Genomic DNA, 130860 nt, shown 5'->3' with positions numbered 1-130860 from the left:
GCTTTTATTATAAAGCTTCTAGAGATTAAAAACCATATTATTACTAGAGAATTATATAAATAGGCCAAGAAACCTAATATCTTACTTTCAGATATTAATATTATTATAAAAAGCCACCGGGAAAATATTTAAAAAGCTATTTTATATAAGAATACTTATAATTATAATAAAGCTATTTTCGAGAATACTAAGCTTTATAATACTAAGCTCGAGAATAATATTAAATACTATATAGCTATAATAGATTAGCTTATAATAGCTCTAATTACTTCTACTCTAGTTATTCTAAACTTTTCTTAAAAGAATTTCAAACTATTTCCTGCTTATTTCTATCTAGAATTCCCTATATCTTATATTTTCTTTAGAAATACTAGAGTTATTAAGCTCCCAGATTTAACTCTCTTTACTAGAGATTATATTATTTTTAATAACTAGCTAGTTTAGATTAAAAATAAGCTATAAGAAAATACTAATTTATATTTCTTAAAAAATCTCAAGATTATTTATATTTCTAGTAAACTTACTAGTAATATTCTTATTCTAACTAATTCTTATATAAATAAAGATAGTTCGAATTAGTACTATTAGCTTTTAAAGTTCTATTCTTATCTAAAGAAGCTATAATTTAACTTTAATAAGATATAGAATATTTATTATAACTTTAGTAAGCTTTAAATATATTCTAGTTAAGTATTTTAGGAGTTTTATATTCTTTTCTTATAATTATTTATAGAAGGCAGTATTAGTCTTTAAGATATTAAAGTATAAACTAAATAAGAAGCTCTTACTAAAGCTCTAGAAATTAGTATATATATATTATAATAATTTTTCTATTAATACTATTTGCTTTACTTAATACTATATTACTAATAATTAGTAAATTAAGGCTATATATAAGAAAACTAAAAAGTATAAGAAAGTAAGAGCTATTTTAGTCAAGTTTATTTCTAGTACTATATTTCTAAAAAGAAACCTAAAGAGCCTATATTAACTATTTTTATTAAGTATATATCCTTTTATAAATATAAGTAATATTTTATAAAAACTAAAGATCTCTTAATTATTAAGTACTATAACTATAATAAGTTTAGCTATTATATTAAATACTATCCGGTTCTATATAGTAAGGAAATTAAAATAGCTCTTTCTAGAATTAAGTTAGGCTTAGTTCCTATTTTACTAGAATATATTATTCTAATAAAGTATTTAGAGAATTCGAATTCTAATTTTAGTATAGAATCAGGAAACAAGTACTTCTAAAGAAAGTTTCTATTTTAGGAGCTTATAATATAGATTTAGTAAAAATTAATTTAACTTATCTAATAAGAGAAAATACTTTTATAATATCTTATATTATTAATATAAATAAATTAGGAATTAAGTCTTTTTCTCTTATTAATACTAGAACTAATAGTTATACTTTTATTAATATAAAGCTTATTTAGCTTATAAAGTAATTCTTAGAAATAGAACTATAATTCCTTCTCTTATCTTATATTATATATGGTTTTAATAGAAAGCTAGCTAAGTTTACTAAGAAATATATAGAAGTATTATTTCTAATTAATAAATAAAGTATTAATATACCTATAATTATCCTAAATTTTAGAGATTATAATATTATTTTTAGTAGAAAATAAGTAATATATATTAATATTCTAGTTAATTATAAAAGATATAAGCTTATATAACTAAAAAAAAAATAAGTCTAAATTTATATAATTCAATTATATTATTAGTATTTTATAGTAATAACTAGAGAAGTAATCTAATAAGAAATATTAAAAAAATACTAATTAATAAGATTTTATTATAAGCTATTTCTAGAAATCTTTTATTTTAAAATAGTCTTTCTTTTTTTAGACTAATTAAAGGAAATTATATAAGACTATAGAAAAGAAGCTTTTATAGCCTAATTAAAATATAATATCTAAGTAAAAGTTAAAGAAATAAAAAGAGATTCTTAATAAAAAGCAAATATTAGATCTAGCTATTCTTATTTCTATAGTATTTAATTATATAGCTAAGAGAAAAAATAATATTATTAGTTAAATCTCTATTTATAAGATTAATAAGAAGCTTAAAGCTTGGAAAAAAAAGCTATCTCTAGCCCAGAGAATTAATAACTAGAAGAAATAGAACTTTAGTAGCTATAAAGAATATTATTTCCGGAATTTAAGAAATATATCTTTATTTTCTCTAAAAAAGAAATCTAATATTCTTTCTTTCTATAAATTATATAATTATAAGATTTAGATTAAAGGCTTAAAGAGAACCGAGAATATTAGATATTAATTCTTTTAATAATAATCTATTTAAGAGCTTTTAGAAATTAAGTATTTTTTAAAAAATAATCTAGCTAAGGGTTTTATTAAAGCTAGTTAGGCTTCTTTTACTTTACTAGTTCTTTTTATAAAGAAAGTAAATAAAGGTTTATACTTTTATATTAATTTCTATTATTTAAATAATATTATTTAAAAGAATTAATATTTTCTTTTTCTTATTAATAAGACTTTAAATTAATTATCTAAGGCTAAGATCTATACTAAATTAGATATTTACTAAGCTTTCTATTATATAGCTATAAATCCGGACTTTTAGGAACTAATAATATTTCGTATTTACTATAGAATATATAAATATAATATTTTCTAGAAAAGCCTTATAAATAGCCCGGTTATATATTAATATTATATAAATAATATATTCTTTAAATATCTAGATAACTTTTATATAATATATCTTAATAATATTCTTATTTACTTAAAGAACCTAGTAAAATATAAATAGTATATATAAAAAGTACTAGACTATTTATATTTTACTAGCTTCTAAATAAATATTAAGAAATTAGAATTTAAAGTTATATATATAAAGTATTTAGGCTTTATTATTTCTATATCTAGTATTAAAATAAATTCTAATAAAGTTAAAGTAATATATAACTAGTAATTTCCAAAAATAGTTAAAAGTATATAATTCTTTTTTAGCTTCTATAACTTTTATAAATATTTTATTAAAGAATATAAATAAATTACTAGATTTTTTACTTTATTTATAAAAAAGGGTATTTCCTTTAAGTAGTTCGAATAATACTAAAAGGCTTTTATTTACCTAAAGAAAGCTATAATTTTTATCCTAGTTTTATAATACTATAATTTAGATCTACTTATAATAATAGAAATAAATATATTCAAAAAAGTAATTACTAGCCTATTCTTTTAATAAGACCTAGAAACAGGCCTTTAGTATTCTATAGCTTATTTTTCTAAAACTATATTTCTAGTAAAGCTTAATTATAATATATATAATAAAGAGATATTTACTATAGTTCAAATACTAGAAAAATAAAGAACTAAGCTAAAGGGCTTTTAAAATACTTCTTTTAAGATCTATTCTAATTACTATATCTTAAAGTATTTTATAACTACTAAAAAGCTCTCTTTTTAATAAGCTAGATAAACTAAGCTCTTATTTTACTATTACTTTAAGCTTATATATTATTCTGGAAAATTAAATAAATAAGTAGATATTTTATTATAAAGATAAGATAAAGTAAATATTTAAAGCCAGATTAAAAAGAAGTTATAAACTCAAGTACTTTTCCCTAAAAATAAGATTAATCCGGAGATTATCTATAACTTATAACTTATAATAATACTTTATAAGGTCGGCTTATTTAATCCGGAATTCGGCCCTAAAAACCAAATATATACTAAAGACTTTCCGGAAAAGAATATCCCTATTAGAGATATAATTTCCCTAGAAAAAGGTATTTTCTTAGAAGCTTTACTAATAAACTCTATTATAATAGCTCCTATAAAAGTATTATTAGAGGCTTCTATCAAGTATAGTAGTTTATAACTTATAAATAAGATCTTATAAGATAATTATATATTACTAGATTTAGAAAAGCTATATATAATAGCCTAAACTAAAAGTAATATCTGAATATTATAAGACGGCCTTCTTTTATATTATAGAAAACTCTATATTATAGAGAATAAAATAATCTCTAGACTACTTTTATAAATTACCCTAATTTATAAAATATATAATAAACTTCTTTCTGGATATCCTAAATATATAAAGCTTTATTAGCTATTAAAAAAGTAATATTATTAGCTATTTATAGGTAAGAATATTAATTAATACTATAGTAATTACTATACTTATAGGAGATTATATATATCCAGAAATAAGAAGCCTGGTTTGCTTTATTTCTTTCTAGTTCCTAATTACTCCTAGTAATATATTATTATAAACTTTAAGAACTATTTAGAAAGCAAATCGGGCTATAATATAATTACTATATTTATGAATTACTTATTTAAGTATCTAATTATAATTCCCGTATAAGATATAATTATAGCCAAGTAACTAGTACTTCTGTTTTTATTTTATATAATATATTAAGTAGGTATTCCAGAAATAATTATATTAGATTAGGAACTCTAATTTATATCCGATTTTTAGAGCAAATTCTATATAAGAATTAGTATAAAGCTTAAGCTTTTTATAGCTAATTACTCTTAAATAGATAAATAAACAGAGATTATTAATTAGTACTTTAATTAGAGATTATATTTATATATTAACTATTATTAGAATAACTGGGACAAATAGGTTACTATAATTAATTATTAATAAGCCTTTCTTTAGTATAAAACTATTAGCTAGTTCCTATTTATAACTAAAAAGGGCTATAAGTCTCGTATTTCTCTAAACTAGAACTTTCCTATTAAAGCTAATTTACTTAAAAAGAAATTAAATAGAAATAAAACTAAAGTATTAGTAAATTAATTATATAAATTATAATAACTTACTCAAGATTATATAAAGCAAGTATAGAAATAATATATAATATAAGCTAATAAATACTACTGCCTAATTAATTTCAAAGTAGGAAATAAAATATAGGTTATTATAAAATACTAGAAATCTGATTATCCGAGCCAGAAGCTAGGGAACTAAATAGAGGGCCTATTTGAGATTCTAGAATAATATAGCTACTTGTTTCTCCTAAAACTACCAGAAACTATAAAGATATATCTAGTTTTCTATATAGAGAAGCTATAAAAAGATCCCTAGAATTCTTTACTAAATTAAATAAATCCGGAACCGCTTCTATTAATACTAGAGGATAGTAAATAAAAGTATAGCATTAAATAGGTTATTATAGTTAAGCTAATAAGAAATAGGCTAAAGTATAGAATCTAGTAAGTTAGTTAGGATAAAAATCTAGTATAGTATCTAGCTTTAGTACTAAGTAATAGTTCCCTGGTTTTATAGAGTTTCTATAATAATATTATTAATATACTAGAACCTCTATAAAACCTATAATATTAGTTAGATTATATAAAAAATAATACTTATTTAGAACTATATAGAAATAATAATAAACCTTCTTAGGTTATATAGTAAAGGTACCGGCCTTTTATATATAATATCTATATCCGAGATACTAGTTTTATTTTGGGAAGAAGTATAATACGAAATTAGATAAATTAATGGCTTTTATAAAGCTGGGGAATAAGCTTATTATAAAGGGAAAGGTAATATTATAATTCCCAGATACCCGGTATCTGAGATGCCTTACTAGATATTAGATGCCTTCTAGGTATATATAATATGGCTGCCTTATTAGGGAAATATACTTAGAATATACTAGAGATATTTAGAAGGCTAAGCTCCTTTGGGACTAGTATACTATAGGATATATATACTCCCTTGCAGCCTCCTGTATTCTAGTTTTCTTTTTCTTAGCTTTAAATCGTCTTTATAAGAGACCTTCTATTTTGCTTTTCAAGCCCTAAATACTATATTTATAATAATAATACTTTTTTCTTAAATAGGAAAATTATTATAATTTATCTTAATATATTATTTCACTTTACATTTTTATTTAATTTTTAATAGAATTAGTTTCCTTAATTAATTATCCTATATTAGCTAGTAAAAATAGATCTTTATTATAATAATAATATAAAACTAGAGAATATATAAGAATATAGATTTCTTCTAAAGTATTATTATTATTATTTTCCTATATTTTTAATATTTAGCTCTTTAATTATTTTTTTAAATCTTTTTATCTAGTATATATCTTATTTATTATATATATTAAATAATTTATTATTTATCTAAAAATACCTTACTATTATTTTATAGAATAAAATAATAATAGAATATATTAAGAATATTTCCTTATTAATTTAATTATTCTCGAAAGCTTAAGCCTTAATTCTAGACTTCTTATTACTAGGCTTTACTTATATATTTACTACTATCTAATAGTATCTTAGTATTAACTTATATATTTATATTTCTCGGCTTTATTTCTTTGGGTTATTTGTATTTATTTACGAATATATTTATATATACTTATAGAAGCTACTAGAAACTTATTATAGTAAGAATTTCTTTTTATTTAAATAATAGAAGAACTATTTTTTAATAATTAGTAGCTTTAATTATTTATTTATAATATTATAATAATATATATAATATACTTATATTATAGATATTTATTTAGAGCTTTACTTAGAATACTTTCTCTTTTCTTATTATTACTAACTTAGATATATTATTAAATTACTCGAGAAATTATTATTTAAATAATAAAGATATAAATAAAAAGACTTTATATTATATATCCTAAAATAAGTACTTTTTTATATAATATAAGAGCTATTAGCTAGTATTCCGGTATTAATATTAAGCTAGAGAATTTAGAAATTAAGAAAAAGTCTTTATTTCCTATTTTAGTAACTTTTTATAAATTCTTAAAAAACTACTTAATAAGTATTATATCGAGTATATTAAGCTACTTTAGAATAAAACCTGTATTTATAAGCCATATCCTAAAAATATCTAGATAAGGTCTATAATATCTAAATTAAGATATATTTTAACTATTATTCTTAATAAGAATAGGAAAAAAGAGTAATTAGATAATATTAAGAACTTCCTGAATCCGGTATTCTAATAGTAGTATTCTAATTATAATATTTCCTATTAATGGAATTATTTGTTATATAGATTTCCTAGAACTAGAAAATCGAATTTGAACTTGGCTATTACTAGTTATTTTAACTTAAATATCTATATTCTTAATCTGTTTATTATTAGTAAAGCTATTCTAAAGCGCCTATTTAATAGCTTTCTAAGTTACTATATTATTTTTTTAGAAGATATTAATATTATTAGCTCGAATTAAGATATTAAAACCAAAGGCTCTTACTAAATTATAACTAACTCTTTTTTTTTAAATAAATAAACCTATTAATAAAAAGCTATTTTTGTTTTTTATCTTAAATATTATTAATAGTATTAAGTTATAAGAAGGCCGAATCCTAATTATAACTACTAATTATATTATATATTTTAATAAAGTATTTATATAATCTAATTATATAAATAAAAAGATTAAACTTGGGTTTACTAATAATATAATAATAGCTAATCTTTTCTGTCTTGTTTTTAAGCTAGTATAAAAGAATATTACTTTTCCTAAAGATACTTAATTAGGAAATAATATAAAGGTTTATAAAGCTATAATAAGTTAGAAGAAAGAAGCTAAGAGAGTTAAGTAGTTAGTAAAAGAGTTTATTAATAATATACCGGAACTGAAATTTAGTCTAATAGAAATTTTCTTATTTCTTATAAAATATAGGAAATTATTAGAAGAAGCTATTAATAATATAAAGAAACTTATCTCGAAGCCTATTAAAGTAAAGTTAAAGCCGCTAAGAATATTTAAAAATACTAAGCCTAAAGATACTTAGCCTAAAATAGTTCGAGATTTCAAATTAGTATATTTTTAATAAATTATAAATCAAATTCTACTAATAATTTATTTAGGTAAGATAAGAAATCTTTAATAACGGAAGTTCTAACCGAGATAGTTTAAAGTTATTTAGTATTAGTATAATTATCTATATTAATAATAGCTTTAATAGAAATAGTTTATTATAAGTCTCTATTATTTCTATTATTATTTCTACTAGATAGCCTATTTCTATTACCTATTATTATATAAAGTAATAATTAGGTTATAGAAATAATAAATATAATAGCTATAATAAAGATAGTACTTATTTTATTCTTTTATTTCTCTTTTTCTAAAACCTTATTTGGGAATTTATTACCTATACTATTTCCCTATTCTAATTATATAATAAAGTTATTTTTATAAGTTATTATAAAGCTTATTTAGTAGTTTATAAAAGTATTTAAGTTAGTTAATATTAAATAAGAGCCTTCCCCTTCTATAAAGCCGTTTAGTACTAGCTATAAAAACAAATCCAAGGAACTAAAAGCCCGAGCTTTAATACTAGAATTCAAGAAAATTAATAAAGTATATATATATACTAGAGTATAGCCCGATCTTACTAGTACTAATACTATATAGCTAGAATATAAAGGCATTTAAGTATAAGATTATAGAATTAATTATATTATCTAATAAAGAAAATAAGCTAAATTAGTTTATTTTTATAGTTTATATACGGATTAGTAAATATCCTAAACTTGGTTCTAATCTCTATTCTAATAATAAAGCAGATAAAATAACCGAGAAACAGATATACTATATTAATATTAAATCTAAAGGCTTGCGAAATATTCTTAGGTTAGTTCTAAAAAATATTAAAGGTATTTGCCTATAGGAAAAGAAGCCTTTAGTATAATTACTTCTGACTTTCTAGTAAGAAATCGGAATTAGTTTAATTACTAACTATATCTAGATTAAATAGAGTCTGCTTTTCTATTATTTCTCTAATCTCGAGGTATATTAAAGTAATAATACTATCTTTAATAATTTAATATTTTAGTATCTTAATTTATTACTTGATTTTATTAAGAAAACCTATAAATTTATTACTAAATACCTTATTATATTTCTTAAAAAATATATAATTATATATAATCTTTTCTGGGCCTTTTTTAAGCCAAATATAGTTATATATATAACTTGTATTAATATAGGAAAGCCAAGATATATTAAGTATAATTTTAGTAAAAAGAGAAAATAGATAAATAAAGTAAATTACTTTTATATAAGGTATTATTATCTCGACTCAAATAGAAAAGTATTTGGCGAGGTCTTAATTATACTTTAAATTAAGAAATTCAATAAAATAAGGAAAATTAATTTTATTAAAGTTTTTCTTTTTTTATATTATTAGAAAGCAAATAAGATAAGAGCTTATCTAAATAAGTATAATCGAAAATTTCTTTTTCTTCTAAGTATTTACTATTACTAATACTAAGAAATAGCCTTTTATATAAAGAAGAACTATCTTATTAAGCTATTTATTAATAGCCGGATTATAATTAATATAGCTTATTTCCAAAAGACTAATTCGAACAATATTAGAGTAAGTATTAAAGAGTCTAATAAAGAAAGTTTATTAATTTCTAGCTAGGCTATTTTTAGCTCAGATAATAATTCTAAAAAGTTATTTAATATAGTTAAAAGTAATAGAATAGAATTATTAAATATAAAAAGAAATAAGGTTTTTATCTAAAGTCTAATTATACTAGAATTTAGCCTTAGAAATAAACTATAAAATAAAAGCCTTATCTTTTCTAGAAAGAAGTCCGAAGTCCTGCCTAGCTAAAGTATTTAATATAGCCAAGTTTATAATTAAGAATATTAGAGATATTAAATAGCTACTCGAGATTCTTTCTTATTTTTAGATTTCCTAAAAGAAAAAGGAAGCTATTTATACTCTTTTTAAAGCTTATATAAAGCGGATATTAAGTAAGTTCTTTTCCTTTAATAACTTTATTATAGGAAAAGGGCTAGAGTTTAATATACTTTTATAATATAATAACTAATCTTTATTAAAGTTTAATATTACTAATTATATATATTAGTAGGCCGCTAGGTATAGGCAAAACCTTAATTACTAAGGTCTTATTCGAGTATTTTTAAATATTACTTTATATAATATATCTTTTATATATTAATAATCTCGTCTTTTTATAACTTTATAGGTTTCTACTAGTAAGCTAGACAGAACTACTAAAGAACTCAAAGAATAACTCTCTTTTATATTTAAGTATACTTTAAAATAGAATATATTCTTTCTTTTTAATAAGATAAATATTTTCCTTAAATAATACTTAATTAGTAATATTAACTAGAATATTCTTATTTATATATTCTTATAAACCTTAGAATATTATTAAGAAATTATATTCTTTATAACTAATTAAGTAAAGTAGATTAATAATACTATTATAAGTAAAATATATTTTAAGATTAAGTATAATAGTTTAGGCCTAAAATAGAGAAAAGAGATATAATACTATTTTCTAGGAAAGGCTATAATATTTTAAGGCCTATTAGTATATAGCTATAGCTATTTTAAATCTCTAGTAAAGAAGTTATTAAATAGTTATAAGATAAGGTTATTTTTTTATTTATATCTAGAAATAGAATACTTATTTTTATATAACTCTAGATTAAAAATCTTATTTTTATAGCTCATGTTTTAATTTTCTAGAAAGAAGCTCAAGTAATTATATTTTATCTAGAATTTGTAATTAAATCTAGTAAGAATTTTAAATATAATATTAATAGTATAGGAGTAATAAAAGCTATATATAGTTATTTCTAGCCGGGACTAGGGTATTTGAGAATTAGAGAAGCAGAAGTAGGCTATATACTAATATTATTTATTACTTTTATTTTCCTGTATTTAGGTTTTAATTACTTTTGAGCTATAGGATATATTAAGGAATTATAGTATCTAGTTAATATAGTAACTAATTTTATATTTATAACTTATAAATATTATAGGAATATGATTTGCCTAGTCTAGTCCTATATAGTATTTCTTAGGAGAAGTATTTAGTAAAAGGGCTATTTATAGAGGCTATATCTTTCGAACTATTATAAATATAAGTCTTTTTTCTGGTATTACTAGCTATTTTAGCTATTTCTTTCTTATTAGTTTAATGTTTTATTCGGGTCTTACTCTTACTTAAAATCTTTCTACTATATTATACTTATTTCATAACTATACTTATATAACTAATACTAAATCGACTTTATTAAATATAACTTTAAGTATAACTCTCGAATATACCGAGCCCGTAATTAATAAACCTATATTCGGGAAGCTATTAGTAATAAGGTCTAAGAAAGGCTTTAGTGAATTATTTAAAGAAGTTACCTATAAGATTTCCTTTTTATATATAGGAAATATTAAACTAATTTAGTATTTAATTTAGTAAATATAATCTCTAATAAAGAACCTGATTTATAGAGCCGGAAATAGTATAGGCTTATATAGTTCAAGTACCTTAGTAATAAAGGCCTATGGGTATTAATAGAAAAGAGCCTTAATATTTTCTTCTGGGCCTAAAAGAACTACTAATATATAATAATAATTATTATTGGGAAAATAGAAGCCCAGAATAGCAGGTTAATTACTAAGTTATTAGAATTCCTAGATTTCAAAATATACTAATTACTAGAAGAGAGTTTTAAAGATATAGAGAACTAAATATATATATTAGTTACTAATTTGGTTAAGGGAATATAAATATAATAATACTATATAATTAGAATAAAATAATGTATTTAGTAATATAAACTAAAAAAGAAGGGTTTTATATACTAATACTTTAGCTCTAATAAAGGACCAGAATATATAAAGAAAGGAAATAGTAAAGAACTAGTTCTAAGACTTAATAAGAGAGTTTTCTCCTAAACTAGAGCAGAATTATATAATCTTTATATATATAAAAATCCGGCTCTTTAATATTAAGAGCCCTAATTATATGGTCTGAACCTTTAGCCAAATTATATGCTATATGTCTATTATTATTCTCTGTTATTACTATTAACTCTCTATTAATTAAGAGTTTAGTTACTACTCCCTATCCCAAGCGGGCAGAACGGTATAATAGTATCTGGCCTAGCTTATCTACTAACCCTACTTTAGTTCTATGGTTAATTAGCAGGTTAATTATCTCTTAATAGCCTTAATTAGCCGCTATATATAATGCCGTACTTCTTTTAAAGTCCCGAGCAGAGGTTATAGCTCCTTTATCCAAAAGTATTACTACTATCTCCGTAGACCTGCTTAGTACTGCCAAGTATAGGAATGTTTTCCGCTTCTTATTAATAGGAGATATATCCGCCCCGTATAAGAGAAGCTCGTCTGCTGCCTCTATATGCCCACCTGCTAATATAAAATGTAATGCCGTTCGTTATAATCCGTCCTGTTCCGATATAGAAGCACTACGATCCAGTAGCAGACGTATGTTCTTCCGCTGGCCATTCCCCGCAGCTTGTAATAGGGGCGTCGAATCGAGAAAGCCTCGCAGAGAATACTGGATCCCGTTCTCTAACAGCCGTCTGACCTTCTCATTCTTCGCCTCCTTCCTTTCCCCCCCGATCCCCGTCATTCAGTTCGCTTCGACATTGAATTTATAGGGATAGAAGGCATCGTCTTTGACGCCAGCGCATTACGCAGAGACTATCGCGATAGCATTACCCAATTATCTAACACCGCCGTCCACCGCAAGAATATCGACGACAATATGCTCGTCGAATCATGCTACATCTGCCTGCGAGATTGGGAGGTTAGGGAGGAGATAATGACACTCCGCTGTAAATGTCTCTCTTGGGCACACGAGGACTATTTGGCCAAGTCTGTTTTCGAGACGGGTGGCTGTCCTACGTACAGGAAGTCAATCTTCTTGATCGATAATAAGATTGTCCTTGGCAAGGCAGCGGGAGATGGAAGTTTTGAGGTTCCTGGATATTTAATACTATATGCGAATACGTAATCGTGCTTTATTAACGCGAGCGCAAGAGAACTTTTGCTATATAGTATCACGTCGAGGATTAAAGTCGTGCTAAGGCTCTTGTGCCGAAGCGGGGGAATCATGATTGGAGGTATCAGATATGCAGGCTATAGCGGGTTACTGTTATTACGGCATTCTATCTATGCGTGAGTATACGTCATAACCTTAAGAAATTACGGCCACTTCTGGCTGTCCGCAGCCATTTCTTGCTCAAGCCGGTTCTGGCTATGCCCTTTCAAAGGGAGCTGAGGGGGCCGAGGCACTTTCCGGCACCCAGTTATTAAGCTCATTATGGAAGTCAATTAAGAAGCCATTTCTGGGCGCCCAGCAAAGACTTTATAGGGCTTTGGGTCAGTACGTGCTCCTGGGAGTAGTGGTCCCAGGTAACTCCAAACCTGCAAATGTCTGTGGGATTAATAATTCCAAATCCCTCAAGTTCAAGAAACCTCTAGAGTAAATACTACCTCTTTCAGATGCGAGCTGATCGTCCTCCACATAGTGATCTCCCTTGGCGGGTAGCTTAGCCCTGCGTGAATCCATGATAGCCAATACAGTGGGCTTGGGTCGTGCGGTACCTGGAAAGCCTATATCGCATAACTATCGCCATTGACTTAACGATGGTTAATTCTAGCTCAACGCCACCTATATATGTCGCGGTGAGAGATAGTCGGTTTGATCCCATTCAAAATAAAATATTGCCTTATAATATAATTGTTAAAGAGCTCTAGATATATACTGACTCTTTGTACCTCGCTTAGCCTAGAATGGAGATGGCTATCTCCGGCTCACCTCTCAAAAACGATGCGGTAGCGCTGCTAGGCATCTACTGTACTGTACTCAACGCAGCATTCACGGTTACGCAACTCTTCACAGCAGCGCAAACGTTGTGGCTCATGAGGTTGCAGCCCCTGAGTTCAGCCTGTGAGATTGGCCTTGGCGTTGGTGAGGTTGTGCAACCAAGTTAGGCTTTGCGAAGGATTCCACAAGTTTTGTGTTGAACTAGCTAAAGCAATATAGCTAGGGTCACGTGCTTGCAATGTAAACCAAGTAAAACGTACTGAATTGACTGCTGTTCTACAGTGGTAAGTAGACCGTATATATAGCCCTGAACCCCCTAAGTCACATGCACTAAACCCCTAAACCAGAGAGCCTTATACTGAACCATTCAACCTCAGCTGAACCGATTTAGCCTCACAGGGCTTACTAAGCCTATTAGGGGCCTCAGGCCCCTAATTTCAACATTTTGAAGTGATTACCCGAGGTCACATGCTATCGACCGCGTCGGTGATCGGTGACGTCCAACGGGCCCACTAAATGAAGGGTAAGGGGTCATCCTGATGGAGACCATCCAAAAAGCGAGGCGAGATGACCTTACACGTTGGTTTCTACACACCACTTGGTTTCTACACACCAATTGGTTTTTGCACACTAGTTGGTGTTTACACACCTCTTGGTTTTCACACACTACTTGTTGTTCACACACTACTTGGTTTCTGCACACTACTTGGTGTTTACACACACACCTCTTGGTTTTCACACACTACTTGTTGTTCACACACTACTTGGTTTCTGCACACTACTTGGTGTTTACACATCACTTGAGAATCGAGCGGCACCTAGCACGCCTTTGCTATACGTCACCCGCCTATGGCTCCCTCCCCGTCTCCTCAACAACGCTTTAGTCGGGGAAAGCGAGTTGTCCCGGGAAAGCGAGATGTCCCGTACCAAATAAAATCCTTAATAACTTGAAACCTTAACCTTTTTAAATAATTCTAGATAATAGAATTAAAAATACAAGCCTTATAAACTAGATATGATTCTCTAAATCTTAAAAAAAGATGTGGGTAAAGAGTTATTAAGGTTTTAATAATAAAATCGCAAGGAATACAAAAATCGTAAGAATTATTTGTTCGCGACCGTTTCGCGAGTATTAGACCTACGACTTTTGCTTAATTATAATTTTTTATTCTTTTACTTAAAACTTTAGCCTTTAAGTATGCGATAGGTAACTATGAGATCGCAAATAAAACGTATTAATTAGATTTTCTATTGCTAGTTCCTAATATTGTTTTTTAGAAGGCAAAAAAGGCCGAAACGGGACAACTCGCTTTCCCCGACTAAAGGGAAGGGCCCCTTTAGCGCGACGTCAAGTCCGACTATTAGAAGCCAGGGGCTTCACCAACCCAAACCCCTTCCCTTGACTCGCCATTCTCTTGACTTCATTTCGGTCCTGAAATCTTTCAACGCTAGGCGGTAGAGAATCAAGACAGTCTGTGAAGCAGTTTCTTGAGGTCTGATCTTGGAGCTCAATCATTTCTTCTGGGATAAAAAGCTCAGGGCCACAGGCCCCCGACTGAGAGGCGCAGATCCCACTCACGTGCTCAGTACAGCTCCGCGGCTGAAAGAGAAACCGAATCAGAGAAGCGAGAATAAAATCGAACGCGTTTTGATGCCCAATAGGCTCTCGAGATAATGATCGCTGAAGCAGTAATATATGTTCTCGTTCACATGGGTTCAATTCGAGTGCGGCGAGTCCGACCGAACATAAGGCTTGAGAGCTCAATCTTCCTCAACTTGCCAGAAAAAAGATTGTCAGTACTGCAGGGTTCAATATCTCCAATGGCAGGAACAAATTCTTGTCTGGCAAGTGCTATAAAAGAAGTTCAAAAGCGTTCAAGCGTTTTCAAGGTGGGAAGCACTATTTGAAGTTTGCTCTTGGCTTCCTGGACTCAAACCCAAAGCCAAACAATTTACATTCTGTTTTGTACCCGTCACGTGGATTATTATACTATAGAGATGCTTGCTTCTGCTTCCCACGTCCGGATTAGACTTTCGACACCTAGAAGTCACGATTTGGTTCCGGTTACAAACATCGCGCCAGTGTGAACCTCCACATTTCCTTTCAAGGTCCTCTTTCAACCTCAGATCTCATACAAGTGACCAACTATGGGTTTCCATAGAATCCTTAAAGTTTCAATGGAAGAGAAAAATGCTTTGGGAAAATGGACAGGGTCGCTGCATGTTTTTTCCAAACATTTTCCACTGCCGGCCGTCTACAAAGATTCATTCATAGTTCCCCTTCCGCAAACTTGAGACAGCAATCAAGATTCTCGCTCCTTCTTTGCGGTGTCTTGTAAGTGTATAAAGAAGTAAGAGAGTTCATGCCAACAGTTCTGCACAACTAGCTTCAAAAAGCTTTTATGCTTCTTTCTCAATGGCTCTCAAGACTCATCGTCGTTCTTGGTCTACAGCCTACTTAAGATTCCAATCTCTCCACAAGCTTTTCAGCAAGAGATCGCATTCAGAACAAACCATGCAGGCCGAAAACGAATCAAGCCCCTCTCAGGGAGACGATTCCGATTCGATCTCAAGCCTTGGCTCTGAAATCAATCCAGAGATCTGCCAGAAGTGCATCTCATCCGTCGTCACCTCGGACCCATCGACCCTCGAAGGCCAGCAAGAAGGAGCTATCATGGCCATCAAATCCATTACCAACTGCAGTGCACAAGATGAGGATGACCTCCAACCCCAAGTCGGAGATCATGTCATGGTTCTGCGTTTCGATGCAGGGAAGCTGGTTATCGTCAAGAACCTCCGCGGTTTCCTTGCAAGTTGTATTCCATGGGCCAACTTCTTCCCTGTGCCGTACTTTGGGAAGTGCATTTGCTTCAAGGGCCATTGCCGTTGCATCTATGAGAGCGAGGAGGAGTTCTATGTTCGTCAAATTGCCCATTGAAACTGATTTGGAGCTGACGAGTGCGATTGGAACAGGACCGCTGCCCTCACAATCGGTACAATTGCGACAACGTTAACGAGGCGGACTTCAACGCTGAAAGCGCCAGTCCCGATACTCGCGAAGGCCAGTCTATCGGTGCAATTCTCACCGTCAAGCAGAAACCTTGGTACCAGTCAGACATGGGCTCGATCTTGTTGACTGAAGTGGGCGACAAAGTCAAGGTACTTCAGCACTTCCGGAAAGACTGCTCGACAACCAACCTGGTCAAAGTCAAGAATCTCAGGACGGGAGGTGAAGGAGTGGTTGGTTGGAATGCTTTCAGAGCTGTGGGAGCCAGGATGATGTGTGGCTGCAAGGAGGCGAAGTGTCATTGCATTTATGAGGACATTTATGCCAGCTTGGAGTACAGGGAGAGGAATATTTGATGCAAATCCATAGCAGGCTTAAGGGTCAAGGCATAGTGACACGCTCATACTTCTCAGCTCAATCAAATATTTTACGCCTCGAAAAGGCTGTACATTCTCTTCACTATTAAGTCAGATTGCTTCGTTAAATTCCTACCTTCTTTCTCGCCTCTTTCTCGGCTTAGCCTCGCTTGGGACAAGGCATAGACTAGGGCAATGTACTGTACCAATAATTACCAAGCATTGAGAATTAAAAGAGGCACACTCTTGACCATTTAGTCGAGCGGAAGGTTCATGGCCAAAACCCTCCTCTCCACCATCAAATCTCTTTGCTCGTTTAGTTTGTATCAACGAACAGCTCACTACCCAGTGCTGCCTATAGATCCGTCCTATTAGCTACCCCTCAAAACTATCAACCGCGTCACTCAACCTCGCCAGGTCTCTGGCCATGTTTGGCAGACCCCGCTTTATCACTAACCCCACCCTCACTTTCTCCTTTTGTGTTTTGTGTGTGTAGGACAGTCTTTCTGTGTAGCCAAGAGGTGGCTTCGTGTGGACTCGGTCTTCAGGTCCGCGGCAGCTAGTGCGGTAGTGACATCCAAGGGTTCGAAAGTCAACTAGCCTTGACCAATGGTTGATCCTGATCTGCATGGTTAGTGCATTGCATGCATCGAAGAGGAAGAAGCCGCCGGAAGTATCAAGCTGTCTCAAAGCACTTGAAAACGGGCAAATCACGTTGGTTGCACCTATGCAGCCACAAGCCGTATTTTTTTGCATTCATTCAATTCAGCTACTGGCTTCTCCAAAAGGCGTGACTATCAGCTCACTATTCCCGGTCCTTGTCTTATGCAAGAATAGGATAGGGGTAACACCCTGGAGAAAGTTGGAAAGACATTCGGTGTCACGTTAGCTGAGAATGAGTCCTTTAAAACGCCATAGACAGAAGATGAAAGGGCACCCCTACCATTTCTTTTTCTGCCTGCTAGATTGTGTAAAGCCTCGGGTATCTCGCAACAGTTTCTAAAACAGTATTTTTCATCCCCCCTTCGCAGCTCTTAGAGATATATCGGACTGGCAAAGACTAACTTTCGGCTTCGTAGCTAGTCTGACTACGTCGAGGGTGCTTTTTCGCGGTTGAAGGGCGATGCAAGTTTCAAAGACTGGTATCGATCGCAGAAGACACATTTTCTCTGTATCTCTGGTTCTTCAGGCACTGGAGAATCCTGCCCTTACTTACTGCTGCTATCAGCTGCTCCAAGAATTGACAAAACTGACGACCTTGGCAACAGATGGAACCAAGATGGGGCAGAACATTTCCGTGGCCTGTTTCTTTTTCGATCGTGGATCTGAGACTCGCTCTTTGAAAAGCTTAGTTGGAAAACCCGTCGTCCCAATCGCTTCCCCGGACGCAAAATACTGTGCGTTTTTATCCAAAGATGGTAACGAGGAGAAGACGGACGCCAGAGAGGATGCTCGCAAATTGTGGAATACTCTTCTCTCAGCATAGTTTGGCAAAACATCCGATTCACCGAGAATGGCGTACATACTCCACGGTGGTGTTGACTTATTAAGCGAGGAGGACCTGGACGATTTATTGCTCCTATTCCACGATCTCGGTTGTGGCAAGACTGCACTTTAGATAATGATGACGACGAGTAACCCGCAAAGCTCAAGGAGAAGAATCTATAACTCAGTGAGGTCGGGCTCCCTGAGAGAAGCAAGGGAAATGATGACAACCAAAAAATCATATCACATCGACCACTAGTGTGATGGGCACACGTGATGGCGCATGGACAGGTGTCAGATGTCGTGGATCTGGTTTCCTATTTTGGGTAAAGCTTGCGATCGGAATCGTACGGATCGCATGGGATCGTGTTTCCTAGTTAAGTAAAGTGCTTCGCAGGCTTGGCTAAGCACTAGGGAATATATAGGGAGACGCTCCTAGCTTTGGAAAGGGGCATCAATTAGTCTTTTGTTGGAATCAATTCTTGGAATCAGTTACACTTGCAAGCGTCGCTCTGCAGCTTACTTACCTTGACTATTTGTGCATCACCCTGCTATTACGTGCCTCACAACTAGTGGGCATCGGAATTCGTGACGCACTGACTAGGAACATCGCCAAAAGTCACTCTCTTTATAATATTATAATAATATCTTTTCAAATTAAGAGTCGAGCGGTTTTAAAAGCCTAGTAATAATTCAATTAAGATAGACTTTTAGTTTTGTTTAATTTAATACTTAAGCTTTAATATAAAATTCCTTATACTATAGCCTTAATAATTCCCCGGATAATTACAAATATTTTAAAATCTATTTAATAGAAATAAATTAATAAGTAAAGTTCTATAATAGTTTCAAGAGCTAAGTTTGAATCAAATTGCGTTACGATTTAATAATTTCTTAAAGTTGGTGAGTTTCGTTGATTTTTAGTGGGGCTTCCTCGCCTAAAAGCCTGTGCGTCACGAATTCAAAAAAGGGGGGATGATAACCTAAGCGAGTGCACCCTGCAAGTACTGTACAACCGTACCTCTCCCGTTGGAAATATGTATTACTTGTAACACCTCCAGAATGGGAGGCTAATGGCCCACGAAATTGTTTGTCCTCCTGTGGATGGTTGACCTGACACTCGGAAACTCGGTGCTCTTGTTATACCAGGCCTTAGAAAGGGGCAATAGGGGCAGTAAGCGAGTGAGCCCTGTTACTCTGTGCATTCTTATAGAAAAAAAGGTTTTTTTAATCCCGCGAAATCGTATGCTTGGCAACATGGATAATAGTATATGGCGTTCTTCGGCTCTGGCTTAATCTTTCTGGGATATTGGGCAGTAGCATTTCCTTGTTGTACTTCAGAGCAGCCTCGACCGTATTTGGCAACTGCTGCAGCCACCATGCATAACGGCCACAGCCAGCGACAATTGCAACCAACGTACATTCAATTTCCATCCCACCCGGCTCTTCTCACATCACCTTAACTATATCTTATGAGCCTTCGCATCAACCGGCCTCCTGTGAGACTGAGATAAGCGCGAACCTTGACATTTATACATCTCAATTTCGTGGTCGGTATGGCCTCACCGCATCCACCGAAAGGAATTTCCGACCTCGATCGGTAGCCAAATACGTACACCAGAGAAGAAAGAACCGAAATCGTGGATGTTTGCATCACAGCAGTTGGGGAAGACCCGACAGGACCAATATCCAGAGGCGTGAGCACAATTCGTGGGTCAGTCGTACACGGAATATTGTTTCATTCGCCTCTTCCAAAAGGTCTAAACGTTACATTGTTCTGCAATTGCCCTGAACCGCAAATATTCCATGAATTAATGTCATTGCTTACTTGGGACGAGCACTCACTTTTCTGAAAATCATGTTTTACCACGTCTTGAAGACAAAAACCTTGATCTTGGAGACAGCGGGCGATCAAACTTATGTTCAAGTTAGTTTCTTGCAGGTCAATATTTGGGACGGAACCTCAGGTTTTTGCCTCTTCGAACACGCCAACATCGAAACCTTGAAGATGGAGTAGAAGTTTCACTTTCAACTTCCACCTAGAGCCAGACACTAAGTCCCTACACTCTCCAATTCGCTTTGCGAGAGAAAGATCCATTACATTTGCGCGTTAGCCGCTAGCTCACCACATAAAGCAATCTAACAAGACTGCGAAAATCCTCGATACAGTCTTTCACTTCTACCTTCGTATGTCAACACTTACTCAACAATCAACTACTCTTGTACTGGACTTGCGGAGGATATACAAGACTTCTTACAGAGGCCTCTTCTCTAAACCTCCCATTCTGATGCCATGAAAGAATCTCAATATACCACAATATTCTCGAACTATGAAGCGACATGCAACGAAACTTGCCCCCTCCAGATTCACTCAAGTCGTTCCCTTCAATACCCTAGACCATCGACACGATGTACAGTACTGTACAATAAACTTCCCCCTCCACACTTCACGTCCCACAGGATGCAAATTTCCAACCTCGCCCGAAGAATTCCCTTCCCTACCACCCACTCACTTAAGGAAACACAGATGAGAATTCGCCTTTGCCTCTCATCTTTTCCATCTCGAACTTCGGGCCAATAACGTGATCTGCAACAACCCCTTCGCTCTGCCACTCACCCACTTTCCGCCTATCTCATCTGAAGCTTTCTCGAGTGACCGACTTTTCGTCTCGGATTTCGGACAAGAAGACGATGTGCAGTAATGGCTTTGGAGTTGAGGGGAGATTCACTGTGGCGAAATGCAAGGGAGGGAGTGTGGTCTTGCTGTTGGTTTGGGATGCTAGCTATTTGTGGGGTGGGCGAGATATAGGGGTTGATGTTAGGAGAGGACTTGATCAGTTGGATCGAACCTTACGCGCCCTTCCTCCATGGGATCAATTGGAAACGTGACCCGCTTGATGTGCAACATAGAAACAGGTTGAACGAGCAGAACAAGATTGCGAAATGTAGGGGAAGAATAAACTCCAGGGGAGAAGAGAAGGTATATCATTGTGAAGCAAGTATTATTCGATTAGAACCTATGTACGACCTCATGTCAATCGGTATAGCATGGATCTTAGCAACACCAAGCAAGTCTCAAACATCCACCGGAAGCTACTAGCAAGTGCTGCCTCCCAGGCCATATACAATAACAGAGAAGGTTCATAGGCCGTCTGAAGCGGGCGGACCTTTATAGACTGCAGCCTGTTAGTACATTGCAGGGAAAATGTGGGCGGGGACTCACCTCTCTTAGCATAAATGAAGTACCACCCTGCAGCCATAGCCATGAAGCCCACAAGCACCACACTAGCATAGTTCATCGTGATAGACGTAACCGGCAGCGCGGTTGGCATGCTGAACAGCACGACTTCAAATGCAATCCAGGTGATAGCTATAACATTGACGATGGGTCCAATGACAGGTCCACAGTTCCATTTCGCCTGGTTGACTTCCACGCGCCTGTTCCAAAGCAGCGAGATGGCGATTGGGATAGCGTAGGAGATGGCGAGGGCCATGACGCCTACTGAGACAAACGCTAAGAAGGCGCTGGAGCTGCCGAGGTTGATGAGGCCGAGTAGCATTTGCACGACGGTGGTGAGGACGATTGCCCAGACGGGGACTCCGAGCTTCTTGTTCACGATGGCGAAGAGTTTGGCGCCTGGGATGGCATTGTCACGAGCGAATGCCCAGGTGCAGCGTGAGGCGGCGACTGTGATGCTGATGGAGCAGAACATTGTGACGCCGAGGACGAGGAAGGTTAGGCCGAGGCCACCGCCTGGGGTACCCATGACGATGTGGAAGATGTAAGGAATAGCCTGGGCGCTGGGAGCGAGGATGATGTCTTCCAGAGGTGGCATAGTTGCACAGATTGGGATGATGAAGAAGAGGCCTGCGATGCCGCCGACTGGAACACACAGAGACATGGCTCTGGGAACTTTGATGGCGGGGTCCGCAACTTCTTCGGCCATGGAGGAGATCATGCCGATGGCGGAGAAGGTGTATGCGGCTGGAAGGAGACCAATGAAGAAGGTGAAGCCTCCCCATCCCGAGAGGCTTGTGTCGTAGTGTCCTAGGGTGTAGGCTGCACTATGTCGGCCAACATCTGCCTTCGCCGAGAGCGCAACCAGGATGATGAAGATGGTGAGAGCAGTCCATCCAGCACAAATGGTATCCACCATAGGAAGCAGGCTGTTCCCGAAAGTACAGATCACAAAAGTGATAAGACAGATGGCGAAGAAGATGAGAAGCAGTTGCCAACTATTGGCTACGAAGTCTGGATGGTAAATGGAGACCGTAGCTGAGATCAGGGAGGCGAATCCGAAGTTCACAGAGAGCGTGATGGTCCAGTTCCCAATGAGCCAGATCCATCCCGTGATGAAGGAGAGCACCGTCTTGTTCGATTTGGCGATCTGGAAAGACCAATAGTACGGGCCTGCTGATGTCGGATAACGTGATGCAAGCTCACTGAGGGACAGAGCAACGCATTCGTCCAGGATCAAAACGACAATCCAGCCTACAAAGATCGAGAGCTGTCCTCCTCCGTAGATAGCACTGATAAACGGTCCACCCTCGCCGAAAGGGATTGCTGCAATCGCTAGAGTCTGGAAGAGGAGCGTGAAGAGAGATCGGTTTCGTCGGAGCTCGGGAGTATATCCCAATGCCGTCAAGCTGTCCAGGTCGTGCACATCCCCTTCTCCTCCACTGGGTTGCACATCGGGAGAAGCCTTCTCCGCATCGTTCAAGCTGGATCCCATGTTGAGAGATTTCGTTAGATAGGAAGTCGTATACAGCCTCTGATCCTCACAGCGGCGGGTGTCGACAGATGCAGTGCAGTCTCATCAATCCGACGATGCAGCTCGCTGTATAAGCAGCCCGAGAAGTTCGGATGTTCAGGAAGCCACTGAAGCCACAATCAAATCAACCGAAACAAAACACGTGACTGGTAGTACCGCCCAAACAAACAGGAACTCTCGTCGAAAAGCAGCTTCGATTTCCAGACTCGTCGCACTACAAACGTCCAGTCCAATTGCTCGCAGACAACGCACAGACAGGAGGGAGAACTATCAACAGGTGCAGACATTGATATGAGCAGACTCGTGGCCCTTAATACCTTATCAGGATGTGCTTTCCCCCGGGCCCTCGGCCAGTCCATTCTCGGCTGAGCAGATGTTGTCCTATCTACAGTTCCAGACGATGCGGGATGGCGTCCTTTGCTCCAGTACCGAGACTATGGGTGGCCCGCATGCAAGAAGCCATTCCCATTCTTCAGACTCGCTCACGGGTAGGTATCACGCATGTTTATCTTTGCTTCTTGGTGGCCAATCATCGCATTGCTCTTCCTATCAATGAACGGAGATGAACCCAAAGCTATGGAAACGATTGCCGTTTGTGGATTGCAGTTACAGAGTGAAATAGGACGCAGGGGAGGAGAGCTATGGTTGGCGATGTCTTGCGGGCGGACGGCAGGGTCCACACTCTGAAGTCGGCCGCGCTTGTCCTAAACCAGGCAATATTATGGACCACATTTTAGTCACGTGGTTCTGACCCTTGAGTGTAAAAAGTCGTGGGGAGGAGGGATGAGGAGAAGTGGAAAATGGCTAATTGTGATTGCTCGAAGATTGCGGAGAAAGGGAGAGAGGTATGTCCCGCAGTCATGAAACATTGCGGGAAGCACGGCTGGGGGAGTTTCTTGTTTTCGAGAAGATGAGATGAAACAAAGGCTTGGGGAAGTGGGCGTTTAGTGATATCGGAGGCCAATTTGATTCTCCTATCAGCAACGTATGGAGGTACTTTAGCGAGCCGAAGCATATCTACAAGAACGCCATTTGAATGCGGTTTTATAACTTCCTTGCCCTCACTCCAGCAGAATGCTTCCGTTCTTGAACGGATGATAGTCTCCTTCATGGTATTCATGGAATGACTCCTCCATCTCAGCAACATCCATGCCCGAAACGATGTCGCTGAACACAAAATGTTAGTTATCAAGAAGACATGAGGTAGCTAGAAATCACTTACTCGTCCTTGGCCAGCACTTCGAGTCCAGGAACACAGTCGATCAGCGCGAAGATGATATACGATCCAACGAAGGACCACGTGAAACCAATCATGGCTTCCAGCAGTTGAATACCAACCTGCTTAACGTTACCGTCGAAGAAGACACCACCATCGATGACTGTTGCTCCATCATAAGCAGCAACTTCCTTGCGAGCAAAGAGCCCCGTCGAAATAGTTGCGAGAATCCCACCAACGCAATGAATTGCAAAAGTATCCCCATTGTCAACCCATCTCCATCGTGCAGCGAACTTGGTGAACTTGATGCGCAAGGCCTGGCGACAGACGACAGCACTGCCGATTCCAAGAAAGAAGGCGGTGGGCATATCGATGAATCCAGCAGAAGGGGTGATCATGACCAACCCAGAGATGGCACCCATAAAGGTGGAGTCCAGCGACCACTTTCCAGTCTCGAAGTAGGCCATACATGCCCAAGTCAACGCCGCAGCCGAAGCACAAAGATTGGTAACACACAGCGCCATAACAGACTTGAAGTTCAAGCTGAGAGTAGTTCCTGCATCAAAAGCCAACCAGGCATTCCAGATGATGACTAGAGCAATTAGCTGAGACATGGAGTTGCCTGGTCTGTGGAGAGCGAGATGTGACGGTGTACGCTTATCAGACTTGCGAGACCGGAAGACGGGATAGGAGAGATAGATCGACAGGGCAGAAGCTGTGGCACCGCTGCAAATGTGCACTGGTGTTCCGCCTGCAAAGTCCAAGACGCCGAGGTTGGCGAGGAAGCCGGTTTCTGACCAGACCATATGGGCTAGAGGGCAGTATATGAACGATGACCAAAGCTATGTAGATTGTCAGTAAACTGTTTTGGAGGGAAGACGTCTCGAGGAGGCGTACGAAGATGAAAGGAATCAGCGGTAGCGCTCTCCCTCTTTCACAGGCCCCTCCAACAGCAATAGCACAGACCGTGGCTTCGAAGACCAGTTGGAATTCACTGAACAAGATCGCCGGTATGGTTCCAACGGGGTCAGACAGAACCCCTCTATGGAAGGCATACTTGAAGTCTCCAACGACACCGGAGCCATCTCCGTAGGCCAAGGAGTAGCCGATGATAAACCATTGGATGGAGCAGACGGAGATGACTAAGAGAGAGGGCATGAAGGAGGCCATGCCATTGCGGCGATGGCTGTAGCCGGAGTATGCAAGGCCAACCGCTGGGATGATTGGCCAGCAGAAGACGGTGCAGACGAGGACGAAGACCTGGAGTGTGTCAGTCTGTCAGATGTGTGAATTGCAAACCCCCCGCAGAGCTTCGCCCCAGCCTGCCTGTTATCCAGGCGACGTGTGGGGAAGTTTCGAACTTACTGTATCAGTCAAATCACATGCCTCCCATGCTTTAAGGACCGCCGTGGTCGCCATATTGAGAGTCAGAAGCCGTGGAGGAGGTGGGAGGAGATATCTCGAGTAGGAAAGGAAATGGGATGCTACGAGGATAAACAGCACAAAGGAGGTGAAATAAAAGGCCCTCGAACCAAAGTGAATTAGAGCTTAGAGCTCGAGCTTGAGCCTGGGGTCTGGCCCGTCGGTGCTTGTTCTTATCGAGGTGCAGGGTGGGAGGGTACTCGCGTGTGATTGGACCGCCCGGGTCCAAGCTTCCCAAAGAGGCAGCAAACTGGGACTGATAAGGTCTCACTCCCGCTTGCGCGAATGCGACGATCACGCCTCTGGCGGACGCTGCGGAGGCCGCCATGCGCTTGCAGGCAGCCAATGGCAGAGAGGCTAAGATTCCTTGGAGCATAGATTCCCATGTATCGTGAGTTTTGATGACAACAACTTAGCAAGGTTAAGTCTTCATCCGGGCATTAAGATGGCGACACGCACATGCCGCCAGAAATTTGCTGCAAGCCACTGCTGTCATCCCCTAAGTATTCGGACATAAGAGAGCTTTATAAACCTAACAGAAATCCGCCAGTGAAGCATGTCCTGTCTTCCTACAAGTTTTCTGGGCACAATTCCCTCTCCCCCTCCCACCCATCATCGACAATGAGGCATTATTCTCCACGACCCCGGACGCGGCTCGGCGATTCGGGTGTGATGCTGTCAGCAGCACATCGAAGATTTGAGGACCATGGATTGCCCTTGAGCATGGATATCAAGAGCTGTACAGCCGCGTGAGTGAATGGTGTTGTCGGAATCCGTCTCAACCTTCGATTTTACGGGAAACCTTATCCTCTCAAGTTCGAAGCTGGTAAGCCAATGGCAGGCCCTGGTCGAGGTCGACATTCGCGATAAAGATGGCGCCATGTTCCTGCTCATAAGACCGGACATTCCCACCTCCTTCCATCCATTCTCAGAACAAGCATGTCACGTTTGCGATCTCGTCGAAGTACATCCACCAATTCGCCTGTCTGCATGCGACGGAAGTGTCCAACTCGTCCCAACGCTTTTCGAGGAAGGACTCGAGCGATCGAAGAGCCTCGAACGACAAGTAGCTTGCTGTCTTGGCTATGCTCTTCCGGATTGCAAATCGCTGCGCACTGTCCAAGCTGTGTGATCCGACAATCAAGACGGGGAAGAGAATGCAATGGTGGAGCTTGTCGGTGAGATCATGCCCACCAATCACTGTCATGCACTCCGACACAGCCTGCTGAACGAGAGGGTGGTCCACATCAAGCGCACTGAGGGCTCTGTAGAGATACACAGAGGCTGTGAGTCGGTAGGTCGCGCAGAACGCCGCCCAAGCCTTCTGGTCCTTGGTTTGCCCAACCTCTTCCTGTCGAGTTGCTTGCTGCTCGAGAGCATTCTGGATCGAGAGAAGGATCCCGATGGGCGCCGTGCCTCTGAAATGGCGCACTTCGTGACCAAGTGTAGACAGCTGGGACAGGATGGCCATCGTCTCGAGGAAGTCGTCGTCCGATTTCACAGTTCCCCACCAAGGCTTGCAGTCCCCAAATTCAGGCCACGAGGATGCATCAAAGTAGGGATCGTCTCCAATCAGCATAGCGTGAGTGAGATCCATCGTCGCAAAAATCGACAGCATCAAAATCGGAAGCTCGTATTTCGCCTGAAATACGTGCCGCACGCCCTTCCATTGTTTGAGGATCGCCTTGCCCCCCATGAGGTGGTGATGCGTGGCGGAACTTTCGGTGATGGGTTCGATGATTCCATCGAGGATGCAGAGCAGCACATTGGCGGTGAAGAGAGCGTTGTTAGATTCGTCCGTTTGTATGCCCATCAGCTGCTTCCTAAACATCCTTAGCGCGTTGTTCCGGTCCTGGATCTTCGACAGCGAGAGCGCCTTTTCGTTCGCGCTTCGGTAGGTTGCGTGGGCATTTGCGACGGCAACAACAGACTGCAGGAGGACCGGATCTGCTGAGAGCAACTTCAGATCCACGCGCGGGACCGTGTTGGATAGGTTGAACCGCGGAAGCAGCTCGTTCTCAAAGTAGAGGATATGGTGATCGGCATTCTTCTGCAGAATAGGCGCTTGATACAAGGGAATCTTCTTCCCAGCCAGGCGGCCCCTCGAGGCCACACAGTCCGTCCATCGCAGCCTGACTTTGCCGTAGTCGCAGGGTCTTCCGATCTTCGTACACTTGTCACAGGCGGGGGAAGTCAGGTCGCAGATGACTCTGCGCTCTTTGCACCCCCAGCACGATCCCTCGACGGTTCGGATCCGGGGCGGCATAGCTTTGCGGGAGACATGAGCTGTGGGTCTCGCGGTCGGAATGTGAGGATATTTAGCAACCTTTAGGGAAGAGAGTGAACGGGCACAAAAAGCAAAGCTGGGGGGGGGGGGGGAAGGCGACGCTACGGGAGTATACAACCCGTGCAACCGCGTAACCGCACAACCCGCACCACCCAGCACATGGCCGAGCAGGGGGAGCCGAGAGCCGGCGTGCGGTGTGCAGCTTATCATCCACGGACAAGCCCGACATCTGGAGCATCCCTCTAATCCCTGCAAGTGTAGAAAAGGGCCAGCAAGGGACCCCACGTTTCATGCCCGTGACGGCGCTAGAAGGCGTGGGGGCGGCTTCCAGGCCTTCCACGCTCCACCCTTCCTGGTGTTCCAAAGCCTTCCAACGTCCGTCCATGAATCTGAGGAAAAGCCCCGTCCGCCCCCCTTTCCCCATGGCCAACCACACTCGCATCCCCTCCATCCAAACGACGTCAGCGCACTTGCACGCCCTACTCTGCACTCTGCACTGCACTCTGCGCTGCACTCTGCACTACCAGTAATCCACAGCTGAAACATTGCCGCGCCTCAGTTTCATTCTTCATATTAATAATATTACCTGCGTTCAGCTCGCTTAATACAGCCAAAATGCAAAATGTTGCACGCCCCGCGAAAGAAACTGCATCCCCAGATTGGTGGTCGCACTGGCCGTCTGGGGAGAGGCCCCCAGCCTTGGGTCATCTTCCCCATCCTAAAATAGGTCTGGGGCTTGGCGGATGCCGAGGCTGTGACCTGATTCATCAAGAGTTGGTTTTCGTGGTGTAAAGTGCGCACGCCCTCGGAGTCGGAGTCGGCACCAAGAGATCTCCCCTTTTACTTTGCGTCCGGTGCCTTGCAGACCGCTCTTTCGCGTATATATACTCTAAGCCTGACATGATTTCCGATGTCATTCTGTATCCGGCCATGTAAAGCTTGCCATGGTTTGCTGGGTTTCAAAACTGATGAGGTGGTGTGAGGCTGTGGTGGGTTGCACAAGGCTTGCGCCTTCCCGTTTCGGCGTCTGCAGCATCTTGCAGCACCACGCAGTATTTGTGAATCGTTAAATGGGCTTCCATCCCACAGCTCCTGTTTGGAAATCCCTCAGAAGCCATCAAGCCAACCGAGACATTGCAGGAACTGTAAAAAGGGGATTGCGCCCAGGCTCTGTGATGGCTGGCTGTCCTGTAGTGAAGCGTGTCACGACACGTGGTAGATAAGACGCGTACCCCGATTACAAAAACATTGCGATCGTAAGCTGGCTGTGTAATGGAGATGCTTTGGACACTTGGCAAAAGGGGCTTGGGTTGTGTTCAGCCTTCTCTACTCAGAGCATTCTTTTCGTGGTGGCAGTGAGGCTCGATAGCTGCACTGTGTGTCATCGATGATGCTATTCATAGTAAATCTCGAACACCACTTGGAGATTGGGGATGAAGATTGGGGGCAGTACTATTCTTTGCTCTGCTCTGGGTCTTTGGATTTGAATGAACTATGTCGTTGACTCTTGCCATGTCGTGCAAGCAAGCTTTGCCAAGCCGCTTCCTCAAAGTCTTCACAACGCCTCAAAGTCCCTTCCGTATTCAGAAATAGCAATCTCTGACAGCAAATATTCTCTTTGTAGGCTTCAACTCTTTCTTTGACACGCCGCATCCGCACCAACGCCCGGCCACCAACGCTCTCTTGTTCTGCCATTCTGCGTATGGCAATTGCCCGTGGTCAAGCCAACACTATGTCACATCTGCGGTCAATCACCTTCATCGATCCGGAGCAGTATCGAAGCCGACATTGAGACTCTCTTTTGACACAGCAAATTTCAATATCGTTGTTCTACAGCTACCTCGAACAATGTCGACTTCAACCCGATGTCCTAAACCCTCCCCTATAGCAATTCCATGTCGATGTCCCACATCCACCTCGAACAATATGCCAGACTCAATTACATTGTTCTCTACGAAGCTCGAACATTCAACTCCTACAGTCACATCGAATTCCCCCTCTTGCGGCGGGTCCTGCCTCTCCCTCTGCCATCCTGCCTCGACGTCGCCTCTACAGGCCACCGTACCCTTTGCTTGCCTCGACGCTCTTCCCAACCCCAACCTGGCAAAGCTCCCTCGCTTCTCAACACTCTGACGATGTTTTGGCACAACTCAGAAGAGGACTAGCTAGAAATTTTAATCTGTGATCGCGAATTAGCGTGTTGATCCGCCGCGTCTACTTAAAGTCGCGTTCTCGCGTCGCTTCGCGTCTTCTTTCTCCCTTATCTTTTCGTCTCCTCTCTGATGTCTCGCCGCATCTCTCTCTCTCTTCGGTCTGGTGCCCCTGGGGCCAGATCTCATGCGCCGGCTGTTCTTAGGAACAGTCGAGGGTATCAAGTCCCTCACCCTATTACTGACAATTTCGGGAATCCCGTCCACCGTTCTACTAGACCGGACCTTCCTATTTGTTCTCCTCCTCCTCCCCTTCGACCTAGACCTTCTTCTCCATTCTATATGTGTACCGATCCTTCCTCTCCCGCTCAATTCGACCACTCCTTGTTTCTCGGGTGTGGTGATATGAAGGGGGCGTACAGGGATGGGGTGGAGATGTTGGTTCAGGCGAAGCCTTCCATTGTGTTCTCTCCCAAATTTAGTCGTACTTTGGTTCGCAATGGCATAGTTGTGCCCTCGCGTAACCTCTGGCCCTTCCACAAGGTGGAAAGGGAGGGGTCGCCTTCCGCAGGAGAGTCGGAGAGCAGTATACTCTCTTCATCTACCTGCTCCAGCGAGATCTCTCAGTGGACCGAGATCAAGGATCCGTTCGCGAGGGAGCGGGGCGATACTCATACGTCTGACATTGATTCTGCTGATTTTTCTAGGACTCCCTCATTGTTGACCCTTTACACTGATAGTACAGTGGAGTTCAATGGGTCTTCATTTGAGGGAAGCCACTCCTCTGACCTAGTTCCGATCCTTTCTCCTTGCGTCCGTTTGTCCTTTTCGCCGGCAAGGTCTGGTTTTTCCCCTTCCCCTTCCCCTTCGCCAGTTAAATCTGGCTATGTGGCTCCTCCCCCTTCACCATTTCCTTCTGTTCGCCGGCGTCCCTCTGTCTCTGCTCTGCTTGCTACTTCTGTTTCTAGGTTCCGCCCTCGCGGACGGTTTTACAATCCTCGGTTCGACCCCCAGCATCCTCTCTTCGAACCACACCTCCTTCTTCCTGGACCGGCAGCGGCTCGTTCCCTCCCTCCGGTCCTGGATCAGGACGACAATTCCCTTCTGAAGCCGGATCTGGACTCGACCCTGGATTCTAACCCTTACTCTAGCTACCCCGTTCCCGGCGAATGGCCAGATGTCGACTCCGGTCCGGAGCCAGCTTCTGGACCTGTTGGTTGGCTCAAAGCGATCACCTCTCCCACCATGTGAGTTTCCCTTCTCCAAACCCTGAACTGATACTGACTCCGCGTCAGTGCACTCCTCGGAGCTGCAGTGGTTACTGGACTGTGCGCTGCACAATTTCTTCCATGGTAAAGCAAGTATCCCCTCTCATGTCTGCTAACTGCCTGCAGGGCGCTCAACAATGCTCTACCTTCCCGTGGTGTTGGGCGTCAGTACCCAGCGAAAGCTTGGGGAAGCCAACAGAGCAAACGACAGCTTCAGCTTGCAGATGAAAGGTTTGTGAACAATCTTCACATTGGCTCTGCTGACTTTTGAACTCCGGAGTCTTTCTAGTCTTAGACGCGAATCGATTGGGGTGTCGCTAGGGATTAGCACATTGGAATGAGCGGTTGAGGTTTGAGGGCTTGGCTTGGCATACAGATAGATACCTTCTCTTTCAATCAAATTCACTCTTCATATCTCTTCTTGACCTCTGTCTCGCGTCTTGTGATTGTGATTATGATTCCTTTTGTCTTGACAGCCCATGATTTTGTAGCGGATCCTCTCATCCGCAAAATTTCAACACGGCAATCCTTGCCAACCCCTCCCAAATATCTCTTAAATTAACTCGCCGGGCTGGGACAAACGCTTGCGCATTAGCTGCTGTAAGATTATTGTTACACCCGCGGATATCGCATGGGCGATTGTTGTGCTCGCGATCTTGCGCATCTGAGAGGGGATGCGGAGGCGAGAGGAGCGACGTGACTGATGCTGGCGTTGCAGAGGGAAAGGCGGGGTTGGAGAGGAGATCAGGAGACGTGGGGATGTGTGGTGGGAGAGATGGGCTGCGAGCAGGTTTGTGGAGAAGGAGGAGCGTGAGGGGAGGGGTGGAGAGGGGAATTGGTTAATGGTTTGTTGGAACTTGGGGAAAGAGAATGGGATGGGGATGGTGATGGGGAGGGAGGGGTGGTTGTGAAACGGATGGTTATTGTTGGGGAAGGGGAGATGGTCAGATGGGAGGGATGGGTCGTGCTGAGGGGTTCAGTATTCATGGTAGTCGCGTGCAGACGTCACTGGTGGCTCTTCGATTGTTTGGACGGCACGATATGGGGTATGATGGCATGTTTAGATGCGAGGAGGTGGATGAAGCCGCGTTTTTACCCGGGTTTTATAATTCTGAAGAGAACTAAGGCTACAATTCATTAGGACATGTGGTAAGTTGTCGTCAAAACTTTCTGAGTCTTCACTCACTGGCGTAATTGCCAGGCCGAGTTGCTCAAGGCGCGCGAGTCGAGAGTCATCTTGGTTTCAGGCAACTGGGATGGCATTCGGGTAACGAAAGTTGCAAGAGTTCGAACCCCTTCGTATCCAGTAATTTGTGGGGTCAGGGGATCCGGTTTTTTTTTTCGTTTTGATTTTTTGGTGTTCTTGGCAAGGAAGAGCATTTTTTGGGTTGAAGAGGAGTTTTGGAAGGCGACGGCGGCGGTGGGGAGTCAATAAACAGATTTATTTTGGTTAAGTGAGCTCGATTCAGGAGAAACGAGGACGAGACAGATATTGATAATTACTCCTATTATGCCTGGCTAAAAGAAAGGGACTGCCGCTTCAGTTATCGAATTAGAGCAAAGGAACTTTTTAAATTTTATATATCCTCTTGAACACTTTGTGCGAGAGCAAACAGGGGGGATGGTAGGTGTTGTTGATTGCGAGGTAGATACATGCAATTGTTCCTATATAGTCTTGAATAGACCAGGAGATGAGATTCCTGGTGTGGGTCTCAGTAGGGAAGCGAGTAGGAATGAGTTTGTTTCGAGCCCCACAAATATTTGCCCCTTTTCATTTGTTGACACCCCTTTTCGCTAACCTCAATTAGTTGAGAATGCCCGGTTTCCTTTTCACAACCCTCTTTAGCCATTCCGAGTAACTTTGGAGTATAAATAAAAGTCCGGGAAGCCCGAACGAGGAATCAGTAGTCTCCTAAAGAACGACCCTTCGAGTTTCGCCCTAAATGATTCACATTTGTGACGTGGCACGTGACCAAGCATCACCTCGCTAGAATTTCGAATATTTCGCCTTTAAAATTCTTTCCTCCAACCTCCTTCACCTTTTCCACACCACTGAAGACGGGTCCCCCAAAACACAGCTGCGCCCTCTCAATATTTGAGGGTGACGCGTCTCAGCTTCCAATCCTCCGAAATTGAGCTTCTTTCAATCAAATTTTCGAATTAAAGGAGTAATTCGACATGGATTCAGACAACTGGCGCGTCAAGCGTGACTCTTCCGAGGCCGCAGCCAAGGAACAGAGTCAAAGAAGCCCGTTTCAACGCGGTAACTGGAGTGCGAGAGGTCGGGGAGGTGGTTTTGAGCAGAGATCGAGTCCGAGAAGCTTCCAGCAGAGGCACCAAACACCGTCACGTGATGGGTTCAGAAAGCCAATCAATGACACTCAGGTGAGTCTCCTAAGAGATCTGAAGGCAAGGTGCTGACATATCTACAGGCAGAACAGGCCATTGATGAAGGCCGCCGGTTGTATGTCGGGAACATGCCGTACCAGGCGACGACCAAGGATGTTGAGAAGCTGTTCGAGGATGTTCTTGCTGGTGTCCAAGCCATCAACATTGCGGTCGACCCTATGACTGGACGGAATCCTTCTTATTGCTTCGTTGACTTCAAGACTAAGGAGATGGCTGAGCAGGTCATGGAAGAGTATGATGGCCGTGATTTTCAGCGTCGCCCGTTGAAGGTCAAGCCGGGTATCAGATCGGGTACCCTCACTCGTCGTGGTAAGAAGAATCCCGATCATTCAATTCCTTCTACAATTTTTGAGAGATAAGAGTTCCCCGGTGGTGTGATCCAAATTCCTCTCAAAGGAGTACATTTCTTGGGTTTCTCACTTCACTACAAATTCCTCATCAGCAGCCTCTTACAACAAATGCTAACGACAAGATTCTTTAGATTTGCGTCCTGAGAATAGTTTGGGCGACAACCCTTTCATGAAAGATCGCTGGAACCGTCTCGATGCATCAGAAGACTATCACATAGCTGCAGATGAAGGTCGGAGGCTCTACATTGGCGGACTCCCAAGGTTCGAGAACGATGAGGACACCAATAAGCAGATTCGCTCCTTATTCGACGGTTTCGGCGTTGAGCTAGTTAGCAAACTAAAATCGCCACATGATGCCATGAAAGAGAAGCCTGGCAATCATAACTACTGCTTCGTCGATCTTGCTTCTGCTAGTGATGCTGAGCCAGCCATCAAGGGCTTAGACGGGAATGAAATGTGGGGTTGGCATATCAAAGTCAATCATTCGACCGGTGTGTCTGGCAAGATCGGAGAGAGACGACGACTATTCGTTGGTGGCCTGCCTGAGTTTGCTGACCAAGGAGCTACTGAGGCTGGTGTCAAGGAGTTATTTGAGGGGTTTGAGGTCTCGAAAGTCAGCAAACTGTTCTTGCCTCGTGAAACGAGTGAGGAGCGAGAAGGACATCACTGCTATTGTTTTATCGAACTGGCTGACGATAGCCAAATTGACAAGGCAATATTGGAGTTGGACTGGAAGGAGAAGTGGGAGGGAAAGGTTCGTGTCAAGCCAGCTACCTCAAACCCCAAAGGTTATCAAAGAACTGGACTTGGTGGATGGGGCATGAGGAAGGAATGAGAACGGGACGAGTTTGAGATTATTCCTTCATTAAGAAATAGACTAGCGACGACCTGGAGGTGACCTAGAATAGCGGGTAGATGAGAGATGTGCCGGATTCTGCTCCTGTGCTTCTCATGCCCATTAGAGCTTCTCAGGACCAAGCCGGGCCAGCATCTCTGCTTTAGAAATGATACCAGAATGTGACTCAAGTGAAGCCAATGTGCCATCAATTTCGGTGATATAATAAATTGTCTTTTTATATATTAGGTTTAATTAAGAGATTAGGTGATAGGAATTCATAATACGAATTGATGATATTATTATTTCCTGTCGTTTATTTGTAAAAAAAAATGGGTCTTTGATTACCTCTCTGCCTCGCCAGACGTCCTGAACAAGCACCAAGAACTGGTTCTTTTTTCTTGGTACTTTCATCCACATACATTTCTCAGATCCTTTGGATTCTTCAGAGAGTATCCCAAATGGATCAGGATCTTCTTCCCATCAGGGGCTCATAAAGTCACACTCTCGAAAAGGCGTTGACTGTCACGTGCCCCTTAGGCTAATTTCGCTTGGCAGGGCGGGCCAAAGGCTTTCCATCTCCTGAATTTCTTCATCTTCGTCCCCAAATTTATGCGTCAATCGTCCACATCCATCAACAAGACTGATATCGTCGCTCGCATCATCTGGGACATCCCCAAGCAGCCCACTACCGCCGCCGATGGTCTCCAAACCTGCTCATCATGCCAAATGCCGATGTCAACGAAAGCACAACGAGGCAATATTATGCTCCGCTTGTGGCTGCCGATGATGATCAGACTCCTGTCGGCCCCAAATGCGCACCAGTTCACCACCTTGAATTCTGCTACCGCACGGCAGCTCGATATCGCAGGCCAAGCTTCCCCAAGACCCGCATTCCTAGCCAATCACTGACACCAAAGCAACCAGCACATAGTCAACGTCGATGCTTCTTATCTGCTCCTATCATGGCCACGACAGTTCACAACTTGACCTCCCTTTGATGTAGATATAGCCCTGTTCCAACCCTGGTTCGGAGGCGGGTATATTTGTGGCGTTCGCCCTCATTGTGGCAATGACAGGTCAAACCGACTTGTTTTACCGCTCCAATCTCCAACCCCGCCGTCCAGCAAAAGGTGTCTTTGGATACAGCTGCCATCCAATGAAATCTAGTAAAGCAAGGATATGTGCAGACGTCCACTTAAATCTCTTCTACCATTGCAACACTCCTGCGGCCCAGGCCACCATCGACTTATCGGATGAATCCATCGAATCACGAGGTTCACATGCACTCGCCCTCGTGATTCGTTCGATGTCCGGAAAACTGCACTGCGACAGAGCTGTTGCCTTTGGATCAAGTATGCCGGCTGGTAATCGACAGTTTCGACTCCGACTATTCGGATATGTATTCGTTCTGTCATATCTTCTGTCACCATTTTCGCGGAGTGGTCACAGTTGTTTTAAAAGGGGCATGGACGAGCATTCCCTGGCCAATCATTTCCATGTGCTGTGCAAATGACTTCTGGAAGGCACTTGCCTTGCAGTGGTCCGCACATGGCCTGCTCCAAATGACCAATCAACCCTTTGGCAAGCTCCAATCCTTCAAGGAATACCACAGCCTGGTCCCTTAAAACTTTAAACAGACCTCACGTCTTCTACCGAATTGACACTTGACAGGTCACACCTTGTCGACGCACATATTGTGGTAGCAGCGCTTGATCGAGGCACGTCGACCCTCACTTGCAGAGGATTTGCTGCACAGCGTATGCATTTGCTAATATCTATTGGGTGCGCAAATGATTACAGGGTGCGAGTTGGGGAGATAGTATCTCGAAAAGGCAAGGCGGACGAGGCGACCAGGCTAGTAGATACTGTCTACACATGAACTGGGCGTCGAGCGACATTGCATGCACAGCGGCAGGTGACACCACCTGTCGACTGCAGGAAGGAGAAATATAAGATGGCGTTGCCCTCCTCGAGAAAGTTCTCCAGGGAAGGGAATAATCGATCAAACTCTGACATCAGGTAACCAATCGCTTTGTAAGTGGTTCGTAACACGAAATCGACATTGCTCTGCTCACGACCTCCGAACTTTCGAATGGCCGCTAATATGTCTGCAGGAAAATTGGGCCCCCCTGATTCGTCGGACGCTCCACCCACTCCACTGGAAGCAAGAAGCGTTCACACCACTAGGATTATCGAATCACATCTCACTTGGGTCGCAAAGCAAAACCGGCACCGGCAAAATTCGCGCTTTCTGATGGAGAGTCCGCCTCCAGATATAGGCGTGGGCGCTGCAGAGCCTCATCTCCCCGATTTTTTCTCTCGTCAAGGCTTTTTCTGTCCACGGGCAAGATCATTTCCTGCCCTGGAATCTCCGGCATTTGCTGTCTTTTCCGAGCACGTCTCGTCCCCAAACAAGAAGAACGCCACTCCCCAATTCCCGGCCCAGCATCCCGTGCGATCATTGCAGCGATGCTTTGCGCACCACTCGCGCAGCGTGGGGACGTGGCCCCTGTTCTCGGCCCGACACCGTTATGGTGGATATTCGAGCTATCCCAACCTTCCGCCTGGATGAGGGATTGAGATGAGAAGGCCGGTGTGGCAAAGTTGTCACCTGCGTCCACAGAGACGACGTGGTGGTGGTTTTGCCTGTGGGGGACCGATCAGCCATACATCTAGTGATGGGTTGGGTGTGCAGCTCCTGTAAGGTCGCCTCGTTTGCAGGCGGGTGGCCAGACCGGTCTCGTGGCTTGTGCCAGCATTGCATCCTTCCCTTTCACTCAATTGATCCAGCAACCAGGAGCGGAGCAATCGATCGATCCTTATCCGTCTGCCCGGGGTGCGGAACATAGGGATCAAATACGCATCGTATCGCTCGCCTGAAATGGCAAGGTGCCACCAAGATACACGGGCCGAGGACATGCTTCATTATTCAACCTACACTCCTCTATGTCGTCCTCACCAAGTCTCTCGGGGGTTTTGCGACGAGTCTGAGTTTGTTCATTGCAGATCATCACCTTTCGGGTGCCATTTTCTTGTCACTATTTACAAACCACGATGCCAACCCAACGTGCATGGAGAAAGCATGCTGCCGCATCCTCGGGCTGGGATCACCTCTCGGGCTATCCTCAAAACCCAATCATATGTTGTCACAAGACCCATTTCCACAACGTTCGCACTCCTGCGAGATGATCATGTCGCTTGCGGTCGCTTTGGAGCGGGAGATGTCCCATATCAGACCAGACCAGCTGTCAGATCTTCTCTTCTCGATGCGAGACTTGTTCTGGAACCACCCTTTGATCAAAACAACATTTTAGCATTGTGAGGCTTTACATTATCACTTTTCCTGTTCACTCCCTGCGACATGCCTAGGCACGGAAAACATAGAAAACATGCTCATGTAGGTTGATCTCGCTAGTACGTCCACTAGCACTCGTCTGAACGCCCAATAGAAATCCTCGGGAGGACATTCCTCGTCGAAGAGGGCCCCATCCACTACCACCACCTCCTCTTCCTCCGAACAAGAGTACTCGGAGCCAGAAGCTGAAAACACACCCATCCAGGTGACGCCAAGTTTTCTGTTCTCTGTCAATCGCCAGGAGCTTAACGAGGATCCCGAGGAAGGAGGCATCCCTCCCAATCAACAAATTGACCCGAACACTCTTCTCTGGTCCCCACCAGCGTATCGCGCTGGGTTTGGTCAACAGCGCCCAGGCACCATGTACCGCTGGCATGATGGTCAGGTCAGTCGAGCCACGGATGCACCGAACGGCGCCGGTCTCACCCTATTCAAAGCCGTAACTATGTTTTACTGCAATCCTTTCAACCAATTTGTTGTCACCGATGGCGATGTCAGATTTAGGGATTTACCAGGTTCTCCGGCTCCTCAGGATCGATGGTACCCCCTCTGCTTCCACCACTTGGATAAAGTCTCGTACTTGGACTTCGCAGGCGAATATACTTATCTTGCTGGCAATAAGGCCGGATTCATCCGTGGACTTGGGCTTGATTCTTATAAAAATCAAGAAGATAATGCGCCACGGGCAGGAGGTCTGGCTGGCAACCTGGCTATGCTCATTGGTTTGATAGCGTTCTCTTGCAGAACCGGAGATCTTGATAGAGTTCTCATCGACGACAAGGCTTGGCGCTACCATGAATGGAGGGGACATGATCGACGCCATGGTCGTAAGTCTAGCCGTGAAGATACCGCCAGTTGTCCCTGTGCTAATTAATGGCAGGGCGCGATGCAAGAGGCTTATTCGTCACGGTCTATCTAGACCCTCGAAACCCAGACGGCTCCACAGATCTGGTGCTACGCGAAATTGAATACCGTAAAGGCGCTCTCCTGTCTTGATCAGCACGCAAAGCCCCAAATGCTGTTTGAAGGTTGACCGGCTCCTCTACCTTCACTTCTAGACGAAGAGCAAGTCTTGCTTTCTACCATATACGTTATCGGGGATCTGCGAAACCAAAATGCCTAGCCCCAACGAATCTCCTTTCGATCATACATACGTTTCGAAGATAATGATTTTCGGTCTGGAGTCTGATGACGACCTGTTGGTTTGTTTTTCAATCCTGGGCTGTTGACGCTTAAGTGCTATCCGCCCATCAGATTAGCTGTCACTTCTTTGCTGCTGGTCATATATCTGTTATGTTGCTTTTGAGTTTTAACTTGTCGGCTTTGGTTCAAGCAGGCAGACTTGGGGCGTACGTGATGTCGTCCTATGTTGAGTAACATCACGATCACGATACTGCATGTTTTAGCATGCTTCCGCTTTCATTGTAGGATATAACATCTAACGAAGTTGTTTTTGCAAGAAGAAAACTTACACAGACTTTCTCGTTACTATTTATATGAAGTGAGAGATGTTTGATGCGTCTTGTATCAAAGAAAGCTGGTACATCTAGCTGAGAACTATTCGACTATCAGGGCGCTCAATTTCATTCGATTGCCCTTGAAAACATCTGCCGGCCAGCCTTGGTAGGTTTTCCCATCATCTGCAGTATCGCCACTCATAATAAGTGTGTGTTCGAGTAGGCAGGTATCCTCTCCCATCTCAGCACCAGACAGAAGTCTTGATCCCGACCTTAGAACCGAGCGACTTCCAACACTCAACCGGTTCAAAGAGAAATACCCACGTGAATTGATATGCGAGACTAAACTCGCATCGTCAATGGCTACCCGATCACCTAGCTCCAACAAGTCTGGCTCCGTAATGATCACGCTCAATTCCCCCCCTGCAAACAACGCACAATCTTTGCCAATCTTCGCTCCCAAAGCGCGAAAGTAGAGCACCGCATAATGAGTCCCAGTGAGCATACGCAGGACACCAATATCGCCTAGGGATTCTTTAATTATGGTCTCTATTGTGAGTAAGACCTGCCACCGTTGGCAGTAGCTGCTTCTGTCCCAGTCGTACGAGCCGGGCTGTCGACGGCCGAGGAGCGCCCATTTAGCTGCTATAGTGACAAACATGGAAACCAAACACTGGAGGGGGATGACCACAGAGCTGAATGCGATGGCATAGCCATAGATTATGAATGGGCGTTGTGGGCCAGGATTCAGTAAGCTCGAATGCTTGTTCATCATAGAGATGGCAATCGATAAAAGAGGACCAATGTCCCAGAATACCTTGACGAGGATTAGAAGACTGGTACAGTAGAGAAATATTGTCGTTTGGTTGAACACGAAATAGGGAGCTTTATGATAATAAAATGCTCGTCCGAAAGGGGTGGACGGCAGCTCGGTCTCCGGAGATGCATTGAGGAGGCGATCAGTTTCAAGCTCCTGAATCGGATCAAGAGTGCTCTCTGATGTGGAGTAGGAGAGAGAAGATCGAGACTCGATTCTGGGGGCTTCCTGATCCTCATAATGATCATTCAAAGTCCACCTCTTACTCTGGTTGGGGGTTTTCGTCAGGGAAACGGGTCCACCGTCCCTGTTCCCCAGCCAAACTGTGTCTGCAGCATAAGTTTGGTGGCGTTTCGCGAGTGCTCCACTTCCAAGCAGTGTATTCTTTCCAATTGTGGATCCAGGCGACAAGATGACACGGTCCCCAACCATGGCTCCATCTTGGATCTCAACAGGAGCTGACCCTAAACTATCACTTGTGACCACAAAAGACCTTGAACCGAAGACGACGTCATTCCCGACAGTTATAAGGTTGAAATCCTGAATCTCTGGGCCCTGTCCAGGCCAATAAATGTTCTTTCCTACTTTCCCCCCAAGTGCTCTGATAGCCATGGAGGTGAACTCATAATGAAGACCAAAGAGCCGGGTAATGCGTTTGAGATCACCTCTCGGTACTAATATTTCCATGAGATTTCTCCTGAATATGTCTGTTTGGGTTCTATCCTCTGCGGAGTGAGGAGAAGCACTCCCAATGACGCTGTCTATTAATATCCTGATACCAACCAAAGCAGCAAACCAAAAGAAAGGTCCGACAATGTTGTCAAGAGTTAGAGTAAGGTAGCGGAAAGCAATTCGTCGTGGACTGGCCCACCAGGTAATAATATTCTTGACACTGTCGCTCATCACTGAAGGTTGTTTTGTCGCCATGCCGTAGTAGCCAACCATCCAAGGGATAGATGAGAGGAATAACACGAGGATCTTTGCCAAATAGATCACCAGAACACTCAAGAGAGTAGGGAATTCCGGGACCAGTCCATTGATGGAACCGTGGGAGTCATCGAGAGGATTTATTTCATGTGATGCTGAATTCGGTCCAATGAAAGTGTCGTCAGGTAAGACTGAACCTGGAGAAACAAGTGACTTCAACCCGATACGAGCGTTCTTGCCGATTACTATTCTTCCCAGGAACATAGAAGAATTCCTCTCGCATGCGAATGGTCTGCAAATACATCCGTCCAAAAGCACATTGTCTCCAATGTCGAGCAGATCGTACTCTCCGAGAACAGCCCCAGGGCTGATGGTTACGTTTCCCCCAATCTTGGCTCCAAGCAACCGGTAGTACAGAACCCTTGTGTATTCGGAATAACCGAATACTCCCTGCCATTGGACTCCATTTTAGTCAAGCTTTCTCGGAGGGATTTTGGAAGGAAGAGACGTACCTCATTGCAAATCATTAAGACCTTCTGGACGAGCCACCATCTCATATGATAAGGTCCCCACATGGGATAAAGTCCCTCCTTGTAACGGCCAATTACTATCCACTTGAATAGGATACCGAAAATAGGCGACGCAATCTCCACCGACAAGCGAGAAATTGCTAATGCAGCCATGAGGCAAGCATACCGAGCGGCAACATGGGGACTGTTCCGAACGGCCCTAAGTGCAACCAGTACATGAATTAATATCGTCCATCGTAGAGCCATCTTGAGGGGGTAAAATAACGTGATAGGGAGGAGTTGAAGAAGCAGCACGATCGGGTTTGTGGAGCTGTACGTCTTCCCAGATCCGATCTCTGAATTCGCTTTGTCCCACTTCTCGTCTGGATCTCCATCTTGAACAACCAACAATCTTTCTGCAAGTTTCGTCAAATCTCGAACCTTGCTTGATCTAAACAGTTGCTCGACTGGAACACGAATTTGGAGATTCCGCCTTAGCAAGGAGAGTAATCTTCCTGCGCTCAAGCTGTCCCCACCAATGTCGAAGAAATCAGTCTCGGGAGAAATCTCGTCAATTGGGAATTGAAGAACTTCTGCAATCGCTTGTCGAATTTTCAGTTCTGTTCCTGAGCTCGACGTTCTAGGCCGTGGTTCATTGTTCGTGAGCATTCTCGTAAGCTCTTGCTCATCGATCGTGTCGGCATCCTCCATTGGGAAAGGTGTCTGGAGACAGGTGATCTTTGAAGGAATGAGATAACCGTCAAGATCTCGACGGAGAACAGAGTACAGAGCTTCTTCGAGGCTTTGGGGTAATCTTCCAATTGAGATTGTGCGTGGAGCTACAACTAACTCGAAAAGGCCAGTGTGCTGCTGCACACAAACAAATACTTCGAACTCGGCTCCCAAGTTTCCTAGAACTTTGCTTAACAAGACATCCGCGTCAAGCGGGCAATTTGATTTCTGGATCTCTGTCTCTAAAGAAGTGTTCGGTGGTGGACAAACAGCATCAAAATGCCGTTGTGCCAGAGTCGTGTCATCGTTGATGGGAGAAAGGCTTAGCCTTTCTCCAAGCTTTATACGTAAGAGCTTGCCGTTCTGAGTTGGAAGAGCATCCATGTAGACGAGAACAACCGGCCATTTGGACGAATGCAAAGAAGTCTTCAAAGCCTCCTGCAAGACACGAAGATCTGGCCTTGGTTTCCCGGAATTCGTGACGAGGACCACTCCAACGACTTCTTGCAGGACATCACGTGGAGCCGAGAATGCTAGAACCTTATTCACGAGTCCATACAGCGGCGAGCTCGAGTCCTGTGAGGCAAAGGAGATCGCTTCTTCGATTTCCAGAGGAGATATAAGCTCTCCTCCACGATTGATCACCTCCTTCTGTCTTCCGGTCAGAAAAAGGTAATTGTCTGCATCGAAATACCCTACATCCCCGGTGTCAAACCAGCCTCCTGGCAAGAGGGTCTTTCGGAGAACTCCGTTATCCTCAAGGTAACCTCCAAAGGTGGGACCGCCCCGGACACATATCCTCCCAATCTCATTTCTCCTCACGGGCTTGGCGTCATGATCCAAGATTTTGATTTCAGGTCCACAGGCAAACCCAACTGTTCCTGGGAGCTCGAGGTTATAATCCAGAGGCGGGGCTGAAATCGGCATGCACTCAGTCATACCATAACTTGGAAGAACGACGCAGCGGAAAATTTCCTTGAGATGTTGTGCAAGAGTTGGAAGAAGTGAGGCCGCAGCGTTACAAATAAGTCTAAGGCGACATCTCTTGATTGCCTCTGCTCGCAAAGAAGCTTCGGTCAGAATGCCAGAATGCATAGCGGGCGAACCATAGTACCAAGTTCCAATGCCTTTCTCCAATAAATCCCAAAAGGTATTGGGGTCGAAGGCGGAACAGAGCACCGTAGCTCCTCCGGAAAGAACTGGTGCGAACAAATTTCGAACGATGCCGCCACTAATTCAATTAACTAGGATCAAAAAAGGTCAAAAAAGTAGAAACCTACACATGGTTCAGTGGCATCATGTTAATGCAAGTGTCTTCACTTTTCAATCCCCAGGAGTCGATGACACAGGAAGTTCCAATCACCAGCGAGAGCACAGAAATTGGAACAACCTTCTTCATGCCACTTGTCCCACTTGTCAGAAGGATAAATGCAAAGTCGTCTCCAAAGTTTGGCTCAGGTTTTCCCACACTAGACCCTCTTATTGGTTCGCCGACTCGTCGCACAGAGAAGGTCGAGTTCAAATCCTCCTCCGCAACAAGGATGTCGATACCTGCTGCAGTCACCCACGGCTCTCTCAAACCTAGTGTCACCACGTCTGATTCAAGAACCATGATGGCGTTTACCTTTGTGATCATGACATCCCTCTGGAACTGTTCAGCGCCGCCAGACACATTGATTGGCATGGCAGTATAGTACGCCGAAACTGCTAAGGATGCCAGGCCGAGAAGATATCCATTTAGGAGAGCCAAGGCCACCACTGGTTTTCGATTCATTGAGTATACGGCGTCTAGTGGCAGACAGAAATTTTGAATGAATATATACAATCGATGGTACGTGATTGCTTTACCGCCATCGATGTCGGTAAGGGCCAGTGTTTGCTGAGTTGGCAACAAGGACAATAGCGAACCCACTGATTTTTGGACTTGCCTCCGTAAGGTATCCGCAAGGGCCATGCCGTTGGTGTCCGAGCTTAACTTTGCGGCTTCTGGCAAAGTACGCCATATCTCCAAATAGCAGCGGAGGATGTCAATTGGTCGTGGTCCGTCAAATTTGGACAGCAACAAGAAGAAGCACATCGAAGGAAGGTAAGTATTCTCCCCAGTGGTCGGTATGGAGTCAAAAGCCTCCAAGAATCTTTCTGGTGAGGATCCAGGGTAACGACGAAGAGATGATTCCAAATGGTCAGCCCAAAGGAAGAACGATATTCGCTCTTTTGGAGAGAGATGCCCATCATGGTCTTCGCTTGTGAACGCCGAGCAGCGGAAGTTGTTTTTGTTTTGAGACATTGCGAGGCTATTTGGAAGGAATAACGGCAAAAGAGGTTTGCTGCGAGCATTAGAGATGTGTAGAGAGGAGGCCCTCATGATTTTGGAGTCAGTCACAGACGCAACCAATTCACAGTTCCCATCATGGAACATCAGTTTGGCAGCAGCGACACGAGGAACTATTAGGCCCCGTCGTTTTCGCGAATTTTATGAACCTGGGTGGGCCCATTGACGAATTTCTAAAATTTGGCGAATTACTGTCCCCCCCAGTGGGTCAAAACGAGAGTCATTAATTAATCGGTCTAAAGCGAGGGGCCCGATTTGCTAATGAAAAATCTTATTTTTAAAATATTATATAACTTCCTAATAAAGAATAAGAGCAAAAGTTTAATTAAATAAAAAGAATAAATATATATAAGAGACTTAAATAATTTTTTCTTAGATTAAATTTTATTAAAGATATAAAAATTAATACAATTTTATATTTTAAAAAACTATTTTATAATTAAAATCATTTAAAGTTGTAATAAAGGATTTTTAGCTAAGATTACTTATTTAATATAAATAATTAAACCATCTCTAATAAATCCTATTAATAGGATTCTAATATTTTACAATTTTAAAAATATTTTGATACTTTAAAAGTTTGCTTGTACCTTGTTTCCCTTCGCATCTTCCCTTCGTCCAGTGAGACATTACTAGCGTAGGCAGGGGGCTCTCGCTTGGCTGGCGGGGCATAAAATTATATGGCTTCAGGAATTTTATTGGGTGCCACAGCTGTGGCTGATACGCTAGTAATGTCTTATTGGACGAAGGGATACACCGGAGTTCGCTTAAATAGGCTATCAAGCAATCAGGGCGTACAATTGCACCCCGATTGATTAGTCGCTCGCATTGACAAACCGGGGGGAACAGTACTTGTTCGTTTTCCTAGATTTGCCAAATCGATTTCGTGAGATATTACCCCATTCGATTTGGATTTAACAAAACGCTAATTTCGTGAAATAGGGCCGATTTTCTACATACGAAAAACGGCCGAGTGCTCTATTTCGCGTATTTGACGAAACACCTATTTCACCAAATCCGTGAAGTCACATTTCGCGAGATTTAATTTCGCCAAACTACAAAAACGAACCGGGCCTTAATAGCTTAAACAACCTACCAGACAGGATCAACGTATTTGATTACAAGTTAGGAAGGGATTTGTACCTTATTTGCTGCTTGTAACTCTACAAGCAGATCAGCCTTCAAGGGGTTCAAGGGGTTCAAGTGAGTCAGCCAGCATCACAGTCTCGCACGGAGTGACGATCGTAATAGGAGGAAATTGATTCGAATCAATCTTAAGCTGCCTAGCTATGGTGTCCTCTGTCTCATATCTATTCTGTGATCCATGTACAAATGATATTCAGATGGGAAAATTGGAGGTACAGGTTGAGCGACGCGACTTGCTCGTTCTTTCCGCCGAGAGAATTCCAATATGAAGATAATTAATTTGACTGCATCAGAGAGTTGATCAATCAGTTGAGGCGATCAACCAGTTGAGGCGATCAATCATTTGAGACGATCAATCACTCGAGACGATCAATCACTTGAGGCGATCAATCACTTGAGGCGATCAATCACTTGAGGCGATCAATCACTTGAGGCGATCAATCACTCGAGACGATAAAAACCATGTAAAGTGCAATAGATGATATAGGTTGAGAAGGCAAGAAAGCAACGCATCTGCTTCGTCTGCACTCGCAGTTCCACTCCATTCATTTCTCTATGCAGATGATCGTGGGACGGACAAGAAAACTGCAGCCTCAGCAATCTGGCTCTGGGCACGGATAGCGTCAAAGAATTCGCCGTCAAGATTGCAGCAAAAGTTGGACGATCGATGCTCATGTGTTTGTCCTTTCGCCTTCACTCTGTATGTTTTGACGGCCTAGCTATCTACAAGCCAATGCATCAGCTTGAGAATCTATTACCTGACGCCTGGAATGCATTCCCTCGCCTTTCCCCAACATTGAAATTCTCGAAACTTGTACTCCTCCGCTGTAATTTGCTAGAAATTGTTCATCTCGGTCCAGCTCCAGTATTAGTGCTAACGTCTGGTAATCTCACAGCAATGTCGCCTGATTGTGTAATGTAGCGGACCCATGGGAGTGACGGATATTGAAGCTGTAAGGGACAGTTAGCATCCAAATTTACGATCATGCGAAGGACTAGCGTGTCGATCATGTGACCACATCCATAATTAGGGGGGGGGGGAGATGAACTTGCCTTCGGCTCTATGATTTTCAGATACCGCACTTGAATACCACTCGTGGTGAAGTACGGGATCTCAAACTTCACACTGATCGGCCTCTTTGCTCCCTTCCCTCCGACACCTCCCATGCTTCCACCAAAACCACCAGTCATGCCGCCGCCATGTTCATCATCACCCTTCACACTAGGCAGACCTAATTCGGCTCGCATTAGGAACTCCTTATTACCACCAAATTGCTTGATCTTCCACACAATCGCGCTCTTTTCCGGGGCATAGTGAACACTGCCGATATTCGTCCTGAACCTTGGAGAGTCCGCATCTTCTGGAACGGGAACTGTTATTTCAACATTGTTGGCTGTACTCCGACGCTTAAATTGTGCCTTTGCCTTCAGCATGTATTCGATTCTGCTTCCCGAGTGCGACTCCACGATACACTCTACCCAGATTAAAGGCTTCACCGCTGTATTCAGCCGATAGGACATGAGTTCGAATTCACCATCAGGAGGTATGAACGAAATTGTGCGGTCGTTTTCAAAGCGTGCTAAGCGCACGCATTGATGGAATCTGACGTCTTCCATCTCAATAGCCTTCCCTCGAGTTGCCCGTCCCGTTGTCTCGAACATCACTTTGTCGTTCAGCCCCAACCGTAACTCTGGCATACCAGAAAGATAGCACTTCATTTTTATAGCCCCAAGAATTTCGGACCGCAGGACATTGCCGTTGGAGGAGACGAGGAGGTTGAGAGATTCGACAACGTCCAAGAACACTTCGTTCTTCCGATATCTGATACCTTCTGATCGCCACGAGACAGCGTTCGTGACAGCGATTGGTGGCCGTGCTTGGACTTCGAGCTTGTGCGATTCTTGTGTGATGTATTCTTGCAAGATCTTTGATTCGGTAGTTTGTGGGTAGCCAAAATCCATCATTTCATCAAGAAGTTCGTAGATAACGACGAAGTTGTCTCGTATCGATTCTTCCTCGAGCTCTTTGAAATATTCGGTGAAGACTTCAACAATCTTGTGGAGGAATAGGAGGATCTCGGCGGCATTTGTGTTCCGTTTTGTGAGGGCTAAGAGGTAAAGATTATTATGTCGGATATAAAGGTACTGGTCATAAGTCAGAAAAGACGCATGACAGTCTGGCGAGTATAGCATACATTGATTCCTTCGTCTGAGAAGCATGGTGGGACAGCGGAGCTTTCTTCTTCTGCATCACTCAGAAGTATTGGGAACTTCTCAACAGCTGACATAGGGATATCTCCTCTGTAGTTCCGAGCCAAGAGGGTCTGTTGCGAACGTTAGCAGTGGCCACGGGCAGAAGACTGCATGAGAGCTTACCTTTCCCTTAAGGTCGAGAAAGAAGACAGCAGAGGCCATGATGACAGTTGAGGAAGAGGGTTTGTGGCGGAAATAGGGAGCCAAGCTGGCCGGTATGAGCTATTCAGAGGAGCGGAAACATTCGCGAAGTATGAAGATTGTATGCGCTCGAGATATTGGGACTTGGCTTCAAGGGCTTGACCCCACGTCGCTGGAAATGTAGCTCGACATCGATGGTGGTCTTGTCTCGCTAGTTCCGCACTTGCCCTAATTGGGCTTAGCTTCTAAATTGCGGATATCGAAAACCTCGCCTGCGAATTTTCCTCTTTTCTTCTCCAACGCGCCCTCTAGACAGTGCAGCTCAACATATAAAGCACGACCGGCCTGGCATTCTGTCAGTTGCCTACTTTGCCTTCCAATTGATGCAGTTAGCGATTTCGTGGCGCGGAGACCGATACCAAAGGTACCATAAGAGCTGGCCGAGCAATGCTTGAATAGAGCAATAGGTTGCTTGGGCGGCGTCAGAGGGACCATACAAATTTACCATGGGAAGAACGGCTATGGCACCATCTACCAATTATAACCATGAAAGTCGTTCTATTTACGAGACTACGGGAAGAAGGTTGGCAGGTTGGCAGGCTCCATGTCCCGAGGCTTCGGTTTGCGCTTATCATTCCGTCAGAATTTTGGCCGCAAATATTCTCTGATTCTGAAAGAGATATATCTTAAGCATTATCAAACTGTATCAACATCTGTGTATATGACCTTCTTTTGCTCTTTTTCCCTCAGTGTTTCAAACTTCCCCTCGAAAAACTACCAAATCGACGGCTTTCACGTGAGAGGGTCCCCATTTAGCCTTCGGGCTTCCGCAGCTTCGGGCTGGCATGTGATCATTTGCCCGTGGAGCTTGCCATCATCGTGCTCCTCCTTCCCTCCCCCCTACGAACAACCATGTGAACTGCCACGGCCACCACAAAAGTTTAGGGAAGACATCGATTTCTAGAGAGACCTGCTTCGTTTCATTATAGAATTATTGTCACTTTTTCACTCTCCTTCGAAATCAAATCACGGCTCGGGCTGTCGCATAACCCAACCATATTATCACAAGGCGCTGTTGACCGCTGAAAGGGACTTCCCAAGGAAGTTCGCCCTGAACCCCGAACAAATCCCACAAATGGTGTGCGATCCGACCGTTATTTCAATCCGACCATCGACTATACGATAGCATATTTCCTCGCAAAATCTGTGCCCTTGGCAGTTCTCGTCGGCGTTTGCGGCCAACGATGGAGCAGGATCACATGCTCCGAGAGCAGCCACCCTCCTACTCACAGTCTCACGACCCTCAATCTCTGAGTTTTCCCTCAGTCCCCACCGCAGATCCACCTCCCACCCATCATGAGCGTACCTTGCCTCCCTTACCACCTGCTCCCACAGAGCCACGACTACGCGCAGAGGAGCACCAGTTCGTCTGGCCGTCTTCAAACCCATTGACCGCCTACTACCAGCCCGGTCCCTCACAACTCTCGCCGAAGACCAACTCCTCGTCGCATGACATCGAGTCACCTAGAACCATGGATATCGATACACCAGACAGCCGGAGGCGTGGTGGAAGTGTGCTGTCGATTGATGATCCTGATGTGCGCATCGCAGCTGAAGCGCTGGGAGACCTTCGAGCTGGTACGTTCGGACGAAACGCTGTTTCTTCTTTTACTAATACAATTTTTAGACTTTATACAATCTCCCCCACAACAAAATAGATCACTGCCACCATCTTCTCCTCCATCCTTTCAATCAAGAGGGGCAGGGCAACCCGAACCACTCCTCTCCCTCCTCACAACTTCACACCCTCTTATCGGTACCGCGATTGGCGGTTCATTGTCCGCCTATTCGGCATCCAAAAACTATAGTCCGCGATTCAAGTCGAGTGCAGAATATGTGGAAAGAAGATTTACTCCCGTCGTTAATACTGTTGGGTCTGTCGGACGATTAACTGGGGTGGAAGGAGGGGTACGCTGGTTTCTTGGGGAACGACGGCCGAGTCACCAGCAACCTTCTGATTTAGAAAACGGTGCAGAAGTTTCCAACAAGCGCCGGAAGATGGGAACGGAGGAGATGGACATCGATCGTGATGTTGCACATGACCCCTATCCAGTCCATCGTCAGGAGTTGCAACATCGCCAACGAAGACCAAGTCAGGGCTCAACAGTGGAAAGCCTTCCAGCATATGATGAGCACAGAAGTCCAGATTATGAAGCAGCGCAACAAGCGCTGATTCCCACCCAAAGTCAAGAAGAGCCCACCTCGCCTGGAAGTTCATGGCAATCCCGTCTCGTCCTATCCACTAGCGGCCTTAGTGTCGCCATGAGTGAGGAGTCTTTGCGGAGCCTGAAGTACTGCTTAGGGTGGTTGCGGTGGGCAAATGAACACATTGGTAAAGTTATTCTAGCATTGAAAACTGTGTTGGAACAGTATGATCAAGGCAGCGCAGAAGATTCTGGAAAAATCGAAGGATCTGGATCTGAAGGACAGTTGATCATAAGGAGCGACGCAGAAAGATCAGCGCTCAACGCAAAAATCGCGGAGCTGAAGAGAGACGTTTTGAAGACCTTGAAAGAGGTCGTGGATATCGTGTCAAAATATGCCGGAGGAGCATTGCCGGAAAACGCAAGAGACTTAGTTCGTCGGCACTTGACGAGTTTGCCACAGCGATTCAGACTTGCGAGTTCAAGAAATACTGAAAGTTCGAGAAACGGCGAGGGTGGTGATGTTGAGATCAGGGATGGTGCTAATCGGGTTTTGGTTTTGGCAAAAGAGGGATTGGATATGATGGCCCAGGTGTCAGGTGTGCTCGATGGAACGATCGTTAGTGCTGAAGAGTGGTGCGAAAGGTTGGGACGTTCAAAGCGTGAAGAAACGCAGGCCCAAGGACGGAATGGCGAGATGGAGAAGCCTCCGATGGAGTTGCCTCCCATGAATCCAGGGAATGGTCATATGAATGGATATATGAGTGGGCCTCCCGATTTTAAGATGGGATGAGGGGATACTGTGCGAAATCATTTCTTTTGTGTTTGATGGTAAAAGGCGCAGGATCGGGTTGGATCGAATGGTGCTGGCCGGGACTGGAGTCTCGGACGTAGGGATATATAAGTCTGTCTTTGTTTATACCAAAGGGATTTCGATTCTGGCTCAGGAAATGCATCCACTAATTTCCGGAAGAGATTCGTGTTAACCTGCCTTCTTATTGAATAGCTTTGGTGAGCACAATACCCCCAAGGCCATTCAGCACTTGTTTCGTGTTTTTCCCTTGGGCGGTTCAAGGGGTATTGATTTCCTGTCTCATCGAAATTTACGATAACTTTCTACGATATGGGCTACATACATGTGGATCCATATTGGGGCGTTGGTCCCTCAGTCAGCGCTCCCCATATACCTTTTGCCACTCCCGGTGTTTAGTGACACGACCTCTCATCTTGTAATTAGAATTCATGTATCAATGAACAAGCTTACTTTTAACCTTATGCGCTGACACGCAATGTCCCCACCTAAAGAGGGGCTTACCAAGTGGGTGGCTCTGCCGCGTGAAGACAACTGTAAACTAACCAGGTCTACTTGTGCGACCTGAATGACTTGGCGAATGGCAAAATGTTTACATTAGGACATAAAGGATTGTTTTTGCGAATGAGAAATGCTTGGACTACATGACTAGGCACTTGACAAGCTAATGGTGTCAAGAGGGTAATTGTCCTGCAGCCTGTTGATTGCTTTGCTGCTAAGTAGCACACAGCCATTGATGGAGGCAATAAAATTCGCAAATTTTTAATGCTTCCACATGCTATATATAACAAGACATTTCATACTTTTCCGTTGCTGTCCCCCTTTTTACTCGTCCCTGATATCCCTCTCTAGCGGAAAAATGAAGATCCATTTTGCAACGATCGATCATACTCGCTCAGTCACTCCCCGCCCTCGCTTTAGAAATGTATGGGCAATTTTACCCAACCTCTCCTCATGCCCTGGGTGCGGCGGTCTATCATCAAGATCATGACTTTGCAACAGCCTTTTCGACTGCCGAGCCTTCGGACCCTCGTGTATGACCCTCGCCTTCTACGCTGCTGCTCGGGTTAGCCACGACGCATCACCATGCTACCTCTTCAACATCCCTGTTCAGGCTGTGATAGCCACTGTAATCGACAAAAGTCAAGTCGCCCCTACACACTCCGCGGACGACCCGACTTGGAACATACCCGAGATCGCAGTTCGACTTGCTTACCAGCACCCGTACTAGCACGATTTCCACAGCTTCCACAACTATCAAACCAACCCGGGCCCGGGAAAATGTGGGGTCGATGGGAACTTCCACCTCGACGATCCCCATATGTTGGGCAGCACAGGCTTGAGCACAGGAAACCACTCTTCGGCCGCTTGTGCACCCAGTTGCATTGACAGCTTCAACAACCACTGCGTCAGCTTCGCCTCTCACAATACCGATGCTGGAATCATATGTAGATTTTTCGACGTCGGGTTTGGAGCGGTGCTATTCGTCATGACCGACGATGAGCCTCCCTACCCCTTGGACCCTTGGACAACTGGACGTTTTACGAAAGCTGGTATTTTCCGGGTCACTCTACGACAAAAAATATTGACAAGTGGAACGCCAGTCGTGACCATGTGGGCTGGGAATGACCTTGCGGGAGGGAATGGGACAGCGACTCAGAGGACAACGTCCTGTGCGACTCAGTTTGTTGGTGCTTCGAATCAGGGAGATGTTCGATTGATGGGTTTGGGGGGTTTTGTTGTCCTTTTGGCGTTGGTTTTAGGTCTTCTTTAAATGCCGTGTTTGAGATTGTCTTGGGCATTGAGCTTCAACCTGTAGTTTTACGGTGAAGACCGAGTAGTGTTTGCTTTGCCGTACCGATTTCAAAACACGTTCCTTCATTTACCATTTCTATGTGCACAATGTCGAAGATCCAGCACTATCGGCATGGACTAGGATGCTCCTTCGAGCCGCTCATCTTTGAGAAGTAGTCATGAGACAATTCCTCACAAGAAACATCTTCCACCTTCGATGAACCAGTTCAAACAAGAAAACTATGCTCTTATATGTACCAAGTCCCCTCCTTGCGATCGGCTCCGACAACGCAAAGAGCATCCTTGAACAAACATTCCTTTGGGAAACTCGAAAACATACTTGTTAGGCTTCGCTAGACGAAGTCAAGATGGAAGAACAGCCTGAGGGCCAGCAAGCCCCTCCCCGACGCCAAAGCCGCGAAGATCGCCGACAAAAAGACATATGTTACTGTCATAAAAATTAACGCTAGGATCTTACCCATCTCATTCTGCGTCCTAATTAATATCGCTGCTTCAAGTATCTTGTTTTACACATTCGGATCATATCAGGCATTGCCAAAGGCCGTGGAGGGAGTGGCATGTTCGTTTGGCGGTGTTGTTGTGTTGTTTCTCTTTGCTCGGTTGTTGCTGTGGTTGGAGAAGGAGTGAAGAAAGACTGGGACAGAAGGATAAGTCAGGCGTCGCAAATGGAGCGTGGCCTGCAATCGCCTTCTTGCAGTCACCGTTGTGATGGCAGGTGGGAGAGTGCGTGGGAATGGGTGAAAGAGTGTATGTACCAGGCGCAGATTTTTCCTTGTGTGCTGTGTTCCGTTTGTGGTAGAGCAAAGAAGAAGCGGTCCACCGTGGCGGTAGCTATCCGGAGCGAGACTCGACAAGCCAGGGTCATGTTTATCGAAGTAGTGGTCGAGAGGCAGAAGGGAGCTCTAGGGGGGAGACGGATAGGGACCTGGACGGACTTCTTGCGAGAGACAGCATTGGCCACGACGGAGACGGAAGTGCGAATGGAGGGACTGATAATGTGTGGGAAGGAGCTGCCTCCCCAGAGTTCTCCCACGATTTCACAGCGAGCGGTACAGCCTTCCATAAAGAGAGGTGGTACAGCGCAACGTCCAAGGCCACAACTCACTGGTCGACGTAACAGACCGCCTCAAACAATCTATCCGCATGATGGTTCTCTGCAGCAACCTGAGCTTATGGAGCATATTCTAGAATCACGAGACACCCAACAGGGCCTACATAGCTCCCATGGTGGCGATGTTGGTCCACAAGAATGGATTTAGGACCTGAGAGACTTGTATCCTCACATCATTCGATGTCTGAACTGCTGCCGTTGTTTGATGTCTATGTATCGGGTGAAGGCGCAGAAGAAGGGGTTTAACCCCGCCTGTATTTCAAAAGATGGGGTCGTCACGAAGTACAGTACACGGCAAAATCATCAGCTGAAAACGGCCGCGACTTGAAGAAGCAAGATCAGGAAATACTCAAGGAGCAGACACAAGAAATACAACAGGAGACTTCATCCTCGGAATACAATCTTAATTCAACCACATCCCTACCTCCCTTCTTTATCGACTTCAAGAAGGATGATACGCCTTATAAACCTGCATAGCACCTTCCACAGATTGGATCACCCCAAAGAAGAAGGTCATCCCAACAATCAATGCTACAGCCAGCCAAAAAATTATACCACTGCACAGGCTTCCTTCGGTCACGCCACCAACGCTTGAGTCCCCTCGGTTCTGTTTCGTCGAAGACTTGCTTGAGGATGATGAGACGGTCCCTCCAGAAGTGGAAGTTTTCAATCTGACGTCCTTCTGCGGCTAGTTGCCCGCACTTGATCACATTTGCGTCAAGACTCTCCTTCCTTGCTTTCTTCCTAAACCAATCGTTGGAAGCATCATCAAACTGTGGGAATAGGAGTTCGAGTGTCCTGATCGTTTCCTCGATGAACCCCGGGGGGAACACTGCGCTTGAACATGTCAATAGCTGCTCAGATTTCAATGGTTTTCGTCACCTACCTCTGTTTCTGCGAAGTCAAGAATGAAGCATAGTGAAATATGGATACTTCTTTGTCGTCATTCTGCACTCGAAGATGGTTGGCGAGGTTGCTTGTCCAGATGATTTGGAGACCACCTATTCTATCTAGACTGCGAGCGTTGAACATCTTTTCCAATTTCACATGCTCCTTTTCTAGCACTCCAGTTCTGCTGAATTCTGTTGCCAACACAGTGTCAAGCTGACCGTCATCCCAAGTCACGCACCGCTCTCCACCTCGAAAGACTTGTTCGGAACTGCCGATTAGGGTCATAAACCCCAAGCGCGCAGCCAAATCGATTGCATTGTAAATAACCTCGTCGCTGACCTGGGGCTGGGTTGTTACTATCCTAACTTTCTCTTTGTCTTTGATCGACTCCCGACTATTGCTGGGATCCCTGAGCAGTTCCACAATGCGAACAATGTCTTGATGGGTTTTCACTACCCAGTGAAGTCGGCCAACGCTCATCGCTGTTTCACATTCGCTGGTATAGTACTCAAAGTAGCCTCCCCATAAATTTGCATTCTTCATGAAGTCGGCAGCGGTTTTGCTGCCAAATATTGAAGTGAGGATCGCACATTTGAGGAGCGAAGAGTACGGGTGTTTGGTTTCGTCCTGCAGTTCCTGCAATAGGACTTCTTGCAATTCCATCTCAACACTCATTTTTCGCGTTTCTGCGAAGTTGAGCCTGGAAAATTTTGGTGGTCTCCATTTGAGCGGGATGCGCGGGTGGATGCTTTGGCGCTGGCGCAGCGAGGATGGCTTGCAGGATGCCTTGACCGGTGTCTCGATCGGGAGACTTCAAACGAACCATTCACGACGTTTCGGCCCCCATTTGCTTTTTTTTTTTTTCAAGCTTCGCCCCTGTCAATCGCGTAAAACGTGTCAGCCTCATTTTTCTGATTCTTCCTGTGAAAGCCTTATGAAAAGCTAGAGTCGAGATGATAAATTTCCGCAAGCTTTCGGTTCATCAGAACGTCCTTCGTTCTTTGCACGCAGTGTCTTGATCAAGAGCTTGAAATGCATGTTAGTCACCTATCTCTCTTGCCATTGACCAGATGGCTACCGCGCAGGCTGTGAGAGGAACCAGCATCACGGAATTGGAAGATGCACCGTCACCACCTACACAGATCTTCGATATCGACTCTATCAAAGTCAACATCACGTCGACAACCTTGGAACAACCAGTTTCCTCACCGCCACTCCAGCGCAACGGATCTGCCGCCATAAAGACACGCAAGAGTATAGTCAGCTCCATTGTTGAAAGGTCTGAAGGTCGTCAAGTGTGGCCAGAGCCAGAGAAGTCAATCGGGACTGCTTGTTGCCAAGTAGGAAAGTCGAAACTTCAGTGTTGGGAGGCAAAAGGACCAGCACTCGAGCTCACGCAGAATCTTGTCTCGGACGTCAGAAAACATTTAGACTGTAAGACAGACTATATATATGGAAGCAAATCCGTTCGACCTCCTCTAATTTTGGGTATTTACATGGTTGGAAAGTCAATTGGTGATGCGCGGCCATTCCTCGTCGTCAGCTGTTCCCAAGACGAGCCCCGTGAGAGGGCCATTAAACTGATCAAAAGAAGCAAGATACTCAATCAATTTGAAAAAAACGGAGGGGTTCGCCTCAGAGAGCAAAGAAGACCTCCAATTTCGTTGGGGCCGGTGACTCTGGCGTCTCGTATCTCAACCCAGGAAATGCCAACGCGAGACGCCAAACGAGTCTTTTACGACCCACAGCAAGGAGCGCTTGGTTCCGGCATTCAGCTCTACGTCCAGATTTCCAATAAAAATGGAATGCTATGCCAACACAAGGCTACGCTTGGATGTTTTCTGTGGTTTCGTGGTAGATACCTAGCATTCACAGCAGCTCACCCCTTTCTCGACCTCCTACTGTCACCTGATAGCGATGAAGAGAGCGAGCTGGATTTCCCATTCGAAGATGAATCTGAGATCAGCTCTTTTGAGTCGGACGAGGACGACGCCGAGAGAACGCGAGAAGGTATGAAACTTCTGCAGATGTAGCCCAGCACAATACTGACGGACGCTTCAAAGCTAGCTTTCCATCCACTCACTCTAAGAGAAAACATCACGAGGGGGCTGCTCACACTTCTGAGCCAGAAGTATTCGATGGATCGTGGGGTGAGTCCAAAAACATGATCCATACCATCTCTAATGCAGATACAGATGCCAGCAACCGGCTTGAGGAATTCGGTTTTCTATTTGAATCTTCTATTGAACGCGGAAATGAAGGCAGCTTGGATTGGGCTTTGATTGAGATCACCCAACCTCGACTCGATTCGGACACAATTGCGCTCATGAATGGCTCTCCCAATTTTGTAGTACTTCGCCACAAGCCTCTAGAAACTAAAGTGTTTGCTAAGACAGCCTCAAATGGCATTCGACACGGAGATCTCTCGCCGATGCCCACATTTATGCTGTTACCTGGAAGTCCGAATTTCCAAGAGATTTGGACAGTGCGGTTTGATGGCAATCTTGGTGAGTCTGCGTGATTCTGGAAAGCATACTAAAAATCTGACTTGTTTCAGAAAAGGGCGATTGTGGGACTTTGGTCGTTGATTCCGGAGGGAACATTTACGGCCATCTTGTCGCTGGAGACCTTGAGAACAGAATCGGCTACATAATACCAGCTACCCAAACATTTGAAAGCATGAAACAATAAATCGGGGATGACCTTTCAACATTTCGACCTCCATTGACCGTTTTGGATGCCCTCATACCCCCAAAGTCAAGTGAACCAAGTGAGACTCGGTTCTCGATGACCCAACCACAGCTGAACAATCTAGGGGGCTCATCAATCCTAGAAGCGAGGCGTCCATTAAGAACTTCCTCAGATACTCTCCGAAGTATTCGTCAACAGGACACTTCGAGTTTCCCCACATCCTCAGAAGCAAGGGCAGCATATCATGTGACTCCAAGCCAACTTGTCAGTTCTAATAAAGCTGCACCCACGATTCCTTCTGCACCACAATTTCGGGACAGTATAGAGCTTGCTGGTCCCTCGGATGCACACATTCCTCATCTCGAGGAACGAAAATATTCCGAAAAAACTCCGAGGCGCGAAACACAGTCATCATCAAGAAGGGGTCCATCGCGGCGCGAGCTTGCAGGAAGAAGGAGAAATCCTCTTCGAGAAGTAAATCTTTGGCGGTGGGATCCAATGGCAAGAGCTGGTCATGAACATGTAAGTTGTACCAGATAGCGGATGCGATGAAATATCTAACTAGCAATAGCCCCCTGGTCCATTTCTCAGTGCTCACATGCAACAAAATGTCCTCGAAATCATGGAAAGTGACCCATTTCAATGGAAAATGGTGATGACTACTGGTAGCGGGGTGTTTGCTGCATCGTACGCTTTTTTTGTCCCTAATATGATTCTTCCCGCCCTGAATTTTGTGTACTGGCCAAATGCGACATTATTGGACAAGAATTATAAGGTACACCTAGTTGCATTAGCTGGAGCTCTTCTAGGTTCTTTACTAGCGGGTATAATTGCAGACATATTCGGTAGGAAGCAGCTATATCGCTTGGGACCATTTTTACTACTAATTGGCGCGATTGGTCTTGCCGGAGCATCTGCTGGTTTCAACAACTCTACAATGTCGATCCTGGGGTGGATCCTTTTCTGGCAATTCTTCCTCGGGATTGGTGTCGGAATTGAGTGGACGTTGAGTGGGGTTATCTCAGCTGAGTATATCCTTTCTTGTCCGTGTAGACGTGAAGGTTGCTGATTATTTTCCAGGTTCGCTCCTGCAAAACACCGGAGCAGGATGATGGCTACAATTTTTCTGATGCAACCTGTAGCATACTTAGTAGTGTCAGCCCTGGTGCTACTTTTGCTCGGCTCTTTGGGACGAAGTTCCGGTCTCCGGGAAGAGATCGACCATCAAAGAGCCGCGATTGCGGTGGACAAGTTGTGGCGATATCTTGTTGGACTTGGAGGTATTCCAGCACTTATCACCCTCTTCTTCCGGGCGGGCATGTATGAGTCTCCCCGATATTCATTTGACCTCGCCGAGGAGGGACCAGTCGACGAAGTCCGCGGGCCTTTCACCATGGAGAGCGATATACGGTTGTGCTCTTATTTCACAGCTCGTGGATTTCTACGGGATCTTGGGAACTGACGCCACCTGGCTGGGATATCAATATGCGCGTTCATACTCAATGCCGCCAATGGAAGCCTTGGGGGCGATAATTATCGCGTTTTGGCTCAAGCTTGGGATTTCTCGGCTTCTCAAACAAATACTACATCCCTTTATGCCTGGAACGATGTCCAAAGCGGGTCTGCAAGTATCGGGGAAGCTATCTATATGGTTATCTTCGACATGTCCCTGCATTCGATCTATACGATGTCTATTGTTTCCGTCGTCGGGTCTTTGATTCTTATCATCCTCGTTGAGTATTGCCCCCGGAGAACACTGCTTATGTATCCCTCACTGGCGCTTGCCATTGTATTTGCAATTCTTGCAACTGTCGTGCAAATAGCCACGTCCAAAACAGCTGTGCTAGAAATAGCAACGACTATATTATGCTACGGGATCTTCAATATAGGTTCGTTGCCCCCAGCTAAACCCCAATTGATTGAAGCTGATTGACTCTAGGCCCCAATCTTATTCTTTTTGTGGTAAGCCTAGTTCACCCCAAACAAAAAGATTTCGCTCTCTTCTGTATGTTGAGAACTTCCTAACATGGTTTCAAGATGCCCACGGAATTATTCCCAACCAGCTACAGAGCAACATGTTTTGCTCTCGTATATTCGTCCGGAAAATTGGGCTCAATTCTAGTCCAGAGCATCCCCGCTGTCCTCTACTCAAGTGACCAGCATGGCCGTGGCTATTTTTTGTTTTCCATGATCGGATGTCTGTCGGCAATATCTTTATTCTCCCGGATTTGGCTACCGACTTATGGAACTTCGCCAATTTCTCGGTTTGCTAGGTACAGATTTTTGAACTTAGAAGACCAATTGGAGGAGATCACCAGACCTGAAAGGATGGCCCTGGGGCGTCTGGGGGGGTTTGGGTGGCTTGAGAATGCACCAACAGAGAATACACAGAGTAGGAATTATACAAGTTCGAGAGGAAAAGGGGGGCCCGGACAGAGCGAGGGGATGCCATCTCAGATTTAGTTATTCAAAATCACCCCTTGACAGAAGATTTTTCACACCCGTTAAGGAAACTCCGGGTGTAATGACAAAAGTCTCCTCATTCGTAATATCTAAAGCATGATTTATGGATGGAAAGTCCCATGCAGGGGCCAATATTAACCTTGAAATCGTCTACAAAGCTCCAGATTTTCGACACCATATTTCCCGACTCCTTTTTTGATATCAGAATCAATTCATTGATGATATTGGATCAAGTTGAACCATTCTCAAAAGCATGCTCACTCATTTCATCTGCAGTCCTGGTGGTTAGCATTGAGGCGCAGCCTTACTTACCCCTCCAAAGGCTGCAGGGGCTGAGCCAATTCGGGGGCAGATCCTCGCACTGCCCCACCAAGAGAAGCCTAAATAAGCTTTAATACTCCCTTGCTGATTCTCGCTCAAAACCGAACTTTATCTGAACATCATAACATGGCCTTTGGCTGGTCAGCCGGCGACATTCTCTCCGCAATCAACCTGATAATTGAGGTTGCAAATGCTCTTGATGAAGTGGATCAGCGAAGGAATTCCGAGAAGCCAATTCATTTTTGAGAGATTTGAATTCAGCGCTTAGCCCGCTAAAAATGTTCACCGCGCTGTATGCAAAACAAGGATTCAATAACAGGTAGAAGCAATAAGGAAGCCAATCAAGACGTTCATAAGTGGTAAAGATATGAAGGAATTACAAAAGAACTTGGCTGTCGTGATGAAAGCCGCCGGTTTAGGCATGTTCAGAATGTGAAGAGCAAGTTGAAGTGGTATTTCCAACTGTCAGATAAAGCGCTTGCTTTGCAGAAATATGTGGAATGGAACCTGAGAGTTATTGATGCCTTCACTTGACAGCGCACCAGTGACATGCTTCACTCCCTCCTGTCGAGTTTTCTGGAGGATGTGAGCAAAAGCCTGGAAGAGAAACTGAATGTACAACTTCCAGCGCTTCAAACGAGTCTTTTGGATGCTCTCTTGAAGCGGGATGTATTACTGCAGGTACAGCTCGAGAAGCTTCTTGAAAGCTACCTCGACTCGCAAAGGATCCAGTTCTCTCCCTCTCCTGCTACGATTATAGCTGCAGAATCAGTTTATACCCCTGCAATGTTGAAAGGTAATGTCTCCCACATCAAGTTGAAATTCCCTCTTGCAACGAAGCCGGACCCCCCACATATCTCAGGAGTATTCCAAGCCGCTGAAGAGATCGTACAAGCAATCCAATCTCGGTGGAGCTCGAAAAGCCCTGATATTCTTTGGTTTCAAAACTGTAGCCGACTCATGGACGAGCATTCCGTTTCTTGAGATCTTATTGATTTTGTCAAGGATGCACGTGAAGTCGCGGCCCTGGGTTACTTTTGCCAAAGAGTCGATCCCGAAGGAGTACCGTTCGACAAGGCGGAGAAATTCCGGGATTTATTTTATTCCTTGATCCGCCAATTATGTACATCGATCGCCGAAGACCTCATCCCGTCCCTGGACTTGAATGGCTCCCGCTTTTCGACTCTCGACGGCAGTTTGGAGTCGACAAGTCTAGCGTTGAAACTGTTCGGGGATCTCCCGTCACTTGCATCTGGACCTATCCTCATCGTGGTTGATGAATTGGAGATATCTGATTTCAGTGGTGGTGCAATCTTGGGAGGGAGTCTTGAGAGAATTTGAAATATCGAGGAATGAGAAGGGCAGTGCAATTACAAAGTCATTGTTTAGGACCACGGAGAATTCAGTCTTGATGATGGATGTTGTAGGATGGGAGAGGACAGTTGATGCGAGTTTGGGTGGTGGATCGATGGCTTCATGACATGGATGATTTCGTCTCTCTACAGATGTGAAGGGTTGCAGTGAATGGCACTGGGACGCGTAACCGAGGCTTAATAGCCCATATTTTAGGATTCCTAAGACCCGTCGTGACTTTCGCTGCAGAGGATATACATTTGTTCAATCAAGAGGTATCTTCGGCACTCATTCGGCAGTACCCCTTATTAGCCTCAGTCTCTGGACAAAAAGTTCTTTGATTTGAGCCATTACTGAGAGCCTCTTTGTTTCGTCAACACTTCAGAGAACCTTTTTGAATATGGCAATAAAACAACACTTGGCTGTCGCACACCAAGGTAACTTGGAAGAAGTTTTCTTACATGACACAGATCGGAAGGTATCTTCTCGAAAGGATCCTATACTAGAGGAGAGTCACCTTATCCGAGAGAGTACATGCCCTCCAGGCTCACATAGGCTTTACTCCTCCATTTTCAGCGCACTTGCGCACCGTCACTGACCAAGCCAGAACCCCATTATCGCAACGAAATCGTCCGATCAGAACCCTGGACATCCCCAGAGCGTCCGAACATCCCCCATGTTTTCAAACTTCAGAGGGGAAAAAAGCTTCGAACAACACAAACGACGTCAACCCAACACTCCTATTCCGAACCTCGGCTGATCTCAACACTCCTTCTCGTGTCGCAAAGCTAGAAATCACGCGCTCGACCCCCAGCATCTGAAAAATGACAGAGGAGACGAGATGCATTCAGAAAACGACCGCACCAGGACATGCGAATGCCGATCGCAAGCAACTCCAGCCCGATTTTAAGCTTAAGGTTGTTGACAGCCTCATCCGGCGATCTTCCACCGCATTGAAATTTCAGGAATCACGAGGTTTCTCAGGTGAGACACGTTTGCCAGCCATGGTCCCATCACAACCACGACTCACTCTTGGTAAGAATTCCTGCTGGACAATGCCATTCTTTCCCAAAGTTCGGTTTGGTTTTCTGAGACAGTTGCTCAGAATAGATTTTCAACAAAGGAAGGATGAGCGAGGAGCGGGATTTTTCGATAGCTCGCGGGTCAGCCGCGCTGAAGAATGTGGAATGGGAGGATTCGTGATGAGAAGCCATTCCCAAGAATGCGCGAGCACTTGCTTCTTATCCATTGAAGTATACGATCATGCGCTTACCAACCTCTTGTTTTCCCTTCTATTCCAGTCAATTCCAATCACCAGCCCTCAGTGAGTGGCTTCATTTCATATACTCGTCCGTTTCAATTTCTCGGTGATGTTTCGTTCCTATGAACTCGCACGCAACGCACAACTCGACTCGCGCTTGTCTTATTATCTTCATTGCTTCGCGTCTCCTAGAAACGAGAGCTTCGCCCTGGTGGTGTTATCCCGCGTTATATTTTGAGATCGTTCGGGTTCCGTCCTCCCCTTAAGTCACACTCCTGGCGTTACGGATTGAACAGGCAGAATTTTGTGTGAGACCGAAACAACAAGCACATTCGTAGACGGCCACATCATCATTATGCGGATCCCGATGATCTCTTTCTCTTTTCTTTTGGGAATCAAGAAAGCTTGCTCTGCTAGAAGAGTGGTGACAATGGGCCGCTACCCAGATCTGCAGCCCGCGCTGCCTGCTAGCTTTGTTAAGCCAACTCGAACTTCGCAGATACTCCAACCTGGAATTGTGCTTGCGACGGTCGTAATCTTGGGTTGCATGAGTCTGGTAGCAATCATTGTCGCAATTTCGGTCTTCGTGTCAGCGAATCCACAAACGGTTGGCGTGAATACAACTCAGGCATTCGCGTTATCAGCAGTGAGTATTGTGAATCTGCGTCGTTCAAAGACCCACAGCTAATCGATTGAAGGCCCTTCTTTCGAGTCTTTACCTCATCTTCCATGCAACCGCCGTGAAATATAACGAGCCTGTAGGAGTTGTGCGGCCCCCAGAGCTGAAGCTTCATGCCGCTTGCTTCATTTTGGCTCGCATACTGCTAGTATTCTGGTTTTCCACATTCGTAGCAGCCTCGGTGGTCCTTTCGAAGCCAAACGTGTGCAAGACAGGAACCCGCGACTGTCAATTGCAGATTGCAGATGTTGTATGCTCGATTGTCGCACTGTAGGTACTTGGCATCTGTCAACCCGATTCGAGCTAACGGATGGCAGTATTGCAACCGGCATAATCCTAACAGCTCTGGAAGCTTGCAAATATCCCTTTCAGATGCCGGACTTCTTCCACATCACGAAGAAAATAACTTGCCGCGTGAGCTCCTTCGGTGAGGATTTCTTGGACAGAAGTGTATCGCGAGCGTCATCGTTCGACAATGATAATCAATTTGAGACCGACAAGACCGACAAGACCGAAGTTGATGACAGACCTGGCACCAACAGAAAACCCCTCCCCGAAAGGCGATCGGACGATAGCCAAGCTTCTACCGAACGCCCATTGACACCTTTGCTACAAATACCAAAACGGTCTACATCGCGGGGTTGGGGTGAGGAATGGACACATCTAACGGGCGAGAGGAGCTCGGGCTCGGAAAAGAGCATAGAGAAACACTCGGAGAAGAAAGTTCTGTCACATTCGGATTCGGGAATTTCGCTTTCGTATGATTCTTCTTCGGGATATATTAGCTCTTCAGAAAGTGAACATGTCTCCGGTTCGCGGCGTTCAGGGTATAGGAGTTCGAGCAATCGAGGCTCACATGTTGCTGCTCCTCGCATATTGGCGACAAAGCGTGCTCCGCGTCCGAGGATTGTGACACCAAGCAGCAGTATATCCAACTACTCAAGAAGGTCGCCACTTTCGACAATGCGGTAAGTGGCCACGCCCTTTCCGAGTACCCCTACTGATTCCTTCTAGATACGCAGAGTATCCAGACGTCGTTGTTCGGCCTGATTTGAGATACTGTCCACCCTTTATTCCGCCACCACATGAATGGAATCTTTCAAGGACGGCCTCGATGTCTCAATTGATTCCGGTGGCAGATGTTCACGATCCGCAAAGAAGGTCGTCCGTGAGCTTTCCTGACCAACTGAGAATCCGAGAGCCCGGCAAATATCGTCCTCCACTTCCCAGGGCGTTCACTGCACCACTCACGAGACGAAAGACTTCTGATATCAGAGTTCCAGGAGCCTTTGTTGAGCACCGGTCAAGCTTCGACCAAGAAGCGAACCTGGATGAGCATTTGAGGAAAATTGAGGTCGCATACGTGACTCGGAGACAAAGTAACCAGAACATCCAAAGCGATCGTCCACTGTGGCATAGACCCTCGATACAAAGCCCTCGAGCTTTGCAGCGCAGAATGTCTATGCAGAGCCCCGGCGTTCCGCAGCGCATGTCTTCGATACAGAGTGATCGTAGCCTACATCACAAACCCTCTGTTCAGAGCAATCGTGCTCTGCAGCACAAGACCTCCATGCATAGCGACCGCAGTTCTAGTTCGCATCGAAGTCGGAGGAGCTCGATACAATTACCAGTCGTGGGCAAGACTGAAAAACGGTCTCCCTCAATTCGAGTTGACTCCAAGTCAAGATACCGACGACAGAAGTCTTTTGTTCATCGTGCACCCACAACAATTGGGATCAAAAGAGTCCGCCCTGCCACATCGCACGTCGTGGAATCTGTAAGACATGATTCAAGGAAGGGGTTTGCCTTTAGAAGGTTGAGTTTGGGTGACCTTGTTACGCCCGGATTTAGTAATCTTGAAAAGATGTTTGAGTAGTGAAGCTAATAGAAGGACTAGGAAATGGATGAATGGTATCCGCTGTGTAAATAGGAGGAGGGACTGGGACCAAAAACTTAATATAAAAAAAATCCTATCTAGACACCTTCTCTTGTGCTTGGTGAGGAGTCTGATCGGTGTTCAAGGCCTAACAGGTGGCTTAAGGTCACCAAACAAGACGATCCCCCACAATCCATTCAAATTTGATGCATAATGGGGTAGGACGACTCGGTCGCCGACATGAGGCCATCCAAACCTTATGAGATGGACCAATTGAGTATTCCCATAGACGGCGGGGGGCGACTGTGCTGTGACGTGCGTCTATGCAGCGCGACGTTTTTGGGATGCTGGCAAAACTTGAACCTGGGCGCAGGAGGGAGCGTGGTTCCACACTAAACGATGGGGACAACTCATGTACTCCACTTCGGTCGGAATTGAACATATATACAGTATTGTAACCTACTTGTACTGTCGTCAGCACTGTGGATAATTGAATTGTGATTGTTTTTCTGACGCTGAGTAAGAATGACGTTGAGCTGAATGGCAGCACACCACCCCACCGCCTCGGATCCCTGCCTCCTCAATTCTTCAGGCTCGTGACAATCAGCTCCCACCAAAACAGAGACATCGAAAACCTCAGCTGGACGCAGTCACACGAAAAATAATACGGGATCCACGAGACTTGTCTGACCGCCTTGCAACTGCTGCTTATATTCACGAGTTTTCACTCCGACAGTCCATTCACGAGCGCCAGACTACCTCTCGCAGCAGCAACCCACCGATCACAACGATCAACACTCCAAGACTTCCAAAGTCTATCCCTCTCCTCCCACACCACAAACCATCATTGATGAGCTACAACATGGCTTCAGAAGAACTTCCTCATGTTCACGCTCCCCCTAGTCCTTCGACCAAGAGACCCAAAGGTACAATCACCCCTCAAGCAACCCCACCACTGCCTCCGGTTGGCTAATCTCCGACAGGAATCCTCAAGAACTCCTACCACCGATCTCCACCTCAGCAAGCCCCTCCCACGACCTCCCCACCTCCAATCTCCCCTGCACACTCCAACAGACCCGATCTTGACCGCGAGCTCTCCGACAAAGACATCACCCTTCAAAACACCCTCCAGAATGCCGGCAATCGACGTTCCTCCTCCGCTGCGCGTCGTCCCAACTCCCGCCGCCAGTCTTCGCATGGACAGAGTGCCGAGGATACCAATATGCGACTCAAGTGGGACGAGGCGAATCTCTATTTGACGGAGCAGGAGAAGAGCTCCACCATGAAGATAGATGAGCCGAAGACACCATACGCAAAGCACTACGATCCCACCGAGGACGAAGACGAGCTCAGAACTCTAGATGCCGACGAGATCATGGTTGATGAGCTGGACAAGGCCCGTGCTGGTCTAAGCCCAGGAAACCGTAGTCGTGCGAAGGAAGAAGAGATTCCGGGCTTGAGCCTGGGAGAGCCTGAGGAGGCGGTTCCGGAAAGCGAGTTTGATGAGCATGGATCGAAGAAGGAGAGGGCAGTTCATGTTTCAGGCGAGGAACATGTTGGCTTGAGCAAGGAGGAGAGGGAGAAGCACAAGCGGTTTGAGGAGATGAGGAAGAAGCACTATGAGATGAAGAATGTGGCGAGTCTTCTAGGCCATCCGGAGGAGCTGGATGAGTTGGACGATGATGGAGATGAGCCCATGAATGGGAATGCGAGGTAGCCCTTTGGCTGCACTTGGGACGATTGCGTGCGTTATATGATGATGATGATGATGATGATGATCATGACATATGGGAGGATTGATGGCTGGTCTCCGTTGGTTTCCTTTTCACGAGTCGAGGAAGCGACATTGAGCTTGTATTAGTGACCATCGTTCTTTTTGCTTTGCTTTTACCATATGGTACATGAAGACTTGCAGTCAGGATGGTTTCCCACTGCTTACTCGAGGGCTTCGTCGCTCGAGCTAGACAGACACAATGAAGACTTTCACAAGCAGGCTGTTTCCAGTACACTGAGCCAACCTTTGATTTACCCTTGTCCCTTCCATTACTTCCCTGATTTGCAGCGGTATTATTTATTGTTGATGTCAGCGATCTTGAAGCACGGAGAATCTTAAGAAGAAATCGAAAGCGAGTGCGGGGGAAAGAATTCGTTGGCCAGGTTACTGCTTGAACAGTGTTCTAGGATTCTCAGTGATAATAGACATCCTGCGCATCATGAATTTTTTACTTTGCGATACTGACTTCCTTGGTATTACCTTGAAATCTCCTGCTGCTCACGACATATGGCAAATAAGAGCTCTACTCATGCAGAAAATGTTTCTCAGAAGTTTTCAAACCCTCAGACCTAGGCTCCCAGATGTCCTAGGACTCAAGCATGATTAAGCCATCCAAGTACTTACTCTCCCAAGGTGCTGTTGAAGCCCACTCGCCAACTTATTAGCAGCGGCGATCGGAAAATAGGGGGAGCCGAAGCACGTGAGCAGACTTCCGATATGACCTTCATGTATTCAAATAAGCGATTTTCCCGTAAATCATGTAGCAACCCACAGTGTGGGTGACTAATGCAATTGAGATGTCTGGGTTTCTTAAATGAGGAAATTGCGCGGCACTAACAACTACAGAGTGGTAGAGTTGGCTGCAATCGAGGACCTCCCCCCTTCTCACCTGTAAATAATGCAGAATAACTGCCACCTTCCTAAAAAGTACCTTGGAAGCTAAGAAAAAAATGTATGGGAAGGTCCTCCCCTAAACAGAAAAAAAAACAAAATGAGGGAGCCATGAAAAAAGAAAAAGTTTCCTTAACCCCCTCCCCCCTTTCGTTCTCTTCATACAAAATTCAAGTTTATTAAAAAAAAAAAAAGGTTCAGAAACAAAGGCCACACCTAAAAAAAAAAAACAGAAAGAAGCCAAACACACAGTACAATAGTACAACCCCACTTTTTTTTTTCCTTTTAATTTTTGATATAGTTCAGGACATTCCACTTTTTCGTTAAGCGAATCGGAGCTCGCTGTTTACCTTCGAGCTCAAGTCAACATGGCTTCACCTTTACTAGCGCACGCGGCTCCCGTGCCTCGGATTCACCTCCAGCCTCGCCATCACTTTTGCCAATTTGCCAACCTCGTCATGACCTGGTATCGCTCTTCTTTTCAATTCCACCACCGCGATACTAAGCATGGCGCGGGATTGTAAGTCCTTCTTTATCGAAAGGAGTTTCAGCACAAATACTGATGTATTATATAGCGACCGCTATGGTTGTAGCTCACCACGGACACGAAGACGACAACCCGCTGTTAGACCGTGTTGAAGCGGAGTTGTTCGCGAAGATGGAGAACGGCAGCGCGAGGGAGGGACGGCATAAGCAAAGGTATGGTCGCGAGCACGAGAAGAGGAAGGAGCACCAAATTGACAGTTACGATAGCCAGAAGGGACCTGAGGACGAAGGCGATCACAAGAAGCGAAAGAAGAAGCACCGGCATAGCAGTCAAAGGATGTCTTCGCAGGATATTGATTACGACGCTGATGGCATGAGCGTTGACCTCGACGCGCCCCAGCGCTATATTCCAGCCTCGGAGAAGAAGCGGAAGTCAGAACACAAAGAGTCACAACACGAGAGAAAATCTTCGGGCAGTCTGGGTAGAGGTGTGTTTGAGGGTGTTGCCGCCATGGTTGATACTGAGACACCTAAAAAGAAGCGCAAATTAGACGAGAAATGTTCTCCAGAAAACCTTGAGTTCTCTTACGTCGGTAAAAAGCCAGGTGCTGGGAATATTGGAGCTTTAGAGACTCTAAAGTCAACGCCAAGGAAGCACAAGAAGAACAGAAAGCTCGACGGTTCTGTCCAATCGACGCCAATCCAGCTCAACTCAATCCCAGTCCATGACGCAAAGTCATACCTGACAACGATCATCAAAACAAGCCCACCAGCAGCACTAGCGAAAGCTGAGGAGAATGCTTTCGGGATGGCCTCAAGGAACAAGAAGAAGCTAAAGCTTTCCCAGGAGTCTCCACTCCATCTTCATACAATTCCGGCTCACGAATCTCCAGCAACCTCGAATCACATCCACTTCGACCAGGATAACAACGGCGCTGATGGAGTTTCTGAGAGAAAGAAGAAGAAAAAGAAGAAGAAGAAGGCCAAGCTTTCAGGAGAATCGGTAGGGAAGACCTTCCTAGTCCCATCCAGCCTGCTAACTCCAGCTGCCAAGGCTAACGGGGACCTATTGCAAACTGTGCTTAAGGGTAGTATTTCACACAGTTCGAGCAATATTTCAAGCTCCGAAGAAGCAAGGAAGGCAAGTTCCGTTCACAAGACAAGTTCCATCGAGGATAAGACCAAAGAACCTCCCCGTGTTGAAACCCCAATCAGACCACCAAAGTCCAAGCTCGTTGTCCCAACCTCACCCTTTCCAATCTGTCCGCAGGGAGAAGCTGGACATGAAATCAGAAAGGAAACTCCCATTCCACCGCCGAAAAGGCTGGTCCCAACAGCAAACCGAAGCCCTGTCATCCTCCCACAGCTTGCTCGACCCAAGAAAGTAAAGGCGGAGTCTATGGCAGACAGCGAGGAAAACGACGAAGAAAGAGAAACTAAGAAACGCAAGAAGTCTGGTTCTAAGACTGCAAAGTCTAAGAAAGGTGCAGCAGAGGAAGAAACATTCTCGCAGACCATTACCTCGATTAAGGGAGCTACGGATCTCAAGATTCACGAGCTGTTTTCGAACTTTGAGAGTGATGAGGAAGAAGACCCTTTCGTCGAGGCTATGGATTCTATCAAGAGATCATCGTCGAAGTTGCAGAATTTGTTCTCAGCGAGGCCAGATACCCTCCCCACACCTGCTGCACACGAGAATGGGGAGAAGGGGGGCTCATCCGCTAAGGTGGCAAGAGCAAGAAGCGTCTCAGTGAACACAGTACAGCCTTTAGTGTTCAATGACGAAGGAGTGAACAAGCCGGGCGACGATTGGGAAACAACGATTGGTAAAGTTCGATCAACTGCTGGAGGGGATGATGATTCCGAGGCACAAGAAAGTGCGTCCCTACCACACCCTCCCCCTTTCCTGTTTCAATTAACTAACAATCACACAACAGATATAGCCTTCTCTTCCTCCTACGTCGCATCCCGACCCAACGGAATCAAGATCTCCAACACGACTTTCCAAGTACACAATCTGCGCCACAACGAAGGCTGGGTCGTCTCCTCCTCTTCCGACCGAGAAAGCAACAGTGACGGGAAGGTTTTCCAGTTAAAGATCTGTACCGTAATTTCGGGACGAGTTCAAGTTCGGTTGGGAAGTAATGGCTTTGGTATTGGCAAGGGAAGCGTGTTCAGGGTCCGGAGTGGGGAGGAGTGCGTGGTGCGGAACGAAGAGAAGAAGGTGGCTGCGGTGTGGGCTGTTTGCGTGGAATAAATGGAAGGAGGTTCTTCAGGGTGTTAGGGGGCTTAGACATGGGTCGGTGAGTGCAAGATTTAGTGACGAGAAACTTGGCCTAAATTCGGCTGGTGATGTACCTTGCGTTATTGGCAGTTAGGGAACAGTATCTGGGTATGTAGACTCCTTCGAACCAGAGAATGGCAATGAGCACTTGAGCCGGAGTGGTTCAGTCATATAAAAGGTCTACCTACTTTGGGGGAGTGTTTTCGGAGTCATGTCACGTGATCCACCTCGACGAACCCCCTTTCTCAAATGCGAATGGAAATCGCAAGCAACTCATACTGAGTTTAGTCGCTGAGCACGAATCAGAGCCACCAACCGAAATTAGATTGCCGATATCGAGGAAGGAAGTCGGGAGGAAGCCTGTTGAATATTTCAAGGTTGACATATTTCTATTTCTATGATAAACGATACCGAAGTCAGCAATTCGACCTACGACTCCACCAAATTCTTCAATACTTCAATCTCGCCCTTCTGCCACTCAATTACTTTACCCTGCCACCTCTCCCCCTTCCCACCGCCTTTAACCCCACTCACAACTCCCTTCATCTTCTCCACAAACTCCTCAACGGCCCTCTTCTCGCCCACAATCACGACCTGACCACTCGTCTTTTTCTCCCCCGTAGCCAAAACAATCAATCCTCCATCCTTCAAAACATCCTTCACTTCAAAGCAGATTGAGTTTATATAGTCCAAATTCCCGGAGGAACGGTAAACCCAAGCTTTCTTTCCACTCTTCAAATCAGCTTTCACCCGTTCTGCTTCATATTTTGCAATTTCCAGTAGCAGTTTCGCTTCCTTCCTCCTCGATTCGGTAAGATTGTCACTCATCTTCTTCGCGGCACCGAGAACCTCTTCGGTTCCCATCCCGGACGAGAGTGTTCCACCAATCGAGCGGAGCGAGCGGATGGATGACGAGGCGAGCTTGATTGCTCGGTCTCCTGCGCTGAAGTACATTCGACAATTTGTACCGCGGATGGATTGCGTATGATGCAGTAAAATAAGTCCAATGTGTGATGTTTGTTGGAGATGCGTTCCGCAACATCTATTCAGATCAGACCATTTACGTCAAAGATGATTGCAATCAACTTACGGATTCGCGTCGATATCTCCAATCTTAATGATGCGAACAACGCCTCCTTCTTTGTCATAATCTTCAGGTAAACTGTCTGATTTGGCATCGTCGGGAGTCTCCACTGTAATGCTCAGATTATTGCGAATGGCTTCATTGCATTTCTCTTGGATAGTCTGCATTTCTTCGTCCGTCGGTTTTCGGGGTAAGTCGATGTAGTTTATGTCGCCCTCTGCACCCATTCCCCATCCAACGGACTCCAGATTATCATATTTGTCCATAATAGCAGAGAGTAAGTGCTGGCCTGTATGCTGTTGCATATGATCCCAGCGTCGGCGGAAGTCAATTTCTTGCCGGACGCGAGTGCCAGGATCCAGGGGCTGCGGGGATTGATAAACACATCGGAGTCCTTGACGCTGAATAGAATTCACGGCGATTGGTTCCACAGATGGACTGGATATAGGAATTATAGTGCCATGATCCGTGGGTTGGCCACCGCCTGGAGTGTGAGCAGCCTATACGTCACGTGGGGTTGGAGGAATACCTTCAGGGAACAGCACTGAGTCCATAAATTCAATCAAATATAATTTTCCAGGCCCAGGAGCCGGAGTTCCGTTTTTGGAAGAATTCTTGGACCCATTTGTCTTGGGTGGCGACCATTCAATGCAGGAAGTGACCTCCGAATCGAGGGTTCGAAGATATGAATCTCGCTGGCAGGCCAGGTCGCCGACGACGCGGCTCCTGGAGTTCGGTGCCAGTAGAGGCATATTGTCAGGATATTTGTGGAAGATGGGCAGGTTCGATTCGCTTTTATACATTGAGAGATGGTTGTTGGAAGGGCGCGGTTGTCAGAGATAGGGACTTGGGCTAAGCGAGATAAAGTTCCCGCTAACCAAAATAGGGCAGTCCCCTGAAAGATGCCCGCTGTGTTCCACCTATATAGTAACGAGTAAGTTAACTACTAGTATCTACTTGTGTGTGGAATGCCAAATAATAATTGTGTATGTAGCCACAAATTTCGTAAAAGCATTGATGCCGTTTTCGAGGTCTTTTTTATCATGAACCTTTAAGATATTTCTCGATTTCCAATTCGCTTTGTCCAAGAAGATGCGGCACAAGTGTTTTCCAAACCAGGTGTCGATCTATACCAGAGAATCTGGGACATTGAGCCGGATGCAATAACTTTGGAATCTAGATTCACTCCCAAAAGCCATTCATTGTACTTGGATTGTCTGGAACATTGGGACGATGTGCAACAAAACGTTCAAGCGTGGAAGCAATTCACACTCGATACTATTGGCCTGAAGATCAATGGACAATAAGATTAGACATTGGCTGCCACAGCTTAACATTACATACAGGTAGGTTCAAACTTGTAACAATGCGATTAAATGTGATATTGAGAAAATTGGTGGTACGCCCGACAGCGCATCATCGAGGTCAGTCTTGGTTCCTGATGCCTTTCTGAAGTTGACCCGAAAGCTGCTAGAAATAGCATTGAAGAAGATTTGGTGGCAGCGACCTGTACTGAAAATATCCCGTGCGTTCAAAGGTGGGCATCAAAGTCGAAGTTGGAAGTGAGGACGATATTTTCGACAGCTACAGGGCCTCCTACTCCAAGAGGTTCTGCGGTGCCTTCACCACAGCAGCCTGTCGCAATACACCGTTCTGATTCCTCCACATGTGCTTCAAACTCTTGTCCGAGGTGTCGATCGACCAGTTGCTATAGGGTCTCTCGCCGACCATCCAAGAAATATCCTCTGCCTCGGCGTAACTGATCCTTCTCAAGAGAACGAAATTTCGAATCCAAGGACAACGATCCCTCAAGAGGCGACAATAGAATGCGACATCCATGTCCTTCATCCAAGACACCCCCGAATACACGACTCGAAGATCCTCGAGATTTGGGAAATGTTTGAGCAGGGAGAACAAGTGCTTGAGTTGTTCGAAGGCGATGTTATGAGAGGGGATATAGAGTCTTCTCAAGTTGTGTCGGGCAAGGCAGACTCTGTTGTAGTCGACAATCACCCCCTTGGGACTTTGACGAAAGCCATCTCTTCTTTGACTGCAGAGGAGATTTAGGAGGGTTGGTGCTTCTTGGGCAGGAGCGCTTCGGATTTGGAATGTGTTGCGTCCATATAATATCTCGACGGCTTCCGAGTAGACCTGATGATTGGTTCGAAGAAGACCCAGGTATTCGGATATTCCGGCTCGCTCTCTGCTTGGATAAAGGTTGCCTTCGACGAGAAGCATCAGACAGAGAATGTGGTCTCTGATTTCGCGAGGGAGGTCTAGGAATCCCTGGGCAGGCTGGACTTCTTCGACTTGAAGGATGACGGCATCTTTGGAGCTGGTCCGCTTCGTAGCCTCGAGGCTCAGATTTCCGACGGCATCCAGCGAGTGGGTGAGGAGATCCATACTGTCAATTAGATCTCCTGATCATCAGCACAAATGGGAAATTGCAACGCAGGATCAGAGACATGAAGGAGTTGAAAAAATCAGCCAAATATTGGAAGCGGAAGCGCAGAAGTTGATTTGAGTCCTCTTTCAGCCTCGTCCGGTCACGCCCTCACCGGAGGTCAAGCGCGTCCATGATTGGCCCTGACCTTTCCTCTAGTCCCGACTAAGCTAGGCCGTGCAGCCCGTGCACACTATCTGCAAAAACTCCAGAAAATTATCTCAAGATATCCAAGTTCGAAATTGGCCAAGTATCCATTCAAACAGAAACCGCTCTTTTCGCGCTGTCAATCATTTTCTGCGCATCTGCAGCTTCACCGACTCTAATCGCAAACCGCCCCGAGACACCGTCCGTCGAATCCCCCACAAGCTCCCACGCACAAGAATCCACAAATATGCATCTTATGTACACTCTCGATGCCTCTGGCAAGCGCATCTACACTCTGAAGAAGGTCGTTGGAAGCGAAGTCACCAAGTCCGCACACCCCGCTCGATTCTCACCAGATGACAAGTACTCGCGGCACCGTGTTACATTGAAGAAGAGATATGGACTACTTCTGACGCAGCAGAGTCAGTCCTTCCTCTGAGATTACTTTTGGTTCGGCCTGTGCTAACGAAATTACTTTGCAGAGGATCTGAAAGTCTTGGGACAATAAGAGTCGACCCAGTAACGGAAGTTTGTGGGTTTAGATGGAGTACATATATTCGAGGAAGCACGTCTGTCACGGTGGCATTCGTTGGAGTATACCAGGCGTTATGGTGGAGAAAATTGGCGTTCGTTATATTGTGCAGTAGGACTTTAAAACTCGGTCGCTATTCACAGTTCTATCTTCCCACAAAGCTCCCAACGCCGTGCAATGGTCCTCCCAAAGCTCCGAACCGAACGCCATGATGTATGCCCCAGGAAGGATCATCTCCGCTTCTTCGAATTCACGTTCTTCCCCGCACCAACTTTAGGTCTCCCGCCTGCTCGACCCCTATCCCCAGACAAGAGATTCGGCAGATAATCCTCATCCATCAGATCTTTCTCTTTGTTCCTCCTACTTCCAGTCATAGCTTGGATGTACTCCTTCTGATCTTCAGCCAAAATCAAACTCTGACCCCAACCTCCTTTCCCTCCTCCAGCAACAAGCTTCCCGTTTGAAGTCCCTGCCACTGGCTTTGGTATACTGTAGACATTTCCCCTTGTGTTCCACTGCATATTCTTCTTCAAATGGACCTTGAAATTACCATCCTTGTCCGTCGAACACGATGTCCGTAACAATGTCGGCTTTCCACACCGAGTACAGAACTGCTTGCCTATATCTTTAGTGATATAAAAGCATGCATGACACCTTAGTACCCAATTCTTCAGTTGTCGTATTCGTTGGAGATTTGGCGACATGAGATTGAGGTTCATTCGGAGGAGGACATTCTGCATGGCGAAATCCGAGGTGACGGTAACGACTTCCATTTTCATGGGTGCCTTGTCCGGCTTTGCGGAGCCATTTGCGTCTTTCTCTTGGTGTTTCTTGAGGTTTGAGGGTGTGATCCAACCTTCATTATCGGATCCTTCATTATCGGAAGCTTCTATGTCTTCAATTGAAGGATCTGATGGCTGTAGCGGTTCCGCTGCTGCTCCGGCGGTAGGAGAAAGGGTTTCGAGGGTTGGATCTTGGACTTCGAGTGTTTCTTGTGAAGAGATGTGTGGATTCTCCAATATGTCCTCCGACCCGACTGTCGTATGCTCAGAATCTGGTGTAGGGTTGGACTCGACTGGTGCTTGGGAAAAAGTTTGGAGGGTCGCAAGAACCGGTTCCCGAGTTGCTTGTTGTTCTAGCGACGAGATGTGTGTATCCTTCAGCTTTTCCTCCAGACCACCCGCCGTAGGCCATTCAGCTGGCGTAGGGTCCGCTGCGCTCGGTATCGTCGTTCCCCAAGCACCTCTCGTCTCAGGTGGGGGAACTTTCTCTCCCTCTACCTCCGTTAAAACCGCTGTCACAGCCTCTTCTGTCCCCCGCACCGCATCACCCTTCAAACTCTCCGGCTTAACACCATTCAGCCCCTTCTGCCCCGGCGTACTCCTCAACCTCCAACCCCCATGATTCCTCTCACACTCCAACTCATAGGCCAACGCCATCAAATGAATATCCGGCCTACTCAGCACCTCCAAATCCCCCGTCTTCCTCGCAAAATCGCTTATAACCTTCACGCTCGCCGGTCTTGGTGATCGTAGAGTTAGGAATGGTAGTAAGGTATTCTCGATTCGCGCTCTTGTGACGGCATCGCGAATTTCGTCGATGACGGCCGGGATGGTGTAGAGGGTCTCGGCTTGGCCTAGCAGAGTTGAGACGGAGGGCTCGTTTTTTATTATTGGGCCGGCGTCGAGGACGAGGCTGTGGATGGGCTTGGGTGTATCGGTCGCCATTTTGTGGATGTGAGGGAAAGAGTGTTCTCCAGGGTTAGGACGGATTTTGAAATTTCTAAAATATATTGAAGAAATCAGCAGAAAACAAAAGCGGTGAAAAGCAGCCCCTCACCACGTGACAATCCTCAAAAAAGGGGAGGCCAACCAATCATAAATACACTAAGCGAGCTGCGGGGACCTCGTCATAAATACAAGAGATATTTAGGATAACACAGGGCAAGTTGAGAAGAATCTGATATTCTATATACTCATATTCACATGGTTTACATTCATTTCTCATTATCTATTTTCATCAAGCTTTGGCTCAATGTTTCGAAGGCGGACCTCTGCTCCCTTCGGCATACGCCCTCGCATCCTCGTCCTGATTCCTTACACTCTTTCTTTAATATATGAAGTTCCACCTTCTATCCACAACTGCCTGGAAATGCTCATCTCTCACCAGGAGTGGATGTACAGCCCCAACTCGCTAAAAGATCAGCTCGACAGGGGAGGTTACCTCGTTAGAGTCTTATCCACCCCAAGAAATCCTGAAGAGGAGCTAAAAATGCGAGGCTCAAGGCTCCCCATAAGTAATTTCTTTCATATGAACGTTTCCCTCCCCATTTTGATCCCATCATATTTCGTCCTACACAACGGCCCATTCTCATCATTCATAACTTACTAAGCGTATAACACCCCTCACTCTCCACCGCCGTATTCCTGAACGCCAGATTGGGTCATTGACGCTGTTATTTAACTTATTTGAATTCCCGCCTGCTGTCAAGGTAGGTGCAAAGTTGGAGTTTAGCGTAAAACTTCCAGCATCGATACTCGCTTTCCACATATCGAACATAGTGCTGAACAGCGTTGCATTCTCCCAGTTCTGTCTCGGGAAGAGGCGAGAGGCCTTCAAGCCTTGTTTTCTGCTTATTTCTTCTTGTTGGAAATACACTTCCCAGGCTGGGAGGAAGGACGGGCAGTAGTTGAATGTAGGGACGACGGTGATTCCTACGGCGGCGAGGCGTCGAACCAGGGCTTGAGGAGGGCTTGGGTTGCGGAGATCGTCATGTTGGGTGCGAAGAAGGGCGCCATCTGGAAGATTGGGATCGGTGAGGGAATCACAAAGAAGTGGCTGTATGTTTCTGTGCTGGAGGAGTTGATAAAGTGGGAGAAGAAGGCGCGGATACCTGCCCATGTTGCGTTGTAGCTGGTGATGGAATCTATTCCACCAAACGCGAAGGAAGTTACTGTGACTGCTCCGAAGGTTCAACTTCCCCCTCCTCGAAGAGCCCAGAAGAGATCACTGTTCTGAGTCGTTGATGCTGTGACGAACTTCTCTGATGTCAAACTATTTTAGTCTATTTTTCATGGAAAGAACGTGATAGGGTGCGATGCCGTAAATACTTGATAGGGGTGAGTGGCCGCCTCTTTGAATTTACTGTACCCTCCCATTGCTCCTACGGTCTAAGGAATTCGTCAGGAATGCCAACAATGCGGGCAATCAGGAAAACTTACTCATCCTTCGCCACCACCAACAGCCAGCCCCTTCGCATGAGCAGCCTCATAAATCTCCCAAGCCTGAACCCCACTCCCAGTCATGAACGCAGGACCAACATACCCAGCCCATCATTAAAGTTCGGTAAGAAAGCGATCTCTTTCAAGCAATGAGACCTTCGAATACAGGGGACATCATTGACGTAGGATCTCCGTGCTGTAACTTATATTAGCGCGAATTCTCTCAAAGAAATTCGGCACGCGCTGTAGAGACGAATTTGACCGTTGGTCCGTAATATGTGTGCATTTGCCGGCACTGTAAACATTGTATGCGGATCCTGCATAACAAGGCGCGGCGATCGGAATTGTGTTGATGAGTCTTCCTAGCTCGCGGTGCTATTCAGAAACTCTCAGTTTCAGTCACTCGGCCACACCGCGTCACCTAAAATGCCTTACATTTCAAAGTCCTAGAAGTTGATGGGGTTGAGACAGCAAGAAGATTATTATACCTTGCTGGCAATACAACCAAGTCTAATTGCTGCAACTAAACAGTCTCAATGGGAATAAATTTGACGCAATCGCTTTGCTAACTAAAACTTCCCTCAATAGAATCGCAACAACAGAATGATGGGGCTTCAGGTCGGAGATTGGCAATTAATGATGAGTTTGTGGTTTGGAAGGGCCGGAAATCCTCTGCTAAGCACTTGCGAAGTGGTGTGAAATGACGCTGGAATAAACGCGAAACAAAGTTTCCCAGCAGGGCTATTTATTTAACTTATAAATCTTTATTGATGCAGCCTGGACTTACCCAAGGCAGGTACGAGAGCGAATGCGATGATAAAAATTTGGGTAAACGGGATTCCCTGCAATTCGGCCCTACTTACATGGTGGTATCGAATTGAGCCTCGAGTTGGCCTCAAGCCATGGCTATGCAGTATGGATGGTCGCCAAATATGGTGGGGTCCGAACAGAAAATAGTTGATCTCTGAGAAGGTCTTCCAGAACCAACAAAAATGCTTAGGGCTACCATACCGACTCTCTGCTGTTGCTCTCCTCAGCGCTTACGGCCTTGCAAAGGCTGATCACAACTGACCCTTTGGAACCACAAATCAAGATCAAGACGAAGAACGTGGGAATATAGCTCAGCACTCTTTCGATTCTCCTTTAAAAGTTTCGAACGTTACTTTGGTCGCTGCAAAACTCGGGTTTAAGTCAAAACCTTCTTGTATATGGCCTCAATATCGGCCTCGGTCTTGCCAGGAACTCCCAACATCTGGTTCTCAACATTCTCGAACCGTCCACCGTATCCATCTGCCATAACTCCCCACAATAATGAAATCAAACATCAGTGAGAGATCCCCTTTCGCTAGAGCGGCATTGGCAGCCTCGAGCATATCAGATGTCTTGGTCGGAACGGGAACCCACTTCTTCTCTGGTGCGACCTTCTTTGCTATGGCCAACAATTGATTTTGGGTGACGACGATATCATGAACCATCACTTGCCTGTTTATCGTCTCGTCGTAATTGGTCAGAACTCCCACGGTTGCCAGTCCGACAGACGCGAGAGTTGTGGCACTGAATGGAACATCACCGCCGTCGTAGATACGAGGCTTCCCTTCCTTGTAGTCGAGAAGAAATCCGACCTCAATTCCCCAGTCCAGGAATGGCGCGTTGACGACGTAAGTGTAGGTAATATCGGCGCCTGCCTTGACTTTCTCTTCGATGTGCTTTCGTGTCGCAACCTTGTAACCAAAGATTGGTAAGCTGGCTGTCTTCGGATTTGAGAAATCAGACCCGAATTCAGAGGGCAGGAAACGCTTTACTCCTGCGGCGACTGCCGCATCAAAGAGCACGCTCTGGCCGAGAAGACCTTCAGTTCCAACAGTTGAGATGACTGCATCTTGACCTTTGAGGGCCGTGGTAAGAGACTGCACTGAGGTGTAATCGACGGGGATGTCTTTGACCGAGGACGGGAACGTTGCTTTGGAGCCAACACGAGACAGGACAGCGATGTTGAACTTTCCAGAGTCGATGATTGCTTTGAGAACCGGCGCTCCAATTACTCCGGAGGCCTGGGATAGTCAGCACGGTTCAGTTAGAATCACCATAGGGCGGCAGGAACACTTACTCCGACGACGGCGACGTTCTTGATGACAACCATTATCGAGCTTCCAGTTGCTTGAGAAGGGTGATGAGAAGATTCAGATGTGTGGCGTTGGTGGCAAGACTTGGAACTAGAGAAGCTGCGATGATGGTGGAGGAACTACCCCCTCAAAGGCACCTGAGGTGGTTTATATCCTTTCCTCAAACGCCATAACTGGCGGGCCTTTGCAATATTTCTAATCAAACCAGATTGCGTGGAATACCGAACTCAATAATAAAAAACGCTTAGTAAAATCTGAGTTCGACGAGGGTCATGCCATGGCCGGATTTCAAACCAGAATTTCCCCAAGCCGAGAAGCCCAACAGAAGAGACGGTGGATTGGGGTTGAACAACTCAAAACAAGGGTCTAAAGAAAGCTAAAAGCAACGCATGTGGCCAATCATATTTTGTGTATTCGGCCACCAGCCTTGTGATGGGCGCCTTGTTGTGTTGTGGGCGAGCTTGTTACGCTTTCTTCTAAGCTAGACTCTCGGACACTTTCTGCACCTCAACTGGGCGCAGCTTAGCTCAATTGGATCCATGCAGGATTTCTAATGCCAGAGTCTGATCTATACCGTCAGTCAAGATGTCAACGTGGCGCCGCAGTGGTTCTGAGTCCTCGTCCTTGAGAGACACGGAGGAGGAACGAGCCGGCATCGAATGAAATGAAACGAAACAAGCTGCGTGGGAGCCGGGGGTCCGCCACGTCCGCCCACAGCAACAGTCATTTCGGACAAAAAAACTTGCGGCAACCGGCAGTTGAATTTTACGCGCGGAAGAAATGATGCTCCGGCGTAAGCGATGACCGTAGTTGTGGGATGCCGTCAACACCTCTCTTCTTTCAAATACAACAAGCAACACCACCATCCCACCCGGCTCATGACGATTCCACTAGAGCAGCGCTGTGATCTAAAGTCCGGAAGGTGTCCTGGCACGAAAACGGTCTATCGCCTCAAAGACCCAGAGCCAAAACGTCCATCCATTTCCCTCGCCCACCAGAAGCCGCCAGTGGGAGGCCGAAGCCTCCCCTGACGCCAAGTCGCGCAGGCTTCTGCTCGACGAAATGGAACATCGACAGTTTCGTTGCCAGACCACTGGCTGCGGCAGGTCCTTTACGCGGAAGGAGCATTTGACTCGTCACGAGCGTAGTCATAACGCAGCAAATCTTCAGACATGTCATGTCTGCCACCGGAAGTTCAATCGAAGGTGAGCTCCCTCCCGGATCCTCCTCTCGAATTCTGGGGCCTGGTTGCTGATCTTGAGCAGCGACAGCCTCTTACGCCATCTTGCCAAACATGGCAACGTATTTAAGCCGAATCCTTCTGGAAGAAGCAAGAGGGCATGCATCGTGTGCCACGCCAGCAAGACAAAGTGTGACGGAAATGAGAAGTGTTCAACCTGCCTCAAGAAAGGACTCGAATGCAAGTATAGAACTCAAGATGAGGTTCAGCGGTCGGCCTCGTCTGTAGAGCCGGGAGATCAGATGGCCTGGCAAGGATCGACTTCTTCGGGGTCCTCCGCAAAGGAGCAGGAGCCATCCGACGCGTCAAATGCCAACACAGAGGGCCTTAGGAACTCCGCCCGGCTCCCACCAGGATCTAGTGAGCCTCTAATGGGAGTATTAGCCGATAACAGCACCCAGCAAGCTTTATCTCTTACGAGCTCTTCTCTTTTTCGGGCACCCAACGTCAACGGCTTAGTTGACTGGTCAGCGGTGAAGAACCGAAATGACTCGAACGATCGAAATGACTCCCAAGTCCTGGACCCGGAGCTCGAGGTCCCGCTAGATACGGAGTCGGAAAAATACTTGGAGCTTTATTACATTCATTTCCATCACAGATGGCCACTAATTCATCGTTCTTCACTTGAAGCGGAGACTCCTGTCACGATCATGTTATCATCCATGATAATGATCGGAGCTTGGTTGGAGGGGAGTCGTGAAGCGAAGAAGCGTGCTCTCGATTCACATGAGAAGTTGGTCAGCGGGATCACATCTCAGTTGGTATGTATTCCCTACAGAGGGTTCAATCAGAATACGGTAAGCGCTAACTGAGATGCAATTGTAAGTCCAAAGTTACAGCGAAAGACAAATTTCAACATTCATTATCAGCTTGTTTATGCCAATCAGCGCTACTCAACATCGTCTTCGGTTTATATACCGGTGTAAGTAAAACACCCAGTCCCGGTAAGTACAATATTAACATATTTACAGCGTGAGGCGGTACTATCTCGGGTAATGATGCTGCGAAATCTACTTGTAGCGGTTCTTCGAGATGTTGGATTCTTCGATCCGGATACTGTCTGGGTTGATGAAAAGCCGGGGATTTTTCTTCCTTTCAAGCTTGTAAAGATAAATCAGAGAATGAGGTAAGTTCATCCATCTTAACCTAGCAGGTCTCAAGTGACTTAGACCGATACAGGTTATCTGCCTATCTCTTCAAGATCGACACGTGTCTCAGCCTAGTCCGCAATCAACCAGCAGTGTTGATGCCAGAAGAACTGCACTATGGTCTTCAACAAACTTATTCACTCTGGAACGCGGATGGGCTACCAGTATGGGAGAGTCGACAAGCAAATGAGCCTATATTTCGGTGTGACAAATCGCTCCACAGCATGATCCACGAAAGCGCCTCGGATTCGGTAATATTCAGGGAATATCCAATATTGATTGAGGATATTCAATTTTATATCTGCGCAATACAGCCCAGTATTTGGAAGGTCTCGGATCACCGTGAATACTCCCGCGACTGCGAAATCAGCATTGTCCTTCAAAAAGACACTCAACGAAGACACCTCGAGTCCTTAAGGGAAATACTCGATCGAATTGCAAACCAAAACTCTGACAGTGCGGAATTTGGTCAAGAACAGTGCTTGCCGTTTCGTCATTATTTTGGCTATGAAGACCGATCTCGGCCAGGATGGCAGAACGTTGTTACAGCACGTGTCAAAGATCTCCTTTTTGATACATTTATGCTATATAACATGTTCAGTCTTCATTTGTACGCCGAGATTGGCCGAATCACTAAACTTGCAAATGATCAGTCTTTGGATCCACTTAGAGAAGCTTCTCAGCGACATTGTGAAGCCAGAGAACAGCGTCAAGCACACATCAAAAAATGGGTTGAAACCCCTACAGCGAGGCAAGCACTGTGCCATGCCGTGGCAATCCTTCACGCTCACCAAAATTCGAGCCCAGATCTCCAGGAGAATAGGACGATTAAGAAATATACCTTGGATCCGATGGCATACGCAGCCTTGTCTGTGGCTGCACTTGTGGTATGGGCATATTCAACATTCAACAAGCTTGGCTGTGAAGCTTGCTTCCTTGGATCACGTATGCATCAATTACATGTTGTTGAACTCACGGATTGGACTACATCATGTCCCCAGCTAGAAAGGGAGAAAGAAACATGGCTCGAGATGGGTGCTGCCTTTCCAGTTCAACTTCATGGCATTGAGCTGTGCGAATGCAATGCCGACTTGTTGACAAATCTCTTTACAATCTATCTGCCACCTGATTGGGAATTAGCGAATAGAATTGCGCCTGGCCTTTTTCACCAAAAAGAAATCGCACAAGCTTCATGATAGTGTCGGTCTGGCGATAGGTCGGTGACCCTGGACAACTCATCGCTCTCGTCTTTCAACATCGGAAATTGGCAACATCCGGACGTGGCTATCGCGGCTCAGCCAATTACGCGACCCATCGTCCACAGAATTGGTCTCAGTCAGTTGGTCAATTGATGTTGTCTCTCTTGAGAAATCCTGACACCGATAACCCAACCAGATCCAATTGCGTCGCCCGTCCTTGGCAAGGCCGTCCAAGCTGAGAAGACTTGTCCGCAGATACTTAGTAGACTGGGATGAATTGCGTAATCTGAACCTCGCTTCCGCTTCAGAGTCGCCGTTTTGAAACGATTTATGAAAGAGGGGAGGGATATCGCTACCAAATCGGGGGCCAAAGCACCGAGGCAAACCGATGATGCGCTTGGAAGTCTCCCGCCCAGAATTAGTCCTCGCAACTTTTCAACGTCACTTCCTGAACTTCTCCGTCTATTTACAGGGTCGTCAAATGCCCAGCCACTTGTAAGTTGGAGATGCGAACTTGCGGTGAGCGTGCTCAGTTCTAGCCTTACACAAGTCTGTGGTGAAAAGTTGCTCCATTTTGTGACACCTAGAAGTCTTTTCGCATTGAAGAACTGATATTGCGAGATGCCAGGATTAGGAAAGTACATAGATTCAATTTCCAAAGCCATCTAATTACCATCTTATATCTCAACAGTTTCCTCTTAGAGCAAGTCTGAAGGCGGATGCTCATTCACACTACTGGGTAGAGTTCTATGATACTTTCTAATTCTTGTCCCGTTCATCCAACCAGCCTTTTTCTGACGTGGTGGCCGTTACAGCAAACACGTAACCATGTTATCCTACCGGCGGGCGGCGAGATTCGTTCCGTTGCTCTGTTGAGATCTCAGACGAGCCTAATTAGAATGGTAGAATGCCCCACAACCCGAGTCCCATCAGGTCGGGTTCCTTGCCCGCATTGATCTGCAAGACAGAGAAAGGTCCTTCCCCGCACTGATCTACAAGCCGGAGAACGGTCCTTCCCCACAGATCGACGGACTTTGTCTGTTCACCTCCTGCTTTAGGTGGATAAGTGGACAACTAACGCCCTTTCGAACTGTGAATGTTCCAAGCCGGCAGCCCCGACTGAACTATATTCCCGCCCTAGAACCTTTTATCATTCCTCCGCTTTTTCTCGAAGTGGAGAAACCCTGTCGAGATCATTCCTCCCCAATAAGCTTTTGTAGAAACAAGAGTTGTTCCACAACATGCTTCCCAGAAGAGACGGCACAATCCTAGGGAACTCGTCTCAAAGCAAGAGATAACTTTTTGGTTTCCATATTTCTTCTCCATGGAAACCCCAATCTTAGTTGGTTTTCTTCAACCTGATGTTAGAAACCTTCTCTGAACTGTCTGTCCTGGCAGTGTTGCGATGTCGTCTGTAAGTCACCCTTGACTAGTCGTTCTTCTTGGCCAGACTTCTTTATCTGGAACATCGGATTTTTTACTAGAAGAGATTCAGGAGATGTTTGATAAATCTTCACTCGGCTTCGATCATAGCAGTTCTCTCATTGCCATTTTATTAAGACTGACGTACGTAACAGCAAGATGTGTTAGCATCCCAATCGAGAGTGCTCGGGGTCCTCATTGGCACCATAGTGCCAACCATCTTCAGCACGATCTTCGTACTTGCAAGATTGTATACAAGAAGCATTCTCACGAAGAATTGGGGTTGGGATGATACATTAATAACCGTATCATGGGTACTGGATGCCACTTCTCGTCCCAGAAAGAAGCTGACTATCCACTAGCTCGCTAGTCTCTGTCTCGCCGTCTTGGACTGTCTCTTCGTCAAATTTGGCTCCGGACGCCATTCATTTTTGCAAACTCTTCCAGACGTTATCGCAACATTGAAACTCGCATTTATATCACGAATTATTTATCAATTTGTGATCTGCATCACGAAATTGGGGATATGCACTTTCTACATGCGAGTATTTCAAGATAAGCAAAGTAAGATGGTGATTTACTCCCTCCTCGGGTTCATCACCATCACAGCACTCGTTATTGAACTCACTTTTCTTTTCTCCTGCAAGCCGGTGTCTGGTGCTTGGGCAATACCTCCAACCTGCGCATCGCCCCTCGCCAGCTTTTACGCAAATACCATCACGGGCGTCATTGCAGATGTATCTTTGATGGTGTTTGTCATACCGAGAGTTTGTATGTCTGAAAATTCCCCAGATACTAACTGCTCTGTGCAATGCTACCTGCTAAAACAAACATCAGTACCCCTTCAATTACCTGTTAAGCAGAAAATCATTCTTCTCGGCGTCGTCAGCCTTGGTGTTCTCATCATCGTGGCCGCTTGCATACGCCTCGACCGAATCATCATGCTCGATGGAAGCAACGATAAAACATGTACAACGTCCCTAACCGGTCCCTTCTCTCTCCTCAGCTAATAGGTAGAACAGGGGACGTCTCAGACCTCACAACATGGACCTCCATTGAAGTTAGTGTCGGTCTCTTCTGCGCCTCGGCACCCGCTATCCGTCCTCTCATCCGGAAAATTGCTCCGAATCTCTTCCCTTCCGAATCTCAAACTTTGAATCGTGGAGGGACTTTGAGACAGAGTGGAACTAAGCATGGAGTATCGAAGCGATATGGATATGTGAATGGTACTGCGACGTCTGGGCCAAGGAGAGGGGTAGGGAGGGGCGAGGCGTTTGAGTTAGAAAGTTGGGATGAGGGGGAGTTTGGGAAAGGGAGAAGGGGGGAAGTTGGGACTACGTTTTGGATTAGGACGGGTGGTGATGAGGAAGAGCGAAGTAATAAAAAACGGACGGTGTATGGGAAGATTGTGAAAACTGTCAGAGTGTCGGTGCACGAGGATGAAAATCGGGGGGAGGATGACGAGAGGGAGAGATCGAGGATGGAAAGTATCATTGTTAAGTTGGATGTATGACATGGTTGTATTTTTACCTCGGAGGAATTCCACTGCATGTGCTCCCTTGCTGTTATGTGCATAACTTGATTTCCTCGTTTCGCTTGTTTTCTATGATACATGTGTTGCTCGAGTCGCAAGACACCCTCCTCTCCATGAGCTTTGTTGTTCCTGTCGCCATTCTTCGGAGTCAAATCGGAGTTATCACTGCTGGTCATGTTATTTCTCCTCCAAGTATGCTGTTTGTGCTCCTTCGTAGAATCGCCTGTACTGGTAGATTGTGAAGGGACGGGATTTGCAGACGATCTTCTATCGAGACGCAACCTCCTTCGCCGCAAGCCCCTCCTCAGAAGACGAGCAACGTGGGCAGGGGGAAGTGACGATTGGCCGGGGTGACAAGTACGTGATTCGACAAATACATCACGCTCATCCTTGGTATTACGACTGCTCACCCTCATTTATGTAGTATTTCCGCTACCGCGGCCAGTGAAGGGATTTCTCTGATGTCAATTTGCGCACTAGGGAGTGGGCATTAACCTGAGTAGGGATGAGGTTGGAAGTCTGAAGATTGCTGGCACCTCCGCATAGAGTACGGCCTTTGAGAGCAAGAACGCGGCCGTCGGGGCCAAGGAATGGATGTCCAATGTGCTCGTGGGCTTGATGAATACTCAATATCTTTCTGTTTTTGTGCCAAAACAGAGCTTGGAGACACAAGGTCGCGTTCTTTTCCTCGATTAGACCGCCCTCATCCAAAGCCCGGAGGATCACTCCGAAGATATGATCTGACAGCTTATCTTCAGCATACTCCCCATTATTGGCCTGGTTGACGAGATTAGTGGTATGGACTGATTCTGGAGCTGGGTCGTAAATCCAGCTTACGTCATATTCCCCTTTGGCAAGAGGGGGAGTCATTGTGATGGATATTAGGAAGAACTAAGGTGATGAGCTAATGCGATGAGTGAGGTAGACCGGTGTGGTTAGCATATAATCAAGACAGGGGAAAGGAGGAGCTTGGTCCGCTGCGATGTTGAACAGTTGAAGGAAGGGTTGGACAGAAGGGGCGTGGGATATTTAATTAGAACCACATCAAGGAAAACTTGAGCGTTTGGGGCGAATCTCAAAGTAAGCTACCTTGGAATGCTGAAAAGCCAATAAAGGAGAGGCCGCAAGAAGCAAATAGTGGGCACGTTCGTTCCACTGGCACCGAGCTCACCTAAGCCATGCAGCTTCGCCATACCTTGAATCGACACGAAAGAAGTACCGGTAGGATCGAGAACATTGGGATATATTCGTCTGTGACGTCTTCCCTGGTCGATATATCTAATCTTGTGATCCACTCGAGCCCAAACGCCGCGCTATATGCCCGTCCTGTAAATCTCAGATGTTCGAACAGCGAGTTGCTACCTTCGCCCTCTCCCAGCACCTCCCATGCCCGGCATCATACCACCCATCTGCTTCATCATAGCATTCATATCCATACCCCCTGGCGCACCTCCGCCGCCCAACATCTTCATCAGCGAGCCCATGTCTGGCATTCCACCACCAGCTCCACCAGCGCCGCCCATACTTGCCAAGCGCTTTTGCATCGCGGCCATTTGTTGCTGCTTGTTCCCACCACCCATTGCTCCTTGCGCCCTCTGGATATTCTTCATGTTTCCACCCATCTTCTTCGCCATACCAGCCATCATCTTGTGTTGGGTAAGCAGATCTTCCACCTCCCGAACACTCGTTCCACTGCCGTAAGCTATTCTGGTCATGCGAGTAGGCTGCTCGATAAACATCTTGCCATCACTATCCAATTCCTTCGTGGTCATGGAGTCGCAAATGTAAATCATTCGCTTGAGCTTCATGGAGCCTTCTTCGTCGTCCATGCCTTGCATCATTCCACTCATACCCGGAATCATGCCGGCCATTTTCGATAAAGGTCCCATCTTCATGATATTGGAAAGCTGATCCCGTAGATCCCGCACCGTGAAAACACCTTCGGCGATGTGCTTCATCGTATCTTTTTGGTCAAGTTTGAGTGATTGAACATGCTCGACAAGTCCTTGCATATCTCCCATTCCAAGCAGTTTTTGAACGAACTGTTGTGGGGCAAATCGTTCCAGATCCAACATGTGTTCTCCAGTTCCAATAAACACGATGGGAGTGTGGGTTGCTGCAACTGCTGAAATTGCTCCTCCGCCACTGGCATGTCCATCTGTTTTGGTGATGATGATGGCACCAAAATCCGCCGTCTCCTTGAAAGCTTTACTTTGGGCCTCCGCTTGCTGTCCAATACTGGCATCCATAACCATGATCGTCTGGTCTGGCTTGACAGCGTTCTGAATATCCACCATCTCCTGGAACAGGGCATCTTCTTGTCGATGTCGACCAGATGTGTCCACAATAATAATCTCAAATCTCTCCTTCTTAAACTTCTCCACGCCTTCCTTGGCCACAACCGCTGGGTCAGTCTGAGTTAGGGAACCATAATACGGAATCTTCGCCTTGGTCGCATTCTGCTTTAGCTGATCGAAAGCGCCAGCTCGGAAGGTATCGGCACAAACTAAACACGCCTTGAATCCTCTCGATTGATAATGTCTGGCCAGTTTCGTACATGTCGTCGTCTTTCCTGCACCCTGTAGTCCAACAAACATAATAACATTTGGTTTCCCTTTTTTAGGTTTGAACGGTTCGGCATGAGGATCGACGAGTTTGACCAGTTCGTCAAAGACAGCCTTTTGAATGAGTCGTTTCTTATTCACACCTGGCGCAAGTTCTTTGAAATTGACAGAGGCTTTGATCGATTTTCGTAGATTTCCAACCAGTTTTACGTTAACGTCCGCTTCGAGGAGAGCTGAGCAGATCTCTTTGATCATGCCTTCAAATGCCTACAATCTGTCAGAATGATGTGAGTGCCAAGAGAGAGGACTCAAACCTTCTCATCGAGGTTACTTGACCTCGTCAGGTCACTGACTGCCGCATTAATGCGCCGCCCAAGATCTTGGAGAACCATTTTGGTGAATGTGCGACGCTGTCTTTCTGGTATTATGTCGTCGATGTCTTTGGAAGGAGAGCGATTGTGGGCGAAGGCGGGGTGTCCGTTGCCAAGACCGGAGAAACTTTTCGCCGATTCCGAAAACTCCAAACTATTTTTCTTCGACAAGCTTAAAAGTCAACCCATCATCACAAGCACCAAAACACTCAATCGATTCACAAAATGGCAGGAACACTCTCCAAAAAGCGCAAAGTAGAAGAGGGAATCAAGGGGAAGGTTTCTCGACCAGTCAAAAAATTCAAAAAACAAACCGACTACAAGTCCTCCTCCGAAGACGAAGCAGAAACAGATTTCCAGGCTGTGAGCCTCCAAGACTCTGACGAGGAGGGACTCGACACGACAGATTTAGTTGGATCAGATGGGTCAGATGCAGATGACGAGCCCGCCCTCGACGAGGCGGAATTGGAGGAGGAGGTTACTGATGCATCAAATTCGGACTCAGAATCTGGTTCGGAAGATGAGGACGACGAAAATGAGAATCCTAATTTAATACGAAAGCGCAAACGCAATGACCCAGAAGCTTTTGCAACCTCTATGTCCAAGATCCTCGGCTCGAAATTATCAACCTCGAAACGCATCGATCCGGTCCTCTCCCGAAGTGCCAATGCATTACAAGCAAGTAAGGAAATCATGGATTTGGCGTTGGAGAAGAAGGCAAAGCAAAAATTGAGGGCTGAGAAGAGGGAAGCGCTAGATAAAGGACGAGTCAAGGATGTTCTTGGGACTAGTACGGCTTTCGATGCTGCGAATGAGAGAGGAGATGGTCAGACTGTGCAGGAAACGATGGAGCTGGAAAAGAGGTTGAGAAAGACAGCTCAGAGAGGTGTGGTGAAGCTCTTCAACGCGGTTAGGGCTGCACAGGTTAAGGGTGAAGAGGCCGCGAGGGAAGCTAGGAGTAAAGGGCTAGTAGGTCAAGGAAGACGGGAAGAAAAGGTCAACGAAATGAGTAAGAAGGGGTTCTTGGACTTGATTGCTGGTGGCGGAGGTGGATTGAAATCTGGAACGATCGAGGAAGCATAATGATAAAAGTCTTACACGGTATGGCGTTGAGATGGGAATGTGGCGTTCGATTCAGCATCTTCTGATGCGACTCCAATGAGTTTGTCTTATGTACATGCAATCCGCCGTATGTATTGTACATGGGCATCAATGATACCCTTAATGATACCCTACAGATAGGAGCCCTATCTATCAACCCTAAATGCTCCACCCAAATGCTGATCATCAAAATCCTCCCGAGTTCAGTCATGTATTAAAGTGCCTCTTCGACTCATGATACAACCACTTAATTCTTCTTGCTGAAGTCGCTGGCTTGCATATTTCTTGTCATCGAAGGTAGCCTCACTCGTAGCCCATCCAATTCTTTTGACATGACAACTTGGCATCCCAATCTTGACGTTTCAGTCAAGCCGAAAGCCAAGTCCAGCATATCATTCTCGTCATCCGATGCCTCTTCCATCTTATCATACATTGATTCGTCTTCGACTATGACATGACATGTTGAACATGAGCAAGATCCTTCGCAAGCTCCTGATATTCTTGTTAGCATCTCATCAAGCCCTTTGTAGGATGTGCTTGACTTGCCTTCCATCTCAATATCATGCGCCTGAGCAATCTCCAACAGATTATTGCCTTTGCTTACTGCAATTTTGTGCTCGTCACCCTCCTTATCAACGAAAGTAACATAGAGCCTGCCCAAAAATTAATTTTGTCCTTACACTAACTTCCATGTTCCACTTACTCTTCGCCCGATTTCGGAGGATCCAAATGGCCATGTGAAGCGGCTGGTGTTGCTGAGAATGCTCGCCGAGCCTGCAATGACCCTGCAGAACTCCTGGCGTGGCATATCTTATGCGCGGTACTGCGAGGGGTCGAAATGGTGAAGAAGGATTGAATTGGGCTTGTTCGTGATATTGAAGATGAAGCTCGAGCTTGAATGGTATATGATCTCGCACATGGCTTTCTAAATGTCCCTCTTCCCAGTGCCGCCATACTTCGAGCTACAGTTCTCCCAGCAGACATGGTGGTGCCTTCTCCGTGTTCTTCTCAACTGAGAGCTTCTTGCGAGTCGCGTTTGCAGATAAAGTTCGCCCGCGGTCTCCGAAAGAAAGCTCGTTGCAGGGGCGAGGGTTTTTCTGTATGTAGGTGAAGCCTGCAGAGAGGATATTCACTGAATGGCGGTGAGAGCAGCCATAACCATTTGTTGTTCTCCCAATATTGTAAATGATGTAGAGAATTGTTGGTAGCTCATATGCTCCACCTCTAAAAATTGTTGTTCGGAACAACGTTTTTGCGAACGATGACATCCTTGTCGATATCTCGAATCTTGGTCTCCGCTTCATGCAAACAACACATTCCCCTTTTCTGATGTAACAAAACATTAGATAAAATGGCGACTTCACGGGACACACCAAACCCTCTACGGCCGTACTACAGGCCTCCATCGATAGGAATCCCGATTGATACTCCAGGTACAACGAGCTCCGGAACGCATGGACTGGGACCAAAGAATGGCAGCGCGGCATCCTACGCGTCGTCTGCACGCGATATGTTCTCGGAGCTTGATTATGGGGACTACTTGTCAGACAATACACCAACGGCTGTAGAATCAGTCAGGAAACAGGTTGATGATTGGTTCTACAAATATACAAGCATCCTGCTTGCCCAGCCATTCGATGTTGCGAAGTTGGTTCTGCAAGTGAGGAGTCATGATCTAGAAGATGAATCAATCCCTTTGGCTGTCCGAAATACTGGCTCAAGACAGTCTGGCTATCGGAACTCGGCGTATAGTGATGTATGGATTCTCCCAAAGGTGCAAAAGAGCTTGAGCTAACTTGCAAACAGTATCCTTCAGATGACTCTGATCCTGACGAACCTGCCTACTTTACTTCCACAGCCCCCCTTTCGCATTCTTACTCCCCTCCGCTTTCCCGAAGGCGGCATGGTAGCGAAAACTCATTCCCCTCTCCTCTACCGAAAGACCACTCACCTCCTGCTCACCAACTTATTCTCAAGAGACCGGACTCGATATTGGAAGTAATATCGCAGGAATGGACGAAAGAAGGAGGATGGGGAGTATGGAAAGGTTCCAATACCACATTCGTCTACAGTGTCTTGGTACAGACGCTTGAGAAATGGTCAAGGGGTCTTCTGTCAGCTCTTCTCAATGTCCCAGATCCGGATCTCACCACAGGACTCGAGATGTCTGCAGAATTGATTGGCTCACCGTATCCATGGGCCTCTCTATGGGTAGCAATCGCTGCTGCAGTAGCAACGGGGCTTATACTGGCCCCATTGGACCTTATTCGAACAAAGTACATTTCCCCCGTACTTCTTTTCTCCTTAAATTCATGGATTGTTGCTGATAAACAACGCCAGACTCATCCTCACCCCTACATCACACCCGAAGCGACCACTCACGTCGCAACTCCGCATGCTACCTTCCTACCTCTGCCCAACACCTCTCATAGTCCCAACTATCCTCCACTCTCTCATCACGCCTGCCATTTCGCATACCACCCCCTTACTACTCCGGTCCCGTCTGGCCATCGACCCTTTCTTAACACCAAATACGTACCAGCTCGCTCGCTTCATGTCCAAAAGCGTTGAATTATTCATAAAACTGCCACTAGAGACGGTGCTAAGGAGAGGTCAAATGGCAGTGTTGAAACAAGAGAAATCTATGATAAGAGAACTGGGCAAGTGGGAAGGCGATCTAGAAACGATAGTCAAAGTCGGCAACTACAGAGGTGTGGTTGGCACGATGTGGTTGATTGTCAGGGAAGAAGGCGTAAGAGAAGTCCCAGTCTTTAAGGGGAGAGGCAAGCTCAAGGTTACCCAGAAAGAAATGAAAGGGCAAGGTCTGCCTGGTCTCTGGAGAGGATGGCGAGTTGGCATGTGGGGCCTCGTGGGGATGTGGAGCTCGAGAATGTTAAGTGGTGGCGCTGTGAATGGTGGGGAGTTCTAAACCGCGCTTTGGTCGAAATGGTGTGCTTTGAGCATGAAGTTGTTGGGGGCTTCCAAGTACATATCGGACGGGTCGAGGAAGGATGGGTTGGGTGATGATACCAAGACTTGCTTTCTCAACGTGGGGCGCCGGATTAGATTGGGGAGTTTGGGACGACATGATACTCAACTCTGTGTATTACAGCATACGACCACTTGTAAGTGCAAGCAATCAGAGAAGCAAAGAATATGATTCTTCTCAAGATAAGAGCTCTCTTGCAATCCATCTACTCATTTGCGCAAGTTGCGCCTATTGCTTCGAATCTTATTTTTTTTTTCTATCTAGGAAAGAGAAGGGTAATGCTTAAAAACCGGTATATGTTGCAATAGGCCCGGTTTCAAATAAATTGATCCTGAGAGAAACCGGGATCCAGTAAAGTCTAAGACGAGTAAGTCGCTGACTCAGGGAACTGTATCTGGGAGAGAGAGATAAATGGGGTTTCTTCCACAACATCGGAATTGTCAGTGGGGCTGCATCATTCTGGTCAACGAAATATGATGACGCTGGCTGGAGTGGTAAGTCTCTCCTTTGTATAAAAAGATGCCGATTGACAATCTCAAGCTGTACTCCTGGTAGATCCTCCTCCAGGTCGAATGCTGAGGACTGCGGAGTAGGGCGACGTCGTTTGCGGCACAGAGCTAAAACATAGTCACCTGCATGGAGGATTCGAAGATTTTATCCCTTACCAGCAAGGGATTGAAAACTCCAGAGAGTTTAGCAGGAAAACAGCGAAATGTCATCTTCATGGTGTTGTCGAATTCGTCGGCATCCTCTTCACTAAATATCTCTTCAAGATCCGTATCAAATACAAAAGGACATCCACGCCTGCCCACGAGGTTGTCTGTAACGAGTGGAAGTAAGACTAGTACACCTTAACTTCGAACGCCAGCCATCTGATATTCTGGGAGTTGTAGCCATAGCTGCCGCCCCAGATACCTGCCGATGGTTTGTCCTGGTGCAGATTCGCATTATGTGCCTTCCACCAATGCGCTTTGACAAGCATCTTCTACGAACATTACATCCTTGTTTGGATTCCGGTAACTCCCAGTATTCCGACCGACGGCCGCTTGCTCATGGGAACATTCAACCCGATGTCTGAAGGAGCATTGGGACGCACGGACTCGCGTTTCTCGACTTCAAAGCCGGCCGGGAATGACGAAGGGCAAATTCCGCGACTCTCGATATATATGCAAGGTCGTCGAGATTTTGCTGGAAGGTCTTTTGATATGTGGTAAGTGTTGTTAGTCGATCTCTGCACGCTTTTTAGTATTCTCGCCGTAAACTCCTTAGCAGGCTCGGCAAAAATTCCTTAATTTCCGGTATCGATAGGTATCGATGCCAGAATCGTAAGGTATCGATAGTATCGATAGTAGTATCGATTCCCCGAACCCAATTCCCCCCCTTTACTTGCAATTAACTTTAGAACCACTTCTCTTATAAGAAAACTTTTGGTAGCGCAAATATTCTACTTGATTTAGGCTTTCTATTTAGCTACTTATCTTATATTTTAGACCAAAACTTATCTCAATGCGGCTATTTTAAGTAAAAATGAGCTTTTGAGATTTTCGTGAGGCTCGCTTATATATTTAGCGTCTTGATAAGAAATACGAATACGGGGCTTCATTCTCCGAATACGAGGGCTATTTTAAATTTAAGATATTATTAACTTTTATTAATAATAGTAAGTATTTATTTTAATAGAAAGACTAGAAATTAAAGTAATTATATAATAATATATTATTATATAATTTAAATAATAAAAGAAAGAGTTAATTTTTGGGGTAAGAATCGATTCTGGTATTAATACTATCGATTCCTTGCAATACCTGAAAAATACCTCTACTATCGATACCGGTATCGATGCCTCAGGTATTTTTGCCGAGCCTGCTCCTTAGCTGAAGCCAAACGGTATCTTTCTTGGTGGGTAGAAGCAATGGAAGATGAACCAGATCTTCTAACAAAATTCGGTGGGAAGACTATTGAAGGGATGAAATGACGCTGTTTGGCAGAGGTGAGAAAGTAAAGCTAGAGCGAGGTCGTTGGGGCAGGTGGGTTTCGTGCTCGTGGAAGGACTGGAAACAGCTGACATGTTGAGGTTAAAAGCGCAGAGTGGTAAGGATGTGAGCAAGCTATATCGAAGGCTATTTTTGTGAGTGTCTTTGTCAATACTCAACAGATAAAGTTGTGGTTGACAACCGTTTTGCTGAAACGTGGGGCAGCTCGCTAACAAAAGAGGGGGTAAATTGATATGCCTAGATTGATGCGATCCGCATACTCGGTACAAGAAGTGATACCGACAAAGAAACCCACGCGGGCGATATTAGGTTCAGGATAAGAACTCTCCAATTGGAGCTTCATATGCTGATCCGTTAGTGGAAGATGAGGTCTCGACTGCCAGGCCAGTGCTGTGTCATCAAGGGGAAAGAGTTAGGGTCTGGCATATCTAATCGTGATTAGCTGGGTATATTTTCGAAGAGTATTTCAATATGTCAACAGCTTGAATGAGTTTTTTTTAACTTCAATTCCAAGACAGCAATCTGAGATCGGTGTCCTACGTACAGTGTTTTGCCTCTCATGTTGGTGGAGCCTCGATTAGCATAGCTTTGGCACTTGCTTGCAGGCAACAGTGAGAATGGGTCGCTGAAGTACGATGGCAACCTCTAAAATCTCACCATTAATTAGGATGGGAGCACTGCCCCATATGTTGTTGCCTCTCACATATATCGCAGTTCCCCAGATTGCACATCTTTCAACCAACCAGCAAAATCCCCGCAAAGAAAACTGCCAGAGAGTAAATCGGTTGCAAAATGACGATGTCCGGCCCACCGCCCCCACTTCCGCCCATGGCTTCTCCGCCACCAGTGCCTGAAGGATGGAAAGCAGAGTGGTGTGGTGAGTATAACACTTGGTATGTATCCAATTTTCCTAACATCTAATTTATCCTGAACATCAATTAATGCTTACATCAGGTACTACTTCAATCAAGCAACGCAGACCTCCACCTGGGAGAACCCTCTGAACAAAGCGCCACTCCCACCCTCTCCACCTCCCTACGCACGCAGCGGCTCGCATCCTCCTCAACCCCAGGGAAGCCTATATGGAGATGAGGAGAAATCGACCACAGAGCGCGGCTTCCCACCTGTCCTCGGCCGTATCTTCGGCCACCACCACAGCCACAGCCCCCCTGTGAACCAGAATACCCGCCCTACCAGCCCTGCGTTTCAAGGAAGCGCGCCCCTCTACATCCATGCGGCGTGCTGGTGTGATCAAGACATCACGCAAAAAGTCCGTGGCATGGTGACTCCACAGCAGACGCTATCACTCCGCTGCGATGCCTTGACCTACCATTTCGGAGACCCAATGCCAAATAAAATAAAGCAATTTTCCATATTGTATTCTTATGGGCAACAGCCATGGCAACTCTTAGCAACCGTCGAAGACAATGAAGCGATTACACTTCTTCCCATCCAGCCTGTTGACAATTATCGCGCACAATTCGTGCAGCAGCCGACAAGCAAAATCGTTGCTCTTGTCTGGGGCATCAAGAATGCGCTTGTTGATGCAGAGAACTCGACTGGTCGCAGCGCAGGCTTGAAATTGATGGAACTTGAGCGGGAGGGGAGACTAGACGCGAGTAATGCGTGGATGGGTTTCGATGGGCTTCCGAATATTGTGAAAATGGCTGTGGTGTATTATCGTAATCCGGATGGAAGTGTTAGTGTTGCGGCTGCGAAGGAGGGAGAGACTCTGAGGTTGCCATGGAATGCTCTTGCTGGTGTGATCTAGGGCTTTCGGACATTTTTCGATCTGTGTCCGAAGGTTCAATTGGCTTGCATTATGTTAGAAAGCGAATTTGAAGCTTCCTAACTCACTTCAAACGTGGCATGTGAACTGCTGTGAGCCATGACGTGAGACAATGGACTGTCTTGAGGATGGAAATACGACGATCATTTTTGCAAGCTTTAACAGAATTCTGGCTCGCCAAGCTGGGGGAGGATGACTCTAAATAACTCCGAGGAGGCGAGCGGCAAAAAAAGAGGGCAGTGAATACTAGTATCACTAATACCGCATGGAAGTCCAGTTGAACATATATGGTATACAGAAATGCCAATTCTTGGTCACGTCATATCAGGACTCGTTTGGTAATTCGTATATCAAAGTGCCACATCGCTCCCACCACTTTCATTTTTTGGCTGAAAACTGCACCCGAAGTGCTGGTAGTCCGCACTCAGGGGTAGCTCTCCATAAGCTCGGTAAAATAGGGGGTTTGTTTGGCGGGTCGTGCACAACTCAGGAACGGTAGCTCGCTAAAACAGGGGGTCCCCAAATGCATGTTCCAAGTCTACTTTGATGTTGATACTGGTCAAGTTGTCTCTGCGGGCTCGTTCGTATCAATATTCGCATGCTGAATTCATCGAAAAGGCATCCGAGGACCTTAAAGAATGCAACAGTGTCCCAAAATCGACAACACCCCAGCCACTTATCACGCTTCAATTTCCAGTTACAAAATAAAGTGGTGTAAAATAAAATTCGAGCTGCAAAGATGATCTTCGACGAAAAGGATGTTTGTCTTGGGTGATCAGCACCAGTGAATCCCACGCAACGAGGGGACTGTCCGGGAGGTCCTTCACATCCGGGTCTTGAGTGCTGTTCGCGACGAAGATTTAATTTGACCAAAGACGCTGATGTACGGTGTGCCCGAAGGCTTCCCAGACCGGGGCAGGAGCGACTCAAAGAACGTCCTAAAATATCTTCCAGTTTTCGGGAGTATTGCTAAAACTGCCTGCTATAAAACAAAGCTCAGAACCACATTCCGACCATGCCCATCATTCAAACCCGCATCGTATAATATTTCAAGATCTACATTTCACCAGAATAGCATCCTTCCAAAATATGTCCCGGTTTCTACTGGCCATTGTTCCAGTCTGGCGCACCCGATTGTAGTTGCCACCGCAGCAGTGCCAACACATATTGTTCCCCCGACAATCTAATGGACAGATTGTTCCCCGAACCAATTCACCCAGCTTAAGTGTGCTAACTTCTTTGTTCCGCTAGATTGGAGCAAACCAAAGGCCCACAAATTAACCTTGCATTGGACATGCTTCTAACAATAAATATATATCAATGTATTGGCTACCTGACGATGAACCCAGGGGGCTCTTCCGGGCCGCCTATAGGTCCAAGTGGGTCGGGAAACCTGTGTTCAGGTGTTGAAGGTGCGTTTTGGCGATCGAGCCAACTGCATTGATATCTCGACATCGCAAATATTTTATTTTACTCGGACATGATCATCCTTTTTGCTCAGAGATGTTTGAACTTTTGAAGTGTTCGGAAGTGCCTCTAGTCGATTAAGCGATACATTCTTGTAGTCCCTGTCAGTGTGCATCTGAAAACGTTGTAATTGAACTTTATTGCCGAACTATGTTCACATTTCATATCTCTCCCGTAGTCTAAGAACAGTTCAAATATCCCTACTAAATTCACCTTGGAGTTCTAGGTATAGGAATTCCGCGTGGGCTCGGACTTGCAAAGCCCAAGCCCGAGTCTCGGAATGGGGGCGGTACTCTTTTCTTCTTTCCTTTCCTCTCTTCTTCGCTGCCAGCCTTGTTTTAGGCGCAGGATTTTCTTTATTTAGCGTCTTCGGCTTCTATCTAGCGATCGCATCTTTCAGAGATTGGTTTGAAGGTGGATCTGGTAGATTTATCAGAATCGCTGGAGGTTCTTGGCCCAATGGCCTTCCAATATCCTCTGAGAACGATCTCGTCTTGTCCAAGCTCTTGCAAGCCATAAAGTCCTTGATAGGTTCAACAAGTCAACTCTGTGCTTTCATCTCCTCCAAACTCCTGTCATCCATAAAATCACCTCCTTCAATCTTCTCACCTAGTAAGTTACCATCACCATAATCATCCAGTCCCCGCCTGGAATCCCCCCTTCCATGCCCTAACCTCTTTACCTCTGTCTCCTTATTCAATCCATCCTCATTCCCAATCCCCAACTCAAAGCACCACACTTCCATTTCCCGAACCTCAACCTCAACCTCCATTCCTTCACAATATTCCTTCATCAAATCGCGAACCTCAACCAGCATCTCAGCCTCCTCCTGCATGACAATCACCAACTCAGTCAACTCTTGCAAGATCGCATCTTCCTCCCCTACCTCGGCTCGCGAATCCATTATCGTGTTCATTATTCCCAACACATCTTGTAGTAGACCTGTGAGGTTCGCTGGTGCGGTTGATGATAGAGTGGGAGGACGCTCCATATCGAAAGTGAAAGGTGGCGGCGTGCTTGGTTCTGGAACTGCAGAAACATAAGGTATTTTTGGGGGTGTTTGGATTAATAGGGAGTAGTATATCATCGGGATCTCTGCATCTTCATCTTCGCCTAACTCTTCATAGCAGGTTCCGAGGGGAGGGCGATCAGGAGTCGGAGGCGGGAAGAGGTTGGTGTGTTGGTGGCGAAAGGGGTAAGCTCTGTCTCCGACGACCTTCCGCATCGCTGGTAATAACGCACGTTAACTCTGGGGGCTGAAAGCCAATTGGTGTTTTTGTCCGAGACGGTATGCTTGCGACAGCAAATGACTGACGACAGTTGTTATGTATGTTACTCACGATTCGCGCACGACAGGACGTCATTTCTTCTTGCTTGGTTGACTCAGAAACTACATCCTAGAGCTTCGATGCAATTCAAGGGATGATGTGTTACAAGCTTCGCTTAATTAGGGGTACCCCTGAGATTTGCTGATCTTCGCGGGGACTTCCCTGCTCCCGCTGCCAGCGCAAAGGGCCTCTGTTACATAATTAGGATTTCAATTGCCCGAAGTAAATAAGATGGTAAAAAACGCCATTGATGTGCGATTTCGGGGCGTTGAGATTTTCATGCGAGTTGTGGTAGGGCACGGAGTGCTTGATTGTCGACTTTTGGGGTTGATGTCTCTGCACAACTCGTAGAAAATCCAAGTTAGAAACTATAAAAAAACCAATTACGGAAAGAATTCTCATAACTCCAACTAGAAAGCAGTTCGAAAAGACTTTTGCGGTCGTTTAAATGCCGTGAACACGCCTGGGGGAACTAAAATCAAGCCATCCCAAATCTGGGTGGACAATCTTTAGTGGCTTCTCAAATCTGTGAATCCGGGGGTCGCAAGGTGAAGAGAACCACCCAATGTACTATTTGTTCTTTTAGTGTAAGGAAATAAGCAACAAGGTGGTTGTTGATGTTGAAGTGTTCTCCCCGCAGGTAGGCGAGCCTCTACCAAACACTTGCGGAGCTCCAATGGTTGGACTAAAGCCCAGAAACGATTTGTTTCAAGTGTGAGCAATTAATTGAATTAATTGGAAGCAGAACCCCTCTTTCACTCCAATTTCGGCGCCGTTACACATCTGTTACACGACTTCCTCATCACGTGCACCAAACATCACACCACCACAACACCAGCTGTTGCCCCAAGCATCCAGCTGACGCCAAAAAATTACCAACAATCAGCCCACTTTAACACCTCTCACGTCGAATGAAATCGTATAAATAGCCTAATGCATTCTCTCTAAGTCTCCACAGCTTTCTTGTTATCTCTACTTTTCACAGCTCATTCAATTCGACAACTCAAAGGTAGCAAAATCGAAATCAACTGATAATGACGACCCCGCAACCACAAGCCGCCGTCCCCAAAATGGCCGAGCCCGGGACAGCCGCAGAGACCGTCCCACTTGACACTCACACGCCTCTAGCGCCCACTCATGCCCTCTCTATCACCCACACCAAGCATCACACAATCCTCATCCAAGACCTTACTCCATCCCTCTCTTCACTCTTTTCTCCCTCCACCGGACTTGCCATCGAGGAAGCTACAAAATTGATTGATGGAACTCCAGCTCCTCCAACTCTGTATACGCTCAAGAAGGAGAATCTCCTCGGTTCGCATATGAGGGTTCATGATAAAGAGGGCAAGGAGGTCGCGGAGTGGAAGAACCCGATTTTGAGTCTGGATGCTGGCAAGGTTACGATTAAATTCCTTGATGGGGAGGCTGGGCAGAAGACGGTGGAGGTTAACTCTATTGGCCATGATAGGATTTCAGAGGTTTGTCTATTCCCTTTCTTTTATTTTTTGTTGCAATTTGCTCAAGTGTTTGGATCCTTGCATTTACGCTTTTATCTCGTGACTGAAATTCATTTCTGTTCAATAATTTGTCTTTTTTCAAGGGCTATCTCAGAGTTTTGCAATTTATACTCTTGCGTGTTGCATATTCTACCCATTTATTCAATTTCTTGTTGTGTTTGCTCAAAAATCGTGTTTGGAGCCTTGGAAGTATTGGTATCGTCACGTGAATGAACACCCTTTGCCGTTTTGTTTCATTCCTTCCTCATTCTTAAAAGGTGCTTTGCAAGCGTTGGGCTCTCTACTTCCCCCCTATCTCTTGCCATCTTGTTAAGCAATCTTCCAACCCATCTCCTTGTGTCCTCGACCTCTTTTCGTCCCTAACTGGAATACTGATCTCATCCATCTCTCTCAGCTACACACTAAGCGAGAACTGGATGAGATCTCCTAGATCGCAAACTAACGATTCCCTAGTCCTTCGACCTAAACAAGAAAACCTACGTTTGGGAAGCAGAGTCCAAACACCACCAACACAAGCACCTCTACGAGATCTCCGAAACCGTGCCAACACCTGCTGGAGTAACTGAAGGCTCAACCTCAACACCAGAGACCCAGACCACGGCTAAGCCAATCACCAAACGTGCCCGCGAGGTTGCCCGCTACTCACAGAAGCACGTCCACGGACGCGGCCACGCTGGCGGCAAAGAAGGACTTCTCGTGATTGATTCTGGAGAAATCTCGGATTTGGTTGGCGTACTGACGTTGTGTGCTATGCTTGAGGTGAGGGATTTACCTGAACTCTAAATCTCACTTTCTTCGCTTGTTTGGTGGGTTGTATTGTTTGGGGAAAGGGGAAGTTCTCGGAGGGAGATACTGACTGCTTTATAGCAAGTTCATAAAGAGGAGAGATTTGATACCACTTTTGAGAATGTTGTTGGTGTTGTTGGCTAAGAGGAAACATATTGTGTTGCATCACGGCATAGGGGGTAGGAAAATTTGCATGGCATGGAAATTGGTATGGGGGAAAATGAGGGCATTTGTGCGGTGGATATAATTTTTAGTTGCATTGCTTGCTGAGACTTTTTCTTCTCGTACTGTACATGATGACGCTTGGAGCTAAGTGAGTGAGGAAAGTCCTTTCTTTCTCATAGCCAAGCCACGTACTTGCGCGAATTGTGCTTCCATCCATTCGAGGCCTGGAACTTCAGTTCACCAACAATGAGGTGACCATCACAACACCATCGTGATTACGAGTACTGCAGTGCTCCGCTCCCAGTCAGTCGGCGTGGCACCACCCCACCTTCCCCCATCCCCTCGTTTATGTTCCCCGACTCGCCCCGCTCGCCCACTTAAACTTTCCCTTAGTCTCACAACTCTATCTCAACCTTCAACCTTTCACAAAATAAATTATAATCACGGGATATTATTTCTTTCTACCAGCACAATGGCGACTTCAACACAAATCCAGACCAAAAGCCCTCGCATCAAGCATCCCGATGCCATCGCTGTCGATCCAGAACACCCGCTTGCTCCTACTCATGCGCTGTTCCTCACTCTCAGTAAGGGTGCCACCTTTATCCTCGATCCCACACCTTCCCTCCCGAGATCAGCGATGCGGCCAAAAAGGAGTTTGGGCTTGCGTTGACTGTAGTGACCACAATAGCAAAATCGAATCCTCCTCCGCCAACTATATCTACCGTCAAGAGGGAGATTTTAGCCGGTACGGATACCGTGGCATAAAGTCATGCGACTTCAGTGTATGTGCCCTGTAGTGCCTGTGGCTATAAACCTTGAAGATCTTTCATAGCATTGTCTATGGATTGCGGTGCTCTCCTAGGGCAGAGACCTAGAGATATAGGCGGCTGCAGTGGCCAATTGTTATAGAAATTGGGTTTATAGTGCCCCCTGAACTTGCGAGCTTGCCCTGGATTCCCGTCACTTTATGCCGTTGTCTCCGTACTAATAGAGTTGCGGCTAGCTCTTCGTGAACATATCCCGGAGAACACGTCGATGGACATTGATCCTGCTGAAGCCTTGATATCTTGACTTCAGGTGTCATTGGTTTACCGACCTGGGACAGTGGACAATCCAATATTTGGAGATTCCGACTTCTAGGGGGCCTAACTAGTAGATAACGCGAAAATAATCGCTGTTAAGCGTATCTATCTATTATCCTTAAATTCGCATGCAATTAAATTAATTACTACTCTATCACTATCTGTGTGCGAGTTAACCTCCCATCCATAGCTTCGCCTAACATTATGCCATGAACATAAGTAACTCCCAGATACAAATATGCGCCATCCGTTTTCGGCCTCAGTAGAACAGGAGTGTTCATTCCAGGAAGTATCCAAACCTCATCTCCTACGCCTACCAGACTTTCATGTTTCCCATCGACAATTTGAGATGGGCCTCCGTATTCCGTGGATAGTGCAGGCGAGGGCGCTGCGCCAAGGTAGTTCCTAGAAGTTCGATAGAGGCGACTGAGGTTATTTCTCGTGCCGAGGAAGTTCTCAAAGTTCTTCGATTGCTGTGAACTGCACGGGCCGCCATGTGTTCGCAGCAAAGTGCGGGGTGGGTTCTCCTTTGTCTTAAAAAGAGATTTCAATGAGCGTCGTGGTTGTGCGCGGTGCGGTTGAAGAACAGACATGAAAAGCTCAGCTGTCTTTTGCACTTCTTTCGCCGACGGGAACGCGCCGCCTTTCTTGTGAAGTCTGTTGATGTTTGAGATCAAGGCTTCCCTTTGCAACTGTAGATATTTCATCCCTTCAGTATTGTCGGCTTTGATTGAGAGCCACCCGCCGTCGACGCGGCAGTTCTGATTGATGTTGCTAAGTAGTGCCCGAGCAAGGACATCTGTAAACCAGACTCGGAATTCATTCCGGGTCTGCTCTGCCACTGGATATTTGGTACCGACTTCGCTGAAGAGTAACATAGTCCTCCAAATTACATCTGCCAGCAATTCTCCAGTGACATAATTAAGTGGGAGATCTTCCAATATCGCCAGCCACTCCATAACACCTCCATTCAGAGCGTCATAGTAAGAACCCCCTGCACTTTCGACCACGTCAAATATATACCCATCTACACATAATTGTCCAAAGCCTGACGGATGTATATTTGCAGCGTTTTCGAACCCAGCGCTACTGAACGGAAGTTTCGGCGTGGACAATATACTCCGCCAGATATTATTGTTGAAATCTGGAACCCAAGAAGGCATCTTTTCGGAGTCGATCGTTCTGAAAGCTTTGGTCGCCCAGCCCAATAAGTATAGATCGGAGGAAGTCTTCATAACGACTTTTACTGCTTCCGTGTACACCATCGCGACGGACTTATTGTAATCCGGCACAATTGCATTGGCAACATTGGGCGTCAGGCTAAGAAGGGCGTAGATCTTATCTCTCGGATCAAAACACTGGAATTCTGTTGTTTTATGCAGCAGCTTCACCATGTCATTGTCGCTTTCCGTACGTATGGTATCCAAAATGCTGCGAGCAGACAGCGGCTCGAGTGCCCTGAACAGTGGCCACTGCTGCGCTCCATCCAGCAAAGAGGGCAGAGAAAGCTCTACCATCCATCCTGTGTCTGCAAGTACATGCACAGTTCTTGATATCAGTGGCCAGACGATTTGAAAATCGCCACAGAAGATTCGAGGGTATACACCGCCGAGCGCAACTTCTTGCACGATCCACATCCGGTTGAACCAGCGCCTGGTCAGAACTGAATACACCGCTGCCCACTCCTCGAGTGAAATGACAGGGATGCCCAAGTTGCCATACGATTTGCTCTCCAGAACACTGTGCTGCTCTCGCGCTATCCGCTCAACCTGCCGATGCTGCTCCATTGCTGTCTCAACCATCATCTGCTCGTCCTCATTTGCTATGTTCGAAAACGCGAACTTGCCATTCGTAAAAAGCAATTCCATAATTGCAATGCCAGCGGCAGTCTCTTCGTTTTCCGGGCCCAGCCACACAATCACATTCTTCGCATGTCCATACACCCGTCCCATTAACTTCACCTGCGCGTTCCGCTCAGGGATGTCTTCCTGGTTAATACACACCGCATCAACCCAGACAAATCTATTCCTCTGCTTCTCCTCACGGTAATACCTCCGTATCCTTCGTAGTGCTCCATCCAGGTTCGGCGCGATCTGTAAACTCGTTTCGTGCTTCACCCCGTCCTGTACATACTCCACCGTTAGCTGGAGAGTCGCGCCCCAGTCCTGAAGGCCGTTGTGCTTGCTGTCCAGTGCGCAGTACGGATTGCCCCATGTGTATGACAGCGCATCAAAATGGATTACAGGACGGTGCTCGGGGTCCGATTCCAGCGGAGCGGTCGCGACGGTCGATACGTCGATGTCCTCAGGCGGATAACGGATTTCTGTATTTGGAGACGCAACGAGCTGAGCAATGGGGCGGTTATCCATTATGGCGAGATAACAGCGAAGAGGATCTGTGTCGGCGCCATCGAAGAGCCATATTAGACGCATGGAATCAGGAGAGGGGAGCGGCTGGTACAGGTATGGTGGAGCCATGGTACTGTTGAGCGAGGGCAGCTACTGCGCAAATACACTTCGACGGGTCTTTGAATTATGGTCGTCTAGAAGACGCCATGAGCTGAAGTCAAACCCGAGGGCGCTGAACACACTTTGCGACGCTTCAAAGAAGTGGCAGCCGCACCATCGGCAAAGATTCCCTTTCGGTTGCAGCCACATCGAAATTGGAAGAATCCACTAGCCAACTGCTCAAACCCCCTAACCGCCGGCCTTGAAAATATGATTTATTATTATATCTTTATTATAATTGCGAATCCTATTACACATTAATACTTTATAATATTTTCGATATCCTAATAGGTACGCGTCTATTTAAAACTGGTAGTGCGGCTAGAATTGATTATGAGGCAGTATTATCATTGTTTTTGTCTCGCTATTAAAACCGCCTACTGGAGGCATCTACTTCTACCCTTATTAGAATACCAAAATTTTGAGACTTTTGAAGTACTACGGAAATGCTAAAAACTTCAAGAATTACTATCTATTCGTCTGGTGAGACATGCCTATACTAGCAGCTAGCCGCAAATATCCCTTATTAGGCCAGAATATAATTGTCTCCTCTAATCAAGCCATCTGCATTTATGCGGCCGCTAGCGTAGGCATGTCCAACCGGACAAAAAGATAGTGAGGATATCTTTAGTTCAGAGCTAATTTTTATTAGGATCCTAAAGTGCTATCCTTATATCGAGTATCCTTATAGCGAGGTTTTACTGTACTAAGGCGTTGATCAGGATATCTACTCAAAATTTGGGTTATACCATTGTGGTAGTGAAATGAGGTGGGCGGTTGGCTAGTGGATCCTTCCACGGTACTCAAATTGCGCAGCTAAGCGAATCTCTCAGAATAGAACCTGAAGGAACCACCACGTGATGCTCTGAGAGAATATGAAGACAATCCGCCTTAGAACTATTTAAAGTAAGAGTTCCCGTGCTCATATCAATATAAGCTGACGCCGAGCTTCCTGTATTCCTATCACTAAAGCCATACATCTATTCGAATCCGCAGTGATCAAGTGGCTACTGCTAAATCCAGGAAACATGGTCTCAGCCTCCTGGACACGAGCAGAAATAGGGAAGTGATACTCATGCTGCACCACGTACTGTGGTGAACTAAGTCGCCATTGTGTGGGCTTACACCAAAAGCTCAGCCTTGCATGCGGGGCAACCTTGAGGAATCATCTCGTCACCTGAAGTCGAAAGTCAGCCTCGCCAGTCCCTTGTACTTTCTCTCAGAGGTCGGGCGCCCCGATGAGCCCCTTCACATGCTGAAGAAATATGATGAGCATACCGTCCAAATCTGGGACATTTCGTCTTTATCCAAATGGTTGTATAACCCGTCCTGTCATTGAAGATCACCGTAAAGCCCAAGTCGAGAGGAGCCGTACAACCAGCAATTCCCGATCGGCCGCATGTAAACTGAATACGGGGTAAGCTGAGCTGTTGAGATAGCGTCTGCTTAGATCAACCATGAGAGACTCGCAAGACATCTGACTGAAGTGAGGATAGGAAGTATCGGTGAGGGCTGGCTGGCTCAAACCGAGAACTCTCACGTCGGGTCAGCCGTTTGTGGGGCGCAATCCGGCCGCTTCGCTTGGTGACCCCTGTAGCTGCCCCTGAGACGAGCTGAACTTTCGTGCAGCTCTGGTGCAGCTCCTCAGCGGCCCAGACGGCGCCCCATCCACAAAACTGGAGCAAAATCACTCCATCGCTGCATGCAAGTCCAGAATCCACCCCACGAAGCCATATGCCTAGCATGTGATGGGGATACACATTATACCCTGTGTCGCCCTGATTCGCAGAGAGATGTGACTTTGGTGGGGCGGAATCCTTTGGACGGCCGGCTCAGCTCAGCTCGATCCTCTTTGAGACCTTAGCCTTCTTCAATTCTGCGCGGTATATAAGATAGAGCTGCCCCTCGTGCCCCTCGCTGCCGCTATCACCCTAAGCCCCCGCTGATAAGGCCCATCTTAAAATCTTGAGACGTGCCTGCCCCGCGTGTTCCTTTCTCTCCGTCTGCTTGAGCCTCATTCCCAGGACACCAGCCTCGTGCTCATCACAGCTGAGACCCACCTCTTCCAGGCAGCTGCTTCTCGGTCCACTAGCCGAAAAGTCGATTACGCATAACTCACTCAAAGTCATTACTTCTGCTCCTTCTAAACCAAACCATCGCGTTTTATTTTCATACAGAAAGACCATCTCGGACAAATCTCGATCACCCCACCAACGATGGCTTCAAAACCAGTCGATACGTCTAGCACAGAGCATAATTCATGGCGGAAGGAGGTCCAAGAATCGCTGAAATCTGTGGAGCAACTCATCCACAAATCCCATGCTGCCATCCCGACCACGAAGTACGAGCCTACCAATGATCCAGACAAGGTTAAGCTCACTTCGTTATTCGAAGACCTTCACAAAGTCGGCCTAGACGACCTTAAAACCCTCCTCGATTTGTTCACTTCCGAAATCAAGGGTTACCAAGATGATGACAAATTTGTCCTGGAGCGCTTGGTGAAGCTCCTCAGCAAGCTGGGTGCTGATTCCACGCTCGCCCACTCACTGACTGGTGGATTCATCAACAACCTCTGGGCTGCTCTTCCTCACCCTCCACTATCGAGTCTGGGATCACAGTACCAGTACCGTGATGCCGATGGAGCTAACAATAACATCCGCTTCCCTGATTTAGGCAAGGCAGGTCAGCCATACGCGAGGAGTGCAAAGCCAGTTATTCTGCAAAATATCGCACTTCCAGATCCGGGGATCATATTCGATAGCTTGATGGATCGTGGAGACAAGTTTGAGCCGCATCCCAATAAGATCTCTAGCATGTTGTTCTACTTGGCAACAATCATCATCCATGACATATTCCGAACAGTGAGCTTCTTCCACCACATCTGTCTCAACTTATGATACTGACCCTCTCAGTCCCATAAAGATCCAAATATCTCATTGACTAGCAGCTATCTGGATCTAGCTCCTCTCTATGGAAGCAGTCAGGAGGAGCAGGATGCGGTTAGGACGTTCAAGGACGGCAAGCTCAAGCCGGACACCTTTTCCGAAAAGAGAGTTCTCGGCTTTCCTCCGGGAGTCAGTGTCTTCCTCATCATGTTCAATCGCTTCCATAATTATGTGGTCACTCAACTCGCAGCGTAAGTTTCATCCGGGTTTTTTGTAATGACTGGCGACTAAAGGTACCAGGATCAATGAAAATAATAGATTCACCAAGCCGACAGATGGTACAGCCAAAGATGCATGGACTAAGTACGACAATGACCTGTTCCAAACTGGCCGCCTGATCACATGTGGTCTCTATGTCAACGTTGTCTTGAAGGACTATGTCAGGACAATTCTGAATTTGAATCGATCAGGCACCAAATGGGATTTGGATCCACGAACAGAGGAGGGGAAAACACTTTTCAACACTCCGGCTGCAGAAGGGACAGGAAATCAAGTGTCTGCGGAGTTCAACTTGAGTAAGTAGCATTGATCATATTGTAAGCCATGGGCTTACAGTGAATCCAGTCTACCGATGGCATTCTGCTATATCCGAGAAGGACGAAAAGTGGACCGAGGCTGCTTTCCAGCGGATACTAGGAACCAAGACCCCATCGAGTGTTTTCGAAATTGTACAGCTACTTGCAGACTGGGAAAAAACGATTCCTAAAGATCCTGGAGTGAGGGAATTTGATCCCAGCATCAAACGTCAATCTGATGGTTCCTTTAGAGATGAAGACCTAGTCAAAATCTTGGAATCTTCAATCTCTGACGTTGCTGGCTCCTTTGGAGCAAACAAGGTCCCCAAAATCATGCGATCAATTGAGATTTTGGGTATCATCCAAGCCCGTTCCTGGAATATGGCATCCTTAAATGAGTTCCGTCAATTCGCTGGCCTCACGCCGCACAAAACATTCGAAGACATCAACCCGGACGCTGCAGTCGTTGAGAAGCTGAAGAATCTCTACGACAGTCCCGATTTTGTCGAATTATATCCCGGTCTTGTAGCAGAGAAGGCCAAGCCTCCAAAGTCTCCAGGATCTGGTCTCTGCGTCAACTTTACAACCTCGTATTCGATTCTGTCGGATGCTGTAGGTTTGGTAAGAGGGGATCGATTCTACACCGTTGACTACACACCAAAGAATCTTACCAACTGGGGGTATGTTTTTCTTTTGATATCCAAATTTGGTCATACTGACAGGATCCTAGATACAACGAAGTCCAATACGATACCAGCGTTGATGACGGTGCTGTTCTCTATAAACTCATTTTGAGGGCCTTCCCGAACTGGTTCAAGGGCAACTCCGTCTATGCTCATTTCCCCTTCGTCATCCCGAGCGAGAATCTGGACATTTTGAAGTCCCTTGGCCGAGCCGACAAGTATTCATGGGATAAACCAGCTCGCGTCCCGGATCTTATCGTGGTTAAATCGTATGCTGCTGCGAAGAAGATTCTCAACGACAAGGCCAACTGGAAAGTGACTTGGGGTGAAGCTATTACCTTCCTCACAAGTCAGCCGAAGAAAAAGAATGGTGTTGACTATTGTTTGGCTGGTGATAACCCTCCAAATGCAGCCTCAAGAGTCATGGTGCAGAAGGGGTTGTATCCCAAGAATTGGCAACAAGAAGTCAAGAAGTTTTACGAGCAAACGACCGCGAAACTTCTCAAGACATATAGCTACAAGGTCCCAGGCACAAAGACTTGCCAAGTCGACATTGTGCGAGATGTTGCCAACCTTGTAAACGCAAGATTCGCAGCTTCAGTCTTCAGTCTGCCGATCAAGACAGAGGAGACACCGAAGGGCATCTACACCGAGCAAGAGATGTACCAAGTTCTCTGCCTCTGCTTCATCTGCATCTTCTTCGATGTTGATATCGCAAAGAGTTTCCAGGTCCGAGAAGCTGCTCACATGCTTGCTCAACAACTCGGAGAGTTGATACTTCTGAATGCCGAGGCGATTGCAGCGACAGGCTTCATCGCAGATATACTCGCCAGATTGCACGAGACAAGCGCCTTGACCGATTATGGCACTCATATGATCCAGAGAATGCTTGAAAACAAGCTCCCGGTCAAGGACATCGTCTGGAGCCATATGTAAGTCCAACATGTCTTGAACCAAGAGGTGCGCTAATTGGAAAAGCCTCCCAATTGCAGCATCAATGACAGCCAACCAATCCCAAGTCTTTAGCCAGGCTCTCGACTACTACTTGGGAGATGGTGCCAAGTACATTCCAAAGTTACACGAGCTTGCAAAGGCAAACACACAAGAGGCTGATGACCTGATCCTACGATAGTGCGTGGCTCTCCCTATCATCCCAGATCACACTAACTTTCCCCAGCTTCATGGAAGGCGCTCGTCTTCGCGCAACAGTTCGTCTCTTCCGCGACTACGTGCCCACGTCAGGCGCCGCAGGCGCAGCATCCATCCCCGATGGTACCTCCACACTCACCGTCCCGCCGGGCGGCCGTGTCCTCGTCGACATCATCCTCATCTCGCAGGACCCAACCGCCTTCCCCAAGCCCCTGGAAGTCGACGTCACGCGCCCCTTGGACTCCTACATCCACTACGGCTGGGGCCCGCACCAGTGCGCCGGCATGGACGCGAGCATGGTTGCCATGACCGCTATGTTCAAGACCGTCTTCGCCCTTCCGAATGTGCAGCGTGCGCAAGGCGGCGGACCGAGAGGCCGCTGGTATGGGCCGAGCCAGGGCGTGCTGAAGACGCTGGATGGACCGTATGGGCTTACGCTTTACATGACGGCGGATCAGAGCAGTATCTTCCCGTTCCCGACGACGATGAAGATTCAGTGGGATGCCGAGTGAGCGCGGCGAGGCGAGCATAAGTGGTTTCCTTTTGAGGCAAATTGGAATATGACGGCAAAGCGAAGTTTTCAAGCGGGGGTTATGGAGATTGATTGAATAACGATTCCTTCATGTGACCAGATAGCATAGCAATTAAATGCTCTTTTTCATGATGGGCACTTCTTGCTTGTCCCTTGCATCACTCGCACGTGCTTGATATCTGGTGCACCTTTGCACGCCTTACTCGATATCTGAGGAGACAGCAAAATGATTCACCCCAAATGACAGAACGTCAGGACTGAGAGGGTACGGGATTGCAATTGGAAAGATTGTGGTTCTCACTGTGAGGATTGAATAATTTCTAACTCTGTTTGGGTTTCACCGCGTCTTCAGGTTAGATGAGATGGAATTTTGCTAGTTGAGTAGGATGTGCACAGCTCATCCAAGGAATTGAGATGAATAGCCGTGTATGTTCGAATCTACTCATCTGAGGCACACTCCGTCTCAAATCTTATGTGATTCTCATTCTACAGTGCAAGATTGAACCAGGACAGACATTGAGCGCGACGTGCCAAATCTGTTAAAACTCCCTCCGAATATCGAAATTTTCTGCTTGAGGCAGGCAGGATATCAGGATATTCCGTGTTGGCAAGCGTGAGTGAAAATCCCCGAAAAGCCTCGGTCTTTCGTCATATTTTCGAAGGTAGGTAGGTAGATAGGCAGCTTGCTCTATCGAGATCTCAATTTTTCAAGATTTGGTCTGCGGTTAAAGGGGAATCCTGAAGGTTCTCAAAGAGATCATGCTGTTCGAGATCTGCGATGTGCAGTAGAAGTTCTCGGGAAAGAAATCGATTCACTGAAGCCATCAAAGAAAAGTTGAGAGCTGCGTTGCTTCTTTGTATCTCAGGTTCACTCAATCTGCTGACATTGCATTGCTCGACAAACTATTAAACAAGTCCTTTAGCTCCAGGTTCGCTCAAGACTCAAGACTCAAAGCTACATATTACAGTACTTCGCTTCCCTCAGCCCATTAAGGTTACATTCTCCAGAAAAACTTATGGCTTCCATCTAAAAGCCGGATGTTTCCAATCCAAATCTTGGATTTCTTTGATGCTGAGTCCGGTTAAGCCGGCCAGCTCAGTATCGACGTCCTTCTCCTCTCTCTTCTTGTTATCCCAGAGCATCCAGGCCAACAACGCAATACTCGCTATCAGCATTGTGGAGTTCGTGGCGAGATTCAGCCCATTCCCGATGTGGTAGTTCGGGGCATCGAACGGCAGGAATGACCAGGTCGAGATGAGGCCGCCTGTATTCCCGAACATGACGTTTGTGGCGATGGCGGCACTGCGCGCCGTGTCCGAGACGACGTTCGCTGCTACTTGGGCGTTGCAGAGGGCGCCGAAACTGAAGGCGCCCGAGGCGATGAGGAAGGTCGCGCCGTAGCGGGTGTGCGGGTGGTCGGAGGCCAGGAACATGATGTACCCGATCATGACGAGGGGGACGGAGATGATGAAGAAGATGTTTCGCCTATCCACTCTCCAAGAAAGAAAGGGGAGGAGGACGGTGAAGAAGGCGCCGACGACGTAGGGAGGGACTGTCTTGAGCTGTTGGTACACGACGGTGTTGTGTGGGTAGATTAGCGAGACGATCGTGGGCGCGAAGAAGGCGAGGCCTTGCACGGTGATGTTGTTGAGCAGGAAGATAAATGCTGTGCCCAAGGTCACGGGGGAGAAGATCCCGCGGACGACCTTTGGACTGTCGATCTTGTCGAGGACTTCGGTGGTTGCTACGCGCTCAGATTTCACACGCGCGATGGCGAGGTCTTTCTCTTCTTGGGTAAGCCAGCGTGCGGTTGCAGGCCGGTCCGTCAGGGTGAGGAATGCGATGAGCGAAAGCCCACAGGTCACGATACCCTCAATCGCGAAAATCATTCTCCAGCCGTGAAGACCGCCGAAGTGAGAGAGCTTGAGGATACCGGAAGCCAGAAGGCCGCCAAAGGCTCCGGCAAGAGGGGCCATGACGATGTAAAGAGAGAGTCGGAAAGCCAGCTCGCTTCGTCGGTACCATCTTGAGAGGTAGTATGCGATACCAGGCATCATGCCAGCCTCAAACATTCCCAGAAGAAAACGGACGGCGGATGCTTGGTGGATGTTGTGCACGAAAGCCGTGCAGATGGAACAGATCCCAAACCCGAGCGTGATGGCCGGGATGAACCACCCTGGGCCGACGATTTTGCAGACCATGTTGGACGGGATCTCGAACACAATGTACGAGATATAGAACACGGAGAGGACCCTGTTGTAATCGTAGCCGCCCAACTTCAGATCTTTCTGGAACCCAGCGATTTTCGCGTTTCCTGCAGGAGATGGTGAGGCCATAACCACGCTTCTATAACGAAGGAATACTGACCAATGTTTGCACGATCGATGAAGCAGAATAGGTAGAGCAGAGCCACAGTTGGCACAATGTATAGATCAATCTTCCACAGCAGCTTACGCTCGGCGACCGGATCGAACTGGACGAGAGAATGGCCATATCTGAGGAGATGGTCAGTGATTACCAGTAAAAGTAGAGACACAGTGCTTACTTGTCCGTCGCGGCCTTCCCGCGCTCAGCAGCTTCATGAGCAGTTTCCTCCTCAATCACATCTGCTTTTTCGTTCGCTGGACTGTCTGGAGTATGGTGGTGAGTGCTTTCTATCGGCTTCTCTTCGAGGGGGCCGTTGCTCGCCATCTTTGCTTGGATTGCCGTGGGGAACGATAGGTGTGAAGTCTGGCCGAGCTGAAGTGTAAGGCTGGCCCAAGGAGCACGCGGATGCAGTCTGACAAGCTCCGTACATGGGGCAGAGCTCCAGCTTTATGGAGGATCCATCAGACATCCGGGGGTCCCCACATCTCACATCTCGCTCGCATTCACAAGGCGGAGCGGCAGACGATCAATCAAGAGCCGTGGGACAGACCGACATCCGCCCTTCTTGTTGTCGTCCACGACTGCAAGGTGTGACGGGGCTGGCCTTGTGGACGGACCGACAGCTCTCCTCAGACTACTATCCAGTCAAGGAGACGAGAACGCCCGAGGAAGCGGCGAGAGGTGGAAGAAGCAGCACATGTCATCCTTGGCAGGCTGGGCGACTCCAGATCGAGAAGCCGGCCCGATGCCTGGCACATCGCTGGTTGGCTCGCGCGGCAAGCCAAGTTCTTCGCAGTGTCCCAGGCAGGGTCCCAGAGAGGCGGGGTGGACGTTTGGAGGCGCCGTGGCTGCGAGGATTGCGGGGACGTGGCCACGGCAGGCTGAACCGGCTTTTCGCGCCCGATGCTTAGTTAGGAGGTCGGAGGTCGGTGGTTGGCGAAGAAGTCGACTCTCCAACGGGATTGTGGGCAAGACTTGGCGCGTTCTCTTTGCGAATGATCGAATGAGCTCGTTGTTGATATTTCTGGTTTTTATCACAGGAAGATTCTGCCGTCAGAAAGTTGGTACTGTAGTTATGAGTGCGGAGATTGCGGGGCTGTGGGGATGTATGGGACTCTTCAGGGGCGGTGGAGCTGGCATTTAGGTGCCGGCGATAGGCGAAGCGAGCTTTCTGGAAGAGGGGCGAAAAGGAGAATCTCCACGCTAGTCAACTTTGTTTGGACTCCAACTGGTCTTTCCGAATTTGCAGAAAGGACAGACTTCCTCGTTTCTATCACTACTTCGTAGGTTTCAAAACATCTGTCCTTACTAGACGGATAATTTCAATCCTTAGACCCTGTGGCGTCGGCTGCTGGAGATCGGAAGTTTCCCTAGCCACTGGATTTCCACTCGCAAACACTTCAAAGGTTCACCCCCTCTCTTAACATCCAGTCACTTTCGTTCGGATGTCATTAAGTACTAGATTCTGAACAAATTTGTTTATGTATTTCTTTCGATCATACGCCTTGTCGTTGTTGAACCGACTAGAAGTGTTTGGAGTCACGTTTGGGACTGTTTGGCGGCACGCGATATTTTTTACTCCCTGTTGCAGCCGAACGTCAACGCAAATACCTACTTGGGTATTCCAAGGAAATACTTTCAATCTCATCCTCCTTAGTCCTCCATATTCTCACCCGCGAACTTCCTCGCTGGTATCTTCCTCAAAATCATAACATCCAACCCTGCAAAGGTCCTGTCTTTCGCCTCCGGCAACCTACATGACGTCCACGTATTCGTCAAAATGCCACTCGCCGCCCAAAAGAAAGCCGTCTTGCTCTCCCGGTTCCACGTCGTCGGATCCATCATACGGTTCCAGCACCCCGCCAATAATATTCCCCACAAAATATCTACTTCCCCTACTTCCCCCGAGCACTACGGTCTTGGTGCGGGGTTGGGCTGCGCCGATCTCCGCGACAATAGCATCCGCTCCGCTGCCGCCAGGAACGACATCCGCCAAACGTTAAGAACCTCAAAAAGTCTCACACTACGAACTTATTCCACCTAGTTAGATATTTATACGAATTAAAGAAAAACTCACGCAATTATTTTAAAAGGGGTAATCTGGATATCCTAAAGGGGAATTAAACTTTATTATTTTTTCCGTGCCAGATTATTTCAGATCAAACTGTGGAGAAAATTCGCTTACGATGTCGCTCCTGGCGGCAGCGGAACGGATAGGCGACTGGGCCGACGCTCGCAGAGTAGGAGCCGAGCCAGATGAGACACAGCACGGGTTGAGCCCATTTGGTCCCTTCTGTTGGGGTGACTGGTGCTAGGTTGCCGATGAGGAGCAAACATGTGATCATAATGCTGAAACCGGCGAGGAAGATTTGTCGACGACCGAAGCGTGACACGATTAGCCAAGAAGATTCGAAGAACATGTGCTGATGAATGCTAGACCGGTTCCTCGGAGAGCGATGCTGTGTTTTGTCGCATCGACGGCAGCTTGTTAGAGGAATATGTTAGGAAGTAGGGCAGAGTATCCTCCATTGCTGGCCTTGAACAATGGAGAATTAGTAATTGGCAAGGAAGGACCTTGGGAATCTGAGTATTACCTGAACGAGAAATGTAACGCAAGCAATCTCCGTTCGGCGAAGGTTTGTGCCTTTGAGGCAATCAAGATAGCTCGTTCTAAACTCGGCTTCTAACTCTGTGGTGTGGACCATCAACGCAACAGCGCTCTTGTATTCGAGATTCGCATCCTTTTGGGGAAAGCTGTTGGAGAGATTTCACAGCGGCATCTAGCTTGCCAGCTTAGACGAGCCACCATGGAGAATCAAGGCAGTTGGGAGGGGGGTCGGGCTGCAGACATGAGAGCAAACCGTCAGCTTTATGTCATGGAGACTTTGCTCGAACTCCTTGAGAGAGAAGGCTCCAACTGCTGGGACGCATGAGGCATTGGAGTCAAAATATGGAAGGACCTCGTGGCCCCGATTTAATGCTTCAAGACCACCCAGCTCGAGTTTCCCGTCCCATGGTTCGAACTTGCATACAGCAAGGAACAGAAAGCCGGACTGGTTATGCGCAAATCAGGTCCCTCATTTAGCACACTGCAGAGCGGAGACTGGGAAACGAACCCGGGAAGCTTGGCTGGGGAGTTGACTCGAAGAATCCGTGTCACCTCCTCTCGGAGGGCGACAGGGGGCTCGTCGTACACGGCGATCGCAGCATAAAGTATCGGGAGTACAGGGTATTGGGAGACGTTTAGGCCCTCTAACGTACGAAGATCGCGGCATAAAGTGACGCGATTACAGGGCATTTACGCTCGCGTAGGTGTCTTAGCGGCCTCCAGGGTGTGGCTTGAGGTACCACGCCCGCTAGCCTTGTAACTCTAGGCCTAAAGCCCCAAATTAGGGCTGTGAGACATTTAAAAATTCATGGAAGATCTTCAGGGGTTATAGCGCTGCTGGCAGAGCAACCGTAGCGCTCGGACGCTATGAGAGAGCTATTATAGGGCCCTTTAGCGATTCTGCCCCTATAAGTACAGGGGATATGCCTTCTAAAGGTTTGATACTCCTTGTTTATAGTTTATAGCGTGCTTACAGGAGAGTAGCCTGGAAATATAGCGGGCTTTAGTGGGTAAGTGGGGTAAAAAGTGGCCTGAAAGTGAACTTGCGGTGCAAATGCCCTGTAATCCCGTCACTTTATGCCGCAATCTTCGTACAGATCAGGGTAGTAAACTCGCTATAAGGTCCCCTATATTTCCAGGCCATTCCACTAAAAGTAACCTATGCGCCTTCGACAAAGACTGCCACACCTTTTTAGGTTTTCTTCCCTGTACTTATAAGGGAGTTGTCGCTAAGGAGGCCTATAAGAGTTACTCGTTTGACGTCCAAGCACTATGTTATATAGTTGCTCTCCTAATTGCGCTATAATTCTAGGAGATCTACTTATCCCTTACGAATATCTTATAGCGTCTCTTCACGTCGATTTAGGGGCACTGCCTGGATTATAGGGACTTATAGCGAACTCTTGCCCTAACTTCGTACCCTGTAGGGCACCGAGGGTCAAAATGCCCTGTATTCTCGATACTTTATGCCGCGATCTTCGTAAGCGAATACGTATACGCGGATACAAGGATTCCCCGTATCCCACTCTCTCATTTGGGATTAGTGAGTATTGCTTGAAGGGGACACCAGGTCCATGTTATTGGGTTTTCAATTCGTGGTAAATTATAATTGGTAGCGGAGGTTTGATTCCGAGGAGGCTATACTGCTTTAGGGATGTCGTCTCACAATCCATTCTTAAGCTCGAAGCGCCACTAGGATATCTTCACTAATATGAACAAGAGGACTGGTATTCGATGCTATAGCTGGGCTGACACAAGTCCCAACTGCAAGCGCACGTATCAATTCTCTAGAGAAAGATCCATGGGCCAAGCAGAATAGGCTTGACAAGATACGATATCTCACCATGAAAGCTCCGCGATTACCCCTCACCACAAGCACCATGAACCCCTCCTATCCCCAAGAAAACTTCCACCACACCACCTTCGCCACTTCATCCTTCTGGGCAAAACGTCGTTCCATCGTACGGAAGAACACACTGCATGCACAACTGGAGATCCTCAAGTCAACTGGCAGGTACGATGCCTTCCGCTTGAAATGGCATCCCACGTATGAGGAAGGCTATAAAGCCCTCTTCTGGGACTCGGATGTAGGCAAATGGCTGGAAGGAGCTTGTTACTTCCTTGCTGAGAAGGGAGATGAGGAGGGTGATAAAGTGATTGATGAGGCTGTCAAGGAGTTGACGAGTATGATTGCTGGTGCACAGTGGGAGGATGGGTATCTGAATATTCATTTCACAGTTGTGAAGACAGGACTTAGGTTCACGAATCTGAGAGATTTGCATGAGTTGTAAGTGTCTCATGGACCAAGATGTTCGATTGAACGGCAATTAATTAGAACTCTAGGTACAACGCAGGTCATCTCATCGAAGCAGCACTCATCCATCACCAGCACTACAAAAACAACCTCCTCCTAGACCCTATGTTAAAATACGTCTTGCTCATGCACACAACATTCGGTCCAGGACCCGGTAAAATCCACGGTTATCCCGGACATCCTGAAATCGAGCTCGCGCTGCTAAGATTGTATTCCCGGACAGGCAACACTCATGCTTACGAGCTCGCTAAGTATTTCATCACAGAGCGAGGCAATCTTCTCGGTGTGAAAGGCCAACATTTTTATCTTGCGGAAGCGAAGCAAAGAGGCGAGGACCCGGGTCAGAGACCAGCCGGTGATGCGTGGCCGACGGCGAATGCGTTCTGGTACCAGCAAGCCCACAAGCCTATCCTGGAGCAAGAGACAATTAAAGGCCATTCTGTGAGAGCTATGTATCTTTTGAATGCGGTCGCAGACCTTGTTCATCTCTCTCGCACCCGTGAAGAGGATTCGGGCGAGTTTGAAAAGTATAAAACTGTTTGCGAGAGATTGGAATAACATGGTCAACAAGAAGATGTACCTGACGGGAGGCATTGGCGCAATCGATCAGTGGGAAGGCTTCGGCATTGATTTCTTCCTTCCGCAGAGTACAGGTGAAGGCGGTTGTTACGCCGAGACGTGTGCAAGTATCGGCGTTATGATGCTGGCGGAGCGAATGCTGCAATTGGATCTCGATGGCAAATATGCCGACATCCTCGAGCTTGCGTTGTACAACACAGCCTTGGGAGGCATGAGTCAGAATGGCAAAGAATTCCTGTACGAAAATCATCTTGCGAGTTGCTCCAAGCGGCCGATGAAGCGAGAGAGTTGGTTTGACTGTGCTTGCTGTCCACCAAATGTTACGAGGACGTTCGGGATGTTGGGTGGCTATTTGTGGTCATCCATTGTCAAGGGCAAGGATCTCGAGATTGACGTGCATCTCTACAATTCTGCGGTGCTGAGCTTTGAGGTTCCAGGTGGCACGCTGTCGTTGAAGCAGGACACGAACTGGCCTTGGGGAAATACCGTTACTTTCACTCTCGACGCCCCATCTTCGCTCGATATCACGATCAAATTGCGAATCCCCAGCTGGGCGCAGCCTTTTGAGAATGGCGAGCTGTTTACCGTATGCGTTCTCCTATTTATCGATCCACTCTCAGATTGCTGACCATATAACCAGCTATCACCTTCCCCCATCCCCTCCCTCAAAAGTTCAAAATCCTACCTCATCCTCACTCCTTCCTACACCTCTCTCTACCGCAACACACTAGTAACCCTTGCCTTCAGCCCCCTCACCTTTCAACCCCGCCTCCTCCGGCACCACCCCTCCACAAATCAAAACACACTATCCATCGCCCGCGGCCCATTAATCTACTGTGCGGAAGATATCGATAACGAATGGGTAGAGGACCACTTCAAGTCTGTTGCTATCTCTGAAGATACCAAACTAGAAGAATATGTTGCACAAGATACGATCCTGGGAGAGGATTTTATGAAGATCACGGCTTCAGGGGTGAAGGTGGAAGACGCTGGAACTGAAAAGGGGTCATTCCCTGGCTTTGATATTGTGAGGGAGAAGAGTGTGAAGAAGACAGATGTTCAAATTGTGTTTGTACCTTATTTTTATAGGGGGAATAGAGGTGGGAGGGGGCATATGAGAGTTGGGTTTAGGAGGCTATGATTGAGATGATACAATTGTCTACCTAGCCATTCTAGACACAACTTACGGATCATAAAATCTATCGTGCTTTGGCGAACTCTTATTTCCACCCCTCTCATCTCTCTTTTCTGTCCATTGCAAATGGTAGCCCGAGTGGTGATAGCGCCGATGGCCACCGTTGGACAGGTGTCGCTTCATCGCCGATTGGTGAAGCAAGCTCTGTCCCGGTAGTTGCAAGACTTATGGCCGCGACCCTGTACAGGTTGCTTTATATCGAAGCAACACCCAAGCCGCACAACGTTCCGTGCCGGTGATGCGACCTGATTTTATTTCCCCCGTGATGATGCATCGAATAACGTTTTAAATTTTATCACCGACGTATCCAATCATGGTCTTACAGTATCCGTTTTGCCGGGATCTTCAATTCTGGCCGGTCGTTATTGACAGATTTTTCCTCGTTGACTGAAGTCTTGGTTTGATTGGTGCTGCAATGCTTCAAATAAATTGGGCGGTTTGATATGACCAGCTTTAGGGACTGCGTCAAGGAGACTGCACTGAAGAAGTTGTGGCAGTCACCTCTCTCTTGATTCAATGATGTTCCCCTCCTCCACCGAGAGAGCATCGCCTTCTAAAATATACCCATCTGCTCGACCCACTAAGCCGTGGTAATAATTCACAAGTACCTCAGGATTGGGTACTATCTTCCAGTCTACTCTGTACAAAAGTTCAAGCTCAAGCATGCTAAGTTCGAAAACTTTGACACCACCGACTCGCGCATACGTCGCATGACCATGGAAGACATCTGACAGCCCTTTCGCTGCCACTGTTGCAGCAGCAATCAGGAAACGATGAACTGTGAGGGATGTGATGGCGAAGGCTGGGTAAAGCGAGCATAGGCGATCCACATAGTAAACCATAGACAAGAGTAATGGAGGTGTGAGAGTTGTATGCGTTGTGAGTCGTTGTAGATAATCGATAACCGAAATTCGAGGAGGTGTCCTATCGTTTCCATCAACAAAGCTCAGTAATCAGTGGTGTTAATGAACAGACCTACCTAGAATGAAATCTAGTAAGGCCACCATCGCGTAAAGGAAGCTGGTCATTTATTTGGACGAGTTCCGATATCAAACCGGCTATTAGCATTATAAGATCCTCAACGCCACAGAACTCGTAATTGACAGGTAATATTTTGACTGCAACATGGCTAGATCTTATACCATTAGGAGGAGACAAACAATTATGTGTCAAAGTGGGCTCTGGTTGCATATATTCCTGCGATGACCTCTGTTTGCCGGTCGGGGATTGAGGAACTGAATTTGAGGATCGAGGGAGGTCCTGGTTTGGCGATATTCTTGAAACGCCGCCACTTGATGATTCTATAGCTTCTTGTGTGCCACTCTCCCCACAAACCAGAGCATATCTGCCAATAACTGGGGCTGTAATCGAAACTCGCGGTGTTACCGCATTCGTTACCGCGACTGGCGAGCATTGCGTTGCAGCATTTACATAGCGCCGCAGGTTTCTATACATGCGACCATAACCCTCCAGCGTAGCCATCAATGAGGGGCAAGACGTTGTTGACTCCAGCCTCTGATTTTCACGAGAACTGAAATTCTACTTACAAAGTATGTGAAGTATTTTCCGGCAAAACCTAGCTGAAAAAGGAGGCTGGAATGTTGGAGAACGCTTTCCTCGAATAGTACTGTCAGACGAGTGCTCGGACAATTTCGTAGTTTTCGTAGTCGGTCGACAGCCTTGTCGATTCGGCCCGTTTAAACCTTATCCTCCTTACAAAGATAGACTAGAGTTTGCAACAACTAATAAGCGACAAAACGCCTCATTATTTCTTCCTGATTTTATAATAATGTTTTAGTACTTCTCTTTAGAAATATACCCAAGTATATCTTATTAATACTATAATTACTTAGCTAGAGAAATATTAAAACTTACTTATTTAATAATTCTTAAACTTGCTTATAAAGAGTTTTATAAAGTATATTTTTATTTCAAATTAAAACTTGAGTTAAACTGCCTTATATATTTAAGAAAAAACAATAAAATAAAATAAATATATAATTAAGCCTTTAAATAAAAGTAAAAGGTTTTAAATAATATATTTTAATATTTAAAATATTATAAATTAATTTAAAAGTAAAGACTTATTTTTTATTAAAACTAATAAATAAAATAATTAATAATAAATAACAAATAATAGAAATTCTATAAAATCATAAAATCAAACTCTTTTAAAAGAGTTTTATATTAAAATTTACAGTTTTTATAAATAAATAAATAAAATTTTATAATTTCTTTACTTTTATTAATTTTCTTTAAATTATAAATTATAAATTATATAGATTTAATATTTAATATTTAATTTATTCTTTAAAATTTATTTCTTTATTTTTAAGAGTTTTAATATTAAATAATTCTAAGATATTTATATTTTTATATAAGTAAATATTATATATAAAAATAAAGTTTCTTTTTTAATATTTAATATCTAATATTATAATAATAAATAATTTAAAAAGAATTTATGTATTTTTAAATATTCCTTTAATTATAATAAGACTATTTTTTAATATATATAAAGTTAATTATTTAAAATTTAAAATTTATATATTTTTATTAAAAAATCTAAAAAATATATATTAAAAATATATATTAAATAAGGGCATATAGAGATACTAAAATATATATATAAGAGCTCGAGTACTCAGAATACTATATTAGTGAGAAAAAGAGAAAAAGAGGGCTATATATAGGAGGAGATATATAGCCGAGAGCGTGTGACCAGCCACGTGACCGTCACCTGACTCCCCACTATAATATATTATTAATTTTCGGGCCTTTATTAAAATTATTAATTAAAATTAAAATTCTTTGTATTTTTCTTTAAATTACGTTTTTATATAATTAATTCTTAGCTCGAATTAGTCTTTTTTATATATAAAAATTAGTAGAGTTATAGTTTTTTTTAATTATATAAGAATAAAAAACAGCTTTAATAATGCAATAATTATATCCATTATTAGTTTTCGACTTTGAGTTTTTCTAACCAAGGAATTTCGAAGCTTATTGTGCGACTATATAAAACCCCACCAAGTAGTACTAGCGCTAGATAACGCGACAGAATCGAGCTTATCGGTCGAAATTACGGACAGTCCGACATTTAATTCGTGCAGTCCGGAGACGCTTCTGCCAAACGAGACGTCATGCTGTTCTACTTTGAAAAGAATAGGGGTGCGCTTTCCGCTGGAAGTTATCCCTGTGTTTCTCCTCTAGTCTTCTTAAATCCATATTACAATGTTTTTGATGTCGGCTGTAGCGCTCGACTGCTGATTCGATCGTGTCCCTTTTCCCTTAGCCTTGAAACTCGAGCCCACCCGGTACGTCATCTTCGATATCTTATCCTTTTAGGTGCTGTCGCTTGCGACTTTTAGAACAAAATCTTTCAAGGGCGCATCAAACGCAAATCTTTTTACGAATGTTTGATGGGACAAAAGAACAGCTTTGAAACAATACGTCGGAAGTTTCAACTCGTATTTCAAAAAGAGTCTGGCTAACTGTGACTGTGTTGCTGCGCGCAAGTTTGGGTTGCCGGGATCTGGGAACCGTATCGAAAGTCTTTTCTAACACAAGGTGGAACAGCAGGGTAGACATTCTTATTTGAATTTGTATTTGTGGATATTATTCGTTTAAACTTCTACCAGTGTATATACCAGGAACTTTCCATGTCCATCATATTCTGTGTATCACCGTCATTATCATCATCCCATTGATCCATATTATCTGAAGTATCTCTATCGCCCAAGCTAGACCTCTTGCGCTCAAAGTCCTGTTCGTGAGCTGTTGGGATCAGCTTCCCGATTCGTGACATTGTGGCGTCAGCAGCCGCGCAATCGGGGTGGATTGGAGGTCCTGGCTGGGGTATCTGGTTTGTTTCGGCAGTGGAGTATCGGTTATCGCCCAAAGTGGCGTGTTGCTTGTTGTGTTCAGCAGCACAGGGTGAGCTTTCCAGATCGTAAGGGAGGGCGATATCGCGGGAAGCTCGCAATCTACTGACACTATCTTGAAATTAGGGCTACTGTGGCCGGAGTTTGCAAATACGCCACTTACTTTGCGCAATGTTCATTCTAGAATACAAAGTGGTCAACCAAGTGTGTGGAGCCTTTGTAAGCAGGGCGCATAACATACCTCGACCCTAAATAGCATCCAAATTCCACGCCGCGTAACTTCGATAAACCCAATAAGGAAGCTGAGAATGCTAGCATGTTGAAGATTGCGCGTCTGAAGAGCATAGAGAACCCAGCTAAATCTGAAGACAACGTTCGAGATCATGGCACAATAATACTTCCACGGACCTTTGTATCCGAGAATTTGACGGAGGAAAGGATTTCGAGCGTTTGGTTGGCATACACCTAAGTCTATTAGGGTGTAATCATAGCCAAAGATAATGGTAAAACTCACTCCAATCCATGGCGAGATCCCAAAATACTTACCAGTTAGCACATGGGCTCAGCTGTGGCGAACGGCAAGGAGAGCTTACCAGAGTAAAACGTATTGCATAGAGCAAAAGTGATGAACACAATTAATTTCGTTTGATTCCCATCGATCTGGTACATACTCAAGGCCATGTAATGTAGAATTGTGAAGGTGTATTTCCCGCAGTTGGCGAGATGGGGAAATGTATTCCGAGTATCATAGTAACGGCGGAGACACTGAAATATACGCCAGATTCCAGGAAGCGCGGAGAAAAAACCTTGGAGGCGAGAATGCGAGGACCTACACGAGTTCGGATTGTCCCAGCTTATGGAGTATAAGCAGAAGAAAACCTGGAGATTCTTCACAAGTTTAACAATTATTTTGCTTTGGTTGGATAGGACGGATATGGCTTACCATCATCATATATGTTAGGGAACAGTACATATCACCAAGAAAAAAATCCCCAAACTCTACAGGATAGAAACCGCTGAGGAGCAAGCGCCACTGCCAAAATCAGTACCAAAGATGGGAGCCAAGGGCGACCTTTGTACTCACATGAGAATAAAGGAACTGCATTCGACTATGATGGTACAAGATAGGGGCTGGAAATGACACAATGGCCGTTGTCAGCCCAACCAGGATAATGGGATAATATAGGAATATCCGCGCTGTTCCGTATCCTGAGAAATTGAGCCATACGAAAATGCCGAATAAGAAGAAGAATAGGCAGGGCAACTATATAAATGAAATCAGCAACTGAATGAGTTAGCATGAAGGCCAGACTTGCCTCAGCGAGCTGCCTCCAATCAAGGTATTGCCTACTATTAAGTTCGAAAACGAAAACGTAGTTGATCTTTTGTTTTGTCCAAACTCCGCAACACAAACAAAATAATAATAATAGGTAAAGTCCCAAGAAGTAGCCCCCATAGATCTAGGTTCTGGTTAGCCGCATCTCTGGCCCAACAATCTCCGTTATTGCTCACTTGTAATAAGTAGCTTGCCTTTATCCGAGTAGTGGGGTCTGAATGCGACTGCAGCTGAGCACCATACATAACTCCCTGAACTGCGAAGCCAAAACCAATGCCGAGCAGTAGTCCGCACCTTAAACTACTCCCGGAGTAGTTTCCTGGTCGTGCGGTCCTATTCCTAAGCTTTTCCAGAGTCTTCTTGCGATTTCCGTGTTGGACGTGGCGGGCGTATAGATCCTCAACATCTTGCATGTGGCTGTTCAAAACCTTGCTCTGAGCAAAGTAAGCCTTATTTACCTTTTCAAACATGTATCGAAGTGAGCTATGAGCGCTAACAGCTTTATCAAACTTCTTGTTGATCTTGCGAAATGCAGTATAATTCAGAGAGGCGTATGACTCAAGCAGCTGGAGATCGCGGTAGAACTCCTCTAACGCAAACTTAAGCTTCGTTTTGGCCCTCCGGTAGTCGATTCTATCTCCTCTGTTTTTTCGATGGAAAAAGCCGCTGCGGGAGTTGACGCTATGATGTTGGTCCCGGAAAGCAACTTTCGATGTGTCAGGCCACATGTCTATATGCTTGAGGGAATCGGTGCTTTTGTCGGAGTGACTTCTAAGGATCTCAGTGACTGCCCCTAAGGTCTTCTGAGCGGCCAGGGCTTCTTTCAACCCCCGATCTGTCATTTCATGCAACTGGGCGCGAAGCTTATCCAGCTTTTTACTCGCCTCGTTCTCTTTCATCTCGTAAAACGTCTCAACCATAGCCAATTCTTGGTCCAGCCAATCAAAGAACCCCGCCTGACTAAATTCCAATTGTTCGTAAGCACCGAGAGTTGTATCCCGTATATCGAGTGAATCATATGGCTTATTTGATGGCTGGATGCCTGATAGTATATGTTTCGACAAGGGATAGGAGTTTGTATCAGAGAAATGTCGGCTGGCCAACAAGTTGTGGGCTTGAGATAGAGAATGAGCCTTGTTGGGTGGAGGTAGAGTATTTATCGTATTAAACTCATAGTTAATGGTCGGAGGTGGAATGGAATTGCTCCTCTGGTCGATTCGGCGCTCAATGTGCTTCAGCCTGATTCTTCTCCACTCAAGCGAATCAAACTCAATACTATCATCCATTGCGGGGTTTGAAAGTTTCAGAGCAGGTGGTGGAGGCGGGGTGGGATTTGGCAGTAGCTTTGGGGCTATGAAATCATAAGTAACCTGGCTGTAGCCTCCCGAGTCACCCGCTGAGGAGATCCAATGCAAGTCTTGGTCAATTATAAATGAACCAGAGAGCTTTGGAGAAGGGGGCCCTGATGGTACACCGACTGTACGAAGTGGCACAGATAGGGACCCTAAGTATTTCGAACTGTCGTTGTCCTTGTTTCGATATTGTCGTGAGTCATGGGGCGTGCTGTTGACACTTTGAAGTGTGGTGGTAATGGCGATGGCGACGGCTTTGACCTTCTTCTTGCCAAGCTAGAAGACCAAACATCAGCTCTGTGATTGTGAAGACAACGGGGACGAATGAACCCTGTAGTCCAAGTATTTTGCCCTCCATTCGGGGACGGCGTCCTGGTCTAATTGTCTAATCAGCAATGTTAGCACAGTCTTGGTTATTCTAACGTCACTGAGGACATCATACTTAGCAAATTTCATCTTTCAAAATTAGAAGAATTGTCGTCCAGCTTGCAGGATATTGACGATTGCAGCCTCTTTCAGCACGCCCAGCTGGATTTAATTGGAGCAAAGCATGAATCGTTATTACAAGTATCGAGAGGCCTGATGTATCCAAACGAATTTTCTATTTTTCCAAAATACTCTCATTCTGAACTATTGCAAGGACGGCTGCTACATCTGATAGGACTAACTTAACCTAGTTGCATCAAGTTTCAGCCGTTGGGTTCTAAACACTTACCTAATAGGGGCCACTAGCTATACGGTTTGACATCGGTGGTACTCGGTATGGCATCGGCGATACTCGGTGCCTTATGGGTAGGTCCTTGCACAACCTCTATTAAAGTTCAGAAGGGTCGGGTCGGTTATGAGACAACTCCCCGGACGGTCCGATGAGTGGCCCTACATCAAATCCGCCGAGATGCCTATCCGAAATTTTGTAGGATAGAGCACCGTACCTGAGGGTATAATCTGCAAGCTCTTTAAACCTCGATTCTGCCATGGATTTATATGACATACTGGGGCTATAAGTTGAAAGGGCAGGGAAATAGCTTTATGCTTCCTAGAAAAGATTTTTCAATCCTTCTATTTGCTAGAGAATCACCTAATAGCCCAGAAGCTAAAAAGTATTTGTCCTGACGCAAATTAGACCTCATTATCTTATTACATTTTATAACCCCTGGGAGTGTATTCCAATTACTGCAGCATCGGTACACCGTATCGGGATCTTCGGAGATAGCCATATGAAACGCCCTAACACATGGCACAATATATATGCCATGTGGCGTGGGCTTATAGAGCTCTTGAGGGTCAAATAAGGTTTTTCTACGGGGTATTCTATGCAAAAGATGACTCTACCATATATGAGCACGCGACAGCGAGTCTGCAAATGCAGATGGATAGCCAAGAATCGAATGATAACAAATCTCGGTTTCAAGAGTGCTCCACACTATGGAATAAAACCGAATTACCCCCAGGAAAAATTTAAGTTTGTCACAAACTTACTTCATGCCCACGTGGCCAAGCCCTCCTCTCGGTGTCTCTCCCTTGTTAATGGAAAGCATGGTTAACTTAAAATTTAAGGTTTCCAGATTCCCGAAACTCATTTTGCCAACCTATGCCGAGTTAGTCTGACTGAGTGATTTCTGTCATAGGTTATGTACCATTTGCGTTAGAAGGGGGTTTCACTCAATTGCGCACACTCAGACGACAATCAAGTTTTCTTGATCCCAACACCACGCTATGAAAACTCTAAGAATAAAAATGAGATGCCCCCTATTATATTAACTATACGCGATGGTTTGGCAGCTTTTTAAGCAACTTTCAAAAACGGCTTTTTTGGGTGAGGAGACTCGCGCAGTGGAGCTCAATGCGCAATTGAGTGAAAACCCCTTCTAACCCGCA

General features: G+C 45.6%; 48 protein-coding genes across 48 annotated transcripts; 26 read left to right on the top strand and 22 right to left on the bottom strand.

Annotated features, from left to right (window-relative positions):
• Positions 1–7024: 7024 nt before the first annotated feature.
• Positions 7025–7219, top strand: K444DRAFT_542241 (uncharacterized protein; the record flags this gene model as incomplete). The annotated part of the gene is made up of 1 exon (XM_024875864.1): positions 7025–7219. A coding segment is annotated over one exon (195 nt), but the record flags the coding sequence as incomplete, so codon positions are not given.
• A 4781-nt stretch (positions 7220–12000) lies between these two features.
• Positions 12001–12225, bottom strand: K444DRAFT_542759 (uncharacterized protein; the record flags this gene model as incomplete). The annotated part of the gene is made up of 1 exon (XM_024875904.1): positions 12001–12225. A coding segment is annotated over one exon (225 nt), but the record flags the coding sequence as incomplete, so codon positions are not given.
• Positions 12226–12228: 3 nt separating this feature from the next.
• Positions 12229–12426, bottom strand: K444DRAFT_543007 (uncharacterized protein; the record flags this gene model as incomplete). Its single annotated transcript, XM_024875928.1, has 1 exon — positions 12229–12426. The coding sequence occupies one exon, from the start codon at positions 12424–12426 to the stop codon at positions 12229–12231; it is 198 nt and encodes a 65-aa protein (XP_024729891.1).
• Positions 12427–16141: 3715 nt separating this feature from the next.
• Positions 16142–16989, top strand: K444DRAFT_635906 (uncharacterized protein; the record flags this gene model as incomplete). The annotated part of the gene is made up of 2 exons (XM_024883931.1): positions 16142–16543; positions 16600–16989. 2 exons carry the CDS (start codon positions 16142–16144, stop codon positions 16987–16989), a joined length of 792 nt encoding a protein of 263 aa, XP_024729890.1.
• Positions 16990–21615: 4626 nt separating this feature from the next.
• Positions 21616–23207, bottom strand: K444DRAFT_542199 (amino acid transporter; the record flags this gene model as incomplete). The annotated part of the gene is made up of 2 exons (XM_024875860.1): positions 21616–21650; positions 21698–23207. 2 exons carry the CDS (start codon positions 23205–23207, stop codon positions 21616–21618), a joined length of 1545 nt encoding a protein of 514 aa, XP_024729889.1.
• A 1100-nt stretch (positions 23208–24307) lies between these two features.
• K444DRAFT_542881 (Rh-like protein/ammonium transporter) lies at positions 24308–25881 on the bottom strand (the record flags this gene model as incomplete). Its single annotated transcript, XM_024875915.1, has 4 exons — positions 24308–24413; positions 24469–25304; positions 25360–25722; positions 25828–25881. 4 exons carry the CDS (start codon positions 25879–25881, stop codon positions 24308–24310), a joined length of 1359 nt encoding a protein of 452 aa, XP_024729888.1.
• Positions 25882–26812: 931 nt separating this feature from the next.
• Positions 26813–28150, bottom strand: K444DRAFT_542314 (uncharacterized protein; the record flags this gene model as incomplete). The annotated part of the gene is made up of 1 exon (XM_024875871.1): positions 26813–28150. One exon carries the CDS (start codon positions 28148–28150, stop codon positions 26813–26815), a length of 1338 nt encoding a protein of 445 aa, XP_024729887.1.
• A 2513-nt stretch (positions 28151–30663) lies between these two features.
• K444DRAFT_704532 (uncharacterized protein) lies at positions 30664–31930 on the top strand (the record flags this gene model as incomplete). The annotated part of the gene is made up of 5 exons (XM_024888087.1): positions 30664–31160; positions 31290–31568; positions 31617–31673; positions 31716–31820; positions 31885–31930. 5 exons carry the CDS (start codon positions 30664–30666, stop codon positions 31928–31930), a joined length of 984 nt encoding a protein of 327 aa, XP_024729886.1.
• A 1698-nt stretch (positions 31931–33628) lies between these two features.
• Positions 33629–35390, top strand: K444DRAFT_572534 (uncharacterized protein). The gene is made up of 3 exons (XM_024877358.1): positions 33629–33974; positions 34022–34307; positions 34480–35390. The coding sequence occupies exons 1-3, from the start codon at positions 33768–33770 to the stop codon at positions 35181–35183; spliced, it is 1197 nt and encodes a 398-aa protein (XP_024729885.1). The 5' UTR covers positions 33629–33767; the 3' UTR covers positions 35184–35390.
• Positions 35391–36988: 1598 nt separating this feature from the next.
• Positions 36989–37912, top strand: K444DRAFT_195421 (uncharacterized protein). Its single transcript, XM_024870971.1, has one exon. It carries the CDS (start codon positions 37279–37281, stop codon positions 37756–37758), a length of 480 nt encoding a protein of 159 aa, XP_024729884.1. The 5' UTR covers positions 36989–37278; the 3' UTR covers positions 37759–37912.
• A 414-nt stretch (positions 37913–38326) lies between these two features.
• Positions 38327–39818, top strand: K444DRAFT_195407 (uncharacterized protein). Its single transcript, XM_024870970.1, has 3 exons — positions 38327–38583; positions 38636–39368; positions 39422–39818. Exons 1-3 carry the CDS (start codon positions 38548–38550, stop codon positions 39535–39537), a joined length of 885 nt encoding a protein of 294 aa, XP_024729883.1. The 5' UTR covers positions 38327–38547; the 3' UTR covers positions 39538–39818.
• A 280-nt stretch (positions 39819–40098) lies between these two features.
• On the bottom strand, positions 40099–45060 carry K444DRAFT_600330 (acetyl-CoA synthetase-like protein; the record flags this gene model as incomplete). The annotated part of the gene is made up of 3 exons (XM_024878614.1): positions 40099–42192; positions 42255–44214; positions 44264–45060. The coding sequence occupies 3 exons, from the start codon at positions 45058–45060 to the stop codon at positions 40099–40101; spliced, it is 4851 nt and encodes a 1616-aa protein (XP_024729882.1).
• Positions 45061–46930: 1870 nt separating this feature from the next.
• On the bottom strand, positions 46931–49019 carry K444DRAFT_668576 (putative AP-1 adaptor complex subunit MU). The gene is made up of 4 exons (XM_024887423.1): positions 48838–49019; positions 48657–48785; positions 47515–48606; positions 46931–47412 (listed from the first exon to the last, which is right to left on the bottom strand). Exons 1-4 carry the CDS (start codon positions 48874–48876, stop codon positions 47308–47310), a joined length of 1365 nt encoding a protein of 454 aa, XP_024729881.1. The 5' UTR covers positions 48877–49019; the 3' UTR covers positions 46931–47307.
• Positions 49020–50099: 1080 nt separating this feature from the next.
• Positions 50100–51852, top strand: K444DRAFT_635896 (Opi1-domain-containing protein; the record flags this gene model as incomplete). Its single annotated transcript, XM_024883930.1, has 2 exons — positions 50100–50493; positions 50543–51852. The coding sequence occupies 2 exons, from the start codon at positions 50100–50102 to the stop codon at positions 51850–51852; spliced, it is 1704 nt and encodes a 567-aa protein (XP_024729880.1).
• A 1174-nt stretch (positions 51853–53026) lies between these two features.
• On the top strand, positions 53027–53881 carry K444DRAFT_195326 (uncharacterized protein). Its single transcript, XM_024870969.1, has one exon. The coding sequence runs from the start codon at positions 53192–53194 to the stop codon at positions 53642–53644; it is 453 nt and encodes a 150-aa protein (XP_024729879.1). The 5' UTR covers positions 53027–53191; the 3' UTR covers positions 53645–53881.
• Positions 53882–54963: 1082 nt separating this feature from the next.
• On the bottom strand, positions 54964–56387 carry K444DRAFT_668573 (uncharacterized protein). The gene is made up of 2 exons (XM_024887422.1): positions 55683–56387; positions 54964–55633 (listed from the first exon to the last, which is right to left on the bottom strand). Exons 1-2 carry the CDS (start codon positions 56360–56362, stop codon positions 55258–55260), a joined length of 1056 nt encoding a protein of 351 aa, XP_024729878.1. The 5' UTR covers positions 56363–56387; the 3' UTR covers positions 54964–55257.
• Positions 56388–57453: 1066 nt separating this feature from the next.
• K444DRAFT_195242 (uncharacterized protein) lies at positions 57454–58650 on the top strand. The gene is made up of 5 exons (XM_024870968.1): positions 57454–57697; positions 57751–57832; positions 57883–58194; positions 58245–58457; positions 58503–58650. Exons 1-4 carry the CDS (start codon positions 57605–57607, stop codon positions 58376–58378), a joined length of 621 nt encoding a protein of 206 aa, XP_024729877.1. The 5' UTR covers positions 57454–57604; the 3' UTR covers positions 58379–58457; positions 58503–58650.
• On the top strand, positions 58475–59840 carry K444DRAFT_635892 (MFS general substrate transporter; the record flags this gene model as incomplete). The annotated part of the gene is made up of 3 exons (XM_024883929.1): positions 58475–58900; positions 58950–59407; positions 59459–59840. The coding sequence occupies 3 exons, from the start codon at positions 58475–58477 to the stop codon at positions 59838–59840; spliced, it is 1266 nt and encodes a 421-aa protein (XP_024729876.1).
• Positions 59841–59900: 60 nt separating this feature from the next.
• Positions 59901–60879, top strand: K444DRAFT_195178 (uncharacterized protein). The gene is made up of 3 exons (XM_024870967.1): positions 59901–60267; positions 60318–60340; positions 60416–60879. The coding sequence occupies exons 1-3, from the start codon at positions 60027–60029 to the stop codon at positions 60839–60841; spliced, it is 690 nt and encodes a 229-aa protein (XP_024729875.1). The 5' UTR covers positions 59901–60026; the 3' UTR covers positions 60842–60879.
• An 832-nt stretch (positions 60880–61711) lies between these two features.
• K444DRAFT_635891 (uncharacterized protein) lies at positions 61712–62503 on the top strand (the record flags this gene model as incomplete). Its single annotated transcript, XM_024883928.1, has 2 exons — positions 61712–62050; positions 62168–62503. The coding sequence occupies 2 exons, from the start codon at positions 61712–61714 to the stop codon at positions 62501–62503; spliced, it is 675 nt and encodes a 224-aa protein (XP_024729874.1).
• A 723-nt stretch (positions 62504–63226) lies between these two features.
• On the top strand, positions 63227–63987 carry K444DRAFT_195051 (uncharacterized protein). The gene has a single exon (XM_024870966.1). The coding sequence runs from the start codon at positions 63340–63342 to the stop codon at positions 63841–63843; it is 504 nt and encodes a 167-aa protein (XP_024729873.1). The 5' UTR covers positions 63227–63339; the 3' UTR covers positions 63844–63987.
• A 144-nt stretch (positions 63988–64131) lies between these two features.
• Positions 64132–66774, top strand: K444DRAFT_668570 (uncharacterized protein; the record flags this gene model as incomplete). The annotated part of the gene is made up of 4 exons (XM_024887421.1): positions 64132–64422; positions 64475–64705; positions 64828–65423; positions 65470–66774. The coding sequence occupies 4 exons, from the start codon at positions 64132–64134 to the stop codon at positions 66329–66331; spliced, it is 1980 nt and encodes a 659-aa protein (XP_024729872.1). The 3' UTR covers positions 66332–66774.
• Positions 66775–67181: 407 nt separating this feature from the next.
• Positions 67182–68003, top strand: K444DRAFT_502155 (uncharacterized protein; the record flags this gene model as incomplete). Its single annotated transcript, XM_024873355.1, has 2 exons — positions 67182–67257; positions 67315–68003. Coding segments are annotated over 2 exons (765 nt in total), but the record flags the coding sequence as incomplete, so codon positions are not given.
• A 1232-nt stretch (positions 68004–69235) lies between these two features.
• On the top strand, positions 69236–71947 carry K444DRAFT_619657 (uncharacterized protein). The gene is made up of 4 exons (XM_024881553.1): positions 69236–69516; positions 69572–69695; positions 69750–71359; positions 71420–71947. The coding sequence occupies exons 1-4, from the start codon at positions 69504–69506 to the stop codon at positions 71737–71739; spliced, it is 2067 nt and encodes a 688-aa protein (XP_024729870.1). The 5' UTR covers positions 69236–69503; the 3' UTR covers positions 71740–71947.
• Positions 71948–72114: 167 nt separating this feature from the next.
• Positions 72115–73644, bottom strand: K444DRAFT_619656 (ThrRS/AlaRS common domain-containing protein). Its single transcript, XM_024881552.1, has 3 exons — positions 73380–73644; positions 72857–73334; positions 72115–72808 (listed from the first exon to the last, which is right to left on the bottom strand). The coding sequence occupies exons 1-3, from the start codon at positions 73600–73602 to the stop codon at positions 72196–72198; spliced, it is 1314 nt and encodes a 437-aa protein (XP_024729869.1). The 5' UTR covers positions 73603–73644; the 3' UTR covers positions 72115–72195.
• A 580-nt stretch (positions 73645–74224) lies between these two features.
• On the bottom strand, positions 74225–75470 carry K444DRAFT_194973 (uncharacterized protein). Its single transcript, XM_024870965.1, has one exon. It carries the CDS (start codon positions 75251–75253, stop codon positions 74447–74449), a length of 807 nt encoding a protein of 268 aa, XP_024729868.1. The 5' UTR covers positions 75254–75470; the 3' UTR covers positions 74225–74446.
• Positions 75471–76040, top strand: K444DRAFT_194972 (H/ACA ribonucleo protein complex subunit 3). The gene has a single exon (XM_024870964.1). The coding sequence runs from the start codon at positions 75688–75690 to the stop codon at positions 75877–75879; it is 192 nt and encodes a 63-aa protein (XP_024729867.1). The 5' UTR covers positions 75471–75687; the 3' UTR covers positions 75880–76040.
• A 162-nt stretch (positions 76041–76202) lies between these two features.
• Positions 76203–77699, bottom strand: K444DRAFT_542172 (uncharacterized protein; the record flags this gene model as incomplete). The annotated part of the gene is made up of 2 exons (XM_024875854.1): positions 76203–76997; positions 77085–77699. 2 exons carry the CDS (start codon positions 77697–77699, stop codon positions 76203–76205), a joined length of 1410 nt encoding a protein of 469 aa, XP_024729866.1.
• Positions 77700–78207: 508 nt separating this feature from the next.
• K444DRAFT_635884 (uncharacterized protein) lies at positions 78208–78873 on the bottom strand (the record flags this gene model as incomplete). Its single annotated transcript, XM_024883927.1, has 2 exons — positions 78208–78237; positions 78361–78873. 2 exons carry the CDS (start codon positions 78871–78873, stop codon positions 78208–78210), a joined length of 543 nt encoding a protein of 180 aa, XP_024729865.1.
• A 1506-nt stretch (positions 78874–80379) lies between these two features.
• On the bottom strand, positions 80380–81333 carry K444DRAFT_647053 (isoflavone reductase family protein-like protein CipA; the record flags this gene model as incomplete). The annotated part of the gene is made up of 3 exons (XM_024885284.1): positions 80380–80460; positions 80501–81244; positions 81301–81333. The coding sequence occupies 3 exons, from the start codon at positions 81331–81333 to the stop codon at positions 80380–80382; spliced, it is 858 nt and encodes a 285-aa protein (XP_024729864.1).
• A 947-nt stretch (positions 81334–82280) lies between these two features.
• On the top strand, positions 82281–84970 carry K444DRAFT_194869 (uncharacterized protein). Its single transcript, XM_024870961.1, has 5 exons — positions 82281–82521; positions 82582–83317; positions 83383–83478; positions 83528–83682; positions 83736–84970. The coding sequence occupies exons 1-5, from the start codon at positions 82379–82381 to the stop codon at positions 84898–84900; spliced, it is 2295 nt and encodes a 764-aa protein (XP_024729863.1). The 5' UTR covers positions 82281–82378; the 3' UTR covers positions 84901–84970.
• A 97-nt stretch (positions 84971–85067) lies between these two features.
• On the top strand, positions 85068–86221 carry K444DRAFT_194950 (uncharacterized protein). The gene is made up of 2 exons (XM_024870963.1): positions 85068–85398; positions 85810–86221. The coding sequence occupies exons 1-2, from the start codon at positions 85234–85236 to the stop codon at positions 86173–86175; spliced, it is 531 nt and encodes a 176-aa protein (XP_024729862.1). The 5' UTR covers positions 85068–85233; the 3' UTR covers positions 86176–86221.
• Positions 86222–86495: 274 nt separating this feature from the next.
• On the top strand, positions 86496–87838 carry K444DRAFT_542504 (uncharacterized protein; the record flags this gene model as incomplete). Its single annotated transcript, XM_024875880.1, has 4 exons — positions 86496–86639; positions 86688–87096; positions 87163–87294; positions 87348–87838. Coding segments are annotated over 4 exons (1176 nt in total), but the record flags the coding sequence as incomplete, so codon positions are not given.
• Positions 87839–88252: 414 nt separating this feature from the next.
• K444DRAFT_194922 (uncharacterized protein) lies at positions 88253–88973 on the bottom strand. The gene has a single exon (XM_024870962.1). The coding sequence runs from the start codon at positions 88727–88729 to the stop codon at positions 88292–88294; it is 438 nt and encodes a 145-aa protein (XP_024729860.1). The 5' UTR covers positions 88730–88973; the 3' UTR covers positions 88253–88291.
• Positions 88882–90855, bottom strand: K444DRAFT_600308 (signal recognition particle protein SRP54). Its single transcript, XM_024878613.1, has 2 exons — positions 90738–90855; positions 88882–90690 (listed from the first exon to the last, which is right to left on the bottom strand). Exons 1-2 carry the CDS (start codon positions 90813–90815, stop codon positions 89218–89220), a joined length of 1551 nt encoding a protein of 516 aa, XP_024729859.1. The 5' UTR covers positions 90816–90855; the 3' UTR covers positions 88882–89217.
• A 120-nt stretch (positions 90856–90975) lies between these two features.
• On the top strand, positions 90976–92208 carry K444DRAFT_194859 (Rrp15p-domain-containing protein). Its single transcript, XM_024870960.1, has one exon. It carries the CDS (start codon positions 91020–91022, stop codon positions 91875–91877), a length of 858 nt encoding a protein of 285 aa, XP_024729858.1. The 5' UTR covers positions 90976–91019; the 3' UTR covers positions 91878–92208.
• K444DRAFT_668561 (ferredoxin) lies at positions 92143–93096 on the bottom strand (the record flags this gene model as incomplete). The annotated part of the gene is made up of 2 exons (XM_024887420.1): positions 92599–93096; positions 92143–92548 (listed from the first exon to the last, which is right to left on the bottom strand). The coding sequence occupies exons 1-2, from the start codon at positions 92877–92879 to the stop codon at positions 92143–92145; spliced, it is 687 nt and encodes a 228-aa protein (XP_024729857.1). The 5' UTR covers positions 92880–93096.
• A 150-nt stretch (positions 93097–93246) lies between these two features.
• K444DRAFT_542486 (mitochondrial fusion protein-like protein) lies at positions 93247–94824 on the top strand (the record flags this gene model as incomplete). The annotated part of the gene is made up of 3 exons (XM_024875877.1): positions 93247–93651; positions 93702–94171; positions 94236–94824. 3 exons carry the CDS (start codon positions 93247–93249, stop codon positions 94822–94824), a joined length of 1464 nt encoding a protein of 487 aa, XP_024729856.1.
• A 2725-nt stretch (positions 94825–97549) lies between these two features.
• Positions 97550–98799, top strand: K444DRAFT_668559 (uncharacterized protein). Its single transcript, XM_024887419.1, has 2 exons — positions 97550–97771; positions 97833–98799. The coding sequence occupies exons 1-2, from the start codon at positions 97671–97673 to the stop codon at positions 98647–98649; spliced, it is 918 nt and encodes a 305-aa protein (XP_024729855.1). The 5' UTR covers positions 97550–97670; the 3' UTR covers positions 98650–98799.
• A 1870-nt stretch (positions 98800–100669) lies between these two features.
• Positions 100670–101407, bottom strand: K444DRAFT_704493 (uncharacterized protein). Its single transcript, XM_024888086.1, has one exon. The coding sequence runs from the start codon at positions 101357–101359 to the stop codon at positions 100676–100678; it is 684 nt and encodes a 227-aa protein (XP_024729854.1). The 5' UTR covers positions 101360–101407; the 3' UTR covers positions 100670–100675.
• Positions 101408–102338: 931 nt separating this feature from the next.
• On the top strand, positions 102339–104195 carry K444DRAFT_619641 (uncharacterized protein). The gene is made up of 3 exons (XM_024881551.1): positions 102339–102940; positions 103433–103738; positions 103847–104195. Exons 1-3 carry the CDS (start codon positions 102533–102535, stop codon positions 103907–103909), a joined length of 777 nt encoding a protein of 258 aa, XP_024729853.1. The 5' UTR covers positions 102339–102532; the 3' UTR covers positions 103910–104195.
• An 863-nt stretch (positions 104196–105058) lies between these two features.
• On the bottom strand, positions 105059–107622 carry K444DRAFT_619640 (uncharacterized protein). The gene has a single exon (XM_024881550.1). It carries the CDS (start codon positions 107490–107492, stop codon positions 105162–105164), a length of 2331 nt encoding a protein of 776 aa, XP_024729852.1. The 5' UTR covers positions 107493–107622; the 3' UTR covers positions 105059–105161.
• Positions 107623–109738: 2116 nt separating this feature from the next.
• K444DRAFT_635871 (fatty acid oxygenase) lies at positions 109739–113326 on the top strand (the record flags this gene model as incomplete). The annotated part of the gene is made up of 7 exons (XM_024883926.1): positions 109739–110383; positions 110435–110658; positions 110708–110982; positions 111032–111662; positions 111713–112597; positions 112644–112796; positions 112843–113326. 7 exons carry the CDS (start codon positions 109739–109741, stop codon positions 113324–113326), a joined length of 3297 nt encoding a protein of 1098 aa, XP_024729851.1.
• A 1034-nt stretch (positions 113327–114360) lies between these two features.
• K444DRAFT_635870 (MFS general substrate transporter) lies at positions 114361–116038 on the bottom strand (the record flags this gene model as incomplete). The annotated part of the gene is made up of 3 exons (XM_024883925.1): positions 114361–115661; positions 115715–115842; positions 115893–116038. The coding sequence occupies 3 exons, from the start codon at positions 116036–116038 to the stop codon at positions 114361–114363; spliced, it is 1575 nt and encodes a 524-aa protein (XP_024729850.1).
• A 1487-nt stretch (positions 116039–117525) lies between these two features.
• K444DRAFT_194718 (uncharacterized protein) lies at positions 117526–118335 on the bottom strand. Its single transcript, XM_024870959.1, has 3 exons — positions 118309–118335; positions 117900–118250; positions 117526–117744 (listed from the first exon to the last, which is right to left on the bottom strand). The coding sequence occupies exons 2-3, from the start codon at positions 118132–118134 to the stop codon at positions 117626–117628; spliced, it is 354 nt and encodes a 117-aa protein (XP_024729849.1). The 5' UTR covers positions 118135–118250; positions 118309–118335; the 3' UTR covers positions 117526–117625.
• A 1867-nt stretch (positions 118336–120202) lies between these two features.
• On the top strand, positions 120203–122356 carry K444DRAFT_647046 (glycoside hydrolase family 127 protein; the record flags this gene model as incomplete). Its single annotated transcript, XM_024885283.1, has 4 exons — positions 120203–120609; positions 120666–121173; positions 121208–121801; positions 121856–122356. The coding sequence occupies 4 exons, from the start codon at positions 120203–120205 to the stop codon at positions 122354–122356; spliced, it is 2010 nt and encodes a 669-aa protein (XP_024729848.1).
• A 551-nt stretch (positions 122357–122907) lies between these two features.
• K444DRAFT_542275 (cyclin-domain-containing protein) lies at positions 122908–123601 on the bottom strand (the record flags this gene model as incomplete). Its single annotated transcript, XM_024875868.1, has 2 exons — positions 122908–123334; positions 123390–123601. 2 exons carry the CDS (start codon positions 123599–123601, stop codon positions 122908–122910), a joined length of 639 nt encoding a protein of 212 aa, XP_024729847.1.
• A 2443-nt stretch (positions 123602–126044) lies between these two features.
• Positions 126045–129438, bottom strand: K444DRAFT_635867 (EXS-domain-containing protein; the record flags this gene model as incomplete). The annotated part of the gene is made up of 9 exons (XM_024883924.1): positions 126045–126396; positions 126458–126474; positions 126536–126765; positions 126888–127173; positions 127238–127327; positions 127379–127558; positions 127807–129258; positions 129313–129367; positions 129425–129438. 9 exons carry the CDS (start codon positions 129436–129438, stop codon positions 126045–126047), a joined length of 2676 nt encoding a protein of 891 aa, XP_024729846.1.
• Between the last annotated feature and the right edge of the window lie 1422 nt (positions 129439–130860).

This window comes from Hyaloscypha bicolor (assembly GCF_002865645.1).
Source record: "Hyaloscypha bicolor E unplaced genomic scaffold K444scaffold_165, whole genome shotgun sequence".
NCBI lineage: Eukaryota > Fungi > Ascomycota > Leotiomycetes > Helotiales > Hyaloscyphaceae > Hyaloscypha > Hyaloscypha bicolor.
This window is presented reverse-complemented; position numbering and strand designations above follow the sequence as displayed.

Bases quoted from the DNA above. Each gene is read 5' to 3' on its own strand.
- K444DRAFT_572534 (XM_024877358.1), top strand. From the start codon at position 33,768: ATGGATTCAGACAACTGGCGCGTCAAGCGTGACTCTTCCGAGGCCGCA. The intron at 33,975-34,021 runs GTGAGTCTCCTA...ACATATCTACAG, and splicing joins AGCCAATCAATGACACTCAG to GCAGAACAGGCCATTGATGA. The intron at 34,308-34,479 runs GTAAGAAGAATC...AAGATTCTTTAG, and splicing joins GGGTACCCTCACTCGTCGTG to ATTTGCGTCCTGAGAATAGT.
- K444DRAFT_195421 (XM_024870971.1), top strand. From the start codon at position 37,279: ATGGCCGCTAATATGTCTGCAGGAAAATTGGGCCCCCCTGATTCGTCG.
- K444DRAFT_195407 (XM_024870970.1), top strand. From the start codon at position 38,548: ATGCCTAGGCACGGAAAACATAGAAAACATGCTCAT. The intron at 38,584-38,635 runs GTAGGTTGATCT...AACGCCCAATAG, and splicing joins AACATAGAAAACATGCTCAT to AAATCCTCGGGAGGACATTC. The intron at 39,369-39,421 runs GTAAGTCTAGCC...AATTAATGGCAG, and splicing joins ACATGATCGACGCCATGGTC to GGCGCGATGCAAGAGGCTTA.
- K444DRAFT_668576 (XM_024887423.1), bottom strand. From the start codon at position 48,876: ATGGCCTCTGCTGTCTTCTTTCTCGACCTTAAGGGAAAG. The intron at 48,786-48,837 runs GTAAGCTCTCAT...CGTTCGCAACAG, and splicing joins TTCTCGACCTTAAGGGAAAG to ACCCTCTTGGCTCGGAACTA. The intron at 48,607-48,656 runs GTATGCTATACT...ACTTATGACCAG, and splicing joins TCTCAGACGAAGGAATCAAT to TACCTTTATATCCGACATAA.
- K444DRAFT_195326 (XM_024870969.1), top strand. From the start codon at position 53,192: ATGTTGGGCAGCACAGGCTTGAGCACAGGAAACCACTCTTCGGCCGCT.
- K444DRAFT_668573 (XM_024887422.1), bottom strand. From the start codon at position 56,362: ATGAGTGTTGAGATGGAATTGCAAGAAGTCCTATTGCAGGAACTGCAG. The intron at 55,634-55,682 runs GTAGGTGACGAA...GACATGTTCAAG, and splicing joins TTGACTTCGCAGAAACAGAG to CGCAGTGTTCCCCCCGGGGT.
- K444DRAFT_195242 (XM_024870968.1), top strand. From the start codon at position 57,605: ATGAAGAGAGCGAGCTGGATTTCCCATTCGAAGATGAATCTGAGATCA. The intron at 57,698-57,750 runs GTATGAAACTTC...GACGCTTCAAAG, and splicing joins CGCCGAGAGAACGCGAGAAG to CTAGCTTTCCATCCACTCAC. The intron at 57,833-57,882 runs GTGGGGTGAGTC...ATGCAGATACAG, and splicing joins CCAGAAGTATTCGATGGATC to ATGCCAGCAACCGGCTTGAG.
- K444DRAFT_195178 (XM_024870967.1), top strand. From the start codon at position 60,027: ATGGTTATCTTCGACATGTCCCTGCATTCGATCTATACGATGTCTATT. The intron at 60,268-60,317 runs GTTCGTTGCCCC...GATTGACTCTAG, and splicing joins CTACGGGATCTTCAATATAG to GCCCCAATCTTATTCTTTTT. The intron at 60,341-60,415 runs GTAAGCCTAGTT...CATGGTTTCAAG, and splicing joins CCAATCTTATTCTTTTTGTG to ATGCCCACGGAATTATTCCC.
- K444DRAFT_195051 (XM_024870966.1), top strand. From the start codon at position 63,340: ATGACAGAGGAGACGAGATGCATTCAGAAAACGACCGCACCAGGACAT.
- K444DRAFT_619657 (XM_024881553.1), top strand. The intron at 69,696-69,749 runs GTATGGTCGCGA...CAGTTACGATAG, and splicing joins GAGGGACGGCATAAGCAAAG to CCAGAAGGGACCTGAGGACG. The intron at 71,360-71,419 runs GTGCGTCCCTAC...ATCACACAACAG, and splicing joins TGATTCCGAGGCACAAGAAA to ATATAGCCTTCTCTTCCTCC.
- K444DRAFT_619656 (XM_024881552.1), bottom strand. From the start codon at position 73,602: ATGCCTCTACTGGCACCGAACTCCAGGAGCCGCGTCGTCGGCGACCTG. The intron at 73,335-73,379 runs GTATTCCTCCAA...CTCACACTCCAG, and splicing joins CTCAGTGCTGTTCCCTGAAG to GCGGTGGCCAACCCACGGAT. The intron at 72,809-72,856 runs GTAAGTTGATTG...TGATCTGAATAG, and splicing joins GGAGATATCGACGCGAATCC to ATGTTGCGGAACGCATCTCC.
- K444DRAFT_194973 (XM_024870965.1), bottom strand. From the start codon at position 75,253: ATGGATCTCCTCACCCACTCGCTGGATGCCGTCGGAAATCTGAGCCTC.
- K444DRAFT_194972 (XM_024870964.1), top strand. From the start codon at position 75,688: ATGCATCTTATGTACACTCTCGATGCCTCTGGCAAGCGCATCTACACT.
- K444DRAFT_194869 (XM_024870961.1), top strand. From the start codon at position 82,379: ATGGAACATCGACAGTTTCGTTGCCAGACCACTGGCTGCGGCAGGTCC. The intron at 82,522-82,581 runs GTGAGCTCCCTC...GATCTTGAGCAG, and splicing joins CACCGGAAGTTCAATCGAAG to CGACAGCCTCTTACGCCATC. The intron at 83,683-83,735 runs GTAAGTTCATCC...AGACCGATACAG, and splicing joins AAGATAAATCAGAGAATGAG to GTTATCTGCCTATCTCTTCA.
- K444DRAFT_194950 (XM_024870963.1), top strand. From the start codon at position 85,234: ATGAAAGAGGGGAGGGATATCGCTACCAAATCGGGGGCCAAAGCACCG. The intron at 85,399-85,809 runs GTAAGTTGGAGA...TTAGAATGGTAG, and splicing joins CGTCAAATGCCCAGCCACTT to AATGCCCCACAACCCGAGTC.
- K444DRAFT_194922 (XM_024870962.1), bottom strand. From the start codon at position 88,729: ATGACTCCCCCTCTTGCCAAAGGGGAATATGACGTAAGCTGGATTTAC.
- K444DRAFT_600308 (XM_024878613.1), bottom strand. From the start codon at position 90,815: ATGGTTCTCCAAGATCTTGGGCGGCGCATTAATGCGGCAGTCAGTGAC. The intron at 90,691-90,737 runs GTTTGAGTCCTC...GACAGATTGTAG, and splicing joins CAAGTAACCTCGATGAGAAG to GCATTTGAAGGCATGATCAA.
- K444DRAFT_194859 (XM_024870960.1), top strand. From the start codon at position 91,020: ATGGCAGGAACACTCTCCAAAAAGCGCAAAGTAGAAGAGGGAATCAAG.
- K444DRAFT_668559 (XM_024887419.1), top strand. From the start codon at position 97,671: ATGACGATGTCCGGCCCACCGCCCCCACTTCCGCCCATGGCTTCTCCG. The intron at 97,772-97,832 runs GTATGTATCCAA...TGCTTACATCAG, and splicing joins TGTGGTGAGTATAACACTTG to GTACTACTTCAATCAAGCAA.
- K444DRAFT_704493 (XM_024888086.1), bottom strand. From the start codon at position 101,359: ATGCGGAAGGTCGTCGGAGACAGAGCTTACCCCTTTCGCCACCAACAC.
- K444DRAFT_619641 (XM_024881551.1), top strand. From the start codon at position 102,533: ATGGCCGAGCCCGGGACAGCCGCAGAGACCGTCCCACTTGACACTCAC. The intron at 102,941-103,432 runs GTTTGTCTATTC...ACGATTCCCTAG, and splicing joins GCCATGATAGGATTTCAGAG to TCCTTCGACCTAAACAAGAA. The intron at 103,739-103,846 runs GTGAGGGATTTA...ACTGCTTTATAG, and splicing joins CGTTGTGTGCTATGCTTGAG to CAAGTTCATAAAGAGGAGAG.
- K444DRAFT_619640 (XM_024881550.1), bottom strand. From the start codon at position 107,492: ATGGCTCCACCATACCTGTACCAGCCGCTCCCCTCTCCTGATTCCATG.
- K444DRAFT_194718 (XM_024870959.1), bottom strand. From the start codon at position 118,134: ATGTTCTTCGAATCTTCTTGGCTAATCGTGTCACGCTTCGGTCGTCGA. The intron at 117,745-117,899 runs GTAAGCGAATTT...AGGTGGAATAAG, and splicing joins CTGCCGCCAGGAGCGACATC to TTCGTAGTGTGAGACTTTTT.